At 52.8% G+C, this 141,238-nt stretch overlaps 1 protein-coding gene across 4 annotated transcripts; it reads right to left on the bottom strand.

The window, feature by feature from the left end:
• Positions 1-29,985: 29,985 nt before the first annotated feature.
• Positions 29,986-114,911, bottom strand: LOC105870203 (uncharacterized). 4 transcript variants are annotated; one of them, XM_012762636.2, is made up of 38 exons: positions 112,017-114,911; positions 109,045-109,080; positions 106,392-106,418; positions 104,004-104,054; positions 96,836-96,871; positions 96,109-96,135; positions 95,090-95,116; positions 91,000-91,026; positions 90,884-90,910; positions 90,102-90,128; positions 86,981-87,046; positions 82,992-83,099; positions 80,901-80,927; positions 80,036-80,071; positions 69,982-70,026; positions 69,100-69,132; positions 68,358-68,384; positions 65,310-65,363; positions 64,388-64,474; positions 62,837-62,890; positions 61,735-61,779; positions 61,274-61,342; positions 60,113-60,136; positions 58,571-58,633; positions 57,488-57,532; positions 57,051-57,203; positions 56,378-56,476; positions 55,134-55,178; positions 51,991-52,032; positions 51,020-51,046; positions 50,048-50,128; positions 46,702-46,737; positions 43,806-43,859; positions 42,669-42,722; positions 41,720-41,755; positions 36,532-36,609; positions 33,517-33,555; positions 29,986-31,860 (listed from the first exon to the last, which is right to left on the bottom strand). In XM_012762636.2, the coding sequence occupies exons 2-38, from the start codon at positions 109,057-109,059 to the stop codon at positions 31,858-31,860; spliced, it is 1,794 nt and encodes a 597-aa protein (XP_012618090.2). In that variant the 5' UTR covers positions 109,060-109,080; positions 112,017-114,911; the 3' UTR covers positions 29,986-31,857. The 4 variants fall into 4 exon arrangements, with proteins under 4 accessions (XP_012618090.2, XP_012618088.2, XP_012618092.2 ...); XM_012762634.2 differs by lacking the exon at positions 36,532-36,609 and adding an exon at positions 37,555-37,641 and having other exon boundaries at positions 112,017-114,907; XM_012762638.2 differs by lacking the exons at positions 36,532-36,609; positions 46,702-46,737 and adding an exon at positions 37,555-37,641 and having other exon boundaries at positions 112,017-114,902.
• Between the last annotated feature and the right edge of the window lie 26,327 nt (positions 114,912-141,238).

The raw sequence follows: 141,238 nt of genomic DNA, 5'->3' as shown, positions 1-141,238 counted from the left end.
GAGTTTATCTCAACATTTTAACTCTATAGTGGCAAGTTGACCATTTGAACTCTGAATCTTAAAAGAACCAACAGCTCAGAATAAACCACAGACCATTCACCACCACTTTTCCTCACACTCCAGACAAGTGGTATCACAATAAACTTTAGGCATGGGTACAAAAACTCAACAGACAAAAATTCACAAACAAACACACACAATATAGGGAATTCCCAACACAAACAATCTAAAATGCCAAAGCCTATCAATCAAATGGGAACGTTCATTTAACGACTGCTTCTCCTCACACTCCAGCCCATTCATTGGACTACAATAACAGCCTTCTCTTTACACATTCATTTGCAGCTATAAGTTAAGCATTAGGCCGAAGTTTTTCCCAATGTACTTTGAGATGGAGCTTTCCTATGTTGCAACAAAACTTTACAAACAAAAAACGCGGACAATACAGGGACTCCCAATACAAAATGCCATAGCCTATTAAATGGGAACCACAAAATGAGAACTAAATTCTCAATTGAGAATCAGCATCTCCTAATCCAAAAGGGGACAAACAGAGAACCAAATTCTCTCAGATGAAAGAGCCAACATCTCCCAATCCCCTTTGGTTCCCTGGGAACTGCAAATGAGCTCAATCCAAACCAGGTTCCCTAGTTCCGCTCAACCTCTTGACTTTCAGCCCCAAGTCAGCACATCAGAACAAATTCAACAGGGAGGTCTGACCACCCCACCCCGTCATGGGTAGAAACAGGGTCTTGGAGTCCCGGGGAACTTTACTTACAAATGGCCATGGCTGTCATGACAGTTCCAAAATCTCTTTCCTTCTCTTCAACTCAGTTCAGGTTGTGGGGAGTCACATCTACTTTAGGGAGTCAGAGATGGAAGTTACCTGGAAGTAAAATAGGCTCTGGCAGCTGCTGGGGCCATACTCTGCTCTCTCACCTTGAAAAGAAGTTGCTCCTACCTGTGAAGACCCACAGCTTTGACCCAGGGATGCTCCCTGCCTCTTCCAGCAGTTGTGGGGGCCCTTCCACTGGGGCACCAATGAGTCCCACCCAGGGATGCCAAATTCTATTACCAAAAGTTTGGCATTTGTCCCTGAGGCCGCATCAAAAGAACGAGGACAAGTGGTTTGAGGAGAAGGAAAGAGAAGTTTATTAATTTGCTGGCAAATGAGGAGGTTGGCAGAATCCTGTCTTAAAGTACCAATGTTCTCTGTTGGAGCTTTAATTCAGTTTTGTTTGGCCTTACCCTTTGGATCCATCTCTCAATTTTTATTCCCAGAGGGACTGACTTTGGCAACTGTCTCTCTGGCTTAGGCTCAACGCTTTCCCCTTTAGGAATGCTGGCTCTGTTCTTCTCTTTCAAGATAGTTTTTGACTGTCTTGGGTGTCCCTTGCATTACTCTCCTTTGGCCATCCCTAAGTCTTTCCTCTGGCCCCCTTGTGATGAACTGGTGTTGGAAGAGAATAGCCATGTAGCCATTGAGACTTGTGACTGTTTCTTTTGGTCATGGAAGATAGCATTGGAAGTTAAGGAGAAGACGCCTTATAGAGATGAGTGTTATCTGGAGAATATTCATATGTAAAATGAACATCAATGTTTTTCAATGAATGGTAAGGGAATGGAGAGAACTGGCTAATGACCAGTAAGATAATGAAGCTGTGAGTTTTATGCAGAAAAGTCTTAGTAGGAAAAAAAGTTATATTGGGCAACATTTTGCAGCTTATTTTCATAGTTTTTAAATTAGAGGAGATGCAGTAGATGTTATATGCATAAATGTTAGCAACACATTTAAACAGTGTTTGAAAATTTTACTAGTGAAATTAAAGACGGCTTGGAATTAGAAGCAGTCACGTGGTTTGCAATCTGCTTAAAAGACTGTAAATTGCAAATGGTATTGTTTAGTAGTTGGCTGAGAACTCTAACAGAGGTTGTAAAGTCTGAAAATTATTGCTGGAATCTATGGTGCTTAAGAAAAATGCCTAGAGATGTCAGTTTCTGAGTAGTATATTTGTGGGTAAAGAGATAATTCCTGTCTTCTTGGAAATCTTGAAGTACTGAGAGAGCTGACTTCTCAACAAAATGATAGAAATGGACACTGCTGGAAATGGATGTTTTATGCTCAGCTGTGACAACCAGCAGGGCCCTCAGAGTTGCTCCATAGCATTTTCTTTTTCTTCATCTTTTTGTTTTTGGAGGCAGAGTCTTACTCTGTCACTCAGGCTAGAGTGCAATGGTGTCATCATAACTCATTGCAGCCCCAAACTCATGGGCTAAAGTGATCCTCCTGCCTCAGCCTCCCAAGTAGCTAGGACTACAAGCATGAGCCACTACACTTGGCTAATTTTTCCATTTTTAGTAGAGATGGGGTGTTGCTCTTGCTCAGGCTGGTCTTGAACACCTAAGCTCAAGCGATCCTCCCACCTCAGCCTCCCAAAATGCCAAGATTACAGGCATGAGCCACTGTGCCTGGCCACTCCATAGCATTAATTATGTCTGTGGTACTTGATGCTCTTCTACGCTAAATGTTGTAAGGATTCAGAAATGTTTTCCTATAAAATAGGACTGTCTATATTCCAAATCCTTGTGGTTTATTTTATGTAAACTATTCCATCCATTTTCTTGAATAACTTTTGGTATTGTTCACCTGTCGTATTGATATTATTTTCAATGATTAAAAACAACACGATTTAGTTATTCAGGTATGGACTGCATTCTGTTTTTTAATTTCCTCCAGAAATGAAATTGTTTGATAGACTTCCTTTGGGAACATAATTATCTGGTTTATCTTAGTACATTATATTATAGGAAGGAAATTACAAAGCCTTTTTAGATCTCATGCCTCCAAATTTGACTCCAAGAAAATGCCTTCCCAATTCCATATTTCTAATAGTGAGGAGATATTGTGATATATTTTCAATCTACCGTATGTGTATGGTAGATTGAAAAACATTTCTAGGTTGTATAAAAGGCAATTTTTGGAGCCACTGATCAGAATTTTTCTGTTTTATTGTAAGAGACATACCTCTGTATTCCAGGGAGATCATTTCCCATTTATTTTCTCCCTGTTTCTTCCCCCCTTTGATTTTTGTCTGTTATTAGAACAACCTTAAGGAAACATTGACCCCTCAAATTATTCATAAATCCCATCATTTTGCCTCGGAAACATTTGGGTGTTACACTTTTCTGAGTTACATTAGTGAATTTTGTCCATATGTAATTAGAGTCTACAATTTTCTCTCCTGCTTTTTAAATTTCACTTAAGCTGTCAAGAACATTTCCTTAGTAGCTACAAAGTCTTTCATCAACATCTTTGCTATCTTCATGTTGTTTTTTGATTAAATGATAACCTGAAAAGATGAAACAGCAAATTTACTTAACTGATTTGTGGAAACCGCCCTCAAATGCAATAGACATGCCCTTACCAAAGATGTGTAGTTCTGTTGGGCTCTGTTTGGAAGAGCTAGGCTGCTTCTCAGTATGTAAGTTAGAAAAATACTAGGTGTTCAGTGAGTTTAATATCCAGCTCAGAGACAAATTTTTTTTTTAAAGTTTTTCATTCCAAAAATAAATCAATTAATTGTGTTACAGAAAATTTCGGGGCGGGGGAGAGAAAAATCAGCCTTATTTCCACCATGGATACTATGACTGTATTATTTCCTTTCACTTTCTTTTTTTGTGTTAGTATATACCACCCTCTCCCAACTTTTGGTGTCTTTTGTTTACTTGTCCTTTTTTTTTTTGTTTTGTTTTAAATGGAAGACTACACAAATACATTCTTACTATAAAAGATTAAAATAGTTATTAAGTCGAGAAGAACCAGTAAAGTTCTCCTTCCTTCTAGCAAACTCATCTTCTTCCTCTAAAGGTAAATTACTGTTAATAGTTAAATTACTATTGAGTATTTAGTGAGCATAATTCCAATTTTATTTTTATGTGGCTACATACATTTAGGTACACGCACTGTTATTTCTTGTCTTTCTACAAATAAGATACTTTCATTCTGTATCTCACTCTTCCAGTTTACAATATATCTTAAAACTAGTTTCATGTTGGTACTACATTATTCTCTTTTACATCCACTTAGTATTCTATAGAAGTGTTTATGTCAGAATTTAAAATTATTTTCTCCGTTGATGGACATTGTTTCTTTTTTTCCCTATAACAGACTATGTTGCAGTGAACACACTGCACATTCTTTCCTTTTTTAGAACAAGTGTAAGAATTTCTATGTGGTAAGCCCCTTTAAATAGAATTTCAAGTTCACATAATAGATGTGTTAAGTTTGGGAGATGTTGCCAAACTCTCTTGAATTTACACCCTCTCTAATAGTATATTGGGGTTTCTGTTTCCTTTTATTCTTGTGAATTCTTATACCATAAATATTAAAAATTGTTTACAATCTAGGAATTTTAAAAATTGTTTGAATTGATTTCTTTGCATATGGCGGATGCCTCTAACTGGCTTCCAGTATCCACTGTCTTCTTTTAGTAGTTGAAACACCTCCATTTTCCAGCTGCCCTTGCAGCTTGGTGTGGCCATATGACTTCTTTTAGGCCAATGAGATGTCAGCAAAAGTGATACATAGGCTTGTCTTGGTCTTCCTCTGTTCTCCTTTCCAATACCTGGAAAAGTGCTGACTCAAGCAATCTGCAGGCCATACTAAGAAAGGCAAAACTTCCCCACCAGCCCATCTGACTACACTGTGGAGCAGAACCCGTATATTACATAAGAGAGCAATAAACATCTATTTTTATTGAGTCCATGTGTTTTGGGATCACTTTGTTATAGCAGATTACCCTCTATACTAAATAATACATGCATCTTTTCCTTCCTTCCTTCCTTCCTTCCTTCCTTCCTTCCTTCCTTCCTTCCTTCCTTCCTTCCTTCCTTCCTTCCTTCCTTCCTTCCTTCCTTCCTCCCTCCCTCCCTCCCTCCCTCCCTTCCTTCCTGTCACTCTGTCACCCCTGCTAGAGTGTCTTGGTGTCATCATAGCTTACTGCAACCTCATAGTGGGCTCAAGTGATCCTTCTGCCTCAGCATCCCGAGTAGCTGGGGCTACAGGCACATGCCATGATGCCCAGCTAATTGCATCTTTTCAAATGTATTGGACATTTACACTTTTTCTTCTACAACTTGCTTATTCAAATCATTTGCTTATTTTTTCAATTAGGTTTTGATCTTTTGCTGTGTTTTAATGGATATTCTTCATTTATTCCAGAAGTTTCTCTACTGTTAAAAATGTTGCAAATATTTTTTTTCTATTTGTCTTTCCAGGGAGAAAAGTTTAAAACATTTTTTAAATGAGCATGTGCTATAGCTTTTAGTTGACTTGCTTTTAAATGAAGGAGATGGTAAGATATAAGTAGTTGAAAAGACAATCCAAACAGACACATTTGTAGATCAGAATATTGAAATGAATGTACAAATGGAAGAAAAGCTGGCTCCATACAAAATGGAATAGGGAAGTCAACTGAAACTTCACTGGATGGAATTCATTTTCTTGTTTATAAAATAATTATTTTACATTAATATCAGGTATCTACAACTTATAGAGTTGTAAAATAGCTGAAAGGCAATGATGGTGTCAAATTCAGATTACCTGGAAGAGCAGGCACTAAAAATGCACAGCTTTTCATTGGAGTCATCGATTTCATCCAGGTTTTATTCTAGATGAATAAATTTGAACATATTTTTACATTTTAATTTTATATTATGAAGTTTTCTTATGGTTTCCTTTTTTCTTTCCTGATTTTTATTAGATTCATTGCTTCCTGTACACTACTTTTCCTTCTAATCATTTGGAAGTTTTAAATCCTATTTCTTCTTTTTCAGAATGATACCTTTAAATTTATTTATTTATCATTTTTTTGAGATCTAATTTACATACCATAAAATTTGCCTTTTTAAAGTCCAAAATTGGTGGGTTTTTGTATATCAACAAAATTATACAACCAGTTTCTAATTCCAGACTATTTTCATGCACCCAAAAAGGAACTCCATACCCAGTTGACAGTTACTCCCCATCTCCCCCAAGACTCCCAGCTCCTAGCAACGCCCAATCTAAACCTTTCGTTTCTATGGCTTTTCTTATTCCAGATGTTTCATATAAATGAAGTGATGCATTCGTGGCCTTCACATCTTGCATCTTTCACTTAGCATAATGTTTTCAAGAATCATCCATGTCATAGCATGGATCAGGACCTCATGCCTTTTGTTGGCTGAATAATATTCCACTGTATGGATGTGCCGTATTTTGTTTATCTATTCATTAGTTGATAGATGTTTTGGTTGTTTATAGTTTTTAATTATAATGAATAATGCTGCTATGAACATCAGTATATGAGTTTTTGTGTGAACATATGTTTTCATTTTTGTTTGGTATATACCTAGAAGTAGAATTTCTGGATCATATGGTAACTCTATGCCTGACTTTTTGAGAAACTGCTAAACTGTTTTTTAAAGTGGCTGCACCATGTCACATTCTCATCAGCAGTTTATTAGGGCTCCAGATTTTCCAAATCCGTGTTTTTTTCATTTTTTTTAATCTTATTTTTCCATCTTTTTTATTATAGCAGTCCTGGTGGGTATGAAGTGGTATCCCGTGGTTTTGATTTGCATTTCCATTAATGATGTTGAGCATCTTTTCATGTGTTTATGAAACACATTTGTATAGCATCTTTGGAGAAATGTCTATTAAAATTCTTTGCCAGTTTTTAAATCCAGTTATTTATCTTTGTAAAAGTGTTCTTTAGTACTTCTTTTTCAGGATTGTTTTGTCTATTCTGTGTCTCTTGTATTTCAATATGAATTTTAAGATCAACTTGGCAATTTCTACAAAAAAGCAGCTTGGATTTTGACAGGTATTGCATTGAATATACAAATCAAGTTGGAGAATATTGTTATCATATTAATATTAAATCTTCTAATCTATGAACACAGAATGCCTTTCAATTATTAGGTCTTCTTTAATTTCTTTCATAGTGTTTTATAGTTTTCAATACGTGTTTTGCCCTTTTTTGTTAAATTTATTTGTAAGTATTTTATTCTAAGACTATTGCAAATGTAATTGATTTGCATACATTAAACCAAGCTTACATTTTTGGGATAAATCCCACTTGGTCATATTGTATTATCCTTTTTCTATGTTGCTGGATTCAATTTGCTAGTTGCATGTTGAGGATTTTTGAATATATATTCATAAGGAATATTGATCTATAATTTTCTTTTTCAGTAATGTCTTTGGTTTTGGTGTCAGGGTAATCTTGACCTCATAGAATGAGCTAGGAAGTGTTCCTTTCTCTTCTGTTTTTGGAAAGAGTTTGTGAAGCATTGGGATTAATATTTCTTGAGATATCTGGTAGAATTCACCAGTGAAGCCAAATGGTTCTGGGCTTTTCTTTGTGAAAGGTTTTAAATTTCTTAAGGTTTTAAATCTCTTTACTTGTTGTAGGTATTTTCAGATTTTCTGTTTCTTCTTGAGTTAGTTTTGTTAATTTGTGTCTCTAGATTTGTACATTTATTTAGGTTATCTAATTTGTTGGCATATAATATCTATTAATATTCCTTTATAATCCCTTTTATTTCTGTAAGGTTGGTGATAATGTCTCTCTATCACTCTGATTTTAGTAATCTGAGTCTTCTCTCTTTGTCAATCTAGCTAAGGTTTATCATTATATATATATATATATTTTTTTTGAGACAGAGTCTCACTTTGTTACCCAGGCTAGAGTGAGTGCCGTGGCGTCAGCCTCACTCACAGCAACCTCAAACTCCTGGGCTCAGGCAATCCTCCTGCCTCAGCCTCCTGAGTAGCTGGGACTACAGGCATGCGCCACCATGCCTGGCTAATTTTTTCTATATATATTAGTTGGCCAATTAATTTCTTTCTATTTATAGTAGAGATGGGGTCTCACTCTTGCTCAGGCTGGTCTTGAACTCCTGAGCTCAAATGATCCTCCCGCCTTGGCCTCCCAGAGTGCTAGGATTATAGGCATGAGCCACAGCACCCAGCCTCATTTTTTATATTTTAAAAGAACCAACTTTTGCTTTCAATGCTTTTTTTTCTACTGCTTTTCTATCCTCAATTTCTGATCTAATTTTTATTTCCTTCCTTTTGATTTCTTTGGGTCTAGTTTGACCTTCTTTTTCTTAAGATAGAAATATAGATTGTTGAATTGAGATTTTTCTTCTTTTTTGATCCAGGGATTTGCATCTGTAAATTTCCTGTTAAGCACTCTTTTGGCTGCATCCACAAGTTTTGGCATATTGTGTTTTCGTTTTCATCCATCTCAAAATATTTTCTAATTTTCTCGTGATTTCTCTTTAACTCATTTGTTATTTAGGAATGTGTTGTTTAATTGCCACATGTTTGTGAATTTTCCAAATTTCCCTCTGTTATTGATTTTTAATTTAATTTCATTACAGGCAGAGAACATACTCTGTGTCATTTTGATCTTTTAAAACTTACTGATAGGCTGGGTGTGATGGCTCATGCCTGTAATCCTAGCACTCTGAGAGGCTGAGGTGGGTGGATGGCTCAAGGTTAGGAGTTCAAAACCAGCCTGAGCAAGAGAGACACCCCGTCTCTACTATAAATAGAAAGAAATTAATTGGCCAACTAAAAATATATAGAAAAAATTAGCCGGGCATGGTGGCACATGCCTGTAGTCCCAGCTACTCGGGAGGCTGAGGCAGAAGGATTGCTTGAGCCCAGGAGTGTGAGGCTGCTGTGAGCTGACGCCATGGCACTCTAGCTTGGGCAACAGAGTGAGACTCTGTCTCAAAAATAAACAAATAAATAAAATAAAATTTACTGATATTTGTTTTGTGGCCTATGGCATATGATCTATCCTTAAGAATGTTCCATGTGTGCTTGAGAAGAGTGTGCATTCTGGTTGGGTGTTTTTTGAGACAGAGTCTGGCTCTGTTGCACTCTGCCTAGAGTGCAGTGGCATCATCATAGGTCACTGCAAGCCCAAATTCCTGGGATCAAATGATCCTCCTGCCTCAGCCCCCTGAGTAGCTAGGACTACATATATGTGTCACCATACTCTATTAAGCTAACTTTTTGTAGAGACAGGATCTTGCTATGTTGTTCAGGCTGGTCTTGAACTCCTGGCCTCAAGCAATCCTCCTACCTTGGCCTCCCAGAATGCTAAGATTACAGGCATGAGCCATGGTGCCCGGCCCTCATTCTGTTGTTGAATGAGTTATGTCATAGATTCCTGTAAGGTCTAGTTTGTTTATAGTTTTATTTCCTTGTTTAACTTCTGCTTTGTTGTGTCATGTATTATTAAAAGTGGAACATTGAAGTGTCCTACTGTTATTTTTTGAATAGTTTGTTTTTTCCTTTAATTCTGTTAAATTTTATTTTATGTATTTAAGAATCTCTTGCTAGGGGTATATATGTTTATAATTATCATTTTTGTTCGTTAAAATTTTTTATTTCTTAGTCAATACATTATAATTGTACATATTTATGGGGTACAATTTGATATTTCAATACATATATATATTGTATAATATAATGATAAAATCAGGGTGCTTAGCATATCCATTACCTCATGCATTTACTATCTCTTTGTAGTGAGAACATTCAAAAGCTTCTCTTCTGGCTATTTCACAATATATAATATATTTCTATTCACCACAGTCACTGTACTGTGCAATAGAACACTAGAACTTATTCCTTCTATCTTATTGTAACTTTTTACACATTGGTCAACCACCTTTTCCTATTTTTCCCTCTTTTCTTCCCTCCCCAGACTCTGGTAACCACTGTTCTACTCCCTACTTCTATGCTATCAAATTTTTTTTTTTTAGATTCCACACATTATACAGTATTTGTCTTGCTGTGTCTGACATATTTCACTTAACATAATGAGCTCCAGTTCCATTCATGTTGCTGCAAATGACATGATTTCATTTTTATATGGCTTACATGTTTGAATAGAATTGCATCGTTTATATATACCACATTTTCTTTATCCATTCATCCACTGTTAGACACTTAGATTGATTCCATATCTTGGCTATTATGAATAGTGCTGTAGTAAAAATGGGAATGCAAATATCTCTTTAACATACTGATTTCATTTCCTTTGAAGACATACCCAGTAGTGGGATTACTGGATCATATGGTAGTTCTATTTTCAATTTTTTGAGATCTAGTTTGCCCACACTGTTTTCCACAATGGCTGTACTAATTTACAATCTCACCAATGCTGTGCAAGTGTTCCCTTTTCTCCACATCCTCTCAAAACTTGTTTTCTTTTGTCTTTTTGATAACTTGCAGTAACAGTGGCCATTGTAACTGAAGTGAGATGGTATCTCATTGTGGTTTTGATTTGCATTCTCTGATGACTAATGATGTTAAGCATTTTTTCATATACTTGGCCATGCGTATGTCTTTTTTTTTTGAGAAATGTCTCTTCATGTCATTTGCCCACTTTTCAATAGGATTGTTTACTTTTTTGTTACTGAGCTGTTTGAGTTCCTTGTATATTCTAGATATTAGTCCCTTGTTGGACAAATAGTTTGCAAATATTTTCTCCCATTCAACAGCTTGTCTCTTCACTCTGTTGATAGTTTCTGTGTTGTGCAGAAGGTTTTTTGTTTCATATAGTCCCATTTGGCTATTTTTGGTTGTGTTGCCTGTGCTTTTGAGGTCTAGCCATAAAATCTCTGCTTAAACCAATGTCCCAAAGTGTTTTTCTGTTTTTTTCTAGTAGTTTTATAGTTTCAGTTTTTCTGCTTAAGTCTCTAATCCATCTTGAGTTGATTTTTATACATGGTGAGAGATAGGGGTCAGTTTCATTTTTCTGCACATGGATATACAATTTTTCCAGTATCATTTATTGAAAAGGGTGTCTTTTCCCCAATGTATGTTCTTGGCACCTTTGTCAAAAATCAGTTGTCTGTAAATATGTGGATATATTTCTGGATTATCTATTCTATTTCATTGGTCTATGTGTCTGTTTTTATGTCAGTGCCATGCTGTTTTGATTACTTTAGCTTTGTAGTAAATTTTAAAGTCAGGTAGTATGATTCTTCAAGTTTTGTTCTTTTTGTTCAGGATTGCTTTGACTATTCAAGGTCTTTTATGGTTCCATGTCAATTTTAGAATTGTTTTTTTCTATTTCTGTGAAGAATATCATTAGAGATTGTGTTAAGATAAGGGTTGTGTTAAATCAGTAGATTGCTTTGGGTAATATGACCATTTTAACAATATTAATTCTTCTAATCCATGAACATGGGCTATCTTTCCATTTATTTGTGTTCTCTTCAATTTCTTTCATCAGTGTTGTATAATTTTCAATGTAGAAATGTTTTCTTTCTTTGGTTAAGTTTATTCCTAGGTATCTTTTTGTAGCTATTTTGAACAGAATTGTTTTCTTGATTTCTTTTTCAGATAGTTCACTATTAGTGTATAGAAATAATACTGATTTTTGTATGTTGATTTTGTATCCAGCAACTTTACTGAATTTATTAGTTCTAACAGTATTTTTTGGTGGCATCTTTAGCATTTTTAATGTAAGATTATGTCATTTGCAAACAGGGATAATTTGACTTCTTCCTTTCCAGTTTGATGGCTTTCATTTCTTTCTCTTGTCTAAGAACTAACTAGAATTTCCAATACAATATTGAATAGAAGTGATAAAGGGGGGATCTTTGTCTTATTTCTCATCTTAGAGGAAATGTTTTCAGCCATTCAGTATGATGTTGGCTGTGGGTTTGTCATATACGGTCTTTATTGTGTTGAGGTACATATCTTCCATACTTAATTTGCTGAAAGTTTTTTTTTTTTTATCATGAAGGGATGTTGTATTTTGTCAAATGCTTTTTTGCATCTATTGAAATGATCATAAGGTTTTTGTCTTTCTTTCTGTTGATGTGGTATACCACATTTATTGATTTGTGTATGTTGAATCATCTTTTCATCCCTGAGATGAATGAATCCTGCTTGAATCATAGTGAATGATCTTTTTATTGTGCTGTTGAATTCAGTTTGCTAGTATCTTCTTGAGACTTTTTGCATCTCTGTTTATCAGGGGTTCTGGCTATAGTTTTCTTTTTTTGTTGTGTTGTTGTCCTGTTTTGGAATCAGGGTAATGCTGGCCTTATAAAATGAGTTTGGAACTAATCTCTCCTCTTTAATTATTTGGAATAGTTTGAGGAGGATTTGGTATTAATTCTTTACATGTTTGGTAGAATTCAGCAGTGAAGCCATCAGGTTCTGAGCTTTTCTGTGATGAAAGACTTTTTATTACTAATTCAATTTTCTCACTCATTATTGGTCTGTTCATATTTTCCATTTCCCCATTATTTAATCTTGGTAGGTTGTATGTATACATGAATTTATCCATTTCTTCTGTATTATTTGCATATATTTGCTGTATATATTAATAGTAATCTTGGTTGACAGTTTTTTTTTTCTTTCAGCACTTTAAATGCATCATCTCATTTTCTCCTAGTCTGCAAGGTTTCTGCTGAGAAACCTGCTGATAGTCTAATGAAGATTCCATTATATGTGACTTAATGCTTTCTTCTTAAGCTTTTATAATTCTCTTTTTGTCTTTGACTTTTGACCTTTTGATTATAATCTGCCTTTGAGAGGATCTTTTTGGGTTGAATCCTTGGGTTTGTTGAGCTTTGTGGATCTGGATATCCATATCTTTCCCAAGACTTATGAAATTTTCAGCTATTATTTTATTAAATAGGTATTTTTGTGACTTTATCTCTTTCCCCTGTGACAACCTTACAATGCAATTTTTTTTTTATTGCTTAATGGTGTCCTGTAAGTCCAATAGGCTTTCTTCATTCATTTTTATTACTTTTTTCTCTGATGGGGTTATTTCAAAAGACCTATCTTTTCAAAAGACTTGTACATGCAAAGACCTATTTCAAAAGACTTATAAATGCAAAATGTTTTCTAATGTAAAATTGTGTTTACTTAGAAGCATTCAGAATGTCAACAAAACAGCTGCAACTTTTTTTTGCACTTACAGAGGGGTATTCAGTTAACAGAACAACAATTATTTTGTATAAGTTGCATCAGAGACAACTGAAGATAAAAAAAAAAACACTACCATCCTCATATATAACTAATTTGTGCTGTGCACCAATAAAAACCTGCTTTAAATTTCCATGCCAATTTACAACCTCCTTACTGTACCAGGCAAGGTTAGTGGCTATTGAAAATACTGCTAGGACAGGGCTATGTAAAGACACATTCAGTAGTGTGTTAACTATACAAAAAAAAAAAAAGACACAGTACAGTTTAAAAAAAAATCTTACACAGCCTTACATTTCAATTTTTTTTTCTTTAAAAGGAGTAAGTTGTGTACAGAGGTGTTAAATGCTTTATAGACAAGAAAAAAACTGTGCTAGATCCAACTTATTCATCATCGTTGTCTTCTTCATCTTCATCCTTTTCATTTTTCTCCTCTTCCTTCTTTTTCTTGCTTTTTTCACCCTTGACAACTCCCTTTTTTTTTTTGCTGCATCAGGGTTTCCTTTAGCTTAGTATGCAGCAATATTCTTTCTGTATTTTTCCTTCTGCTTTGCAGCCTTCTTTTCATAAGGCTGCTTGCCACCTGAAGAGGTGTCACTCCACATCTCTCCTAGTTTCTTTGCAACAACACCAATGGAGAGGCTGGGATGTTCTCTTTTGATTTTAGGGGAATGCTCAGAACAGAACAAGAAAAAGGCTGAAGATGGCTTCTTGGGTGCATTGGTATCCTTGAACTTTTTTTTGGTTTCACCTTTAGGAGGGATATAGGTTTTCATTTCTCTTTCATAGTGGGCCTTGTCCACCTTTGCTGTATCTTCAAACTTTCCTTTCTCTTTAGCAGACATGGTCTTCCACCTCTATGAGCACTTGTTAGAAACTCTGAGAAGTTGACTGAAGCATCTGGGTGCTTCTTCTTGTGCTCCTCCCAAGTTTGCACAAAGAGTGCGCGTGATGACATTTTGCCTCTCAGCTTCTTAGGATCTCCTTTGTCCACATTTAGTTATTTTTCATCAGCGAGGCACAGAGTTGCCTAGTGCCCACCTGGCTCTCACTTGCCCTGGTGCTGTCTCTATGGAGCTTAATGTACTGCAATGGCTGTCAAAAATTCTTTTTTTCTTCTTGATTTATTCTGTTGTTGAACATCTCAATTTTATTTTTTATTTCATTCATTGAATCTTTAGCTCCAAGATTTCTGTTTCGTTCTTTTAAATAATAGCTATCTTTATGTTAAATTTCTCATTCAGATCATGAATTGCCTTCCTGATTTTATTGATTTGTTTGTCTGTATTCCCTTATGTATTGCTGAGTTTCCTTAGGATAGTTATTTTTAATTCCTCTTGAGGTATTTTGTAAATATTCTTTTCTTTGGGGTCTGTTATTGGAAAATTATATTGTTCTTTTGGGGGAGTCATGTTTCCATTCCTGTTAATGTTTCTTGTGTCCTTATGTTGATATCTGCATATCTAGTGGAACAGTTGCTTTTTCCAATTTTATGGAGTAGCTTTTGCAGGGAGAGATTTTTCCCTGTTAATAGGTTGTAGGATGTCAGTTGGGTATGGTACTTTGGCTTTGCTTCTGGAGCGACTCAGAACCCTGGTCTCTGTGCAGTTCCTTGGGCTGTAATCTTTGCTAATGATGTCTCTGCCACTTTTCTTACTGAAGCTATTTGGGATTTTTGTTTGTTCTAGATTCTGTCAGTAAAATAACAACATTAATTATTTGGGCTTAATGATGTATTCTACTAATTTCTATTCATATAATACTTTCTTGTGTCCCATGTCTTCCTTTCTGCTGGAGTACATTTTCTAGTATTAATTTCAATGAGATGTTTATGGTCTAAGAAATATTCTAACTCCTGCCACATGAACATGTCTTTATTTTGTTCTAATACTTGACTAATAGTTTAGATATAGAAATTAGGTCAAAATTATTTTGTCTTAGAACTTTGAAATTATTTCTACATTATCTCCTTTTTTAACATATTTTTTAAATAATTGCAAACACAAGGAAAAGTCACAACAGTAAAAAGAACTGCAGACCCTTCACCCAGATTTACCCACATCTGTTGTATTATTTCCCACATTTGTTTTATTATTTTATTTTTTCTTTATCTCTTTCTATTTTTTTCTGAACTCTTTGAAAGCAAGTTGTATACTCCTTTCCCCTTTATTTCTAAATCTCTGAGTACATATTTTCTTTCTTTTGAGACAGAATCTCACTCTGTCACCCAGGCTAGAGTGCCGTGACATCAGCCTAGCTCACAGCAACCTTAAACTCCTTGGCTCAAGCAATCCTCCTGCCTCAGCCTCCTGAGTAGCTGGGACTATAGGCATGTGCCACCATGCCCGGCTAATTTTTTCTGTTTTTGGTAGAGACGGGGTCTCACTCTTGCTCAGGTTGGTCTCAAACTCCTGAGCTCAAGTGACCCACCCACCTCGGCCTCCCAGAGTGCTAGGATTACAGCCGTGAGCCATCACACCCTGCCTCAGTGTGTATTTTCCAAGGGCAAGCCTATTCACTTATATAACCTTACACTGTATTTAAATGTTGCCAAATGCTCCTTAATGAACTTCTTAGAATTTTTTCTGGCCCAAGATCTATTTAATTTTCCTGCCTCTTTTATCTTCACTCTTTGTTAATCTGAATCAGTTCTGCAGTCTTTCTTGGTCTTTCATGACATTGATATTTTTGAACAGTACAGGCTAGTGTTTTTGTTGAATCTCCCTCCATTACATTGTATTTTTACATTTAATGTTGCCAGGAAGAATTTGGAGGCAGAGGGATGGAACAAGAGTGTATTTAACTTAGCATAACCCATCCTCACTCTTCAAAAGCCAGGGAGATAAACAATCCACTTTTGGAATATCCAATACCCAAATTCCTCAAGGCCCCTTCGAGCTCAGAATTCTTGGAGATGCCATTTAACAGCTCATTTTGGAGGAATTTACTTCTTTCTCAAATGAAGCATGAGCTAGGAAAGAGATCTCTATGTGGTGGGAGCTAGCCACCACATAGAGAATCTCTCTGATTCCCACATAACACATCTTATTTCTGAGAGGTTGGACACTGCCTTTTTTCAACCACACTTACAGCTGTCAACAGCAATTACAGTCACATCATATTAAAAATGCCAATGGCCACAATATATCTCTACTTATCACTATAAACCACTATAGAATCAGAAGAGATTCAGAGTTCGATGTCTTCACCTTTATGAAGGGGGAGGCCTTAGGAGATGAAGGGCTGGTGAAGGCACATAACGTGTTAGTGCCAGAGCCACATCTTGAATTAATATTCTGATTTATTATTTAAACTCTAAATGATCTAGCAACGCTAAGGAAACCACTCTTTAGCAATGGCAAGAATACAATGGACACATTAATAAAATTAATACTGAAAAGGGGGGTGGTAGACAGAGTTCATGTCTTCAGGACTAAGATGCGGTGACTCTGCCAGCCCAATTAAAAGGACCAAGTGGATGACACGCATGAAGTATCCTTGGATGGGGCTCTACGAGGTCAGAAGAGAGATTGCAATTCATTATTCTAAGAGCATCTTAACTGTCAGCACATTGAATTAAGGGGCCAGTAGCAAAGAGGTTCTTCCCAGTTAACAGCCACAAATGTGAAGGATTAAGGGTCTTTAATTCAGAGGAAAGACTCTAGCCATATAAACTTAGAGATTTATTGCCCACCCAGTGATGAGTGCTATGAAATCTGGGGTCAACATCCTTTGCTACATCTGCTTTTGATCAGCTCTGCAGAGTTAGTCATTTGTGTCAAGAGTTCTTAGCTCCAAGCTAAGTGGGGGTGGGAGTGGGGAGGAGATGAGTGGAGAGAGGGGAAGTGCTCAGAGAATTCGGAGGTCAGAAGGTTAACACTCAATACAAGCCTCTGTCAATATCTGCCCCGCGGCTTTTCTGATCACACACTTACCAGCATAATGTATGAGTTGAAAATGATAATGTGTTTTAATGTCTGTGAAATAGGTCTGGGTATTAAATAAAGCAGAGCATTACTTTATAATTGTAGGGGGAAAAAAATCTGTGTTTTGATGGAAAACTATGTCTCATCTATACAGCACACTCTTCTGGGTTATCACATTCTATATCTGTGCATTGCCTGAGCTGGTTTGCAGCCCTTTGTCACTTGCAGGTAACTGGTAGATACATAAATCCTGTCCCGCCTGACAGTGACAATTGACTTTGTTTCTATTTACAACTCATCTCGACATTCCTTTACTCCATATAAATTTGTGCTTTTTTTGACTTGTCCTTTGGACAGTAAAACATCTGTCTGGTTCCCTCATCATATGAGTCACATAAAATCTTTACCATGTGTTCATTTTTGTATGCCTATGACAGTAGGATTTTACCTTTTTCTGAGCATTATCCTTTTAAACACAAAATCCTCCCACAGCCTGATTGCTTGTGGGAAGATTCAGCCACTCTTTTTCTCTGTCTTTCCAAGGTTTGATTACATAGATCAGTTCTCTGGAGGCTTTTTAACTAGAACTTTTAAACATCAGTCATTTAAAACAAAACACAGCTGAAATCTAAGGCACCTCTTTGTTTTACCAATTCTGAGTCAAGGAAATTCTCAAGGGAAGAGAAAGTGCTTTTACAGGCTTCACCCTCAGAGCAGGAAGGGCTCGTGGTCACACCTAAGGGAAGACTCAGATCTGGAACCCACTTCTTCAGGGTCCCAGCACCACCCTGTTTGCAGAAAAGGAGGAGAGGTGGAAGGATTTAGTTTTATGACACCCCCCCTCCTGCAAGATTCCCAAACTGCACAATGCCATGATTGAATTTCTGATGGCCTAAGAGAAGATGCAGGGCCCTCAGGTGACTGAGAGATGAAAGCACAAGTTCCCTTCCATCAGACCTCCACCTCTGGCATCCTGAGCTGCAGCAGAGCGGATGGGATCACAGCTGCAGGGAAGGCCCGGGATGGTCCATTTATTTCCAGTTGTTTTTCTCATGAGCTGGAGGGAACACAATGCTGAGTGACTTCGGGGCGAGTTGTGTAAATCTCGATGTCTCATGTAGAAGGTGAGAGGGCTGCAGATGATCTTGAAGGCTTCTTTCTGCTCTGACGTGGTAAGCGTCCAAGGTCAAGCCTTGTGGTCTGTTGAAGCAAGAAGCAACCTGCCAATCATTGTGGCTTTCTTTTGCATTGTACTGCTTCAGCGTGGTCATTCACAAAGGATAAGAAGATACTTGTTAGTCTGATGTAGTCATATACAGGAGTTCCTTAGATCCAAGGTAGAGTTTGCCTGGAACATTCGTGGGGATTCCTTCCCTCTTTGGATGAATTGCCAATTCCATGTCAATTGATTATATTTCCGCCTTGGTAAAAGCCTTCTTCATGGGATAGTTAGAAACTGATGAAGAAATTTTGGTTAAAACAAGAACGTATTCGAACTTATGTATTTTGTTAAAAATTGTTGAAACTTATTTCTTCCCCCAATTATTTTAAAGCTCAGAAAACAATTATGATTGTTAATCGCAGATCTTTTGGAGTACCAACAAGAGAAGTTAACTTTCCATTCAATTTCTTTTTGGTTTTGTCCCAAAATAGAATTCAAGCAAAATAAAATATGTAATAAAAATCTCCCATATTTATAACATGCCCATCCCCTAACCAATGGACACAGCGACAGTTAAGCCTCAGTAATTCCCTGTCTTTCAGTACGACTTTTTACTTTCAACATCTTTCGCATCTATTACCTTACTGAGTTTTAAAAAACGACGGCAGCTGTTTTCAGTTTGAGCTGAAGCTCCGAGAGGTTAAGTGGCTTAGCCAGGGTCCCACATCTGCTAGCGAAAGAGTCAGAGCTAAAACTCACTCTTCCGTCCCTCATCTTTTCCTCTTTGTGCGGCCCCATCTTACTTCCATTAGTCAGGAATGAAGCCTCCCTTTAATCATGAAACTCTTTCCCTTCTGAAGGACAGTAAAAATCCTTAGAAATTGAACGTAATTTCTAATAAAACCCAAAAACCAAAGCCAAAAAACGAGATATAGATGATTTTTAATTTATTACTTGGGTCAATTTCCATTTTAGAAAAGACAGAAACAAAATATATACTTAATATTTACATTTTTTTTTTACAATGAAAAGTATTTACATCATAGAGAGTAAGTACAAAATAGCATATAAAACTCTAGGACAACACAGACAGCAAGGACCACAATTTCAGCCAGGAATTTTCTGGCTATTTTTTTTTTTCCCTTGTGAAAAGTTGAAAGTGCATAAGGCTAACCATTGTTTAACCCTTTTGCTAATTTGGCCAGTGACTGTTTCATCTCTTTAGTTTGATGGCTTCTCCAAACAGCCTCTATTTAGAGTAAGTATTAACTGATCTTCCCACATCACCCCCCCCCCCCCCCCCCCCGGGTTCGCCTTTGATCTCCAGGATCCCTATTACATTGTCGTGGCTCCCATCATTGGCCCCTGTGGGTTTCCCGTGGGTAGGACTTTAAAAGAGCAGTTGTTCTCATTTGCTAAAACCCTCCCCGTCTGGGCAGTAGCAAGGCCACATTTCAAGGAATAGACTGATTTGTTTAGTTAAGTCTTTCCATGCAGAATATTTGATTTGCAATTAAGTGTCCAGCCCTGCACTTTGTAGGAGCAAGGCCCAGAAAGACTGTCACTCGGTGCACTGGTGTCTGAACCAGAACCAGAACCTGAGTCTTCTGTCTCCCCAGTGCAGGGACCTTACTCTGGAGTCACACTGCCCAGGACGGAGTTGTTCAGGTGAGGGAGGAAGGTCTCTTCTGAACTGAGACCACACTTCCTACCTCTGTGCATGCTGCCTCATTGGCAAGCAGGGCCCGGGTCACTGAATACTTCTAGAATTCCAGGTTTACACCTACCTAGAGGCGGGGAAGTGGGAAAAGCAAGGAGTGTCAAACAGATGAGGCTGTGGGTCAGCTGGTGGGGGTGGGGGTCTGTCCCCTACTCCCAAAACACTCTGGGAGCCATTCCTGAAGCCATCTGCTCGGTGGGTTCTTAGGCAAACCCTGGCCACTTGGGGTGTTTTTTCCTGCTGTTCATTTTAAGCCTGGAAGTTAGTGAAATGGAGAAAAGATGCTACCATCAAGGGAAATTTCTATCTTTGAGCTGGTCTATTCAGGCATTGGCAAATTGAATCACTAACTATTAAAAATTAAAGTCAGAAATGGAAAGGACAGAATAATTCAGTAGAGCAACAAGTATGTTGAAATAGCACCTGATAATAGGAGGAAAACCCTATAGGTAGCATTTAAAAGAACCAATCTTTTAAGGTCAGTATCTAATTACCAAAGAGCTTATTGCTTAAGCAAAGCACTTTCCTATGTCTACTTACACAAATAACTAACATACCTTCAAAATACCCAAGGCGATTAAAAAAATAAATAGTGCACCAGAAAAATATCCAAAATGGAGAATGATAATACAATCATAGTGATAATGATCACAATAAAAAGAGACAGAACTGAAAACACCATGATATGTCAAAAGGTATTTACATATATGAAGTTAGCAACAGCACAACATATATAAAATGAGTGTGAAGGTTTAAACATTTTAGATATTATCTGAAGGCTGTGAGAAGCAAAAGAATTTCTATAATTAAGCTCATCGTGGAAATAAAATACTGTACAATTAAATATTTTACACCAAGCTCCGAGTAACAAGAACAAAGCTTAAATGATAGAGTTAAGGTATGAAGTGCATAGAATCCAATTGCTTCAGTAGAGATTGGTAAGAGTGGCCTGGGCTACTGTGGAGTTTGCAATGTTTGGTTGGGAAGAAAGAAAGTGTTGTGAACTAAGAAAGTGGCCCCTTCCCCATTGCATTGTTTTCCTGGTAAAATGGTATTTTTACTGAATCACTGAAATATGATATGAGATCCTATTATCTTTCCTATAGGGAAAGCTCCCAAACTTATGGGGTAATTGAAGTTCCTTGGGCTCTTTCTTAGATCATTAATCAAAGAGGCTATGGATGGCTTTGTGCTCCATGGAGTCTAGACCAAAGGCTAGTCTGTTAGGCTGGGTGGTGTAACAGACTAAAGGAGCTGCAGGTTGTTGGAGAAAAGCTGGGGTCTGGGGCACAGGGACGCTGCCCAGGAGGGGTCTCTTTGGTCAGTACCGAGAGGCTGAGTGTGAGGCCGAGAGCTGTGAGCACCAGGGCCCCCTGTCCAGTTGGGGCATCCTTGGTTGATGATTAAGTCGGTGTTTGGCGGGGGACTGGAGACTGTGCCCAGCATAGAATTGGCCAGTTCCTCTGAGCTTTCGTGGCAGGAAGCAGCATGCTTCTTGGCCAATTAGCATAGTAGAACATGGCTGTGCTCTGCTCTACCCTGCTGGGCGAGGGCTTGTGGGACACATGTTTCAACATGGTCCCTGCACACTCATCTTCCCAGGGACACCACTCCATCCCGCACGAACCCACGGCAACACTACATAAACCACAGGTGCTCACTTTCTCTTAAACCGTCTTTATAAACTCTTTTGGCAGCAGAACCACTTAGAGATCTACATTTTACAGGGATCATTCTAGAGCGTGTATGTTGAACTCTACTAGCGACAGTGCCAGGAACCTTGCAGACTCCTGATCATTCATGGGGAGAACTGGGGGGCGTGGATGGCCGCGGAACTGGCTTGGTTATTTTGGCTAATCCATAAACCAAGGAGTTGGTTTTTTTTTTTTTTTTGAGACAGAGTCTCGCTTTGTTGCCCAGGCTAGAGTGAGTGCTGTGGCATCAGCCTAGCTCACAGCAACCTCAAACTCCTGGGCTCGAGTGATCCTTCTGCCTCAGCCTCCCGAGTAGCTGGGACTACAGGCATGTGCCACCATGCCCGGCTAATTTTTTATATATATATCAGTTGGCCAATTAATTTCTTTCTATTTATAGTAGAGACGGGGTCTCGCGCTTGCTCAGGCTGGTTTTGAACTCCTGACCCTGAGCAATCCGCCCGCCTCGGCCTCCCAAGAGCTAGGATTACAGGCGTGAGCCACCGCGCCCGGCCAAGGAGTTGGTTTTTTAAAAAAGATTATTCTATTTTCTGCCACAAATACCAGGCGCTGTGTTTCTCTGAATGTCTCATCACTTATCAGGGACCTAGTCCCAGATTCCAACCACCCGCGCACTGAAGGGAAACCAAGTGGATCCCCCCGCAAAAGCAACATTTCTTGCAGTCTTCTGACCCGGCCTTTCCAATATGGGGGAACTTTAGCCCTTCCTTGTTCACTACAACCTGCCTTCCAGGTGTGGTGGGGAGAGGTTGGGCAGGAGAAAATAGACACATGGTTAAACACAACACAATCTGATAGGCATAAGGAAAACTGTATATGGCGTACTGAAATCCACAGAAACGTTACGGAATTATTGACTCACACAATATTACACGTGGTCTTCACTGAGACCCTTTGCACTGCAGTTGCTTCCTTCCTCTCCCGAGACGAGCGTGTTGTGCTAAGGAGTTTGCTGTGATGTATTGAACTTGAAACCAACAGGACAGCCTAGAGACTTTGCTCGGGAAAGTCAAAAAGCCAAAAAGACAAAGAAAGCAAATCATTTCTTCACCTGTAGGACCTCATAACAGTGTTTTATCAGGCTTAGAATAGAAACTAAGAGTAAAATAAAATAAAATAAATGAAAGTACACATTTTTTTTCTCTTATAAGGAACATAATAATATAGTGTCAAATAATTCATTTAAATGGGGAGTGTTTGGCAGGAAAACAAAAGTGTCAGGCGAGTTGGCGAGACTGTAGGTGTTTTCTCCTGGGGCATTGTTTGGTGGCGGGCCGTGAGGATGCCCGATGCCCGGTGGACTGAACTGAAAGGAGTGTCGGGAGCTCTTGGGGGTGGAGGGGACAGGGAGGAGATGGGAATGGGGACAGAAAGAAATGGGGTCAGGGACAAGGGAGGGAGCCGAGTGGTCTGGGGGTGAGATGCGAATGCAGAGAGAATTGAAACACAAAGAGAGCTGGGAACTGGGGCCAGCAGGCGGGCGGATGCAAGGGCGGGCCATGCAGAAAGGACAGGGGGCAATGGCCAAGAGGACCATCTGAACTGAGGGGCCAGGGTCAGAGCTTGCAAAGGGGCTTTGGAAACCATCTGGTAAAGGTGCCAAAAGGCAGCAAGCAGGTGGCAACCTCCCGCGCCCGCTGGCCATCTGCTCCACGGGCCAGCAGCGGGGCTCTGTAGGTAGGTGAGAAGGGAGCACCAGAGACCAGTGGCCGGCGGGTCAGCCCAGGAAAGGTCCTGGGTGTTTAAAAACGACCTCTTTGTGCAAAAAGGCACCAGGGTATATGCTAGGGGCCCCGGGGTGGCCGTGCACGTGGGTGGGAGGTGGGTTTAGCACCAGGGGCCTCGCTGGAGACCCCTTCCAACTGAAAGGAGAGTTTGGGGGGAAACAACTTTTCAAAAGTCATACAAAACATACAACAATTAGTAAAAAGAAGACATCTTACCTTAACGTTAAAACAGAAATTATAGAAAAACTTAAACCATTAGCAAACCGTATGCAGATAAATGTTTTCTCCTTCCGTATAAAAGACCCACTGCCTGCAGTACGCACAGGTCCTAACCAAAAACAATTATCACGAGAAAAACAAGTAATTCATTAGTGCTTTCGCTGGTGAGGGATTACTCTTGAAAACCTTTCTTTTTTTCCTACTGACTCATCTATAGAACCAGTCAGATAGACGGTTGATCTTCATTATGCCATTCTGAAAATCAGGTTCTGACTTACTTTAAAAAGCACATGAAACCCTCCATTAACCGGGCTGAAGTTGGCCACAAAACACAATGAGAAAGAGCTTTTTCTGCTGCCATAGTGAGGTAATGACTTTGAAACTTAAGACGCGAGACTGACCGCATGGGGAGTCTGCCCAAAGTGTCCGTGAGGGCAGGGGAGGGCAGGAGAGAGGAGAAGGGAGGGAGAGGCAGAACCTCTTAGGCTGTGGCCAACAGAGGAGGAAAACCTCATTTAACCAGAAATATGGAAACCTGGAATTATAAAGCAGGAAAAAAAAATTTTTTTTTTAAGTTGCTGACTTTTCTTTTTTAGGAAAAAAAAAAAAAAGAAATGCTTATGAACATTTATGGAATTTAGTTTTAAAAAGCAACTTCCTCCATCCATCCTTATGTCCCACCCAAGCTGGCCCCCGTTGCTATGTCTCCATTGTCCAGCGTCCACAGTGGTTATTAATGAGGCCTTTGCCACGGGGTGGGGGTGGGGGGGGGCTCTTTGAACCTCATTTTGCCAGAAAGGTTAAGGAACCATTCCTCAAGTGGTTCCAGTTAATTGTTTGTTTATGAAAAGCAAGCTTTTTTTTTTTCTGTACAGTAAACACTCACAATCATATTGTATCCTTTGTACAGACAGCTCTTTATCGCGTTCCAGGTGCTTCCACGGAGTAGCTCTCGCAGCACCTGGGAGGTAGGCAGTCCCAGCCCCGTGTCACACAAGAGGAGCGGGAGGCACTTGCCCAAGGCCACCCTGCTAGCAAGCCGCAGCCAGGGCAAGCGGATGTCCTTACTCCCAGCCCAGAGCGCGTTCCCACTGGCTGGGGGAGTTGCAGGCATGTTTATTTTGGCGAACTTTGCAATAAAACACTTTGTCTATGGAATGAGTGGAGTGCAAGAAAAATGTCTCTTAGCAGGCAGTTTCAAGGCATTTCTTACAGCGAGCCCTGGAACCGGGCCATTTCCTCCCTGAAAAGGTGGCTGTGATGGGTTTGTGTTTCCCGACCGTTGTGGGTTTGGAGTGGGGTGGTTTGCTGGCAGGTGATGAAGACCTTTTGACTATATCCAGATATCCAGGGTCCTGCGAGTCATCCGAAGTCCTCAAGCCCATTCACTTCGTGCCTTTTTATATAGGTGAGCTTTTTGCTTCTCTTATGCCCTGGGGCTGGCAGGAGGGTTGGGCGGCTGGTTAACTTGGCTGTGAAAAGTCCTCAAGTACCCACGGGAGCCCCATGCCATGTCTGGATAGCCACCTGGGTGCATCAGCTATGACTTTTGCCACATCTAGTATGCACATGTGCCCTTGACCCCAAAGGGAGCCAAGGTGGACCCACGAGATTGGTCTGCAGCCCTGGACATGCGGCTCCTGCCCATGCAACGAGGCCCCTGCTCCCACTGCTCCATGAGCAGCCAAGGAGGGGAAAGAGATGAAACCGTAAATGAAGACCAGGGGTGTATTTTGACAGGCTTTGTGCACCAGACAGGGTGAATGGGGGAAACATCTCTAATCTTGTTCTAATGCATTTTCTTTAACCTTCCAGGGCTAAGGAAAGATGTTGTTATAGAATTAAAGCCAGAATCCCAGAATGTAAAATCAGATCATCAGGACGCCCTGGTGGCCCAGCCTCTCCATCTTGGAATAGTCCTGGGGAGAAATTCCTTCGAGTTGTTTGTTTATTCTAGATCTTTCTTTCCTCTGAACACCCGCTGCCCGTTGTCTCTGCCTCCCCCTCCCCTTCTGAGGCTGTTGTCATTTGTGTTCTGACCTTATTCCCCTAGCAGAGGGGAGGGGAGGGGAGGGGAGAGCAGGGGTGTGCCCACCTGGTTCACGGACACCTGAGGTCGTCGGTGAGGGGCTGAAGCCCTGAGGTGGCAGGAGGCACGAGTCGTTGCCAGGGCGTGACCTGGAGGGGCTGGCGGATGACTGTGGGTGTTGGGTCATTGCTACTGTGTCCCCTTCTCCTGGCTTGCCAGGTTGGCATCCGTTGTCACGGCATAATTATCTCCAGCGGCCTCCTTACTTGCAAAGTGTCCTGGATAGGACAAGAGAGTATGGTCATCCTACTCACTGAAGCAGGCAGCAAAGTGGTTGGTTTGAGCATCATGAAAAAGGGAGGTGTAAAGCTGTTAATTTCCAGGCACCGTCCCCTCAACAATTTTGTCAAAGGAAGGGGCTTATTCCAGACCCTCTTGAAACTACATAGATTGCCGCTTCCGCCTGTGCACTTCAGGACTGGCCGGGGCACGTCAGGGCACCTCACTAGGGGTGCGAGGCTCTTGGCCCTCGGGGCCAGCCCCGGTATCCAGCGTTGTCACCATCTTGCGCAGTGGAGGACGGCGGCTTTCCGTTCCGTTCCGTGCTTTCTAAGACAAACGCTCTTCGCTGTTGCAGCCTGGTACGTTTGTCAGCTCGTGATGTTTGGAAGAAGCCAGGAAGTACCAGGGTTAGCGGTGACAGCACCAAAAGAGGCTGAAGGAACTCAGCTGAGAAGGGGCGGCTGTCTGGCCGCAGCCTCCCGGGGAGGCTTCCCGAGTCAGAGCAGGGCCAGGCTGGGGCCCCTTCTGCAGAGACGCTGCTCAAAGCACCGCAGTTCTCCACGAGAAAGGGGAGTGCAAGAGCCCTTGAGGCCGCAGCGACTGGAGCGGAGGGCCCTGGCTGTGGGGTCCCTGCTGGTGGCCGTGGGGTGGGGTCCCAGCACGCAGCGGCGCCAGGTCAAGCAGGTGCGGGGCCTTTGCTCTTCCGGCCGCGCGCTGGTCCTCGCAGTGGGCAGCGCCCACGCTCTCCCATGGTCACGCTCCGATCACCCCCTCACACCAGGCCCCCGGGAAGGATTCGGCCTGCGACCCTTCATCCAGAGGCAGCTCTACCTTCTTCCTCCTCCAAGGCAAGGCGCCTTCCCCAAGGCTCTGGGCTGGCTGGCTTCACTTCTTGGCGACTAACCAAGGACTCTGGCCCTTGAGGAGGTGCAGAGAAGGCGGCATTGAGAAGGCTGGTGACTGGCACATCCTGGGCACCGCCCAGGGTCAGGAGGGCCCGCAGCCCCAGTGCCACCTGCCAGACCCTCAGCCCCACACAGTGTGGGGGTGGCCTCTCCACCCCCTTCTTCCACCACGACCTCACCTGTCCTACCCTGGTCTGAGAAGTGAGCCTGCTGCAGGCTCATGCTCTCTGGAAGATTCTATGAGGGAAAGGAGGGTGAGCCCAGGGCCAGCTCCTCCCTCTGCGCTTTGTAATCCCTTCCCAAGGCTATTCATTCTGGCCTCCCCGACTACCACAGTGACCTCTGTCCTCAGTGTCCCCGAGCCCTGGCTGGCTAGCTGTGCCCCTCATTTAGCATACTGGTCCCTGCATTGCCAGGCAGCTCCTGGAGGGCAGGGGTGGGCTTTATGGTCCTAGTGTCCCCTCCTCCCCTTCCCACTGCCTGGTGGGAAGCACAGTGCCTGCACACAGTTGGTGCCTAATAGAGCTGGCTGTTAACTCAGCGGGTCATGGATGTGCAGGAGCTGGGTCCCTTGGGAGCCTATGAATGCGAAGGACCCTGCCCTCTAAGAGTTCACTGTCTAATATGCAAGAGCTTCTTCCCCCACTGTCATAGGTGGAAGAGGAAAGGACACTGAGTTCCAGGTAGTTGCAAGGAGGGAGAGACTCATCCAACCGATGAACCCATGGCGGCTTCCCAGGGCCATGGTGTCTGAGCTGGGCTTGAAAGGAGGGCAGAGTGCTGGCAGGTGAGAAAGAGTGGCATTCCCGGCAAATGCGTGGAGGGGTAAGCACAGGGCCAGGGAGCTTGGACCCTGGAAAGCAGGCAGCTTCCTGGGGAGGGGCCTGAGGGTTAGGAGGGCTGCATCCCTCTACCTCCACCTGGCAGGTGCCTGGCTGAGACAGAGCTCTTCTAGGAACAGAGAGTCACTTTCATGTGTGTTGCATCGAGTTCTGCCTGAGCGAAGTCTCAGCTCCCTCCCCTGTGCCACCCTCCACAGTGAGAAGAGCTCCCTGCTTCAAGGAAACCGCGAAAGCTCTGCTCCTTTGAGACGCCAGCAGAGGTCCCCCCTTGCTCCCCTTCTCTGCTCTCCAGCCTGGCATGGTGTTCTTTTTCTGAATCACTCGCCAGGAGCCTGCCCTTCTCTTCTTTGTAAATGATGTGTAGTCTTAGGTGCCTGCCATCTCAAGTTGCCTGAAAGTGTGTCCAAGTCCGGGGCACGGGGGGAGAGAGGGGCTGTTGGAGTGTGTTGGGAGGGACATGGAAGGCCTGGGGGCAGGGGAGGTGGGCAAGGTTTACCACGCCAGCACAGTGTCCCCAAAGGCTCCCCTGCGTGCCAGGTGGTCAGAGCTATATAGCTCACTCTCTGATTTGTTCTCCATGTAGGCAACGTGAGAAACAACCCCTGTGGCCATTCTTGCCCTAAGGAAAGCTGACCTTGCTCACCCTGCGCCCATTGGACTTTGTTACTCAGGGTTGCAAAGCACACGCATGCGCACACAGTTTTGCAATACCAACGCCATGCATGATACTGCCACAGCCGAATAACTCTAGGCGGCGGGGGTGCAGGGGGGCTCGGAAGGCTCCAGTGTCAGCAATGCTCCCAGGAGCTGACCTGCCTGTGGACTCAGAGGGCTTCAGGGTGTCAGAGCTGGAGGGGCCTATGGGGGTCACCCCTAGTCTAACTTCCTTATTTGATGCTTGGGGAACCTGAGACCTGGAGTAAGTTGGCCAAGGCCAGATGGCTAGTGAACAGTAGAGAAAGAGCTAGAAGCCCAGTCTCCAGACTTGCTGGCCAGTGCCCTACTCTTCTTAGGGCTAACGCTAACCCTTCCCAGCCCTGGCCCATCACATTCTGCCAGGTGAGGGCAGGGCTCTGGGCAGGGAGGCAAACACAGGGCATGTGCGGGAGGTGACATCTCTTCTCTCAGCAAAGTGGGGTTTCCTTTGGCCCATGTGACAATGCCACATGAGTCACCAGCCTTGGGAAGAGTCATTATTCAGGCCTAGGTGAACCTGTCACACTGTCACCCACAGGGACACTGGGTCAGTCTTTGCATGTCTCCAGGTCGACAACGCTGGGCAACCATGTGTTCCCCTGTGCCAGGGCGCAGAGCAGCAGGCGCTGGGAGGGAAGAACAAGCCACAGCAGACCCAGCGCCTGACATTTACAAAGAACTCTCACCAACATGCCTGTGGTCTGCCTGCCCCGTGGGAAGTTCTGGGTGCGTCTCCGGCTCCCTGGGCAGGCAGGTCTCACCAGGAGGGGCTGCAAGTCCCCAGGAATGGGGAGAGCATCTTTAGCCTCTGGGTGAGCCCTTGGTGTGGCCTTTCCCTGGTCCCTCCTGCAGTGCACCTGCGTCTGCCAGTCCAGAGTGATGACTCCATCTTGCCTCGTCCTCCTGGTCTCCGGGTGCCAGTATTGCTGCCCGGCTACTCTGCAAACCTCCTGACCACTTGCCTGCCCACTCCTCCCCTCCCGCACTGCGTTTGTCACACAGTTAAGATTCAAGAGGAGAGGCCAGGGGGCAGGAGGCCCTGAAGTCAGGAGCCTGGGGTATGTGGGCAGCCCTGTGACAGGGAGGGGTCCTGGCAGAGGGATAAGGAGGCGCCAGTCACGTGGGGAGGCAATGTGTTTACACACGAGGCTAAACCGCAGTGGGCTGCGACCTCCTGGGCAGGGCAGTGTGGGCCCTGAAACTGGGCTGGTCGTTCCTTTTTTCTGCAACCGCCAGGCGGCTTAGAGCAACAAGTGTGGCCTCAGCAAGGAGAGGACCTTCCTGCCCACTGGGGCGCCCCTGCTAGCGCCATCTCCTCTATCCTTGTTTTTTATCTTGACTCTGACTTTTAAACTTCTCTTTATACATATTTCTATTTTACTGTATATATGTGTGCAAGTGACTTGGAATCCTTTGGGCGCCAGCTGAAGTGTGATGAGTACATGAATAAGCCCAGGACTGAAAAAAAGAGAAGAGGTTTCTCCCCATTGCCCAGGGTGTTTGGCTACCACAGAGTCCTAGTTTCTGGGGACTCCAGCCAATCAATGTCCTGTGGATTCTGAGCTCATCGGTAAACTCCGATCGCTCCAGCCTGGGCCTGGAAGGGAACCAGGCGGTGGGTTTACAAGAACCAGGTTACACTTGCTCTGACTTCTCCGGACCTCACCTGAGGCCTGAGGAGGGTGGCACTGGAGATGGTGTCACCTGCAGAATTAGGGTGACAGTAAATTCCAAAAAGCAGAGGATATGGGCAGGGCAGCATTATGACTTTCAGTGGCCTTGGGTATTTTTACCTTGGTGGGTTCCTTCCTCCATAAAAAAAACACAAAAAATTATATTTTACGACTGCACCGGTAGAAAGATGAAAATAATCCTGGCCGGATTCGTTGTTATATATTCACTTTTTTCTTCTGAATTTAAGAAAAGCAAAAATTCAAGTATTTTCGTGGCACCTAAAAGTACCCTGCGGCCACCATGCCTGAGGGAGGAGGAGGCCCTGGGCAGGATCGTAGGAATCTGGCCCAGGGCAAGAAGTGACCCTGGGCTCGGGATTACTTGGCAAGTGCTACATCCTGGAACGGCTGCTCCTTCTGCCTCGTGGGATGGGGGCAGATAAGCTGCATTCCCATCCACAGAGGTCAACGTTTGTCCAGCTGTTGCCCAGAGCCAAGGGAGACAAGACTCAGAGTCCAATTTCCAACATAACTGAATGGACGCTTAGAATGTCAGCCTAGTCTGCCGTGGGCGGCACGTGGGTCCAGCAACATCAGAGCTTGGGAGTGTGACCTCCTCCCCACACGGGGCAGGGGCGTCAAGAGTGTGAAGTCCACCTATTAGAGTTTGTGTGGCTGCATGTGGCATCATCTGAGTTTCACTTTCCCTTTGTGCCGTCTATGAAGAAAGGACGGATAAAGGGAATGTAGAATGGGAGCATGACGGTGGTGTGTGTGTGTGTGTGTGGGGGTGTGTGTTTAAACACCTGGAGTCGTTTGTTCCTTTCAAGCCCTTTTGAAGCACCCCGGTCTATGTTGTACAAGAGCCAACAGTAAACCTGTCCACTGCACCACAGGTAATACTCACCTACCTAGCCATTAAAATCTGGTTCCTGGTGCTTTCCTAAGCGGGGCATTATGAATGGAAAGCAATACAGCCTATTTCTTAAAAAAATAAAAGCAACTTCAGGTGGGCCCAGTCTGGCCCAGATGGGTGCGTGATCCCACGTGTTCTTTGTGGGGTGGAGTGGCCGGCAAGGCAGAGCTCCTGCCGCTGCTAGTTGCCAGTGGACCCCCAAGTTCAGGTCAAGTGAGCAGCTGGGAGCACAATGGCTGGTACGAGTGACTGCAGCTCAAAAGGGGAAAACCAAACCAAATCAAAACAAGCAAAAAGCCCCACCTCAAGCCAAAAGCAATAGCAAATGGCCCCTTTCTAATCCTGGTGGCCCTCAGCACAACTGAGCCTCCAATGCTCAAGCAGCAAGCTCTGCGATAAACTCGGGACGTGTGACAATAGACATTGCTTAATAGAGCCCTCTCCTTCCCGCTGCTGGACTTCGCCTTTCAAACATTACTCCAAACTTCCGAGGACCCCTACTTTTGGGGACTTCTTGATTTCACAAGAAAGAATGCATTTAATTTAACGATTGATTAATCAGGATCATGAATTGCCATGGTTCATTTTTTTTTTTTAATAATGAAATTCCATAAGGGTTTAAAATACTCTTGGACACACCTAGCTTGGCAAACATCAGGGACACTCACGTTTGTGTGAATACACTCGAAAGCTAGCCGGCACCTCAGTGCCGGGCTGGCTCCCTTTGGCACCGGACACAATAATTTATTAAGCTTCAATACTTAATAAGTGTGCACAAATATCATGCAAACATTACGCCCATACTCACAAACAAAAAGTGTATTAGAAACATAGTCTTATACAAAACATCTTGTAAACAATAAGGGAAGGGTTTGATGTTTTCTGTACAAAATATGCAGGTTTTTCTTTTTCTTTTTTTAATAATCTGTAAGATGCATCATACTTCTGGCATTTTCAAAAAGTGAAAACTGTATAAAAATAAATATTCTATGTACAAACACACACACAGGCCAATCCAAGGTTAGAGGCATCACTGCAAAATAAAAACAAAAACAAAAAACAACGTTCGGTTAGTTTCTGTGGGTCTGCAGGTGTTTATTTCCCTTGTAGGAAAGGAGGTGAACCTTGTCTTGGGTTGGATGGGAGCTCTGGGTTGGGGACTGAGGGACCCATGTGCCCCCCAGGGGGAAGGAACTGGTGGCTACTGTAAGCCCCCTGAGGGTGGGAAACCCAGCGTTCACCTTCCCGTCAATCCCCACATGGCCTCTAGAGGGCACTCCCTCTCTCCACTGCCTTCGGAGGCCAGCTGTGCAATGACTGCCCTGTCCCAGATGGAACTGCAGGTGTGAATGAACAGTCCTGAGGCTCTCTGGCTCTCCAAGGCATGGAAGCTCTTGAGAGTGGCTGTTCTTCCCCTGCTAAGCCCACCCGTTTCTATCTCCTAACCATCAGCAGCAATCTTGAAGGAGAAAACCTTGTTCTTAGGGGGCGAGGGGTCTGGGATCTCACTGGACACACCTCAGCCCTGCTTTTGTGGTGCTGTAACTAGGTCTAGGTGGAGCTTTGCAAAGGGATGAGGCTGGCTTGGGGGGAGGGCAGATCATGGGGAGTGAGCTCTCCTGAGAGCTGAGCTTTCCTTTCTTAGTTAGTGGGCTCTTTAGGTACCAGGCAAGCAGGTATTCAACCGAGGGCCTGGCTAGGTTTCACTGGTTTTACCCAGTCCTGTGAATCATTGAGATTTTGGGCATCTTAGCATGGGGGAGCTTATTCATCGCATTGTAAGCGTGACTTTGCTGTCCCTGGAACAGGCCTGGATTGGCTAAGCACAGACTCTTGAGCAGATTGGGGTCCCCAACCCTTTGATGAGGACGAACCAACACCCTGAGCCCTGGAGGGCTGGTGAGAACAGCTTGTATGGGAGGCAAGGTGGGAGGGCAGGCCTGGGGCAGCACGGCAGCCGTCCCCTCTGCTGGGAGCCAAGAGGGCTTCTGGATTGGCAAGCCGATGGCCCTGGTCAGCCTGGGGAGCCCTGCACCTTGGGGACCCGCAGTTGGATGGGCACAACCCTGTGGCATCAGACTGCTTGAATGGTGGCAAATGCCAAGGCACCGTGAATAAGTGGAAACTCACTGTTGGACGGAACCCTGGGGACCCAGGCGAGACTGGGCTGCAGGTCACGTGTGTGGAAGCACCAGGCTCTGACTGGTTAAGTTCAAGGGGAAGGGTGGGTGGTGAGCAGGGCAGTCCCTAGGAGGAGGCATAGAAGCTGTGGAGTTTAGAGTTTAAGTGACTTAGATGTCCTCCACCTGGATAAATGCCATCATATGGCCTGAATGACCTCATATGAACACTGTGAGAGTCGCTGATTGATAACTAATTTAAAAACACGGTCTGGAAGTCCTTGGAGGAGAGGCACTATATAAATTGGCCACATAGGCATAAAGATGTCACCTTTGTGGCTACATAGAAATTCCATATACTGGGGTGTGCTGATGCCTTAAGAAGCAGTTTTAAATGTTTTCTAAGTGTGTGCAGTGCATGGGATGTTTAATGAGCACCCTGCCTTTGAGATAGCCTTTTTCGACCCTTGTCTTGCTGCCTCATCTGTAGAAAGGCAGAATGCAAACTGTCCGATCTTTACTGCTCCGTTTAGAGTGGAGCCCCACTGCCAACGGCCGGGACACCCTACCTTGTTCCAGCAGCCCTGGACTGGTAAGCCGTCTTCGCCCTGCAATGAGGAAGGAAGGCAGAGGGCTCAGACGCTTTGTGACGGTCCACCAAGCAGGCAGGGCAGGGGTAACAAGGGCCACAAACATTTTAGCAGCTGATCAGGCCACACCCGTCCCCCCAGGTCTTGTTGATTTCTCTTTTCTTCTCCAGTTCAGAACTTCAGAAGTGGGTGGGAAACAAACCCGGCTGTTTCCCCATTGGCTAAGGTCACACGTAGCTGCAAAGCCAGGAGGGGCTGTCCTAGCCTGTGGACTCGGCCAGCAGAGACGTGGTTGAGTGCCAGGAGAGAACAGTCTCTGCTCTAGCTCTGCGAAGTGCTGGATGTTCACGGGCAAGTCATTCTGCGCCTGGGGGCCTCAGTTTCCTCCTTTGTAAAACCTGGGCAAGGGCAGTTGCTTAAAGTGACCTCTATGGATCCTCCGGCCCTCCCACTCTCTTCTTTGTCTCTAAGCAGTGAGAGGAGGACATCCAGATGGTTCCTCCAAGGTGATCAGTACTAGGGGATTGGGGGGCGAGGGGCGCAAAGGAACAGCCAACCTCATGGGCACAGCCCCAAGATGCCTTCAGCAAGAAGACGTGGGTTTCTGGCACAGTCTCATCCACTGCCAGGAATTTGGGGGTGAAGAGCGGTATCAGGGCAGGAACCAACTCTACACTGTTTGTCTCTTTTGTCGGTGGCAGCCACGGAGCACCCTTAGCCCAGGACGTTCTGCCCACAGTGATGGAAACCTTCCTGAGTCTTCTCTGGCCCTAATATCCTGGCCTCTCTGGCATACCCTGGAGGGAATCTAGAAATTTAGGGACAAGATGAGGAGGGCAAGGCTGAACCAAGGGGAAAGATGTGGCTCTTCATCCGAGTCTACTAGAAAGGCAGCCCAGATTCTAGAATTCCAGGCTCCAGGGCAGAGAGAGAGGTGGACACCGGGTTTTAGGAGAGTGCAGCGAATGCTTGGTCTGAGGGAGGTGGTTGAATGGGAGTCCTCTGTGCCCTGATCGATCGACTTCACCCACCCACCTCCGCCGGGCGCCTAAACCTCTCGTCCCCTGGTATCCTGCAGCTACGGGCCTCAACATGGAGGCCCGAGGAAGCCTGGTTATCTTGTGCTAAAAATCATCACGGATCTTTGGCTCCCCCTGCCCCCCGGCAAGTCCACACTAACACAGCGCAGGAGGCAGATTGAGAAACAACAAAGGGAAGATCTGAACACACCCACAGCAAAATTAACAGACAAACGGCACATGGATAGGGGATGTGATTGGAGAAAATGGCATTTTGCCTGGAGGGTCAGATAAGGATGACTTTCATTTTCCCCTCTGGGCCGGGGAGGGGACCGCAGGGGGAGGTGGTGCACTCCATGCTTCGGGACGACCCTCTGCCCCCTTGCCCAGCCCGGTGGTGCGGCACACTTCACACGGACTCTGGAAGGGAGAGGAGCCCCGCGGGCCGGAGCGGCATTCCCATTGGCACGTGGGTGGTGGCGTCCGGGCGGTGGAGGGCGGGCAGGCGGAGGACGGGAAGTGATGCATGGGGAGGAGCGGGGAGGCCAAGGCTGCTGCCGGCAGAGCTTTTCAGATGGTGGGAGGGGATGGAGGCCGAGGGAGGACCTGGCCGGTGATTAATGGAGGTGCTTTGAAGGGACCAGGAAATTCCAGTCGAGAAAGGCGGCTGGGCATGCTGCGTGCACGGGCTCAACAGGCAGGACCAGCGGGGGACAGGAAGCTGCCACTCGGCCTGCGTGGCCTGTGCCCTCCTTTCGTTGCATATGCTCGTCCTAAAATGTCCCCAGTGCCCTTAGAGGGGCTCCTGGGCCGCCTCTCAGGCTCACACAGCGTATTTTCTTATACTTTTTTCTCTTCTATTTGAAGAGAGCTCCTGTGTGACCCCAGAGTGGGGACGTGAGGCTGGAAATTCTCATCTGGCTGTTACTGCCATGAAAGTGGCTCCGAGCTCCAAACCTACCGGGGAGGTTTAGGCAGTAACCCCTCCAGCCAATCACCTTCGAATGAAGCATCATCTTCTGCTTCTTTTGCAGTAAGTTAAGAGGATTGGCGTGGTGGCTAGGATGTCCCCACCTAGAGAGGGACTACCTGGGTGGTAATAAACTGCTACCACTTAGCCTGGGGCGTGCTTGGAAGAGCAGTCCTTAGCCGCCTCCCTGCCTCCTCCTCAGCTATGTTCTCGACCATTCCATCTCTCCCAGACTCTTTGGTGGTGAGCCATCTGACCACGAAAGAAAGGGACATCGAGGGAGGGTCTTATAACATCTTCTGGGGTTTAAGCAAAAAGGACAAACCCTTTAGGGCCTAAAAACCTAATCTCGGACCATCCCCTAGTTCTGAGGGTGTCCCTTGGGCAGCGACCCAAGACTCAGCCTGGAAGAACCTCCACGTGGGTTCTAGAACTTCTCAGTCTACCTTATATCTATGAGCATGCCCATCTGTCCCCTGCCACATCATGAGGTGCTAGAAGGGCTAGGGGTTTGGGGCTGTCTCAGGCATCTCATTCAACTGTTTTGCTAGGTGTTCAGCCAGTGCACTCTGAACTAACTGCACTGTATGGAGGAAAAGAAGTCACAGCTCTAAGAACCTGTCCAGAGAATCCCCTTTCCTAGTTTGACGTCCGGTGGCAGATTTGTTTAGAAGCCGTTTGGAAATGAGTATCAGACGCAGCCAAAGCCAACTTCAGGGTGGGAGGGACGGCTCACCTTAAGGTGATGTGCTTTAGAAGTAGCTGCAGCAAGAAGCCAAGAAAACATCCTGACAAACTCTGCATGCAAGAGGGCGGCATGGCCGGGAGCCCCCCAGAGCACATGCCAGAGCAAGGTGACCCTTGGTGTTTACAGAGTGGAGAAGCAGGAAGTAGAGACAGGGGAGCAGAAGGAGCGTGGGGGGCGGCTGGGGAGGCAGCAGGCACGAACCACACACGTGGGGAAGCCCAAATCGGCCATGCAGGCAAGGGAGGGCGATGCCATACCAATGGGCACGGGGCATCCAGTCCGTCCAGCCCTGGTAACCCCGGCTCCCCTTTCTCTCCTTTAAAACCTCGGTGTCCCTGTTCACAAAACCAACCACGATGATTATTTAGGTCAAGGCTGGCCAGCTCCGACCAAGGAGTGGAGAGGCCCAGTCCTACCCTGGCCAGGATGCAGGACCCTCGAGGCATCTGCAAACAGGGGCTAATCCCAGTGGACTACCCCATCTCCCAAATTCAGCATTTGTGCTCTCTTTGTGCTCCGGAGAATTCGGCTCTGGAGCACGTACCACCAGCCCCCTCTCCACCCTTGGAGCAAACACAGATAAACTGCAACATCAGTGCATCACAGTTTTCAGAGCCTTCACGTGGATTGAAAAGGCACTGAAGAAGCCTGGCAGATGTGCCCCAAATCACGAATTGCTGGCTCATCTGGGACGGCTTTCTGGGGGGCATCTGTGCACCGATTCTGGTCTGCAGCTTTAGAGGTTTTAGCTGGATGGCTGGGGAGTGCTGGGAGGCTGCGTATTAGAAGCCTCTCATCTGGCCTTGCTCTGCCCGGTTTTGAGCATCAGCGGCCCCCAGGAGACGCCACCTCTAGTGTCCCGCATCCTGACCAAGTAAGAATTCCAACTGCTTGAACTGCTGGCCCACAGAGGTGGCCACGAAACGAAGAAGGCAAATCCGTGGCTCACAAATGCTACACAGCCTTCCAAAGCCACCTTGGGGCCTAGAGCCCAGGCCCTCTCCGAAAATCCCATTCCTCGTAGTTCCCACACATCAGTTGTTCTGCATCTTCAAAGGAAAGGGATTCAAAGGAAGGGATTTAGCCAGAATTACTTGCAGCTGTGGTTTTGGGGCAAAACCAACAGCAGGCAGAATTTCACCGGTCAAATGAACGGGTAGATTTTGGTAGCATCAGTTAGTCATTTGGTTCTCATCTCAGCTGATCTGCCTTCTTTGTTTCCAACTTGCAAACCTCAAGGAAACAAACCAGAAGGATGCGAGTGATAAACAAAAACATACCAACGGGCAGGGGGCATCTAATCCAGGCGCTCCTTGGTCTCCCTTATCCCCTTTAGGCCCTCTAGCGCCTTTCTTCCCCCTCTCCCCCTGTAAATAACGGTTTAGTCCGAGAGAAAAAACAACATCAAAACGTTAGGATCATTCATGTGTTAAGGTTAGAGACAGAAAAAGAAAACTCAAGAGGGGAAAACAGATTCTCTTAAGCAGGATACTCTCCCCAGTGTGATTTGGGGTCGATACCCACCTCCCCCTCTGAGCACCTGAGAATTTGGCTGAGGTGGGTGGGAGGGGCAGGGGAGGAAAGCGGGGCCAGGGCGCAGCAGGGCTCAGGGCTGGAGGTGGAGGGACGGGCAGAGTGAAGATGCTGTTGGCTGGTTTTGCGAACACGAAGCCCACGTGGGACTGTGCTGAACACACTGGCTGGGGAGCAACTGCCTTCTCTTCGAAGGTCTATATTCGAAAGGCTTTGGACTGCAAGGCTTTTGTCCCAATTGTTTGCCGCCCCTTTGCCATTCTATTAGGAGGCAAGGTGATTTTATTTAGAGCCCTGGGATGTGTGACTGTGCGTGTGCGTGTGCACACAGCACGTCTGATCGTATGCATGTACATGCTTGTGCGTGTGTGTATGTATGTGCATGTGTGTACATGCATGACTGTGTGGGCATATGTCCACATGCACGTGCCTGTATGTGTGTGTGCACATGTGGCGCCTGGTTTGAGAACTCAGTCCTCCCATTCTTAGTGTGTCTGGCTCATCCTGGTCTGAAGTCATAGACAGCGACTTGTTTATGGACATGCTGGTTCGGGAAATGCATTTGTTTCTGACCAAGCTTCTTCAGTAAATATCATTTTTCTAAGTTGCATCCTGTTTCGTATGTGTCAGAGTCTGTTTAAAGAAGGGCTGTGGGGAATTCTTTGTAAAAGTGAAGCTTCACCTCTGTGATGAATGTGAATTTGCAATTTCATATGTGTGTTTCCTTAAAAGAGGGTCAAATGTGCCCTTAGGGAGTCTTCCTGGGAGCTTTCCTCTATGCAAGGCTGATAATCTAAAGCTCGGGTACTGCCACGGTGTCACTCCAGGGTGACAAGACCCTGAAGGCTGGGCAGCATATTGGTCAGAACAAAGGCCTGGAGTCAGAGCTGGTTCTGCCAATTATTAGCAGTGTGACTTTGGGAAGCTACTTAACCTCTCTGAGCCTCAGTTTCTTCACCTGTAAAATGGGTACAGTAACAGCTGCCTCAAAAACTTGTTGTGAGGTCTTTGTGCACGTTAAATGCACAGAGTATGTGCTCAGTAAAAGGTAGCTGCTTCATAATGATAATACTAATGATTATTATTTCTTGTTAGCCAGTATAGCAGTCAAAGCCACCGCCAGAGGGAGGTCTTGGGGTCAGAGGTCTCGCCTCATGTAGTGTTCCTGCAGTACAAGTTCATCAGAGGAAGGCAGATGAGTTAGGACAGTTTTGATGTTTCCCTGGATCTTTGGAAATCACTCAAATTTCTTGACTCCAGAGGTTGCCTGAAATTGCATTCTTCTAAATGAATTTTCTAAAATGCAAATCCTCACTTAGAAAATGACATGTGTTTAAGAAGAAACAGGTATGTGCTTATTACGTGTAATCCCATTGGCTTGAAGATATGTCTGCCAACAAGAACATCGTGGCGTGAACAATCCCCGAACGGAGGACAAGCAAACCCGCCAGCTCTCTGGCTGGGGATGCCTCCTGGCACACTTTCTCAGGAGCGTGGCCCCTCATTCTCTGGGGCGTGAGCACAGCTTCCTAATGGCTAAGGTGGGAAAGCTGCTGACAGTGAGTGGCTCCAGGTCCCCATGATTTGCCCCAGGTAACAGAGAGTTGTGTGTTTCACGAGGGTATCTTGCACCATTATGGGGCTCCGTGTTCCAAGGGCCTGGGCAATCGCCCCGATAAGGTGGCCTTTGAAGATGTTAGAGCAGTAGCTTCCCCTGCACCCTGCCTGCCTCCCGCCCCACAGTGGCACGAAACAGGCCCTGGCAAAGAGAGAGTTCTAGCTCATGAGGGGAAAGGGACAAATAAAGTCAAGGAGGAGCAGCTTCTTAGAAATATAAATAAGTGTATACAGGATGATTTAGAGAGAATAAATTGGAAGCTTTGGTGGGGGGGAGGGAAAGGATAAGGGATATGGGATTATTATCATGGGTGAACATATCTAGGGGGAGAAAGATGGAAGGAGGAAAGGAAGGAAGAGGCAGGCCCAGGCCAAAAGAGCAAGAGGAGGAGGGAGCGGTGAAGAGGCAGGATGGGCTCGGGGAGGCCAGACGCCCCCTCCCTGGGCGGGCAGCGCAAGGGCGCAGGCAGCCTCACTGCATGCAGGTAGACCTTCTCAGTTGGCCGGCTTGCGGGCAGCTCCACTGTAATCCCTGATTTTCCCAATGGCCAAATTGCTAGATTCACACCACCCTTTGTCCTTTGACTGGTTTCTTATCCTTAAAGGTGGTCACAGAGCCCTTAGTGATAAGGGCGGGACGTTTTTTTTTCCCCACTGGCATGTGTGTCCTTAGAAAGAACCCCTTTTGGGCTCTGGGATGGGGGAAAATAACGTCAAATGGTAGGAAGGGGAAATGGAGAAGAAATATTTTCCCACTGATTCCTGGGGCCTCAGTGGATCACTCAATGCTCTTGGTCCCTTGAGCATCCGAGCCACCAGCCCCCGCCTCCCTCCAGCTGTGACAGGGGTGTGTGGCCGCCCAAAGCACACTGTCACCGCCTTTGGAAGGACTGACTTTGAATGCCTCCAAATGGCTCAGTGCCCCACTCAAGCCAAATGAAAAAGTCCTAAGAAATAGGCTTATAAATATTAATTGAATATTATAAAAGAAAACCAGAACACTTCAGAAATGAATTAGAAAGGAAGTTAGTATGGCAACTCAGAGGTGGAATGATCAAAGTTTTTGGGGGCCTGGATTCTTTGATGCTACACTGGGGAACATGCTTTCCGGTGTGGCTTCAGAGGCTGGCCACGTATCTGCAAGTAGGCCTGTTTATTCCAGTGGTTTCTGGACCTGGTGGTCTTCCTGTGGACGATCTGGTAGGAGTTGCTCTGTCTGCTATCTCTTGTTTCTAGAATTTGTGGGACAGATTGAGCTGCTTTGGACCAGCTGCCAGTGAAGAGTATTAAGGGGTACAGAAGTGCTCAGTAGATGCAGCTTAAATTGAAGAGGATGGAATTAATGGTGCCAGGTGTAAACACAGAGATTCTGGCCCTTTCTCTTCCTGAATGTGGTATCAGGTTCAAAGATCAGGGTTTTAGAAGACACCTGCTATGCCATTCACTCGTGGTGGGATGATTTCATCATCATTCTGGGCCTGGTTTCTCAATTTGTTCCCCTCGTTTCTCCTCTAAGAGCCTGGGAGTCTGACCTGCTAGCAGAAGTGCTTGGGCCTCTAGAAGCACACCGGGAGCACTGTGCAGCCACAGTGGATGAGACATTCTAGAAAGGAACCCACAGGTCATCTCTTGGTCAGATGTAGTTAGATCATCCCTGCTGAGCCCAGATGCCGAAGGCTGTGGCATGTATCATGCACCATCATGTGGCTGTGGGTGCCATGGACCTTCAGTGAGCGTGTCCTGGTGAAGGTGGCAGGAACCAGAGGGACAGAAAGGGGCTTAGGCAGGCACGCTTCATTTTGTAGTCCTGCCGTCTCTTTGCAAGAGAAATAGCAGCTATAATATATTTTTTAAAGGGTTGGCTGCTTACAACAGCTGTCCGCTTGTTCCTGGAACTGGAATTTACTTTCACTCTCACCAGCGGCCTCGAAGTCCTGGCAAAAGTAAGTTTCAGAAGGCAAGGACAAGGTAACGATGGATCTATTTAGGGGCCTGCTCTCAGGGCAACCCAGAGAGGGCTGGACACGTGGCTCCCGTTACTGGATGGCCAGGCTACGCTGATGGCTGCTGTGGGATTCAGTGTCCCCTAGTGATGCAGAAAAATCCACGCTTCCGTGGCAGGAGTAAGCCCAGACTCCCTGCGTTCCACGGATTCGGCCCCCGTAAAGCTTTTCAACTTAGGATGATTTATCAGGAAAAACTGTGTTTGCCCTGTTGAGTCGGGAATCCCCGTTTGATCATTCCACCCGTTACGAAGACATTAGTACCCAGAGCTGAGGAGCGCAGCTGACTCACCCGGTTTCCTTTGTCCCCGGGTGGTCCATGTAAACCCTGCAATAAATCAGAGAGACGAAGACATGCTAATGAGAAAACACAGGGTGGTCGTAGTGTCCTTCCTTCCGGGCTCATAAAGCTCTTTACCGATGCCTACTTTGTCAGAGACGGGCTTAATTATCCCCATTTTACAGAGCGGGGACAAGGATGCCAGTCACTCAAGGAACCTGACCTAGAGGCAAGTGATGAGTTATGGGCAAAGGCAAGGATGCAGTTTCTGGGGAAACTCATGCAGATGAGCGGTGGGTTCTGAGGAAACGGTCGGGGAGCAGAGGAGAGCACTCCTGGCTGTCCTGCCAGGTCTCTCTAGAAAAAGGACTCAGCAGCTCCTCAGAGCCTCTCTGCAAGGTGCAAACGGCTCCCAGCTAGGGGATGGGCCGTGGCAGAGGCGGGCCTGGACGCGCCTACTCAGCCAGCGCATGTGCAATCTTTGTGCGATGGGAGACGCACGTCCAGGCCCTCGTAGGCAGACGCCCAACTTTTACAACAAAGCAACATGGAAACATGCTGCGGGCGGAAAGCCAAGTCTCTTCAAGGCCAGCTTCCCTGGGAAGCTGCTCTGGTTGTGAAGCATCTCCTGTACCACCCAGGCCTGGATTTGCTTCTGCCCCTCCTCGCGGGCAGGGGCTGTGGCACATTCACCCGTGGGCCCCGCAGCATCCGACAAGAGGCTTACGGTGGGAGGGGCTTGGGACGTGTTGCTACATGGGGCAGATGGCCCCAGGACCTGGTCCCCAGCAGGGTGTTCTAGCCCATCACCAGTTGCCTCTTGGTAGCTTCCTCTGTTATCGACGGGAGAACTCTCCCTGGGGCCCAGAGTCTTGCTCCTGGCACTGGGTGTTCTGTGTGATGGTGTTTCTGGTGGGGACAGGGGTGGGTGGCGAGAAACCTCTGGTCCTGTGAGACTCACAGGAAGCCCAGCTGCTCCCGTTGGTCCTGTCATCCCAGGATCTCCTTTGCTGCCCTGAAATGGGAGAGAGAAATCCATGAATCCTCCCTGACATGGTAACAACCTTCCATCACCGTTTTCTATTTTGGTGGGAAACCCCTACAGCCCCCTCAAACAGCGCTCCGGGAACAAGTGCTGTGTGGAAGGGGTGAGGGGGCTGCAGGTTTGAACTCTGCCCTGGCAAGGCCCCTCACTCTCCCTCTAGCAGAGCTCCCCACAAGGCCCTCCGGAAGGACTGGGCAGCCTCTGGGCCCTGTCCGGCCTGTGGTGGGAGCAGGGGAGGAGGAGAAGGAGCAAGAAGGCAGGGGAGGGAAAGAGAGCTTTGATTTCTCCTCTGCAGCCTCAAGGGTCGCCCGTCACAGTAACCACGTGGCGGGTGATTTCAGGACGCCTACGCCCCTCTGCAGAGGCTCCCCATCGTCCCTGCCCCTACAGCAGGGCCAGCAAGGTGGGCAGGTAGAGGGGGAGAACCCAAAGAAGCCCACTCAGGGGACCTCCAAGCCCTGGGTGAGTGCACATGGGGGCTGGCAGGGAAGAGCCAATGGGGACAGACACAGCTATCCAGCCTCCGCTGAGCCAACGCCCTTCACCTGCACCCTCCCTGCATGTGCCCACTCCATTGGGGGGGGACCTGGAGCCCTGCAGGTCAAGTGACATGGCCAAGGTCACTGATAGTGGCTGTGGGAGCTGAGCCTAACGCTAGATCCTCTTGACTTCTTGATGTCCTCCAGGAATTTTCTAAACACCACCTGGTGCTCTGTTTTGTGCTGTTTCCCTAAATCGTTATGAAGTTTAGGTGTGTCTGGTGATAACTGTCTGGGGTCTTGCCAGACTGGACCCCTGACGGATACTAGGTGACCAGAAGCCAAGGTGGGGGACGCTCTCTGTCCCCTGCATCTCTCTAAGTCTTTGTCCACACAGAGCTACACAACCAGCCCTCACCCGCAGGCCAGCCCGGCTCCCCCAGGCTGCTTTGAGGATTACTTAGGAGAGAGATGGGTGGAGAAGGGGACAAGGGCTGAGGCCCCTGGGGCAGTTGTGGGGCTGGCAGGGTCCCAAGCCTGCCCTCCCTCCTGGCAGCCCAGGCTCTCGGCTCACCCTCTCGCCCTTTGGTCCCGCTGGGCCTGGAACTCCGATTGGTCCTGGAGTACCCTGGGGAGCGGAAAGAAAGCAGAGATGAGGGTTCCCACGCTGGGGCGCCCTGGGTGCCCGCCCGACACCTGCAGAGGAGCAAGGCCCAAGGCCCAGTTTTCAGGGTTGGCGAGGCCAGGCTTGTTCAGGGCGGCCATTCGGCTGGGCCGTGATCCTCTTTGGGTGTGGGGGCCTCGGAGAGAGCGCGTCTCCCCTGCCCCGGAGCCAGATTCGTGGGATGAAACCCTGTCTCGTCACAACCAGGCTTGCCAAGGCTGAAAACGGCGGGAGAACGGTTGCGTAGTTTGCTCCCGGAAGCACTTAGGAGGGAGTCGACCCGTCCCGAGGGCGGGGCTGGGGCCGGCGCCCCTTTGCTGTCGCAGCTCCACATGCAGCGGGAGGGTCTTCATGCCACAGAGACCCATGCGGGCGCACACACAGAGGCAGGCGTGAGAGGGTCCTTCAGCTGCGCCACCCACCCGCCCACCACAGACCCCCTTCATGGCCCTGTCCTCTGGCCGGGGCCCTCTCTCCCCTGGCCCTGGCCTGTGGAACAGGCTGAACTGGGCAGTGACTCCGGACGCCCCTGTCCGCAGGGACGCTGGCCTGGCGGGGAGGTGTGTCCTGAGCTGGCCCAGGGCTGCGGGAGCTGGGGGCGCTGGAGCACGGGGCACGGGGCGCAGACACAGCAGGGCTTGCCACCGCCCAAGCCAGCAGCTCCCCAGGCCCCGGCTCAGGGCCTGGCCAGACCAAGTGTCCGCGTCAGCCGAGGACCTGAGGATGCGGACTTGGGCTGCGGAGGTGTCTGGTGCCCTGAGTGTGGCTGTGAAAGGCGGGGCACGATTCGCAAAAAGGCAACATGATGCTTCTGTCCCTTTGGCAGCGGTGAGGGGAGGGGGAGGCTGTGGGCGCCCGTGGCAGGGGCACAGCAGAAAGTGAAAGGGGCCAGGTCAGGGGGAGGGGTCGGCACAGGCCTTGGTGCCAACCCGCTGCCTCCAGCCCTGCCACGAAGGCCCACAAACTCCTGGCGTTGCAGGTGCCCTGAGCCTCCACCTCCCACCTGCAGCACGAGTGTGAGCCCGACACCTGGAGCGTGCCCGGTAGATGTTAGTGTTGGCAGGGCAGGGTTCATTTTTTGCACAAACGTTTTCCCTTAAGGTCGTAATAATTGATTTTATGCAGAGAGTGAAGCCTCAGGTTCACGGGGACAGTATAGGAGTGGCTACCACTTCCCTGTCCAGTGTAAATGGAATAGCAGTTGAGAGGAACGTCTTGGAGTCTCTGATTCCAGCCAGAGGTCATCCCTCAGTCAGCCCTGACCTGCCACCTGCACAGGTGTGTGCCAGGTGAGGGGAAGAGGGGAGGAGGGCTTGTGGTGGAAAAACAAAGCCCTGATAAGGTGTGTAACAGCCTGTGATGTCCCCTGCTTCAACGTGAGGGGGGAGGGGTCTGGAGAGGTCTGTCACCTTGGGCCAGCCATGTCACCTCCACTTTTTAATGAGGGCACAGAATAGGCATTCACAAGATGGGGCTCTGATGGGGGTCACTCTCAGCCCTCCTACGTCCAAAGGCTTCTGTGGCATCAGCTGTGAGTCCCCCCAGGCCCTGGGAAGGCCCACTGTGGCTGTGCTTCAGTGCGTCCTTCTCCTGTCTGCGTGTCCTGCTCTGCACACATGAGCCCCTGCAACGTCCTGCCTCCCCCATGTCACTCCAGCCAGCTCATCAGAACTCTGTGTTCTGGGCAGGCCATGGCAGACGTGGCCCTGGAAGTGGCCTGCAGGGCTCCCCCTCCCTGGAGGGCTGGGCACACGTGTAGCTCTGGTTCTGACCCCAAGCAGCGACATCCAGCCTCAGCCCTCAACAGTCGTGCTCTCGACACCATGGGCAGGTGAGGGGCTTGGCCAGGTGCGCCACCCTTCTGATGACCTCATAGGTTGCTCAGGGAAGGACCACAAGGTGGACAGCAGGGACAGTCTCTCTGATCCTTCGTTTGTGTGTCACAAGCAGAAGGGCCAGATGCTTTCTATTCAAGAGCATACGATGACTACTTTCTGGAATCAGGAAGAATGGAGAAAGAGGGGCCCCCAGTGTCGCTCACTCGCCTGTAATAACCCCCTTGCCGGGTGGCGGGGCAGCTGTGGTGCCACAGGCAGTGGAAGGTGAGGTCACAAAGTGCCCACAGGACACCGGGCTGGGACTGGCCTCTGTGCTCCCACGTGCTCCACCTGCCCTCAGCCTTCCCTGCTGTCCCACCCAAATACCAAACCGGTGACCACACAGGACTAGGACACCCTCGTGGGCAGACAGGAGAGGGACAGAGTTCAGAGCATGGAGACAACACAGCATGACGGGCACATACAGACACTGTTGTGCTTGGCGGGGACAGTCATGGCCCACACCCAGGGCTGGGCACCCCAGCTGGACTCCGCATGCCTTCGGGATTAGGGCCGGTGCCGCTGGAGCAGCCTCCCGCCCCACACCTGGCAGATGTGAGCTCCCTGGACAGGGGAATGCAGGTCAAGGTCAAGGCCATCCTTGTTCAAGAGGCCTGAAAAAGCATTTTTCAACTGAGCATATGGGGTGGGGTGGGGTGGGGAACCTCCAGACCCCCAAGAACGGCCCCTCGACCGAATCCAAACTTCACAGGACAAACTCATTATTAAAAGGATTTGTTCCGTAATATCTGGATTCAGTTAAAAGGCCGCACGCAGGGACCCAGAAGGCCACACGTGGCCCCGAGGTACCCCTCTGGCGTCGGTGGTGAGCCGAGGCATGACTCACCGGGAAACGAGGCCACAGCGGGACAGACAAGAGGGAGCACAGGCTGGGCGGGGGGCGGGTGAGGGGTGTTGACGTGACTCACCGGTGGCCCAGGCCTGCCGTCCAAACCTGAAGCTCCCTGCACGAAGGGCACAGTGTGACCAAAAGAAGGGGACGAGCGGGACGGGAGGGAGAAAAAGGGAACAATGGGGAGGGGAGAGGTGAGTAAAGCAGTGACTCTGGACAGACATAAACGCTGGTAATCAAACACAATGGGGGGATAAGCTTGGGACGACAGGGAGTGGTATTCACACGGAAACCAACAAAAACATGGAGACACTGAGTGCAGTGGCCGACTACCGAGCAGGCTGGGCAGGGGGCGGTGCTGGTGGCCACTCTGTCCCTACACAGCCCTGCGCCCCTCTCGCCTTTTGTCCCCTCTCAGAAACCTCCCTCCCGGGGGCTTCGGTGCTCTGGGGAAAGGGATGCAGAAAGGGTTTCCCGGGAAGATGTCTTGGAATCAGAGCTGCGCGCCCTTCCCAGGAGGGGTTCCCTGGGGGCCCAGGTGTGGGCGGCCCTCCCGGTCTCTTTCCGTCCCCGTTGAGACCAGGCCATCCTGCCCTCCCACCCCAAAGGGCACAGCCCTAGGCAACGGCACCTGGTCTTGAAACCTGGGCAGAACCTGGCCTACCTCTGCTTCAGCTGCGTGGGAGGGGTCAGCCCTCGAATGATATCACTAATGGTGCCGGACACTTCCCTGGCGTGTTATAGTCTGCAAAGCTCAGCCCAAACTCATAGGCTCAGTTCACTCATATGCTCCCAGGCAAGGGCTCTTGCATGGAAAAAGGCCTTGGAGGCAGCTGGCCGGGACAGAGGTCTCAGGCCATGTACCCCCTGGAGCGACCTGGCAGCATCGGGGGAGCTACTCAGACCCCCTTGCTCTCCGGCGCCCTCACACCTTGCTGTCCAGTGACGCGCATGGTGGCAGCAGAGCCCCAACGCTGGGTGACGAAACTGTCTCTGAAACCCACCCAGGGAAACTAGGGGGACATTTTTCTAATGATTCTAATATGACAAATCAGCGAGAAGGCAGTGGGGACACCTAGCCCAGTAAGGACCGAGTTCTTGACAGCTGTTTCCAGCTGACCCTCAGGATTTCCAGGGTTGGGGGCAGCCCCTGGAACAGGGGGGCAAGGAGTCGCTTCCTCCCGGGGAAAGGGTGTTGGGTAGGAGGACTCTGCAGGGACTGTTCTCAGTTTTAGGGCCACATGATACTGGGACTGAACTTGACCCGCCAGGCTAGAGAGCTGTGGTTTTCAACCCTGGCTGCATGTTCGAACCTCCTGGGGTGGTGTTAAATATATGGTTGCCTGGGCCCCAGCCCTTCCCAGTTGAGTCAGAGTCTCCCAGAGTGGGGCCGGGTCATGGTATGTCTGCAAAGCCCCCAGGTGATGCCAGTGTGCAGCCAGTGTTCAGAACCACTTCCGTAGGGCAAGGGGAGGGAACCCAGTAGGATACTCCTGAAAAACAGGCTGCTACTATGTGAATAAAACATCTGGTGAAGCCTGAAAACAGAACTTTAGCTACACAGCATTAAAACTAAGTTGTCTCGAGAGGTCTGGATCAGAAGGCACAAATTAGAGGCTTTCAGGCCATATGTGGGCCACTGACATATTCTGTATGGTCTGCAGTATTGAAAATCATTTTGATCTAATGTTAGAAAAGGAAGAGATTTCACATAAAACACCAGATGTTCAGCTTCCTTTGAAAAATTGGAAGATCTGGAAATACTGAACCCTCCTTCCTCCAAGGCAACGTCATCTGAGCTGAGAAAGGGCTGCTTCCCTTAAGAAGGGATACATGGGCTTTAGTGAACCATACTCCCCACCACTCCCTATTGTATCCCTCAAGCCCACGTTGGTTGCCCTCTAGGAATATGCTTGTTCTGTTGTTTCCTTAAGCAAGAAAAGGTATTTCTCTGCAGTCATGCCTCTATCAAAGTTTGGAAAATTAATGATAGACTAGATACTTTGTCTTCGATCTGGCACTTTCTTTGTTTATATTACCTGTTTGGTCTCTGTGCCATTTGCATGTCAACCCTGGCCTGAATTCTCCAATCTTCACTAGGGCTGTTGGGGCCGTGAATGTGGACAGAGAGAGATTTGTGGTCGTGTGGGGGCAGGAAGGCTTTTTCATAGTTAGAAGTACTTAATCATTCCGGGCACAACTTAAGACATGGGAAAATGTCTGCTAAAGTCATCAGTTTTCTGCAGTCTGTCAAGTGAATCAGCTTCTTAAATATTCCTACATCTGATGCACTAATGAGGGTGGAATCATCTCTTTTGCACTGGCTGCTTGGTTGCTGTGACTACATTAACCAGACCCTCAAGCCCTGCCAAGCAGGCGTGATTGGGCTTCCCGTTGTTCCCTGCTCTTCCCTGCTCCCTTCCCTTGTTCTCTGTTGCCCATTGTTCCCGGCTACCTAGGGTGGGAACTGGCCTTGAGCCCAGGACAGAGGAGGCCCGAGTGGCTGCAAAGAGCCCTTTAGCAAGGTCATGTCCTCCATGGAGGAGCAGCTGCCAGCCTGGCCACCAACTTCCTATGTGACCTCAAGTGACTCTCTTCTCTGAGACCATTGGTGAAAATGATGAGATGGATCCCTAATGTCCCTTCCAGCTCTTGGAAAGCAAACCAAAAGAGCATCCACCTCGGTAGGGCGTGGGGGTGTGGAGCCAGGCCCCAGGATGGGCGGTGGGATGTGCTCACCTGGACACAGGCGAGGCAGTGCAGAGGCCACCAGCCTGCTGGGGCCTAGAGCCAAGGGGCTCACCCAGCCCCACATCAGGAAGTGTGGGTGCTTCCTGAATAGCTGCCGCCTCTGACCGGGGCACTCCAGGCCTGAGCAGGCTGAGATCGGACACCTCCAGGAACCCTGGAGATGAGTGGCCTTAGCCTGCGGGGACCACAGAATCTGATTTTTTCCCTGCTTTCCTGCTTGGCCAGTGCGTAAGAGGAGAGAGCAGAACTTGTCTTGGGTTCATCTGGGCAGATAGGAGTGATGGAGAATACCCCAGTGTCCTGCTGCTCCCAAGCCCTCCCAGCTCGGCCCCCATCAGGGCATCAGGCTTTACTGCCCCGACTCAGGCCGTTCTCATGCCACTCCTGGCTCCCCTGCGGGGTGCCCTTTGGGGGTGGGGAGCCTGCCTTACTCAGCCTCGTGTTCCCCCGGCACCAAGGCAGGGCCTGGCCTGGAAGAGGGCCTCAGAAAGAGAGAGAATTAGAGCCTGAGGTCTTGCCCAGGTGGGAAAGCAAAACTGCAGGGAGCTCTGGAATGCACAGACTTTGGAACCGTGAGCTTTCCCGGGGCCTCTCCTGGGCCCGGCCTAGCACCCCCCGCCCGTTGGGACGCCCGCTGGGCTCCCCACCAGTCGTGCTGGGCTGGTACTCACAGGTAGTCCCAGGGGCCCTCGGTCTCCTTTTTCTCCTTGGACTCCCTTCTCTCCTTTCACTCCATCCAGCCCTGCTTCCCCCTGGAGGAAAGGGACACAGGACGAGATCACAGAAGAGCACGACCTGGACACACGTCCTTGCACTCTGGGGTCCTGCAGACTTGGGTGGGCTTTGTAGAGGAGGGAAGAGGTGGAGGTGGCTGGACCAGGGCTGGCAGGCAGGGGCCTCCAAGAGTCCCTGATTCCTTAGCCTGCCTCTATCTGCCTTGGTTAGTGTCCCTTGTGTCCCTGCAGTAACTGTGAAGCCCTATAGGGAAAAGGGACTGGTGAAGTGGCCACAAACCCACAGGCCAGTTCCGGGTCGAGCTTTGGCCTAGATGCCCATCTGCATGGCCGGGAGACTGGAGTCTTGTAGAAATTTGCTGGCAGGTGCCTGAAATGCCACCACCAGAGTTCTGAGGCTCACAACCTAGTCAGGAGAAGAAACTGCCCCTAAGTCCCCTGAAGAATACCAGGGCAGGTGGCAAGGGCAACTCTCATGCCAGCAGCCTCCAGCCGCCTTGCTCATTTGAAATGCTTGGGGGAAGATGGGGACAGCCCCAGCCCAGAGTCCAGTGGCCCTGGGGAGGGGCCCACGCTGTGTCGCTGTCTCTCTCCCACCTGTGCTCAGGTGACTGAAGGGTCTGGGTCAGGTTTGATGGGAAAAGGATTTCACTGTTTGCTGAGAGTCTAACCTGTCACTGTGGGGTCGACTGATGGGTGGGGAAATTCTGAATCCAAAGCACGCCAGGTGTCAAATGACGGATGTTAAAGGACACGTAGGACTCATTCTGCCCTGATTATGCCCCGCTGGCTGGAGTGTGGCATGATGCCATTTAGGGGAAGGAGTCAGCTGGGCCTCTGATGTGCTTTCCCTCTTTTCTGCCATCACTGATCCTCCCCCTCCCCACCTGTCACACGACCTCAACTTACCTTTGGTCCAGGAACACCTTGGAGCCCCTGCATTGGGGATCAAAACAAGGAGTGTTAGAACTGCATTTCTAGTTAACTTTCTGGTCCACAGGTTGGACCGCAGAAGAGCAAGGGCTTTGGGTGCAGGATGTGGTCTGGGGTCCCTGCACGTGAGAGGTAGAAGGGAATACAAATGGGGGTTCCGTGTGTGGGGCTTCCTGGGGTGCAGTCTGAGCCTGTCTTCCTTAGCCAGTGGCTGACCAAAAATCTCTCTGTGGCCCTACGGTTGACCCAGAGTCTCATGAAGGGAAGATTTAGAGGTAATTCAGCAAAAATTAAATTAATATATGCAAAGTGCTTAGAACAGTGTTTGGCACCTAGTTAAGTTTCAATAAATGTTGGCTACTGTCATTATTGCTACTACTACCAATGTCAATGTCTACCAATGACAACAGGTGACACAACAGTGCCTTGGGGACCATGAACCATGAAAGGCATGGTCTAGCATCTGTTGGCTCAGGGTGCCTGGTGACCTTAGATGCCATGCGGAGGGGACTCATGGTTACATTTCTGTAACCAAGGGAAGGCCGATCCTGTGGGGCTGCCTTTGAGCAGCCACTTTTTATTTCAGCGCCGCTCTTCTTGCCAGCTGGTTAGCAGGAAGGGGGAAGGGGAGGAGCAGATGTCTGATGGCAAAGGGTGAAGTAAATGTTGGGCAGAGCTTAGTGACAATGGCACCCTGGGGCTGCCATGCCAGTCAGCTGTTTCCAAGGGACCAAGCAAGGCCTGGGCTCCTCAGTGTCACTTGGATGATGCAATTTAACATGGGAGGGGAGGGGGGCAGGGAGGGGTTTGTGGACAAGAAAATCCCTCCCTGGGAGAAGGAGGTGAGAGTGACTAAGGCTGAGGTTGAGCCCAGTAATCACCAAGGGGAGAGGATGTTGGAGACCTGGCCACAGTGGACTGACCGCTGATAAACCCTCCAAACTTACCGGAGGTCCAGGAGGGCCCTCTGGCCCTGGTGGCCCAGGAACCTAGAAACCAAAGGGGAGTCCTGTTACATTTGAAGTAGCCCTCCTTCCTGACATAGCCCAGGGTCTAGCTGGGGACTGCAAGGCCAGGGGAGGGCAGGACTGCCCAGCAGAGGTTGTCTCTGCCCTACAAGGTTTAGAACAGGTGAGAAACTCATAGCCACCCACTGGCCTGCTCAATGTTGAAAACCAGAACACCAGGAAAAAACAAATCACCAGGAAAGGTCCCCCAAACACCTATTCTTCCAGATTTTCTTAAAAACAAACAAGCAAGCAAACTGGAAGTTCTAGCAGCACTAGGCTCTTGTTCATGTCTGCCAACAACTACCTGGAGTGGAATAAGACCCTTCCCTCAAGGTGGGGCATGAGATCTTCGGTTTACCCCAGTCCCCACTATTCCCTATTGTCTCTAACCCAGACCTTTTGCAGTCATTTGTTGCATGTCTGGCCCTTGTAGCATTTGAGTTTGAGACCCTGGCCTTAGAGGAGCAGAGAATGGTTATTTGGAATGGGGGAGAGGCTGAGATGTTTCTGGATCTTCTTCAAGTCCCCTGGTTTATAACAGACAGGATGGGGACTGCCAAGCTCGTTTCCATTGAGGAGCTCGTAGTAGAAGAGATTCTGACTGAACAGTGGAGATGGAGGGGCCCAGGGCTGTCCTCTCTGTGGGGGATGGTGCCCCTGGCAGAGTCTGTCTGATGGAGGCAGACGTCCGTTTGTCTACAGGCGGCCACTGCCTGCTCCTCTCTGAGCTGCCCAGCCCACCTCGGCTTCGGGGCTCTTCTCAGGTGCCTCGCTGGCCCAGGGGCAGAATCCTTTGGAATGTGGCCAGGGCAGCAGCTCCTCTGCCAGGCTCCCACCGAGGCAGTCCCCACACTGGGCAGGCAGGTGGACCCTAATGTCCCCTGGCCCTGTGGACTTTTCAGCTCCACGATCACCTCCTTGTAGAGAACATACTTTTAGGAAACTCTACTTTCTTTTAAAAAATTTACTGTTTTTTAATCTTATTATAAATAAGTGATCATGTATCTTGATCATGGTAGTGGTTAAACAGATCTATACATGTATTAAAATTCATATAATTGTACACACTCCCTAAGAAGTCAATTTTATCTGTATGATAATTTTAAAAATAAACATGTTTAAAATATTTAAACACTTTTTGCTGCATAAAATCTATTTGAACATACATATATATATATATATATATATATTTTTTTTTTTTTTTTCTTCCTGACACAGGGTCTTGCTCTGTTGCCTGGGCTAGAGTGCAATGGCACCATAATAGCTCACAGCAACCTCAAACTCCTGGGCTCAAGTGATCCTCCTGCCTCAGCCTCCCAAGTAGCTGAGTAGCTGGGACTACAGGCATGCGCCACCGCAGCTGGCTAATTCTTTTATTTTTTGTAGAGATGGGGTCTTACTCTGTTGCCCAGGCTGGTCTTGAACTCCTGAGCTCAGGCGATCCTCCTGCCTATACAAATGTATATATTTATGATATTATATATTATGACAGTATATATGATAATATATGTATATTATATATAATATACATAATATCACAAAATTTGGTTTTCTGCTATTTTTCACTTAGTATGAAACCAATTTTTATATGCTCCCCACAAGCCTCCCTGTGCTGGCAGTGTGCTGAGTGGAATGCAAATGAGTAATTATGTAGTCAGGGCTCAGCCCAGTGCTCGGCACAAGGACGGCTCTGAGACAAGGTGATTATTATTACTACTGATATTATTACCATAGATTATTTAATCTTTTCCTTCTTGTTAGAAATGTAGGATGTTTCCAATTTAAATACTTCTGGGAGGAACATTTTTGTGTATAATGGTTTTCCTGAATTCAGGACCATTTCTTTAGGACCCTATCCATTTCTTTTTTCTTTCTTTCTTTCTTTCTCTCTCTCTCTCTCTCTCTCTCTTTCTTTCTTTCTTTCTTTCTTTCTTTCTTTCTTTCTTTCTTTCTTTCTTTCTTTCTTTCTTTCTTTCTTTCTTTCTTTCTTTCTTTCTTTCTTTCTTTCTTTCTTTCTTTTTTGAGACAGAGTCTCACTCTGTTGCCCAGGCTAGAGTGCCGTGGTGTCAGCAACCTCAAACTCCTGGGCTCAAGTGATCCTCCTGCCTCAGTCTCCCAAGTAGCTGGGACTACAGACATGCGCCACCATGCCCGGCTAATTTTTTTTATTTTTAGTAGAGACAGGGTCTCACTCTTGCTCAGGCTGGTCTCGAACTCCTGGCCTCAAGCAATGCCCCCACCTCAGCCTCCCACAGTGCTAGGAGTACACGCCTGAGCCACTGTGCCCAGCCCTGGGGGGTTATCCATTTCTAAACAAAGAACATACACATCCTATGATCAGGTCTGTTTCACTAAATTAAGATGGGGCTTGGCGGTGTTGGAGCGTGATGGGGCAGGAGACTTTGTCGGGGACGGGGCAGGCCTGGTGGTCTCTCCTGCAGCTCTGAGGGGGTATCTGGGCTGCGCAGGCCCTGCCACCAAACATCCCCTTCCTCACGCATCCTGGAGCTCTGCTGCCTCCCAGGTGCTTCCCTCTGAGCCCACAAATGTGCCCGATTCCCTCCTGTCTCATGAAAACACTGCCTCTCGCCATCCTATTTCTCACTCCGCTGTTCCTCTTGCTCTCACTACCGCACTTCTCAAGGGAATACGGCCTCCACCTGGAAAGCCTACCTCTGGAGCTTGGCCGCAAACTCCTGCAGAGTCATCGAGACCCTGCCCGAATAGGCACGTCTTTGGGGACGCTCGCCTGGCTCCCTGAGTTCTGCCACTCCAGTGCCCATTGCCGGGGACTGTGAGCGCAGAGGGACGGTTCTGTTTATCTTCTTGCCTTCGGACTGTAGCGCCAGGGCAGACGCACAGGGGCGCTCTGTGAGGACAGCCGAGGGTCCCGAGGCTCAGTGCCCACCCCGCTGCGTGCTCAGCCAGCCTTCGGCTTTCCTGCCCCTCCTGCATCAGGCAGTTGTGAGTTTCATTCTAGAGCACAGAAATGCTATACGCTTCCTGCAGAGACTGTCCCCTGACAAGGCCCCTGTCAAATACTCTCCCGTGGCACGACGGGAAGAGCAGGTGGGACCTACCTCTGCTCCCGGGTCTCCCTTCTCCCCGGCTTCTCCCTTCTCTCCCTGCGGGCACAAAACAGCACAGCGTGAATGGCGGCCCGTGGGGAAGCGTGGGCACAGACACACCCTCACATCTGGGACGAGCTAGGCTGGGACTCGGCTGGTCTAGGTGTCAGCGAGGAACCCCGCAGACGATGTGGAGGTAGGTGGTCGGCCCAAAGGACGGAAGACTGGGACAGGGGCTGTCATCACTGTCTTCAGGAATCTGAGGTCCTAGTGCATGGGAGGACACCCCGCATGGGCTCAGCAGTGGACAGACCCTCGGGTGGACCTGGGACTTGTTTCTAAGCCAAAGCGTGGGGCATATGGCAAAGGTGATGGGATGTCACTCCTGTGATTATGTTACAAATTGCAACCCACGGCTCTGTCCTGCTGGCGAGAGACGTCTCCTGCTGGTCTTGGCCTTGAAGGAGCCAGCTGCTATAATGTGAACTGCTTCCTATGGGGACGGCCATGTGGCAGGGACCTGTAGATGACCCCTAGGAGCTGAGCGTCTCAGCCCTACTATGTAGCAGGGAGCTGAATTTCTCCAACAGCTGGTGAGCGTGGAAGAGGACCCCAGCTCCAGATGACAGTGCAGCTGGCTGGCACCTTAACGGCAGCCTTGTGAGACCCTGGGCGGGGGACCCAACGATGATGTGCCTGAATTCTCAACCCACAGACGCTATGTGGCATTAAGTGTGTGTTGTTTTAAGCCACTAACTTTGCAGTGATTTGCTATGCAGCCATAGAAAATGCACATGGCTCCAGAGGCCAAAGCCTCTGAGGGGCGGTGCTGGGAGTCTGGTGAGGACACCTCTATGCCTCATCCAGGAGCGCTGCCTCCACCCCGGAGCTGCCCCACGATGGAGAGGACGTGTCGGAAGGCTGTGAGCCGCACGCCGGTCTGGCTGGCGAGGGATTCCTGCTCTGGGTCAGGCTTGGGACTGGCTGTCTCCACTTCTACAAGGAGAATTCTGAGCTGAAGATTCTGGCACCTTTGAGCTAGGTTGGCGCTTCAAGACAGAGGCTACTATGCTGTGAGCCGCGGAAGCCGGGACCCCTGTTTACACCCAGTGCCGTGGCTGCTCATCCAGAGGCCCCGGGCTGGGCAGGCAGGCTCGGGGTGACTGCGGGCTTGTCACACAGCCAGGCACCCGCTACGCTGGTGGCCCTAGTGAGCCGCCTGCTGACAACCTTGACACCCAGCCCTCTCGCCTTACTGTAAATCCCGGGAGCCCAATAGGGCCAGGCAATCCTGTCGCTCCGGGTCTGCCTTGGCCACCTGGTTCTCCTTTCTCCCCAGTTGGGCCGTCTAGACCCTACAGATCGACAAAGATCTCTGTTAGTCAAGCTCAAGGTCATCATGCTGAGCGTCTGACCAACTGTGGCATGCACACGTGGCTCCCTTGCTCCAGGGACGAGTGTCTAGGATGGTGCCCATTTTACAGATGCAAACCACTGAGGCCCAGAGAAGGCTCCCGGGTCAAGTCAGCAGCCTAGCTGGACTGGGCTAAGGCCCCTTTTTTGTGCATGCAACTTCTTCTGGGTATAGGGCTTCTGCATGCTTTCCAAAGAGGCAGTTTTACAACCACGACTTCATGTCTTTCTCAACAATCCAGTGAGGTGTCCAGGGCAGGCATTATTATCCCCATTTTAGAGATGAAGAAACTGAGGCTCCACAAGGCTCAGTGACTTTCCCAAGGACACAGACAGGCGGTGACAGAACAGGACTCAGGTCTCCTGAGTCGAACACTGGCCTTCATAAGTGAGCAGCTTGAGGGGAAACTGAGAGGACCCCCTGCCCCCCATCCCTGGCCGCAGGTTTCTAGCCCAGGCAGCTGCCGGCACCGTGCAAGGCCTTGCAAGCCGGAGTCATGCTTGAGGGGGACTCACCGGAGAGCCTGCTTGTCCCGTGTCCCCCTTCTCGCCCTTCTCTCCTGGGCTCCCTGGGTGCCCACTTTCTCCCGTCACTCCTGGAGGGCCTTCCTTCCCTGGGGGTCCTTGGGGACCAGGGGGGCCCATGTCTCCTGGTTTGCCTCGAGGTCCCTTCAGAAAGTAGGAACAACACTTCTCAGACACATCAATGGAGAAGACGAGAGGGAGAGAGAGCAGGACAGAGCGGGGGCCCAAGGACTCGGCTCTCGGGTGCTTGCCTGCATCTGCCTGGTTCCTCCCGGGGCCTGGTGGGGGCCCTGGTGCCGGCCCTCTCCCCGCCTTCCCCCCGTCCCCACGGGGCTCACGGCAGGGCCTGTTCCAGACCCTCCTGCCCCCACCCCACCCCAGGGTGAGGACCGTTTCCAGAGGTTTGCCTGCAAGACGTCTGTCTGTACCTTGTCCCCGTCGTGTCCTGGAGGGCCTGGCAGTCCGATCTCCCCCTGTGGCCGGACAGAACAAGGGAAGGTGACTCTCCGAGCAGAGATAATGACAATCTGTAGCTACCCCGTGCTTAACGTGCTAGGCACCCCTCTCTGCGCTTGCCCGCAGAGCCGGCTCATTGAATTCTCGCTGCGTCCCTGGGAGGTGTGTATCGCATGGCCTCTGTTTTACCCATGAGGACCCCAAAGCACGGCACTGTGTGTCCAAGGCCCACAGTCAGTGAGGAGGTAGCCAGGTTTGATTCGGGCGTGCTGGCTCCAAGTTCCCTGTTTTAGCTACAACCTCACACTGCTGCCTTTGAGAGCCTCCCGTGGCTCCACTGGGGAGAGGTTCTGCCTTCCTGCCTCCTCCAATACCCTCCTCCTGTCCTGGCTGCCCCTCTGGGAGCTCCAGTCACTGTCATGGTCACAGGTCAGGGAGGGAGGTAAGGGAGGCATGGCCAAATGATAGGCAGGTACTACCCAGAGGAGCAGAGAGGACAGAGCACTGAATTCTGCCTGACAAATCAGGGAAGGCTTCAAGGAGGAAGTGGCCTTAGAGTTGGGCTTGAAAGATGAGAAAGGTCTGAAAGATAGAGGGGAGAGGGAGAGACTGGCAGGGCAGCAGGGAAGACATGAGGGCAGAGGGGCAAACCTTCTGAGAGAAAACACAGAGATGAGCAGGAGGAGTATGAAAGGAAAGCAAAGGCATAAGAGGGGGCGAGACTGGGAGGGCTCCAATACTGCAGTCCCTGAGGGGTAGCCTGGGGTCCCAGCTGTGGGTCTGGTTGGGCAGGGGCAGGGGTATGCTGGGCCCAGCCCCACCACATCAGAGGGGTGTGGGCATCACTGGAGCCCAAGACAGAGGGCACGGGGAGAATGGCAGCCCCACGGTGGCTGTGATGTGGGCGGGCAGGGCCCGAGGGGCCCCAGAGGATGGGGAGGGTGCGGTGGTTCTGGGAAGAGGGAAGGGTCGTAGGACGGGGGGCCGCCCCGGGTTCGAGTGCTCAGAGACACTCGACCTGAGCGTGCAAGAAACGTTTGCAAGACACGTTTTACCTTCTGGCCTGGAATCCCTGGAGGTCCGGGTGGGCCGATTTGCCCAGGGAGACCAGGAGGCCCCTAGGCGAGAAAGGAGAGACACGTGTAAGAACTGCCCCACGGAGCAGGCACGGCCTGTGGCCGGAGCGCTGTACGTGGAGGCTGGCTTATAGGGACCCCAAAGTGCAAGACAGGTGAGCACTGAGCGTGTCTGGGCTGAAGTGGGGGTGGGGCTCCGAGAGCCGCACCGACCACCTCTCCCTCCTCTTCTCTCTAGGGCTCTCCGGGGCCTTCTCGGGCTCCAAGAAGATAAATCTGACTTTCCCCGGACAACAAGTTAAAAATGTCTCCAGGCAACAACCTGAATGTCCATCAACAGGTGAACGCAAGGTGCAGGCATACGGTGGAATACTGCTCAGCAGGGATAAAGGAACCAAATACTGACAAACGCAATGACACGGACGAATCTCAAACACGTTCTGAGCAAAAGCAGCCAGACACAGACAACTGCACACTGTGGGATTCATCCAAATGAAGTTCTAGAAAAGACAGATCTAACCTACAGGGACAGAAAGCAGATCAGTGCTGGCCTGGGGCCGGGTGTAGGTGTGGGCGTGGCTCATAAGGGCAGGGAGGGACTTTCTAGAGTGGCTGGTGTGGTGGGTACGTGGATATATACATTTGCCCAAACTCGTCAAACTCTACACCTCAAGTGGGTGCCTTTGATTGTGTGTAAGTTATACCTCAAGGTTGACTTTAAAAGAAAAAAAAAAGTTTCCAGCAAGGTTTTATTTCCAATAGCTACTTCAAATAATATATTTTACTGTCCCCAGACAAAGCTCACGGATTCCAGATCTCATCATCGACACCAGTTTCCGGGATTGGGACGTCACATGAGTGGCATTTGATTCTGAGTTTGTGTCACGCCTAAGTGTGTTTTGTGGCACACAGGCATGAAGAAGTATTAGGTGAATTGAAATTCCAGTCATCTGAGGACTTTGTGATCTGCCTCCCCTCTCCACCTTTAGAAAGTGGGACTGGCTGGTGGTCATTTAACTACCAATATTTTTACTAAGCGCCTATCACTGCACAAGTGCAAAACCTGGGCTTGGAATTCGCTGGTTTTCCAAGTGCAGATAATGACACTGATTTCCAGGATGGGGGAAATGTGGAGGGTTGCTATTATGTTAATTTTTCAGGGTAATGGATTTTATTACCTGAGGGTTGAGAAAAAAGAGAAACATGAAAGCATCCTCCTATATCCTTGATACAGATGTAAAGAGAACCTAGCATTTATACTGTCACCAGAGCGCACAGCTGGGCGGGTGAACAGCACCTACACAGAGGACGGCCATGACCCAGGGCACGGGCAGCCCACCCACCAGTCTCAACCCGGCCTCCGGCTGCGGTCACCCCCCACCCCAGCACTGCCAGGTCAACCCGAACCCAGAGCCCAGCGCCTGCATTCTGGAAGGGAAGGCTCAAGCACTTGCTTCCAGGCTGCCCTCCCAGCCCCCGGCCCGGTGCCTGAGGAAGGTGAGGAGGAGGAGGAGGACTTACCATCAAGGCCAGAGTTCGGATCTCCTGAAAAACCAACATCACACCATCAGTGGAAGAGCAAACCAAGCACCACCTGCAAGACCCCCTCTGCCCAGTCGAGAGAACGTGGGAGCTGGGGTCCTCACAGGAGCGCAGGTGGAGCTAGACCCTCGCAGGTGGGCTTTCTGACTCCCAGCCCCCCTCCCCACAGGTTTGTAATCATGGGACAGAGAACAGGCAGCATCTCATAAGCCAATAGCACCGAGGCTGTCCTGCAATAAACTCAGAGATGCCCTAAAATGGACTTCGTTTTACCCAGGGAGGCAGAGGTTCTTTCTAACCACCTACTGAGGCCCCTCCTTGGTTCTTGCCTCTTCTCCCAGAACCCAGAGTTCAAGGTTTCGGTGCATCCCCCTTTAAGCAGACACCGTATCGAAAATACGGAACCACTCAGAAAATAGATTAGAGGGATGATTGTTGGCTTTAAAAAAGAATTTTACATCCTGTAGGTGGATTCACTTGCATACACAGACTCCTTTGAAGGAGTGGCTGTCTCCATGGGGTGATTTTGTTCCCAGGGGACTTTGGTCATGTCTGGAGACACATTTTGGTTGTCACAGCTGAGGGTGGGGTGCTACTGGCCTCTAGTGGGTAGTGACGAGGGGTGCTGCTAAACATCCTAGAACACACGGCATCTCCTCCCCACGACAAGGACTATCCGGCCCAGACAGTCAACAGTGCCAAGGTGCAGAAACCCTGCTTTACAGAGTGGGGAGCTTGTGAACTGGAAATTAGATGAAACTGGCACAAAAGGGAGATGCAGTCCCGGAAGGCAGACCCTACCATGTGAAAGGGGAGCAGGCATGCACTGAGAAATGCGGGCCAGGGCCCTGGATGGGCCAGCACCCCGCGGCGGGCCAGGACCCTCCCCTATGGCTGTCAGGTGCCCAGAGCCGGGATCACTGGCCAGCTGGGCCCAGACAGACAGCCTGGCCACCTGGATGCCAGGAAGCTGCACAGTGGGAGGCCCAAGGCAGTGACTGTCTCCTGGAAGCTCTGCTCAACGGCCTGAGGGCAGGGCCACTGCTCAGCAGCGGGGAAGAGCTACTGCATCAGGGCTGTTGTGTCCCGAGGTTCACGAAGACCTCCAGATCACCAGCCTCGGGGCGGGAGCCCACTCACCTGGAGAGCCTCGTTGATGTTCCCGTTGTAGTCCACCATCTCGCCCTTCCCTGGTTCTCCCTTGGAGCCCTGGAAGGCAAGTGAGCGCTCAGCCCAGGGCCTGGCCCGGAGGGACCTGAGGGCAGCTGCTGCCTGTTCCTATCGAGTGGGACCGCGGCCAGCACCGGCTGCACCTGGCTGCACGCAGGTGGACACACAGCAGCCGGAGGGGGCCTGCCGGAGGGGGCCTGCCGGGGGCCCCAAACACTCTCAAAGGACGGACGCTCAGGGGATGGGGAATAAATACAGAAGATTCCACGTGACAAGTCTGGGCCAGACAGACACGGAGAAGATTGATTGGTCCACTCACTCGGCCACGTCAGACGTCCCACCTGTGCCAGAATGCTCTTCCCTTCCCTTCTCCTCAAGACCCCAAAGTCAAGCTGCTTAACGCAGTGACTTCAGGCGAGAGAAGCATGTACCTTGGGGCCAGCTGGTCCCTGTTCTCCAGCTGCTCCGGGCTCCCCCTGTTGCACGACAAAGTTGGAGTGAAACGACAATCAAGCTGGTGCAGAGAACCCGACGTCCCTAGACGGGCCACGCATCAGGCTCTTCTTTGCTCAGGCCAACAAGATGCAGACCTCGACGTCCACTACAGTGCGGTCCCCGAGCCTTCTGGAAACATCTGCTGGACACCTGCCACAGTCCTCTCCCTCTGAAGCTCCCTCCTGCTTCACACTCAGTGATACTCCTTCTGTCCTGTGTCCCTTGTTAGTGACTCCCCTGGGTCCCTCTGGCCACCTCTCCCTGGTCCCCTGAGTCAGCCACCTCCTTGGGAGCAGGACCTCTGCTTCTCTTTGTCTCCACGCTGCCCACCTATTGAGGGCTCAGCAGTTCCCTGCTGATTGCCTGCGTGGCTGATAATCGCTGCGCAGAGCCCACGTGGGTTCTTTTAGGGTTCCCTCTACTTGTGAAAGCCCCAAACCGCTGGAGGAAACGTGGGGGGGCCTGGCCAGGTCTCAGGAGAACACAGGGACATGGACGCCCAACCTCCCTGAGCAGGCGGGTGGACAGACTTGTCCCTGTTGGAAACAGGACAGAGCGACTGGGAATGAATGAAACAGTGGTGTAAATTGTGAAAAACAAGCCACAGTTTCAACTGGCCTGAGATGATGTTAACATTGAGGACAATTTAAAGAAAATCACCACCTCCAGGTAAGCTGCCCTCGGTCCTCCCAGCCCCACAGCATCTTAGTCACTGTCTACCTGTGAGGGACACACCAGCCTTCCACAGGGAGTGCTGGAGGGCAGTGAGCCCCCACCTTTGCCAGCGGCTTGGGAGGCCCCGTGTCACTCCCCAGCCAGGCGGCCCATGCCGGGGCTGGATTTGCATGGCTGCTGTCTCACTGGATAGCTCTCTAAAGCCCAGGCCCACCAGGAACCAGGGAAGCCAGGGGTCACGGCAGCCAGCCTTGCGCCCCAGGCTGCAGCCCTAGGGACGGCCGAGAATGTTTCTCTGAGGGGGGCTTGGCCTCCCGAGCTGGCCCTCGTCCTGCAGCCCTGGGTTGTGGGGGGCCTCTGTACCTTGTCTCCTTGCCGTCCCGGGGGGCCGGCCTGGCCATCGACACCTGCTTCTCCCTGGGAGGAGGAGAGGGATGGGATGAGAGCACACAGGCCAGACGGGACAGCCACGCAAGGGGGAAAGGGCGGCCTTGCCGCTCACGCCCTGGGTGTTGTCTCCGGGCCTCTCTTTCCCTGGTGGCTTCTACCACCTCGCACCGTCCTACCTATGTGACTCCTACCCGCCCTTAGCAATCACTGGTGTCCACCCTGCCCAGCCAGGCCCTCGTCTGTTCTTGGTTAGTACACACATGCCCAGCTCAGCCCGACTGTGGGTTGCCATCATTCTGGGACATGGGGAGGCAGGTCATTTAGGAGCGTGGCACACTTGCGAAGGTACCTCCTTGGGTACTGCCTGGGAGACAGAGGGGAGTGTGAGAGCCCTGGGCATCCAGGCAGGGCACCCCAGGGGGCCCAGGATGGGAGGTGCAGGGAGAGGTGGGAGCAGGCCCACTCCATATAATTCACTTATTAAATATTTTGCCTGGACCTGGAACGTGGACATGAGTTTGGGAACATAGCCATCTGGCTTTCCCTTGATTTGGCCTAAGGATGCAGGACAACAGTGACCACGTTTCCCCAACACCAAATCAAGACTGAGACATGCTGGTACGAGCCGTGCGTGGTCAGTGGGTTGCCTCCAGCACTGGGACATACTAGAGTCCTAGTGGCAGGGCTGCCTTTGGCAGAACTGGTGCTTGTGCCAGGGAAGGTCTGTTGTGGTCACAGTCTGGATGGGCAGGTGGGGCTGAGCTGGAGACCCTTCCTACCCCTTCATCTGGCCTGCCTCCGGGGTTCCTGCGGCTCCCTACACTGTACCCCTCTGAACTGTAGGTTCAGCTAGATGGTGAACAGGCTCCCTGCAGCCCCATTGTCCTGAAGGCCCAGCCCATGGTAGGACCTTGATAAATGGTGGTGGAATGAATGAGCGTATTGCCTCAAATCATGTGGAGTAGTTCATGCTTCCCTTACGAGCTGAGAAAGAGACCGCCTGCACTTCCCTGTGCTGCTGAAATAAACCAAGCAACACAGGAGGCATCTGCTTTGGGAAACCACATCTTACCATTGCACTTTCCAGCCAGCGAGAGAAAGTTGGGCAGCCCCCTTGCAGCTGCCCCACTGCTGCCAGCCTCCCCCTAGTGTGGCAGTACCAGGTGGGGCCCAGCTGACCCCTGACCTGCAACCTAGTCAGAGCCAAGGTGGGGGGTCTTTCTGGCTGTCCTAAGGCCCTGCAGCTGTCAGCCCCTGACTCAGTTACAGCATAGCCATTGGTCCCCGAGTTACATCATAGTCACCTGAATCAATGGGACCACCTGTCTGCCCCAGGGAAGACATCTCTCCTGGAAGGTCAAACAGCTACCTGCTTGGAAGCAGGACCTGAGCCCAAATGGACTTTCTAGAATCCGCAGAGAAAACCCACCCATCTGGAGCAGAAGGTGAGATGTCTGAGAATAGGCTGAAGATAAAGGCCACAGGCAAACATCTCCCTTGACGCTGATCCCAGGGATGACTCACCTTTGGTCCTGGGGGACCAGGGAGCCCTGGGGGGCCGGGCTCCCCTCTGCCGCCTCCAATGGAGTTGCCAGCATCGCCTTTCTCTCCCTGGGGGTGGAAAGGAGAGTCACTGTCACTGGCTTGACTTAGCTTTAGGAGGTGGCGAGTCCTTTGCCTTCTGCACTCTCTCCTCACGGGTCAGAGTGGGGGCAGGAGGCTGACCCCAGACTAGGCTCGGTGCAGAGGGACAATAAGGAGTCTGCAGGTTCCAGGATGTCTGGGATGAGAGCTCTCTGGAACCCTGGCCTGGTCTGATATGACCGTGGGATTTGAGGAGAGAAGGGAGGAGCAGAACAGGTTTAGAGGTGAAACAAGGGCCCCAGCAAGAGCTGGGGCTGCAGCAGTGCTTCTCAAACTGTGTTCCATGGACCACTCCTCAGTGGATTGGGAATATTCGAAATGTGAAAAAAAAAAAAAAAGGTCTGGTGGCAAAACTATGCTAAGAGTTGCAGAGTTAAAGGAAGCTGGGCAGGCCCTTCACTGCAACATGCTCAGGGCCTCTGACAGGCTGAAGTGCACGGGCACTTTGCAAGTGGCCTGTCTTATGTAGCTCTCCCCAAACTTATTTGACCTCACCTTTAAAAAATTCTTAATGAAATATCTTCTTGCAGAGCTCATGGACTGTGGGGTGCATTTTCAGAGCTGGTACAAAGAGATTGGACCAGGTCATAGCAACTGAGTTCTTTGAATTCAGCATTTTCTTGCCAATCGGGCCCCACCATGTGGCACCTCTCCCCGACCCCCCCAAACAGACTCTGGCTGTGTCCCAGCTGCCTCCCCCCACTCTGGGAGAAGGACATGTCTAATGATGGGGCCCATGTGGGTGAGGAAGGACCCGAGGCCTTTCCACAGGGCCTGCCTTTCGGAGCCCAGCGATACCTACCTTCTGCCCCAGGAGGCCAGGCAGCCCGGGGGAGCCCGAAGCCCCCTTCTCGCCCTGCGGGGGAGACGCAGACACTAAGGTTAGAAGCTGCTTCTCCAGGACGTCTGTGAAGGCGCCAGGGCCTTGCCTTCCCTCGCTCCTGCCTCCCGCCCCCTCCTTGGGTGGGTCTCTGAAGGGCTCCCCTTCCTTCCGGGCCCCCATCCCGGCTGGCTCTCCCTGGGCCGCTTCGCACTGGTGACAGCCCGGGCCCTCCTCACTCACACGGGGGAGAGAGGGGTGATGCTGGCCACTGACCACAACAAAGCCAGGAGCACGCGGGCCCTCCTGGGGGCCCCTGGGGAGCAGGGAGCAGTTCACAGTGCCAGGAGTTGGGCCAGGGCCTCCTTTCAACCACCGAGCTCTTCAAGTTCCCGTCGTCCGGCAGCTGGAGGCCGGCAGTCTTTTCTGCCTCCTCCTCCCTGCCTCCTCTATGGAGGACAAAGACCAGCTACCTAGAACTTCTCCTTCGTGGGAAGGTTTTGAAATATTTGCCTTGTCATACTGAAGCGCGTCCCCCCCAAATCCTTATGTTGAAGTCCTAACCCCCAGTATCTCAGAACGTGACCTTGCTTGGAAACAGGGCCAGGGCAGGTGTACTTATTTAAGATGAGGTCACTCTGGAGTAGGGTGGAGTGGGGCGGGCCCCTAATCCAGCGTGCTGGTGTCCTTGTGAAAAGGGGCGATTTGCACACAGACATGCATGCAGGGAGACACCCCGTGAGGACGGACACAGGGGTCGGGGTGATGCTCCTAGAAGCCAAGCAAGACCAGAGGTGGCCAGCAGCCGCCAGAAGCCGGGGGGAGAGGCCTGGAACAGGTTCTCCCTCACAGCCTCGGAAGGAACTAGGCCTGCCGATGCCCTGCTTTTGGCTTTGCAGCATCCAGACCGGGGAGGCAGTGGGTTTCCACTGCGCAAGCCCCCAGTCTGTGGGGCTCCGTTACGGCAGCTCCAGCAAACCAACACCCCTCCCTCACCGGCTCCTTCCACTACTGCACAGTTCTCTTTTTCTCCCCCTGACATGGATCAAAGAGTCCCTTGGAGAGACTTGCACCCCATTCTCATCTCACGAGGAAGCACAGGGGGCCCCAAGAGGTTGCAAGACTTGTGGGTGACCCCTTACTGAATCGGCAGCAGAGCCGGGTCCACGCCCCCCCCCCCAGGCCCCTGATGTCCTGTCCCTGTGACACAAAGGCTTCACTTTGCAAAGTGATTGTCTTAGCTTGGGCGGCCGTAACGAACTGTCACAGCCTGGGAAAAATAAAAATAAATATTTATTTTCTTATAGTTCCAGAGGCTAGAAGTCTCAGATCAGGGGGCTGGGATGGCCAGGTTCTGGTGAGAGCCCTCTCCTCGGCTTGCAGATGACCTTTCACTGTGTCCTCCCGTGGCACAGAGAGAAAAGGACCTCTCTCTCTTCCCCTAGGGCCACCAAGCCTTTTTTTTCCCCACACATTGTTGGTGGATGAGCACTCATTGTTTAGAAGGCAGGCACTCATCTTAAAAACAAAAAGTTTGATCCAACTGCCCCACCTAAATATAAAACTTTTTGTTATAAGATTTTCCAACAGCCACCAATCCTCTAGGGGGATTAGGACTGCACCTTCGGGACCTCATTTAACCTTAATTACCTCCCCAATAGCCCTGTCTGTACACACAGTCACACTGGGGGTTAGAGCTTCAGCATATGGATTGGGGGACAGGTTCAGTCCACAGCAGCGTCCAATATCAGGTGCGTGCACCAGGAGCGCCCCACCAGCGGGGGTTAGTATGGGGCCAGCACGGGAAGCTCCCCTCGCCATGGGCCTGGGAGGACTGAGGGCTCTGGGGCCACGTTTGGTGTCGGACGTCTTGGTGAACTTTCTAACTGGAGCCACCAAAGACGCCATACTAAGTCTTTGGGTGTCATCTCCTTGCCACCTGGCCTGGGTGGAAGCTGATGGCAACAAGAAGAGTTGTGTGTGCGTGGGGGGTGGGGGCAGGTAGGGGCCCTGGCAACAGGAGGGAAGCCAGTCCTGAGCCCCCAGCTGTCCCGTCTTGTCTGCTGCTCCTGGGGATGTGGCTTCACCTGGGCATCCTCCCCAAACAGGCTGGGTCTAGAGGGAAAGGATACAGGTCCTGTCGCATAGGGATCCTTGGGGGACAGGCCCGGAGGAGGCAGCTTCCACCCTCTACTGGGCTCTCTGCTAGGTAGCCAGCGGCTCTCTGCAGCCTTGCCAGGCCATCCCGCCGTTCCCCTCGCCCCGGGACACATGCACCCCCAGCACACTGCAGGCAGCACACCAGCCATGGAGGTGGGGCAGGAAGTAGGGTACCGGTGAGGCCAGGATGAGGGGCACACATTCAAATACACGATATCCTACCCTCTGCCCCCTCTTGCCCGGCAAACCTGGGGGCCCTGGCTTCCCTGCTGCTCCTGAGTCTCCCTTTGAGGTAAGAAGAGAAAGTCACTGATAAGGGGATGGAGTTGGGGATGAGGGGTGGGATGGGTAGTGATTACAGACCAGCATTTCCAGAATACTTGTCCCATAAGCTTCTCCTCTTTAAGAAAAAAAAAGGGTGTGTTCTGGTCAAAAAAAGTTTTGAAAATGTCACAGGAGATATTTCCTTTCAAGATCTACTCAATGCACATTTAGCCTGTTAAAGGCTCTGAGAAGGTCTGCAGCAAAGAAACCCGTATAATATTTTTAACCCAGTATTTCTCAAACTTATTTGACCATGGAAACTTTTTTTCTCGTCACGTCTATTGTCCTAGATAAGAGAGAAAGACCCCTGCAGGTGCAGGGGACAATAGTCACTGCTGGCTGCAGCTGGCATGCATGCAGGCCAGGATCTGGGGAAGGGGAGACATCTGCAGTGTGCTCCTGACAAGCGGCCCTTCTTTGTTCAGCCAGGTCCCCAGCCCCGGGCCAGCCTCAGGGGGACCAAGAGCAAACCAGCAGCAGCCCCTCCCACCTCTGCCCCACAACCGATGCTCCGTGCAGCCCAGAACATTCTCTCTGCATCAGTACCTTGGCTCCTGGGGTCCCCGGCTCACCCTGTGTGGAAAAAAGGAGACTTAGGTAAAGAAACGAGCAAGAGAGAAAGGGCAGGGAAGAATGAGCAAAGGCACTGGGGGCAGGTGGGGGCAGTGAAACATCTGGCAGCCCCAGCTTTTCTCTGGCCAGGCGTCCGGTCCCAGGTCAAAGGAGGCCTCTGGGCTGCTGACCCTTACAGAGTCCTGCTGGCCCCTAGGTGAGGGGAGTGGCAGGTGTGAGTGTAAGTGAGGCCCCCCAGGAGGAAGGGGAGGAAGGAATAGGCATTTGGTTTGGACATGGTACCCCCTGTAAGTGGACATGCCATCAGTCTTGACATTGAGCACCTCTTTTTCCAAGCTATCCCCTCCATCTTGCTGCCCACCAAATGGGTGGGCAGGGTGGGCGTTCAGGAGAAGGGCTTTGGAAGCTTGCAGATGCCAAATTCCAGAACACAAAGGAAGGGTCTGGGTTTTGTTTGTACGGTGGCTAGCTAGTGAGACCTTTAGCTGAGGCTGGGGCACATTTGCTACTTACTTGCAAGGCTGAGTTAAGCACCTGTCGCTCAAGGTCGCACATCTGGCATAAATGTTACTTTAAGGAAAATGCTTCCAAATCTTGTCTGCCTCCTTACTGGTCCAGCGGCCACCCCACTGAGTCACAAATTCCCAGCTCTGTCCCCCTCGCACCATCTCTCCCATCCCGCCCCGGATGTGTTGAGTGACAACGTTCAACTGACCTTCATCCCGGCCACGGCGATTCCAGGAGCCCCCTGGCAGAGAGGAGAAAAGGCCTGAAGACCTTGTGCAGTCGGAGGGCAGCAAGGAGGAAGTGGCCAGCCTCCCACTGCTGCGACAGGGAAGAGTGCCCACTTCTGCCTGCTGCCCAAGCCCCCAGAGTGCGGGCGCCGAACAGGGCACGTGGCCGTGGCCCTGAGGAACAGGCTCTGTGCAGCCCAGCCTGCCAGGGTCCCCGGCCTCCCACCCCGCGCTCAGCTCCCAGGCGCTACCAGGAGGCAGGTGCGGCCAGGACTGCTGGCTGCTAGATGGGGCTAGAGGGGGGTGTCCCTGGGGCGGGGGTGGGGGCTTCACTGGCATATGAGGGAAGGGGGAGAAGCTGGGAGGGGGAAGGGAGGAGAAGGGGACCATGGGGAGGGGAGGACAGTAGATGACAACACGAAGGGGCTGGTTCCCCTCACAGTGGCTCTCTGGACCTCTGCCCTCACGGACTGGGGAGTGGCTGGGACTGAACCCCATTTTCATATCAGCCCCAGACCAGCTACTTCGAGGTGAATATGGCGTCCAAGGTGCCACTTAGTAAATCCCAAGTGGAGGTGATTTTGGGGGAGTCCCTACTCCCCACTTGGGTCTCGGGACTGTAGCTGGAGCTGGGGTTACCTGAGAGGCTTTTTATGACCCAGGGATGCCCAGGCCGCCACTTCAGGGGGGCACTGATGAGAGGCCACACATGGGCCACACAGGAGCAACCCTGTGTGTAAGGACAGGCCAGTGTGGTGGGGGTGGGGGTCAGCCAGGGCAGGAAGGAGGAGGCTGAGACGCTGGGACTCCAGGGGTCCCCTGAGCTTGGGGGAGAGGGACAGGCGCTGGGGGAGGGCGGGTACCTTGGCGCCATGCTTGCCCGGCATCCCTGGCATGCCCCGTTCTCCCTGCGAGAAGAAACAAGAGAGACGGTGAGAGGAGGACCAGACTCAGGCCTGCCGACATCAGTGAGAGAATGCCTTGTCTGCAAGCCTGGGACAACTGTCCCACTCACAGTGAGCCCTGAGGACCCTGCCGTGGCCGCCAGCCACGGGGGCCACTGCCCTCAGCTACGAGAACTTGCAGGAGGGCCCAAGTCACAGACCCCAGAGCAAGAGAGGCCTCCAGAGAGAGAGGCCCACCACGTGGCATCTGAGTCCAGCAAGGTGAGGTGACTTGCTCTGGATCTCCTGCCCCGTGGTGACCAGGCTGGGCCTGGAACTAGGACTGTGGGGCAGGGCTGTGGCAGCAGGTGCCCACCCAGCCACTCACCTACTGCGTGCTTCCTGCCCCCCCGCCTGCCGCTTCTTCCCTGTTTGTCCCGGCACCTCTGCTGGGATGGTACCTCCTGGCCGGCCAGGCAGGGGGCTCCCTTCTGTCCTCATCTGGGGCTCCTTCTCCTCCCTAGTCCCTTGGGTCTCACTCTTCCCATGGGAAGCAGGTGTGGCCCCTGTGCCTGCCCGTCTCACTGCGCCCGCTCCTGGCCCTGCCCACGCAGAGGCACCGGCCAGGGACTGTGTGGGGTCTGCCCCACCTTTGTCTTCCACCTGTGTATTCTCCAGGAAAATGCCAGGCCTGTGAGAGGGGTGCGATCAGGAAGGACACACCACCAGAGGTGGGGCTGGGGATCACAGCCAGTGACAAACGGGGGCCAGGAGTAGGCGAGTCAAGACTACAGCCTGCCATTCGGGGGCAACAAGGAGGGGGGCCCCTGCCTCACGAGTTGGACCACGCACAGTCCCAGCACGAAGCCCCAGCTGGGGCCCAGGATGTTGTCCAGCAACAGGGGACAGCGGCCAGCCTGCTGCAGCTTCCTCTAGCTCCAAACACCAGAGCCCTCCCTCGGCTTGACCCCACCAGTGACCCCTGAGCTGTAGGCAGGTGGCAGAGTTAGACGCAGGAAGTGAGCACAGCAGACAAGCCGTTGCCCCAGGTGTGCCCAGCCATTAAGTTTCCTCTTGTGCGAACGATCAGACAGGCACAGCCATTCACTGCACCTGCCCTGCGCCCGCACGGCACGTGGGAGCTTCCCATCCTTCCTCTCCACCTGCGGTCCCTACCTCCGGGCTGAAGCCTGGTACCGCTCCGTGGTGCATCACCACCTGAGCTCCACCTGCCTTCCCGCCGCCACCCCCCACCCCCTGTCCGTGGAGAAATTGTCTTCCATGAAACTTAGGAACCAGGCCCCACAGTGAAGCTTCATCTGTATTTACAGCCACTCCCTGTAACACCCGTCACTGCCTGAGGTTTGCCTACACCCCACGAACCCTCCCTCCTCTCCTATCCCCCTGCCCACCTTCCGTGGAAAAATTGTCTTCCATGAAACCAGTCCCTGGTGCCAAAAAGGCTGGGGACCGCTGCTCTATACAATCTCCAAGAATCCCCTCCTACGTGGGAGTGGATGTTATTCCTGTGTCACAGGTAAGCAAACTGTGGCTCAGAGAGCCAGGTATGATTGCTAAGGGCAATCAATCTAGGGCTTTGAACCTGAGTTTGTTTTCTGCCAAAGCCCAGGTGCTCATTTCTCCTGGCCAAACCCAAAGTCGGGTGGATTGAGGTTCTATCTGCCCCATCAAATAGCCTGCAGGCCGAAAGCAGGGCAGGCCCTCTGTGCTGGGCCCTCAGGCCCGGGGCTCACAGGGCGAAGGGGTGTACAGGGCAGCTCAGTCCCGGGAGCCCAGAAAAGCACAGGCGGGGCCCGGCCTGTGTGCACAGGTCTGCCCTGCAGCCAGCAGAGGGCGCAACAGGACCTCATGTGAAGCCTGGCCACTTAGCCACAGTGGCCTCAAAGCCCCCCTCAGGAGCACCAGCTGAGAGGCCTGTCACTCTTTCCTGTGGGGGACCAGGGTCCTCCATGAACGTTCCAACCAGCCCAACCAGGCTGACTCAGCCCTGAGGCCCCCGAGCCGGGGGGGGGGGGTGCAGGTGGGAGGTCAGCTTGGGGAGTCCCTGCCTGTTCATCCCTCTCTTCCTCTTCCTCTGTCTTTTCTTCACCTTTCCCCCAATGCCTTCGCCCTCTTCTTGCCACTTGCATTTTCGGGAGCTGGGCTGGAAGTGTGTGTGACCACGGAAACGCCACTCCCCCCTCTGGGTCCAGGGTCCTCGTTGCAACATGAGGTTAGACCAGATCCCCCCGCCCACTCCTGCTCCTCGGTCTTCTACTCTCCCTGCCCTGTCCCTGCTCTCTGCATGGCCCTCGGCGGCCAGAGACAGACACGTGGGTCTGTTGGCAGCTCCAGGAAAAGGCTGGGGTGGGGCCGGGGGTCTAAGCTCCGGATAAAAACACAGCTCTGGGGGAGGAGGGTCTCAGCTCTCCCCTCCTCCTGCCCGCAGAGGGCGGCTGTGGGACGCTCCCTCCCGCAGGGTGGGAGCCGGGTTCTGCCTCTCGCCCGTCTCTGGGCTTCTGTCTCCAGTCTCAGAAGAAACTGTGCAGAGCAAACTCCCAGAGCGTGAGGGTTTCCCGGCTAATTGGGGCTGTCTTCAGCCCCTGTTGATTTGAGTATGTAAAGACACGGTCGTGCACTTGGGGGAAATCAGAGCTTCCTAGGGAGGCAGCCCTCCTCCTAGTGTGGCTGACCTTCGACCCTTCCCTCTCCTCTGGGTCAAGGCTCTTAATTCTGCAAATGACCCAGGCCCCAGGCTCCCTTGACCCCCACCTGAGGGCCCCTCCCTTCCTCCCCATAGCGGGCAGGAAGCAGCGGTGCCGGCTGATGTCCCCGCCGCTCTCTCCACCCTCATTAGGCTCAGTCCTCACACGTGTCCCTGTGGGCTCGCCCCCGCCCCGCCGCTGAACTGCGCAGCTGGGCTTCCCCCAGCCAGAGAATGATGGGGTGCGGCCACTGTCACTGTCAGGGCTCCAGTGTTGCCGAGGCCAGGGCCCCCCGCAGCAGACGGGAGGTGGGGGCTGCTGGTGGCTACGGCCAAAGGAGGACAGTGACGCACCTCTGTTCAGAGGGCTGCTCCCGGGGTACATCCTGTGACGGCCTATCCACATACTCCTTCTTTCCTACTTCCACTCTTAAGTTATCCTGTCTGAAAAGTTGCAGTTAGGAGCTGTGCTCCATTTAGATCTGCTCACTCATTGCTGCCGCCTTTGTCTTCCAGGGACTTGGCCCTCTCGGTCTGTCTAACCCACAGGCCTGGCTTTATCTCCCCTACCTCTGCCTTCCCTTGTCCCCCCAGTGGGGACTCTCAGCCACCCCTCTCTGGGCCATCCTGCATGATGGCAGAACTGCAGCTCCCAGGCCAGCCCCGGTCACCCCTCTGGGAGGCTGGCTTTTTAGGCTCAGTGCCAAGAACCGATGCACGGAGGGGTGGCAGAGACGCGTAGATGGGCACAGAGGGGTTTGCCCTGACTGCCCTCATTGCAGGCCGGCCTTGGTCTGACCTTGAGGCTGCCACTTAAGACTCCGCAGCCGGGCCCTGCACCTGAGCACGTGACGGCATCAATAGGTCCTCTATTCTGGTCCCAGCTTCCAGGTGGGAGGACCCATCCTTCACAGAGATGACAGAGTGGAGTGAGCTCTTGGGAGCGCACACGGGCCATGCTCCGGCCCTGCGGGAGTGGCCTCTTAATTGGTGATTTACTGTTTGTAGCACAAGCTGGGCAGGGACTTGGCAAGAAGACACAGTCTGGAAGGAGGTGGGGGTCGTCAAGGTCAGCCCCCAGCCCAACAAAGGTCAGGTCAGGAATGGCCCTCCTCGAGGTGAGGCCTGGGCTCCTGCTGCAGCCAGGTCTGGGGGGAAGGCCCGGGGCCCAGTGCAGCCGGGCACACAGGCTCTTTGTTCTCTGCAGGGGAGGAGCAAGGCCTGTCTGGGAGTGTGGGGCGTGGAGGGCTGGGGGGAGTGGGGTGGTGGTGGCGGGAAGCTCGGGCCTCAGGCCTGGACTAGGGCCCTTTCCTGGAGTGCAAGAGCTGAGTGAGGACGGCTGATGCCCTTCTGCCCCCAAAGCGTTCCCAGGCCTCCCTTCCGGGAAGAGGGCGGCTCAGTTCCTGCTTCCTCGGCCCAGCCAGCCTCCACACCGCAGAGGACCGGAACCACGGAAATCCCAGGTCCTCCGGTAATTAGGGCCGGCAGGAAGTGATCCAGGGAATTACCGGGGTCGGGTGCCCCATTGAAGGCCAGGGCTTTGGAAGGGCGGCTGGCTTGTAATCTCAATTTGAGATCGGTTGATTTTGTAGTTAGTTCCAAAAAGAAAAGTCAGCTCTAATTAGTCTTTGGACTTAGGAGTGCAGGAAAAACAGGGCCCAGAGAGCACAGGGAGGGGGAGGGGGTCCTTTTAGCCCCCGTGAGGCCTCAGATCTGGGGCCCAGGTCTTAGTTTTCTGATCTGCTTTAATTTAAATGGCCTGCGTGTCCCCACTGGGATTTCACGGCTTTGAAAGAAAACGCTGTCCCCACACCAGCAGGCTCCTGCGTCTACGGCTTCCATCTGTACGGAGCATTCAGCTACATGTGAGCGACAGGCGGAAGCCTGGAGTCACTCGGGTCCTCTGGGAGCCAGAGGGGTGCAGGAGGGTTTCAGGAGTAGCTGTCATGAAGGCTGGGACAAGCTGCCTCCTCCCGGGTTTATTGGAAGTCCTGCGACCACCCCAATTGCCTGGGGTGATCGTGTGGGCAGAGTTAGTACCCACGGGTGGAACACTCCGCCTCCTCAGCTCTTTGACTAAAAACACACCAAGAACCCTGCGTTCTCTGCTGTAGACTCTCCAGATGCTGCTCACGGAGAGCCTGGAGGCTCAGAGAGAGGCCTCAACACAGCCAAGATCCTTTTCTCACAACAAGGAAAACGGCTCAACTCCCACCTCTTTTCCTTCCACTGGAGGAAGGGCTGGGGCAGGGTGCCTACCGGTAATCAGGGGTTCCCCCAGGGCTCATAAGATGCAGGTAGTAAAGTCATTCAGAGCAAGGCTCTGGGGTCAGACAGGCTGGCTTCTCTACTTCCTAGCTGTGGACCTTGGGAGGAAATATCTTCTGTGAACCTTAGTTTGCTCATCTGTAAATTGGGTATAAGAATAAAAGCTACCCCATAGGGTTGTTGCAAGGATTCAGCAAGTTGACGCATGCAGAGTGCCTGGTGCACAGCCTGGCATGTGGCAAAGTCAGGCAGTCTTAACCACGCAAGTTGTCATTCACCAGGAGTGTGTCCACCACGTGGACCCTTGCTCTGACCGGCAGATCAGAACCCTCGTCCCTTTGGCAGGAGGGTTGAAGAGGGTTGAGAAGAAGGGCCAGTGCAGCCACAGAATGGGGGCTGGGACAGCTGGGTGGGTATCATCTGTTCCCCACCATGGGGTCCCTCCCATCTCCTCCACAGGGAGCCCTTGTGTCTGGGGAGCCCCCTACCCCTACCCCGCTGGCCTCCAGGAGGGGTAACTGCAGTTGTAAGGCTCTCACGACCTTCCTCTTCTGGTCTGAAACCTGCACAGCCTGTAGGAGGGACATGCTTCAGACATGGTCCTTTTTGCAAATCCTGAGGCTTAACGCCCAGACCACCACAGGCATCAAACACACCCCCACTTCGAGAGGGATGAATGAACCCGCTTCGATGCATTTAGAGATAAGCTCTCAGCAGGTTTTATGATCCACATACGGTCTGATAATACTCGTCAATCCTCTCGAAAGAGAGCCAAGGTTGTAATGTTTTAAACACGCTTTGCGTCTTGCAACATATTTAAAGTAGATCAGTGTCATAAATTTGGATCAAATAGGTACCACATGGGTGCACAACAATGATGGCAGTGTCTAGGCAGGAGGGCTGGCCCCGAGTGGGGCGGGGGCTGTACAGGGGCTGCTGGCCATGCTGGGCTTTGATCTCAAGGAACCAGTAGAGACGCCTGCCTTGCTGGCCTGGCTGGCCTTTGAGAGGACACCAGGCACAGCCCAGTGGGCAGGGGTGGTGGGGGACAGAACTAACCATTAGCAAGCTGCACAGGCCGAGAGTTAAATTCCACCCCATGCCACCAGAAGGGACTGCCTGTATGTGTGTCAAGTCTCTGGGACACAGCAAGGGAAGCTCGAGTGGAGGATCAGTCAGTTACCCCATGGGTCCCGCTCGCACCTGACCTCAAAAGCAGCCACTGGGCATCTGTCTCAGCTCAGTGTCCCCACCTGCTGGCACCCGTTCCTCCCCAGGGTGGTGGGGTGGGAGCAAACTCATCTTCCCAGCGTCTGTGACCAAGTCACCCTGTGTGTTAGGGCCTCCTCCCCACGCCTTCTTCCACGCAGAGAGCAGAGCAGGGAGGAGAGAGAAAGAGAGAGGACTGGCAGCTAAAGGAGGGACGTTGAGGATAACCCTCCACATCCCAGAGAAACTACAGGGCAAGGGGGTGTGTGCACAGTTAGTTCAGCCTCGGGTGAGAACACCTGAGCAGACATTTGCTTCTGCACCAGGGTGCAAAGATGGGCTGGCCACTGGGCTTGGACTTATGAGACTTTGCTTTTAACCCCAGTGTGGACATTCACTAGCTGTACAACGTTGGGCAAAGCATTAACCTCTCTGAGCTTCTCATTTGTACAATCAAGATAATGAGCTCTAACTACTGAGCCATGGTAAGGCCCACGTAAGACAGGGAGCAAATGAACTTTGGCTGAGCTAGAGATGTGAAGTGTTGCTGCAGTTGTCTTTGTCATCAAAGACCAAAAAAATCTCTTCCTCTCAGGGGAGAAGCAAACTGCTGCCTGAGCATGTGATCACCAGGGTCAAGATACCCACTGTCCCACTGGGGCTGGAGCAGTGGGACAGACACTCGAGCCTCTCGAGGAATGACCTCAAGTCCTTGAGCAGGCCTTCTGCTGCTGATCTCAGTTCCTGCTGTCCTCCCCTGGCCTCTGGTGGGCTAGGGGGCAGCGGTGAGTTGGCGGCAGGACAGGGGTCCTGGCAGAGACCATCTGCGGGGCGGGCTGGCTTTGCAAGGCTGGTGGCTCCAGTGCCGGACAGGCTGGGAGGAGCAGAGGTACTGTGAGCCTTCCAGAGACCAGAGAGGGAGTGCAGGGGCCCACAGCGTCACGCCCCTGGGGAGTCCCTGAGAAGAGGCTATCACAGGTAAGCAGGGAGGGCTGGTCTGACAGAGAAAGAAGGGATGGGCACAAAAGTCCAACATGAAGGGGGAGGAAGGGTCTTCTCCCGGGTGCTCGTGAGACGGTTTGGGGGTGCTTCCCACAAGCCCTGGGTGTGGATGGAGAAAAGACCTGGACAGAGGATCAAGGGGACCAAGACCCCTTACAAGGCTGCAGCTGCTCCTCTCTAGGGGCTACAGAGCCAACTATGTCCTCGGGAAGCCGTGGCCTCCCTGAGCTGAAAGAGCCTTCTCTTAGCACTTCCCACACCAGTCGACTGAACACCTCCCAATGCACCGGGGTACGAGGAAGCTCCCTCTTACTGTTCTGGAAGTGTTCTTCCTGTAAGGTTAACCCATCAGCCCCAACTCCCCCCTGGTCATGCAAAAGAACTATCTCTCTTCCACCCCGGAGCCTGCGCTGTCCTGAGTAAACCTCAACTTCCCAGGGACGGGAGCTGGCCTCCCGCCCCCTACAGCAGGACCACACTGATTTGCCCTGCAAAGTCAACGCAGCCAGGGTTAAATGGTTCTTCCTACAATCTGAGTCCACCATCGCCACTCTCGTGCGACTGGGCACTCTAGCATCACGACACCCAGCCCTAAGTGGAGGATGTCTCGTCCTGAGGACAACAGACCCCAAGCTCCTTTCTGGATGACAGACTTCCAGTTTGCAGCGGAATGAGGGTGCCCGTCATGGTCTGATGCCAGCTGAGGGCATCGTTGTGGCGCCCCGCAGCCCCTTCACAGCTTGAAAGGGCTGGTCCAGCTACTAATGGGAAAACCAACTCCACGTTGCACCAGGAGGCCATAAATTTTATGAGTCTGCGTGAGTGGATGGAGGCAACTGTGGGGGCTGATTTCCACTTCCTGACACCATACAGACTTCTCAGTTTATGCAGAACTAATTAAAGATCTCGCGGGTCCTGCCATTTCATCCACCAGCCACTCATAGAGCAACGTGGTGACGGCAGCCACCAACGGCAGCGTATGAGGAACGTGCTTCCGCAGGCCGACTCTTCCCTTTCGAACATTCTTTCCCCGCCCTGGTGCCTTTCCTTCCTGCCTCTTTTCTCCTCCTGGAAGACCCTAGAGGCTTCCCAACCTGGTTTGGAGGGCAGGGATGGGCTCCTTACAGCAGGTGGGGCCGTGGGAAGACCTGGACTTGTTCTCCTGCTCCGCCTCCTACAAGCCACGAGGCTTCGGGCAAGCTTCAGCGCTGTGGTTTGAACGTGTCCCCCAAAGTTCACGTGCTGGAAACTCAATCCCCAGTGCAACAGTGTTGAGAGGTGGGGCCTTGAAGAGGTGATGACTAGGTTCTGAGGGCTCTGCTCTCAGGGACGCATTGATGCTGTTATCGTGACTGTGGGTTAGTTACAGTGGAAGTGGGCTCCTTACTGAGGGAGTAGATTTGTTATAAAAGCCAGTTCGGCCCTCTCTAGCTCTTGCTCTCTCGCCCTCTCTCACCCTTCCGCCTTCCCCATGGGATGACACAGCAAGAAGGCCCTCGCCAGATGCGGGGCCCTTGACCTCGGGCTTCCCAGTCTCCAGAACTGTAAGCAATACATTTCTTTTCTTTGTTAAGTTACCCAGTCTGCAGTATTCTGCTATAACAATGCAAAATAGACTAAGACACTTAGTTTCCTCATTTGTTAAACAGGAGAATAGTCACACCAGCCTCACAGGGTGGTTTTAGGGTTAGAACTAGCACAGCTTGCGTTGAAAGAAAGTGCCTGGCCTATAGTAGGTGTTCAGCAAGTAGCGACTGTCATAAAATTATTATTATTATAGTTACTGTCATGATCACTTCTGGGCCTTTGCTCAAATTGTTTCCCTGTCTAAAATACCATTTCCCTTCAGGTTTTCTGGTGGAAGGACCATAGTGGTGGATTAAAAATGGCCAAGAAGGAGAGACCAGGACTCTGCCCACACTGACTCACATGACTTGGTCATGTGACTTGCACCAACCAGTACATGTAAACAGACACTGGAAAAGTACTTATGCACTGGGACCTGCCCATTTGAATGGCTGCTGTACGGTAAGGAAGCCTGTCCAGCCTACTGGAGGATGAGAAGCAACGTGGAGGACTGAAGCCCCCAGCCCCCAGCCAGCACCAACCACCAGACACGTGAATGAGGCCAGCTTGGCCCTTCCCGCCCTTGCATCTATCATCTTATGCGACTGATGAGTGAGCCCAGGTGAGACCAGCAAAGCTCCCAGATCACCAATCCACGGAATCATGAGAAATGAACCACCCTCTTTAAGCCAGTAAGTTTGGGATGGTTTGTGACATGACAATACACAACTGATACGTCCGTCCACTCATCAAGGTTGAGTTCATAAGCTGTCTCCTCCCAGAGGACTTCCCAAACTCCTCCCAACCTGGAATTCCTCTCTCCAGCTTCTGAGCATGGTCACCCTGCACCTTGTGATGGTAGCATTGAGTAAAGCCTGCCTTCGCTGGGGTTATTTATGCAGCAGGAATGCTTCTGTGTCTCTGGACTGTGAGCCACCAGAGAGCAGAGCTGGACCCCACCGCGTGCCCCATACTTGCTCAACACAGAAAGAACTCTTGAGCTCCCACTTGCCAAACCCTCAGGGGGCCGGTGAGAACCTGGCCTGCCCCAGTATAGACACAGCCCCCCAGCCTGGCAGCGAGAGAGCCTCCTGGCTCTGAGGTCCTGCTGGGCCACTGAGAACCCACGCCCTCTGTTTCTCCGCCTCCCGCAGGTGGAGGCTCGGCTGGGTGGTGTGTGTGCACATGCGCATTGTGTATGACCAAGTCCTGACCCCATGTGCACTGTGTGAGGCCCACTTGGGTCACCACTGGGGGAGGAGGGGTCCTCCCCCTTCATCTTACCTTCCGGCCATGGTAGCCCTGGATCCCTGGGTCTCCCTGGGAAAACAAAGAGAATGTCATCAAGGAGATTTTCCCAAAGTCAAACTTTGGCCTGTGCTGTTCCCCACCCACCCCTCCTCCTCCCAGTGACGCCAGATCCTCCTGCCCCTTCAACACGCACCTCCAGTCGTCCCGGGGACAGCAGCTCTCTGCTTCCTCTGAGGCCAACAGCGATTGCCCTACCCTTCAGAACGAGCCCCCTTTGCAGAGGCTGAGGAACCGTGGGAAGGGTCAACTGCGTAGGGACCTGGGAGACCCGAGGGTCAGTTTTTGTTCCACCAATGACTCTGTTGAACCTGAGCAAGACACTTTCCCCAGGGCCCCCAGCTGGTAAGGGTGTAAGACCGTTGGGCACAATCAGTATTGGGCTATTTCTTATCCCCAGAGCCCCAGGGTCCCCGGCTTCGAAGGCAGAGTCTGTTTGACATTGTGGGCATCTGTGTGAGGGTTCACAGGAGACCGGGTGACCCTGGAGGTCTCCTCCTGTCCTGACACCTTACAAAGCACTATTTTATTGACATACTGTGACAGTGTCCTGGGCATCTGCCTAAAGTTTCCAATTAGACTATAGGGCCCTTGGAGGGCAGGACTGTGCCTTCTATACCAGCCGGAGGACTTGCTCCGCCAGCCTGAGCTCACAAGAAGGGCGATCCTAGTTGGAACCAGCCCAGTTCCTAAAAGGAAGGTGCGTTTTGGAAATGAGCCAAGCTTGACCCATCTCCCGGCTGAGATCCCACTTGGCTCCTTCCTCAGTAGCCTTCCGTGCTCTCCACCCCCTGCAGGGAACTTCCCCACCTATTCAGTGAGTCACCCAGAAGGCACTTACCTTTGGTCCAGGAGGCCCAGGTAAGCCCTGTGGAAGCAAGAAGAAGGTGGGTGGAGATGGTTTCCCCTGGTAAATGGTCGAGGCTAGCCTTACTTACACTGGAGGCTGGGGGCAGGGCAGCCCCCAAATAGCTACACTAAGAGAACGGGCATGCAAGAGAACTGCTCTAGAGGGTCTCAGAAGGGGATCGGAGACCTGCAGAGGGCACGTGGGGACAACAGGCTTGTGTCCCTCCTTGTAGCCATGTGGGCGCCATGGGCAACTCCGCCGTGCTCGCCCATTGGAAAGTAGGTCAGCGGCATCGTGCTACATTGCCAGTGTGGTTTGGTCCAGATCCCCACTCACCCACCTCCTAATTGGGACCCCTCCCTGGAAAGCCAACCTTGCCTGGCAGAGCCTTGGCTTTGCCCCTGGCCCTGCCTGCCTGCGGAGGAGCCCTCTGTCTCCTTGTGCTGAGGGTGTCGTGGCCATGGCAGCTGGCCGTGGTGAGGTGGTGGGGGCCACAGGGCCTGCAGGGGCCCGGGGCAGAGACCAGGCAGGGCTGGCTCCACCGCAGTCCCCGGCACAGGTCTGGATAGCAAGCGTGGGCTGGAGAAAGCCACGATGCCTGGGTCTGGGCTGTTTCAACGGGTTTAAAAAAAATACACTTTCTGTTTTTATGTTGTTTTGTTATAAACAACCCGAAAAAGAAAACCGTCTGGCTTGGGTTCAGTGAGTGGGAGCCCAGTGTGTTGGGAAGCGGAGAGAGGGCAGCGGTCAGCAGAGAAGTGAATTTTGAGCACTTTTTGGTTTTCTTGGCTTGGTTTGGTTCAATTTCCTAAATTTTACTTCCTTTCAGGTTTTTCCATCTAAAAACTGATGGAAATAAGACAAATCTTCCTCTCTGGGGTGCTGGGGGGAAATTATGGAAATATTTAAAATCCGCTGCAGTGGTCAAGCAGGCAGGAGAGCGGCTCCCAGCAACTTGGGTTTTCCCACTCCCGTGGGAAACACCCCACGGCACACAGTGGGGTGCCCTGTGTGCCGGAACTGTCCCCTAGCCTAGACAGACCAGGAATCTCAAGGTTGGCAGCTGGGCAGCCAAGGGGCCCAGGTGTGAAACCAGGTGATCTTGAATGTGGCCATTGCATTGAGGGCTAACTGTTGGGGGCATCCCTGACCCCAATGTCCCACCTCTGGGAATGTATCCCATGAAACCATCAGAGATGTGCACGAACACTGTGTTTCTTTGCCTACGTTCCAAATCTTTCACAACGAATGTATGATGCTTTTGCCATAGCAAAGGCTATGCTTTTCCCACGTGGGAAAAACATTATTAAGAAATAGACAGGTTTTGCCCTTCACCCCTGCTCCTCCAATAAGGTGTAACGTTCATCTTACCTGTGGGAGGAAGCCTCATTTTCTCTAAAGAAGTCCAGGCACCCACTGAGTTATTCTCCTGCCCTGGTGCTTTGCTGTACTAACTTGGTCTGAGAAAGAGTAGGGTCTTGGCCAGGGATGGACAACGGGTGACTTGATGGCCACCAGGCCAGCCTGGAGGGGGTGCCAGTGGCCTCCCTAGACCCTTCCTAGTAGTGACCTTGCAGGTCCTCAGGCCGATGCAGGGCACCTAGCTGGCCCAACGTCTGGCTCAGCTGGAGGGGGCCCCAGCAGTGTGAAACCCACGTGGGTCCCGAAAGCTGTGCTCATCAGGGTACCAGGGACCTCCTTCAGAGTCCACTGCCCCCTGGGTTTTCCTAAGCCCTGGGTTTTCCTAAGCCCAGGGCTCAGGGACAGCCATCAGAGATGGGAACTCTTGGGAATTCTCTCTCCAAGCTCCTCTCTGCTGCGGGTGGGGAAGGACAGCCATGAGTGGTCTCCCCCTGGAGGGCAGGGACCGGACGTGTCCCAGGGCTGTGTTTTCAGAGCAGAGTGCAACAGGTGGGTGTGACGGGGACCGGCAGCTCCCTGCACAGGCCACCACGTCCCGTGGCCTTGCCAAGGTGTTTCTGCTGTTTGCTGGGGACCTAGGTTCCTGTCACTTATTCAAGGTTTGGAGGCTTCCAGAGTTCTTGGGACAAACCTTGACCGAGAGAGGAAGAGAATACTTACGGGTGGCCCCATGGGCCCTGGCAGTCCTGGGTGCCCCAAAGGTCCAATCGGTCCAGGGGGGCCTGGTGGCCCTGGTGGACCTTGGATGCCGGCCTGGCCCTGTTCACCCTGAGGTTCGTGGAAACCAGTGTTAGAGAGAAGACCCTGGGAGCTGTAGACCAGCTCCCGCCCCCGTGCCATGCACCCAGTGAAGGCCCTGCCGTGGCTCTGCTGAGAAGGCGGTGGTGATGGGGGAGGAGTGGTGGCGTGATGGTGACGATGCTGTGGTGGTGGTGGCTACATGCAGGGACTGGTGGCAGTGAGAAGACGGCCAAGACAGCAGGTGCCCAGGAGGCGGGCTGCCACGGAGGACTTGCTGCACAGAGCAGCTGTCCTCAGGGCAGGGAGCCCTGCTGCAGGGGCTGAGGTGCAGAGGGAGTGAGAGAGAGAAAGCCCCTCAGCCTGACCAAGGGCCTGCTCCCAGGCTGGCCAGCTGGCCGGAGTCCTGCCCAGGTGGTCTGTGGCCTGGGCCTGCCTCTGTCACTCCGTCTTTGGTGGCAAGTCACATCCTTTCTCTAAGCTGTCACAGCTTTTTGCTATCTTTGATTTTCTGGCCTGGGGGATCAGATGAGATCTTTAGTTCAGAGGCCACGGATTTCGTTTGGCTTACTAAACAACTGAGCGAGAAGTTCTATGTAAAAAATTTGGATTGGTGGCTTCTGATGAAATGCTGGGAACCCTGGCATTGCTGGGTACAAGGAGTGGCCACCCCGTTAAGTGGGGCATGAGTCCTCCGGTCACTTTGGTCCCCACCCTCCTGTCCCTCCTTATATGCAGCCTGCTGTGTCATTAGGTGGTCTGCCTGGCCTCAGAGGGCAGTTGAGTTTGCACCCTTTGACTGGTTGAAGCTTTGGAACTGCGAGGCGCTAATGCTGTAGGGGTTGCTATTGTTCCTCCCCTGCCCTGCCCACTCCTTAGGCAGCTGCTCTGAGCTCAGACTCTCCGCCCACCGTGCCTGTCCCCAAGATGGGCTGTGAGCCCAGGGATGTAGGGAAGGCATTGTGTTCTCTCAGGAGGAGGAGAGATCCTGGTCCAAGTGACCCAGATCTTGGGGCTGGGAGCAAGACAAAGTCATCCTGGATCTAAATCAATGCCATTATGTCATTTTCTAAATGACCTCCTCTGGGATGATGTGAGCTGAGCTCTTGTAAGGAGGGGTCCCATCCTGGTAGATGGGCAAAAGCAGAACCCCCCTGGCATGTGTGAGAGCTCCTGTAAGGATGGATGCAGGGGACATGGGCGGCCAGAGTTCCAATGTGATCTCAGCAAGCCACGTGGCACTCTGGTCTCCTTCCCCGTGTGAAGGAGGGGCAGATGATGCTCGCTGCAAACTCTAGAGAGAAGTGGCCATTATGAACAGGAGTGCATGACTTGGGAATGAGAAATGTAAGATTTTAGCAACACCTGCTTGTACTATCTCTTGGCTGGAACATCCTAGGGCAGATGGCGTCCAAGAGTGTTACTCTGGGGCCTGGGTCTCATCCTGCCACAGCCTTGGAGAAGTCACTCTAGGGCTCAGGTGCCCATGGCAGAGGAGGCAGGTGCAGAAATTGCTTTGGTGGCCACCCTGCCTCCAGCCCCCTACCTAGCTGCACGTTGGTTATTGGTAAGTGTCCAGGTGGTGATGTCTTTCCTGAACCAAGAAAGACTTAATAAAACCTCAGGCTTCAAGAGGGGAACAGTGCGGCCTCCCTTTCAACCAGACTAATTCTGATTAAGCCGCTTGGCCTCTGAACGTCCTCAGAATCCTTTGCATTGCTGTGCTGCTTCATAGTCCTCATGGCGCTTCTACATTTTTGGAGAAGGATAACTCACAAGGCAAGGGAGGCTTAGTCTGAGACAAATAACTGAGTTCCTTTCTGACTGAAATTCTAAAATCTTCACAACATCACAATCCCCATGTCACAGAAGAGAAAACTGAAGGCCAGAGAAGTTGAGCTCCCTGACCAAGGTCACACAGAGAATTCAGGGTGGAGCCAGGACCCAAACTCAGAACTCCAGACCCTAGTCCTATTCATTCCAAATAAGCCCCCAGCAAAAAGGGCTCCCCGTCCAACTCTCTGCTCTTTGGAAATGACCTCCAGCACCATCTACTAAGCACATCGTATCTCATATAAAGTTTCCTCTTTCAACTAATCCTACACCCAATGTGTAAGCATCTTGCAAAGCCTGTAAAATCAATATTGGTTTATTGATAGGAACTGGACAAGCATTTTTATGTCCCCTGATGGCTGACAGCACTAAAATCCTCATTCTTAGGCAGAATCTGTGGCAGGCAGACTAGGGCCCCTGGTCTTCTTTCTCTATTTTGGAAACCAGGTCAGGGCAGCACCGAAAGTTCTGGCTTCACCACCCTTTCCTTTTAAAAAGGGAGGCAGTAACATGCAGCAGCCTGGATTGAATCCTAGACCCCTCTCGAGTTCTTCCTCTGCAAAGCGGGGATTGTCAGGGTGGCACCTCCACCACCGGAGGCTGCTGTGGGGAATGCATGACATAATCCATGCAGAATTCTCACCGCAGTGCCTGGAACTGGGCGAGGGCTCGACACAGAGCAGCTAATACAACTACGGCCGGGAGGTAGCTGTCGGGGTCCGGCAGAATGGCTGCTCTGAGCATGCACTCAGCTCTCCTGGAGTGGGACCTGGCACAGGCAGGGCTGGGTGACAGTGGGCTGGGCCTGGTGCTTCTCTGATCTGCCAGGGGGCTCCTGAGTAGCTATGCTGTGGGTGAGCGCTCGGAGCCCACGGAGGCTCTCGAGGATTTGGCCTGGTAATGTGATATGCAGCCTGCGGGCTCGGGTAGCACCAGAGTCACGTGTCCCTCTGTACTTCTAGCTGTCAATGGGAGTGATTTTTCAGCCTTTGCAATCAGGTGCCTGAACGTCCAGGGCCTTGGGCTCCTGACTAGGGAGTCAGGCTGGGAGTTCGAGGCCCTGCCGTCAGGCATTCAGAGAGCAGCCCAGAGCCCTGCCTGGCATCCCTGTGCCTGGGGGGTAGGCCCTGTGCAGCGTGATGAAGGCAAGGGGCATCAGGACAGCACGGCCACCTGGTCTGGAACTGAGTGGGATCTCCGAGAGCAGGGTGAGCTTGCTCTGTTCTTTGCGAACTGCTCAGAGCGATGACACCTGTGGGGTGCGGACTACATTCCTTCTGCAAACACCCTCCCTCCTCACACTCAGGTGACAAGGGATCTGAGGCCGAGCCATCTGCATTTCTGAGTACAAAAGACGTGGGTCCAACCGAGAGAGCCCTGGCTGTGGGGTCTGCAGCCCTGACTGCCACTTCCCCCTCTGCCTCTCGCTGTGTGTGTGACCTTGGGCAAATCAATTCACTTCTCTGAGCCTCAATTTCCTCATCTCCAAAGCATGGATAATAGTAATAATGACAGCTCACGTTCATTACAGCACTTAAACTGTGCCAGGAACTATTCCAAGTGCTTTACATATTCAACAACAACCCTACGAAGCAGACACGTATTATCCTTATATTATGGATGAGAAAGCTGGGGGCCCAGAGAGGTCAAGTAACTTGCCCCAAATCACACAGGGCAGAGAAACTGGTGCAAATCTCTGCTCTGCAGTGTACTGTCTGTGACTTTGGGCAACTTACTTAACCTCTTAAGCCTTGATTGCCTCATGTGTGAAATAAGGATGATCTTGCCTAATTCATAACACCAGGCCTGGAACATGGGTAGCTGCATGGGTGCCCGGACACAGTGGCAGCTGTTACGAGTGGTGGTCATGTGGTAGTAACTGTGGCTGTCCTGGGGCTGGTGTCTTGTGTATTTCCACACCCATGGTGCTCATGGGTCCATTTTTGTCTAGTTCAACTTCGCTGAACCAGAGCGGGGCTCTGGCTTTGTCTACTGCCCCAGCCGGCCTGCGGTGCCCAAAGGCTTGCTGAGCCCCTCGGGAAAGCCACACGTGGTCTGCGCAGAGGGAAGGTGTCTACCTGGAAGGTCCGCCTTTTTATGACTGGGGGTGGGGCCAGTCGCACTGAGTTGAGGAGAGGCAGCAGCTGAGGAGAAAGATGAGTTGGAAGGCCAGAGGGCAAAGGCCAAAGATCGCAGGTGTTCAGAACGATGCCAGAGGTCACCAGGAAGGCAAGGCGGCCAAGAGGGACGGGAGGAGAGGAGGAGAGAAGAGAGATCAGTGTGAGCATGAGGAGCAGGAGGGGAGGAGTGGACAGGGCACCCTATGGCTGTGGGCGCAGCGCTGAGCTTGCCCTGGGATGGCATGGCCGTCCCCTGGGGGGAGGCGTGGCCCCCTCCATCTGCACCCTGCCTCGGCCTCCAGGTCCGAGCTCGGGGCGTTGGCCAGCAGCCCCCTGGAATGGGAGCGTGGGCCTCCTCCACTGGCCTGCCCTCCTGGCCATGCTGGGCCGCGGAGGCTGCCGGACACGCAGCCCAACATTGCACGGCCAGCCCCACCCGTCCGCTGGTGGACAGAGGGTGGCAGACTCAGAGGCTCTGGCTAGGGAGCCGCAGGACCAGCTAAATTGGTACTTGAAGCCGGGCTGATGTGTGGCGACCCTGGGGTTCTTTTTTTGGTTGAATAAGAAAGGCTGGAGTCAGCGAATCTGGGAGGACGGTGGAAGCCAGTGCCAAGCCCGGCTCCCGGGGGCTGGGCCGGCTGAGGGTGCGGCCAGTGTGGGCACCGGCTAAGTGCTACTGAGGGCTCAGCCTGGGGCTGCAGGGCCTGGAAAATAGAGGCTGGGTAAAGATGTCTCCGGAAAGTTCAACCACTCTTTTCGGGGAGGCAACATTATCTAATGTGACTTTCGTTTCTGGAAATTCTTGCTGCTTCCAATCTCGCTCCCCGTTGGAGCTGAGCAGCCTGCAGCTTTAGGAAGAGGTTACAGCCCACGTGAAAACAAAGATGGCATATGCTGTAATCAGCCACTTGTTTTCGAAAGCTCTTTAACTCACATGAGGCCCCTGAAATGAGCATTAGGGACCAGGAGCTGCCTGGGCTGGGAATGTGGCCAGCTGTGGACTTGGGAGCCCAGCTGTGGCCTTTCCACATCATCGCCGCTGCCTCTTTGGGCCTTGGCCGTTCACAGAGCCCCACCCCCACCCGCTGGGGGGCCTGGCGATGTGCAATGGTGGGCTCTGCGTCCGGGCAGCCTCTGGGCAGAGAGGGGCTCGGAGACCTTCCAGAACCTACAAACCTTCAGGGTAATTATCTGGCTGGAGCGCAGAGCTGCTGGCATGCTGCTTAGGTACTCCTGGTTTGGGAGGGAATGGAGTGGCACAGGGAGAGTGAAGGGAGTGCCCACAGACACCAGCACCCCGCTCCCCATCCCTCCTCTCCCTCCCTCCCTGGGGAAGCTACAGGAAACAGGAGGAACCACATGGATCTCTTGGTGTCCTCTGCCCTTGAGTCCTGCCACCCCAGGCTGCCTGCAGGCCCCTTGGAGAGCCAACGGATTGCGGGAAGCCCCTGCTTTCCTGGCCCTTCCACATAGCCTTGCTCTGCCCACCGGCTTCACCCCTGCCTGGTGTGACGCTGTGCTTCCCTGCACCTGTGGCAGGGTGCTTCTGGAGCCTTCTGCCATGGTGCCCTTCCCTCCTCTTGTGTTGGGCTGAGGGGCAGACAGCCCTCTCCTGCCCCACCCCAAGCACTCACTAAGGACCAGTGACACACTGCCAAAGCGTCTGCAGTTGTGTTGTCTTTTGTGCTAGGGGATGTTGTCTTTCTTTCGGGCAACATAACAATCCCGTGAGCCCATCGTTTCAAATAAACACAGCTGACCTTCTATTATTGTATCAGGATCAGGCTGGCCAGAACACCAGGGCCCCTGCGTCCCTGGAGCACACACTGTGGACAGGCCGGCCCTGTCTGTGCTGCTGCAGGCCTGTGTCCCCCAGCCCGGGCCCACCCCCAGACCCGCATCCGGCTCAAACCCATCCCAGCCTTTCACGTTCCAGGCCCACATGGCCTCTCCCCGGCCCAAGAACCCGCAGGTCAGAGTCTGGGATGTCTTGCAGCCCCCTGAGTGGCTGGGCAGAGGCTGGGCCCTGCCAGCAAGGCCCACTCGATGGCCTTCTACAGTCATGTTGACTATGAGCCTGGTTTGTGTCTGTCTCCACTCCCTAAATGCCACCACCAGGACCTGCCTGGCAGGGGTGGGCGGCCTGGGGAGCCACACCATGTAGCACACTGCTGGGCACCACGAGGCCCATGGCAGAGGCGACGGACACCTGAAGATGCCATCTCCCTGTCCCTACTGCCCAGGTGTGAGAGCAGCAAGGCCAAACACGGAGCTAGGGGCATTTCCTGTCCCCGCTCACTCGGGCGTGTGCTGAAGGGAGCAGAGCACATCTCGCCCAGCCCTGCTCCCAGACTGAGCCCTGCGGTCCGTCCTCTGGGCTCTGTATGCTTGGGTGGAGCGAGGGACAGGAAGGAGGCAGCTGGGGGTGGGGAGGGAACCATCTCAGCCCTGAACGCCCCCACCCCTGCCTCCCCCCTTTGCTGCCTACTGCCGTAGGGCTTCCTCTGTTCTTAAAGAGGCAAAGTAGAGACTTGATCCTTGAATCCTTATGGCCACCCCGATTATCTCCCGGCATCAAGGTTTGGGTCATCTGAAACAATGTTTAATCCCAAAGTCCCTCTTAGTTGGCCAGGGCAGGCCGCCAGTCACACACACACACACACACACACACACACATATACACAGTCCCCCGTGCGCGCGCACACACGCCTGAGGTCATCAGGAAGGTCACACGCCTGATGGGTAGGGAGTCAGACGCAGACTCTCACAAGCCACTTGGAGAGGGTGACATGCCGGGGAGCCACAGGCTCAGACGCACACAGCTCAAGAGCCACCGGGCTCACGCAGTCAGCCAGGGGCAGACACGCCCCACACAGAGGCACTGTGTGGGGACACACCTGTGCCAACCAGACACACCGCCCCCCGACACTGCCTCTCTGGCTGCTGAGTGCAGGGGGGCTGTATGCTCCTGGTCCTGAGCCCGGTTGGGTGCGGAGACCCCAGGGAGATGAGGCTGAGCTGGGGACTGTGCCCCAAGGATGGGTCAAAGGGCCCTGTTCAGTTTTAGGGGCTCACTTACCCGGTGCGGGTACTCTCCACACTGCCCCTGGGAATGAGACGGAAGGGAAGGGGGTGTTAGGCACTTGTTGGGGGGACTGTCCCTTAGTGGCACCCCCAGGACTTACAGACACACCACATACGTCATCACCCTCCAGCCCTGCTGCTCTGGTTTCGGCCCGAGCCCTCCGAGGCAGGAGAACTAACTCCCTCCCGTGCCCCTGGCTGGCAGCAGGGAAGGGACCCCCAGGGCCTGCCCTGTGGAGGCGAGGGCAGGACTCTGCCAGATGCCGCGTGCCATGACGGCGGGTTGGGAGTTACGTTCCACGTCGGGTAGGCCCACCCACCAGCCCCGGACGGGAGCCCTGGGTGGGAGCAGCTGTGGACACTGGGGCTGTCAGACACCCACCCCGAGCTGGGAGCGCCAGGACCCCGTGCCACTCGCCCAGGGGGCCAGCCCAGCAGTCTCCGCCAGAAGTTCAGCCAGACAGAGAACGCGGAGGCCAGGCCAGTGGTTAACAGACTGGCGCCTCAAAATCCCAGGGGCTCATGGAGGTGGGTCAGGGAACACTGTGGGGTGACATCTGGGGGAGCCAAGAAAGAGGCTGAAGAGGGCCAGGCTCATCCCAAGAAAAGAACGTTAGTTATCGGAGCAGCTTCACCCGAATCTCTCGTGTGTTCCACAGCAGCTCAGGGGCTTCCCTGGTTCTGGAGACAAAGACTAAAATTTGAAGGTAACCTCTTTGAACCCCTTTCTACTGGTCGGGAGGCTGTTTCCTGAGACGGCGATTGCATTTCGCTTACCTTTTCTCCTTTTTGTCCTTGAGGTCCCTACAAAGAGACGGAGATGAGAGTTAGAAACGGAAGCTCAGGGCCCAGTGCCCGAAACGGCTCGCGGGTTAGGTAAGATGGGTACCAACCGGCTGTCCTCGGGGGCCCGGCAGACCCTGCGGGGGGAAACACACACAGGTCAGCGGGCGCGCAGCGACGGCGGGGCAGAGACGCATGCCGGGGTGGGGCGTGGGGCGGACAGTGGGGCTTCCAGGGGCTTTTCAGAATGTCCCTGAGTCCCGAAGGCTCCGCCAGCCACGGTCAGGTCTCCTGTGCCCAACACATTCAGGGTCGTGTGGCTCATTCACCAGGTCTCAGCGTCACCCATCAGTGGGCACGACTGGGCATGTCCTGACCCCGGCTCGGGGCTGCGAGGAGGAACAGATGCCACCCTCCGTTCATTCCTCAGCCACTGTCATCTTGTGCGCCTGCAACGCACCTGGCTGTCAGGCAGTTTCTGCCGAGACGGACACCCTGCCTGGTGCACGCCCGGCCTCTGGGAGACACTAGCACATTCTGCCTTCTACCTCCCAGGTCCCAATGACGCCCGCTGAGCCAAAGGGCTTCTGAGGACGTGGGGCCAGGCCAGGGCTGCAGACACTGGGGGCTTTGGAGAGAAGCCCTTAGGCAAAAGCGGGGGACACAGGAAGCTGGCAACTTGAGCCCTGTTCTGGGCTTCTCTGGGGAGCACAGGGGGGCTTGGGGTTTCCTCCAAGGTTTTCTTGTCAAGTTCACAGGCTAAGAAGGGAGCCGGGGTCAGGGTAGACCCTTGTTCTCTGAGGGCCCAGTGTCTGTGGGTCTCTCGGGAGGCTGCACAGGTGCTGGTGCTGAGGGGCCTTGTGGCCCTCAAATGACTGTGCTGAGGAGCCACTCTGAGGCCAGCTCCGTGTGTGCTGGCTGGGAGGAAGGTGCCGGGTCTCTCCCAGGCCATGGGGCCTGCAGCTTAGGGAATGGAGGTGCGGGGCGTGAGCCCGGGTTTGTCTGACCCCCGAGGTCCAGCTGTGCCCACTGCACCGCCCTCCCTGAACCTAACCAGCCTTTTTTTTTTTTTGAGACAGAGTCTCACTCTGTTGCCCAGGCTAGAGTGAGTGCCGTAGCATCAGCCTAGTTCACAGCAACCTCAATCTCCTGGGCTCAAGCAATCCTCCTGCCTCAGCCTCCCGAGTAGTGGAAACTACAGGCATGTGCCACCATGCCCGGCTGATTTTTTCTATATATATTAGTTGGCCAATTAATTTCTTTCTATTTATAGTAGAGACAGGTCTCGCTCTTGCTCAGGCTGGTTTCGAACTCCTGACCTCGAGCAATCTGCCCACCTCAGCATCCCAGAGTGCTAGGATTACAGGCGTGAGCCACCTCGCCCTGCCGGGGCCAGCCTTTTTAACCCTGCAGCACAGGGTTCGTCAGGCTGGGACCTAGGGGCCAGGTAGGCTCTCCCAGGACAGGTAGCGGTGCAGTGGGGGAGGGGCTGAGGAAGCTAACACAGGTTTACGACTGCAGAGACTCAGGGGATTGAGCCCAGATGTCTGAAACGGTGGCTCACGGGGACACCCATGGTATTTTGTTTGTCGCACAAGGCTTTATGGCTTTATTTCAATTAGTCGCCAACACTTAAGAGCAAGGAGAGTGCGAATAAAAATCTGGACTTCAAGTTTCCCTTGGTTTATCGGAGGCCTGACGACACGTGGTACCCATCAGCTCCAGCTGTGCGGAGTCTCAGTCACTGGCCATGTGCTCAGCCCTCGGCCACCAGCCCTCGGCCACCAGCCTTTGGCCACCAGCCCTCCACTAGCCACCACGGAGCATGGGGAGGCGGCTCGTGTGCTTCCCGTGTGCAGCCACTGCTCTAAGTGCCTGGGACACCCTCACGCTTGGGACAGCCCTGTGGGTGGTGGCCTGGGGTCAGAGTCCTTATGCCGCTCCTGGCTCTGGGACCCCCAACTGCGTCCACTCAACTCCTCATTTCAGGTCCTTGGGGCTACCGTGAGGTGGGTGGGGCAGAGGTGGCCCCTCTGACAGGCGAGGACGTGGGGGTGCAAACACAGGAGGGTACTTGAGTTGGGCGCCCAGCAGAGGGGAACCCCCTGGGGAGGGAGGGAGCGGGGGACGGACAGATGACAAGTGGGCCGAGATCGCTGCGCCCGACAGCAGTGGAGGATGAATGGCTCGGTCCCCGTGCCAAGCCAAACAGGGGTCTGATGGCTCTGTGGACTGTCGGGTTTCGATGGACGGTGAGCAGACAGGGGATCTGTCGCACTGATGTGGGCTCAGGGGAGATGGCAGGGCCTTGCCCCTTCCCTGCGTTAGCTCTGGCCCCAGCAGACAGGGAAGGCTCACGAGGGTAGAGTGGGTGGGGCAGAGGACTGGCGTGGGCCGAGTGAGGGGACAAGGGGAGCCTATGGAAGGGGTCCTTTCCTTCAGGTCAAAGGGTGCTGGCAGCAGGAGGCGGCGTGGCCGAAAGGGAAGACCCAGCCGCATGGGTCTGAATCTCAGCGTTGGTGTTGAGGAGCTGTGTGGCCTCAGGCAACGTACTTAGCCATTCTGTGCCTCAACTTCCCCTCTTGTGAAGGGATAATATGCTGTTATGAGGATTACAGAACAGTGCCTAGTGGGTGACCGTTATTATTATCTCCCGGATGGGGGCCTTGGGCTACCTCGTGGCTGCATGGGGTAGCCAGGAGGGGAAGAAGGTGGACGAGAGGGCTGGTGGGATGAGCATCTAACCCTTGGTGTCCCCATGGCAACGGCAGGATGGAGGTTCACCCCTGCCTGGGTCTCCGTTACTCCACGCACGTGCACAGCATGCATAGGAAGAGGGAAGGGGCGGGAAGAAATGCATTTGCAGTGGAGGTAGCTGTGACAGAGAGGAGAGCTTGCTGGGGGACCTGGTCCCAATGACAGCTCTTCCACCCACTGCCCCCAGCCCCTTGCTGCCCTTCCTCCAGCTCTGTGCACGTGGCAAGGACTTCCCTACCTCAGGGCCCTTGCACATGCTATTCTCCCGTGTCCGGAATGCTCCTTCCCACCCCCTTTTCTATTTTCTCTTGGTTAAATCCTCATCCTTCAGGCTCCATTTCAAAAGTCTCTTTCTCAGGAAAGCTGTCTGTGCCCCTCAGCCTGGGGGAGGTTTCCGTTATACTGAGGCCCCTCAGGGTACTGGGAACTGCCTTTCCATAGCACTTACGACAAGGCCGTTTGTTAATTACGTGAGTGATTATTTAAAAGCACATCTCCCCCACTGGACTGTGGGCTACGGGGCGGCAGGGACAGTGAGGATTAAATGAGATGAGGCATTAGCCCAGTGCCCACCACACAGCAGACCTCACACCTGTTGGCTGGGGCTGAGGCAAGAGGGCAGGCTGCGACCGGAGGGAGCTGAGTTGCTAAGGGTCCCCCGGCAAGTTAGGGAGGGCCGGGCTGGAGTCACCACCCCACACAGATCCCAGGCCGGCCAGCCCTGTGGAGCAGGCCGTGGTCCCTGCCAATAGGGGTGTGACCCAGGACTTAGAAGGCAGGAATGCATCCCAGCAGGGGCCAGACCATTTGCTCTTAACGGCCCTTCAGTCCCTGCTGGGAACTAGGCCACTCACTGCTCCTGGGGGGTGGGCACCCTGGTTCCCTTCTGCAGGGGTGGCCCGTGGAGAAGGCAGATTCCTTTCAAAAGCTCACAGAAGGTGGAAGGGCCAGGGGGAAGGTGGGGCAAAGGTCTGCTACCGTGCCGTGCCGTTGGGGCAGGGGCCCCTGCAGTCCTGGGGCAGCTCAGGGCAGGGTTGGCCCTGGGGAGGGTCATGATGCCCTAAGGAACATCAGGATCGCAGAAATGGCATCTCCTGGAGGAAGTGTCCCCAGCGAGTGCTGATGTGAGCTTGTGCCTGAAGGGCCATGCCAGTGCAGTTTGGGAGTTGGCCACTGGCCTCCATGTGCTACCCGCCAGGTGTGGGCTGTCTCTGGCCCTCTCTTTCTCATGCTTCAGGTGGAAAAGCCACTGCCCACCTCTCCTCCCTGCATTGATATAAGGATCTAGGGCATGTGCTTGTACAAGGCTGGGGAGTGACCAGGACAAAAGCCACTCCCGCTGTCCTCCTAGGGCCCCATCTGCGGGGCAGGCCCTCTTTGCATGGCTGTGAGGCCAGGCCAACCCCCATCCATCTCGGGGAGAGAGGAAAGTGGGGCTCTTACCATCTCTCCCTTTGGTCCGGGGTGGCCCTGGAAGGAGAAGAGGGTGAGTGCCAAGAACACTGTCTGCAGCCTAGAGTCCCACCCAGCCTGTCCCACAAGTTCCTCCCGCCACAGTCCCTTTGCACCTCCCACCCCTCTCACATGGTCACTCCATGCAGTCACTGGCTTATACTCTCAGTCCCTGATCCACTGAGTCAGGCGAGGTCACTTGCCCACTGTCCTTTGCAGCAGCTGCCTACCCTGCAGAGGAGAGTGGGGGTGGTCTCCCTGGACCCCAGGGCTCACCCTGTCCATGTGCCCAGGATGGCTGGTCCTGTGACATGAGTGGACATGATCACCAGGGCCGCTGGGCTGCACTCAGCTCGCTGGCCTGCAGTGGGGGAGTGACCGGGCAGGCGCTTGGGCCCCTCATCTGCCAGCCGGGGCTGGTGGGGCCAGGTTCAGCCATGGGCAAAGCCACATCGCACCCACCCGATGCCCTCACTCGGGGGCATGTCTGAGGGCTTTGGAGGGGTGAAGCCCCTTCCAGCTCACCCCTTCCTCGGAGTGTGGAGGGGCCTGCTTTCCCCCGGGAACACTGCCAGGGGACCAGGTCCAAAGGACTGAAATGAGCACAGAGAGGGGCTGTGGCCGGAAGCAGCCTCCTCGTGGACTTGGGCACACGCGTGGGGTCCTGACCGGGGAAGGGCCCGGGGTGCTCGGGAGCCGGGGCCAGTGTGTGCCCAGGTGCCCAGCCTCTCCTCACCGGCCCCACCAGAGTCACCATGTTCTAGTGTCTCTAGACACTGAGCCCAGCTGGGCATCTGGGGACTTGTGCCCTGGGGAAGCCACTGGGGTTGGGGGGACTCAAATGGCCCCCTACTCTTTCCTTTGGTGACAAGCTTCCACCTCAGGAATTTTCCTTCTACGTAAAGCACCTTCAAGGAGTCAGGGCCTTGCAGAAGGACCAAAGACCCAGCGTTGCTGGCCTGGACTGAGGTACCGGGAGGAACCCCCAGCCCGAGAGAGGGCGCACTTACCGGTTTGCCGTCTAGCCCGATGGGACCCTGAAACCAGAAAGGCCAGATGTAAAGACAAAGCATCACAGGCCTCCTGCCAAAGAGGCTGCCCGGGGCAGTGGTTAGGAGTACAGGTTCTGCATTCTACCAAGTTAGGGTTCGAGTCCCTGCACGACCACTTACTTGCTATATATATATATCAGTCATCACTGATACCAAAGACGTCTGCCTTACCCCAGGTGGAAAGTGGGTGGTGTGTTCCTAGGACACCAGGGCTGGCCAGCAGGGAGGCCTGCAGGAAGAGGGAACCAGCCACTTCCCTGGCTCTGCCTCTCAGAACCTGTCCTAGGCCCCACAGGCAGGGGTCAAAGGCCACTCACCAGAATCCCACCCGCCGCCCCCTCTGGGGTGGACCTCCTCTCAAAGCCCAGTGTGCTTCCCTGCAGCACCTCATTTGTTCCACATTCCAGTGTCATGCTGGGGTTTATATCAGCCCGTGACTTCACTCGCCTGGTTCCCGTCCCACTGCCCCTAACTTGTGTATTGATTTCCCAGTGTATATTTCTTGCACCGTGAGCCCAGCGCTGAGCTACTCTCCTGGGCTGGCATCCATGAACGGCTACACAAGCAGGTCCTTCATGACCAGGGTTTGGAAGAAGTGGCGTCAGGGCTGGCCTCAGAGGAGGTTTAACCCAAGCAGCCACAGAGACCACCTGGGACACAGCTAACCTTGGCCTTCCCCACTTACCGGAAATCCAGGAAAACCTCGAGTGCCTGGCTGACCCTGAAAAGAACAGGAAGGCAGTGAGGAAGAGGAGGAGAGGAAGCTAATCCCCAGACCCCTGGCTCATCTTTGCTCCCATCCCTCCCGCTCCTGTGTGACCGTCTGCGTGGGGGACACCCTCACGGTGATCGGGCTGGGAGCGAGGATGGAGAAAGATGGAAATGGAACATCATCAGAGATCTCCTGTAGGGACTGGGGGTGGGGAAAGAAAAAAGGGGGGGCAGCGTCTTTTGGGTTGACTTCTAGGAAGCAGGCCCTGGAGAGCAGCTCACTTAATGTGGGGGCGTTGCTCGTAAACAGGTGGGCAGGGCGGCGAGGACAGCGGGCCTCAGCTGGCTCCTGGGCTGAGGTCCTCTCCTCCAAGTCCGTTTTTATTTACATGGTCATTGCTCATGGCCACTTATCTAAGGATGGTTTGGATATCGGCAGATACAAGAACTTGACCTTTGAAATGTGTGTTTCAGGCTAACACAGGTCAGATTGCTTGTGTTTCTCTCCCCTGGCCAGCAGGCTTCTCCTAGCAGTTGGGGGATCTCTGGATCCCCCAATTTTCACGGGATGCAGAGCAATCCACGCCGAGTTTTCTGGAGGTGCAGAGTGCAATGGACATAGATATTCAGGCTGGAGAGGAGAAGCAGGTTCCCTGGTTACAGCTCAGTGGTTTATGATCAAGATTCAGGACAAAAGATTCATCTCTAGAGGAAGTGTGAGGCTGTGAAGATCTAGGGCTGGGGAGGGATGGCCAGGAGGTCAAGGGTACTGGAGAGCTAAGACACTTGAGTCTTGTCACTACCCTGCTCAAGAACCAGCAGTGGCTCCTTTCTACTCACCTAGCATTCAAGCCCATCCCCAATCTTGCCCCATCAGCCTTTCCAGGATGTTAGCTCCTTTCCTGCCTCATCTTTCCCCCACTCTGCCCAGGCACACTGGCTCGCCTGCCTTTCCCTGGACACACTAGTCCGGCTCTCAGCATGGACTTTCCCTTGGCCAGGATGGCCACAGTCTCTTCCTAAGCCTGGGCTTTTGAGTCTGGCAGACTGAGTTCTAATTCTGACTCCACCAGCCATGACTGTGTGACTCGGAGCAAGTTGCCTAACTTCCCTGAGCCTCAATTTCCTCATCTATAGAATGGGGATGGCCTCATATAACCTCATAGAGTCACTGAACGACATTCGATTATGTTTGTAAAGCCAATCGAAATGGTGGCTGCCATCATTGGATGTTTGTTGAATTGAACTGAACAGAGGAGATCCAGGACACAGCAAGTTTTCTTTTGAGCTCCATGTATCTTGGGGCCAATGAAGGTTTGTCCTTGTCAGGCAGAATCTTATCCCATATGGAGGAGGATTTCTGTAGATCCTGTTGTGACCCTGAAACAGCTCCAGGGTGCTTGGGTCCTCCTTGAAACCACAGACATGCATGCCCAACGTTCTGAGCCCAGGGGACACGTCAGCCCCTCTGGCCGTGTGGGATGGGGGCTCTGCTATCAGGGGGTGGGGGAATGCACTTGGTCAGCAGGGCACGAGCTAAGTCTGCTGCGGGCTCAGGATGGGCTAGTGTCAGGCATCCAAAAGGGCAAGAGGAGGAGATGCCACTCAAATATCAGAAGGGCCCCCGGCTTTTCTCCTCGCAAGGATAAGGGAAGCTAAGAATAGCGCTAAGGAGAAAACCCGGAAACTCTGCAATGTAATCTCTGAAACCTCCCAGTGTAAACTCTCTGTAAACTACTCTGGACGCTGAGAGGCCCGAAGAAAAGGTCAGGAGGAGAGGATTCCAAGAAACGTCTTCAAGTCCCACTAGGGACAATATTTACGTGGTAGGGATAATCACACGGTTTGCTAATTACAGAGCCTGCCCTGGTCTCAGGATGCATCTCTGCAACCAGGGCCAAGTCCAGGGCTAACCAAGGCTTTTTCAGGGATCTTGGGAAGAATGTCGTCATCGACCAAATGGAAAGTAGGACCCTACTTCCCGGAGAGGCTGGGCCTGGGGAAGGCACTTGGGGAGACTTGGAACTGGATATTAATTTATCTTTCTTCAATTATGTCCTGAGGTTAAACATCGTTTCCAATGTTTATTGGCTGATCTTATTGGTAAACTGCCTGTTTGCACTCTTTACTAATATTTTCTACTAGGTTATTTGTTTTTTCCCTGCTGATTTGAGTAAAGCTCTTTGTCAAGAACAATAACTCTTTGATAGTCATGTATATAGTGAATATTCTTTCCAACTTGGCATTTATCATCTTTGATTTTGCTGATGGCATGTTTTCTATCATATAGACGTTTTACATTTAGGTAGCCAAACTTCATCTTTTCCTATGGCTTTTGGGTGTTGTGTCATGTTTTGAAAAGTTCTTCTGAAGTTTTATAGTTCAGAATTATAAAACATTCACTCATGCTTTGTCCTTGTATTTTATGGTTTCATGTTTTACATCTAAGTATTTTATTCATTTGGGATTTATTCTGATACGGAATGGAAATTTAGCTTAAAATTTAGGGTGGACATTTAGCTTAAAAAAAAAACACAACACTTTCATTTTACTTTTTCCCAAATGGCTTGTCAGTTGACCCAGCATCATTTCCTGAACAATCTACCTTTCTCTTCCCATTGTAATGTAGCCTGTATCAAGTACCAAGTTCCCATCTGCATTTGGCTTTATTTCTGGCCTCCCCGTTCTGTTCTGTTCATTAGTTTGTTTTGATTTTCTGTTTTTATAATACATTTTAATATCTAGTAAAAAAAAAAAAAAAGCTAGTCCCTTCCTCTCCTGTCCCCCTTACTCTGTTTTTCAGAATTTTCCTGACATTCTTACAAGCTTATTTCTTTCAAATAAAACTTAGTTTTATTTTGTTGGACTCCCAACCCCATCAAAAATGCACTAGGATTAGAATCACATTAAATTTATAGGTAGCAGATTTGCTTGTAGATTAACTTATGGATTAACACTACATACTTCTATACAAGAACAGGGGAAATAAGCTTTATATTGATCTCCTCCCCATCTTCCTTCTACCTGCAGGAATGCAGGGTAAGATAGCACAGACAGGAGGTTCTGGTTGGAAAGAGCCCATTGGGGAGTCTTCCTTCCCTCCTATTTGACGCCTGGAAGAGGGTCAGTTGTGTATTTGCCCAGAGCCTGCCTCATTTGCCTTCCTAACTCCAAGTCAGGCGTCCTCAAACTACTGCCCCTGGGCCACATGCAGGTGTTTTTGCCCGTTTGTTTTTTTACTTCAAAATAAGATATATGCAGTGTGCACAGGAATTTGTTCATAGTTTTTTTTAAAACTACAGTCCGGCCCTCCAACAGTCTGAGGGACAGTGAACTGGCCCCCTGTTTAAAAAGTTTGAGGACCCCTGCTCTAAGTCAATACTGCCCCACAAGACCTCGCACTGGTAAACGTGTAATTATTGGCTGGTTTGGGGGGGGGGCGAGTACTACTTTGCACAGCTCTTGCCAATGGCTGTGGTGTAAATACTCTCCCCATAGCTGATTTCGAGCTACCAGTGTGAGGTCACTGAACACAGCTGGGAGGAGGTATGCACAGTCCACTCTTGGGAGCCGTCTGAGCTAGCGCTAGCACACCTGCACTCTGACATTACGATGACATCTCAAATTCATCACGTGCAAATTAAACTCATCTCCCCTAGCAAGGTGTGCTCTCCCTTCTGGGGAAGGGCGCTCTGTACTCAAGTCAGAAATGTGGCGTCATCTTGAGTTTCTGCTTCTCCCTCAACACCCATTTCTATCATCACAAAATCCCATCATTTCCACCTCCAAAATATCTCACGGTCCGCCCCTCCTGCCCAGCTCAGGACTCTGTTGCAGTCCAGACTCTGCTTACTGCAAGCACCTTCCAATCAGCCCCCCACCTGCAGCTTCAGATGACCTTCCTAAACTGCAAATGTGACTGTGTCCCTCATCAGCCTCACACAACCTAGGGCTCTTCCAGCCCTCGGGACAATGCCCAGCTGCTGAGCACAAGTTCTGGATTGCAGTTTAGTTATCCCTTCCTTCTGGAGCCCTCCCTGCCCCTCCCCCCAGCCCAAGTCCTATGCCTCCTCCGTGTCCCACGGCTCCCTGCCCGTCCCCTGCCTTGGCACTTACTGCCTGTACTGTCATGGGGCACGTGATTGCTGGTCTCTCCCACTAGAGCCTGTGCCTGGAGGGGCGAGCAGGCTGCAGGTGCAGCTAGCGTGCACGGGGTTCCCGACAACTATGAATGGACTGAACCGAGACACACTGAATAGGTGTGTCTGCCTGGCACGGGGTGGGCCCTTGTGGGTGAGGGCTGGAGATCCAGCTCAGGGAAGGAGGGAGCTCCCTTTGAGATGGGGCATTTCCTGGGCACTGGCAGATCACCTGCCCAGTGCCTGCTGGGCTGGCCAGCCTCTCTGGGGCCAGCCTCCCCCTTGGTTTAATGGGGCTCCCTCCAAAGTCACCATGGCGGGACACTCTGTTCCATCCATCGTGCTTCCTCTTCCTTGGAATGAGACTCTCCTTCTCAGCTGCCCACCCCCCCCTTTGCTTTAGACCATTTATCAGGCTCCAGGAGGGGAGGCAGGTGGCTCCTGAGAGCAGCACGGCTGGTTCTTATTAGCAGCATGTATTCTGGGCCCTTCCTTGCAGAGAGGAAAACCACATGTTCCCCACCAGCCCCAGGTGCCAAGGGCACTCGCTTGACCTCTACTCTTTACGGACAAACAGACCCTTTGTCTCCTCACCCTTGTCCTCTGCTCCCACGAGCTCAGGGTGGCTTACCAGGAAGAGCTGAGGGGGTGTCCCCTGCTGTCTAGAGTGGATGCAGCAGGCGAGGCCCGAGCTACCGGGGTGATGGGGACAAAGTCACAGGACACTGGACTCAGTCAAGACTCCTGGTGCCATAAAACCTTTCCAAGTGTCAACATAGGCAGCACTCATGGGACAAACTTTTTCTCCTCAAGTAAATATCCTCTTTAAACAGTACAGCTTCAAACACGGAAGGGGGGTGTCAGGGCAAGAGTTCAGGCGTGGCAATGAGGCCGACCTGGCCAAGCCCAGCCTCCAGCACTAACTAGCCAGGTGACCACCGGTGAGTTAGGAAACTCTCAGTTTCCTCCTCTGTAAAACGGCCGGTGGGGCCTGCCTCGCGGCTATGTCGGGAAGTCTGAAGGTGACCTGGTACGTGATAGATGCCCAGGAAACGGAAGTTATCATTGTTACCGGAGTAGAAGGCAGTTTTCACCACTGGCTCAAATCCAGTGCAGTGGACTGTTTCTGATCAGGCTCACGTGTGCGGGGCCGAAGCCCGCAGAAGCTGAGGGACCCACCGTCCCGAGCATGTCTCCTGCAGTGGAACCTTTTCAACAACATTTTGGTAGACTGTTGACATGATTTGCAGAAAGGGTGTTAGAGGACCGGCGGACCCATACAGCAGAGCATCTGTAGTCAGTCCAGAAGGCAGACAGAGGTGGCGGCCAAAGGGTAGGCAGGTGTTCTGTGTGACTCCCCTGTCCTCCTGACAGGTACACCCCAGGCTCGGTCCTCGATGCTAGAACCCGGTGACTGTCTTCTTTCTCTGTGACCTTCCCATCAGCACCTTCATCAGGAACAGGTGGCTTCAGGGCATCTGCCTTGTGCCTCCCTGAGTACATAAGAGGCTCGAAGCCCATCAGGGCAGCTGCCGTGTGAGCCCAGGAGCACATGTGATGGTGACACTGAGCCTGGCAGATCCACCACAGCAGCAGAGTTCGGAGGACAGACCCTGCAGCCACAGGGCCTGGCTGGGCGATCAGCTCCCAGTGTGGCCACACTCCAGCCCTATGACTTTGGGCAAGCTGCGAAACCTTTCTGCGCCTCAGTTTCCTCATCTGTACAATGGAGGTGGTAACAGTCCCTACCTCATGGGTTCTTGCGAGGATGAAGTGAGTTTACACGTGTAAAAGTCTTAGTTTATGGCCTGCCACCAAGTAAGTGCTGAGTGGGCAGTCCTTAGTGTCATCATTATGGCCAGAGCCCAGAGAAAACCTTGCCGAGAGGGCCACATCTGCTCAGCCCAGGGCCTGACCTGCCTACCAGCCTGGCTCACCTGCCCCTGCTCTTGCCTTCCCAGGTGGGCTCCGGGCCCTGGCCACGGCCCACCCCTCCCTCCCCCGCCACTCAGCTCACTGCAGCGCCCTCCCTGGGACGCAACTTAGCAATTTGTTCTCTGACCTCTCCCTTTCCCTTGGCCGTGGGTAGGAGAGGCTCCTGCTTCCGTCGGCTCTCTGGGCTTCATCCGTGCGTCAGGCCAGCCTCAGTCTCCGGAGGCTAGCCCTCTGCTCCCTGCCCCCACCACGCATGGCTGGTCAGGAGCCAGCGGCCTTCTGCTGTGGTGGAAGCTGGGTGCTAGGGCTCCTGGGTTCGAATCCTGCCCCAGCCTCTCCACGGCGGACCCTGGCCAAGCCCCAACTGCTCTCTGGGCCTCAGTTTCCCCTTCTGAGAGGGCTGTGCTAATAATCATAGAGGTCCTTTCCACCATGATGTTTGGGGATTTGGTTGAAGCCCCATGATTGGAACACTCTGGGAAAACAGCCAGTCCTCCTGCCCTAGCCACGGTATCTTGCCGGCTTCATCGTCCACACCCCACTTTTAGTCCCGAAGGCAGCGCATCTGAGGGAGGCCTCCCTGGTCTTCCCAGGCTCCTGGTCGCTGGGTGGAGGGTGCTGATTAATACGGGGGACCCAGCACTGCACACGGGAGCCTTTGAGGTGGGGGTGGCGGGCCCAGTAGGTGTCTGGGCCAGCAAACCCGGATTCTGTGTCTGCTCCGTGGGCTTCCAGGAACAGAGGCTTGCTCCCGGGAAGGCCGGGGCACCCGTCAGGGAGGAGTGGGCACTTGCTCCCTCCGCCTGGGAACAACAGGGCCACCTCCCTGCCGCCGTAGCCGTGGCTAGAGGGTAGCTCCCTCGGAACCCGCGCAGGAGGCTGTAATTTAGGTATATTTAGTCAGGCCACTTGCCCTAACATCCATACGGGCGCGAGGCCTGGTCGGGCTGGCCACATCACACGCGGTGGCTGCCACGCCCAGAGGCACAGCCGGACCCTTCCCAAGAGCCTTTTGCAGCAGCTCTCCCATCCCCCACCGCGCCCTGAGGAGGAGCAAAAACAACTTACAGGGGGGCCTCGGGGACCGATGATGGACAGCCCAGCATCTCCGGGGGCCCCCTGTTGGGAGAGAGGGGCGGAGGGAGCATGGGGCAGGGGGCAGAGAAGAGCAGGAGGGACAGAAGAGCAAAAGGGAAGGAGCTGGCGGGGGCTGGGGGTGGCAGGAGGGGACGCCGGCCTCACCCCAGCCCCACTGCACAGGAGGATGGGAGGGAGGGCAGAGGGACTCAGAGCAGAGGATACACAGATGGGTGCAGAGGGAACATTCCAGGAGGGTTGAGAAGGGCAGGGGAGCAGCAGGGAGGAGGGGATGAGAGGGGTGAGCGAGGGCACAGGGTGTGGGATCCAGGGGAAGGAGGGCGGTGGGTGCCCAGGCCAGGCAGGTGGCAGCGAGAACAGTATTCATCGGTGTAGCAGGTAAGAGGGAGACATAGGGAGGGAGGGGAGACTTAGCAATGGCTGCCCGGGTCCTGAGGGCTGCCCCCACACCCTGCTCAGGACACTTTCCAACCTCCCTCAGCCCCCTGCCCCACCTGCCTCTACCTCCCCACCCCATCCCCCAATACCCCTCTGCCAGCACACCCTGCAATTGGAGAGCAGTGACCTGCCCTGAGCACGGGGTTGTGGAAACAGAAAGTGGGGACACGAGACTCACACTCTGTGCTCTGCGGGCCCAGCAGCCCTGGGCCTGGAGGCTTGAGCTGCCTGGAATTTCCTAGTGCTCAGCTGAGAATGAGGCAAGGGGTTAAGGCCGGGCAGGACTTTCAGCCCTGAGAGGGTGGCAGGCCATGCTGCTGGGCTGGGAGTGCAAAGTGCCCTCACGGGTGGCTGGACTCACTAGATAAATACCGTGTGTGAGTGTGTGTGTGAGTGTGTGTGTGTGTGTGTGTGTGTGTGTGTCCCCTGGCAGACGGCAGTAGGATGAAGATGTAGGTGTGGAACAGGGGTGGAGGAGAAGGGCTGGGACTGCCTTGCAGGACACCCTTCCCACCAGCAGGGCACCCTTCCCAGCAGAGGCAGACAGGGCAGGGCAAGAGCCCGGGGCCCCGAGTTTAAGGTCTTGCTCTGCCAGGCAAGTCCCGGAACTGCTCTGAGCCACATACCTCCTCTGTGAACAGGGGTGCTTGGAGCTGCTCTGCCGCCCTTATGGGAAATGCATTTTGTAAAATGATTTTGTAAAATGTCATACCTCACACGCATGTGAAGGGTGACTTTGAATTTAGTAACTGTTTGTGCCACTGCAGCGATACAATAATTTTTATACCAGGCCAGGTTGTGTAGTGGTGAAGAGGAATTGAAGCCCAGCTCTGCTCCCTGCAGCTGTGTGAGCTTGGGCAAGCTACTTAACTTCCCTGTGCCTGTTTCCTTATCGGCATCAGGGGTGATCCCGGCACCCGTCTCATAGGGTGGATGCGCACACTTCACGAGATGATGTGAAGTGCTTAGAACAGGGCCTGGTCCTTGGAAGAGGTTGTGCCTTTTCTCTCAGGCAATCTAGCCCCTTGCCAAATGGGGCTGACAGTCTTGTTCCATTAGGAGGACAGCATAGCTTGGTGGTTAGGGCCCTGGCCTTGGAGTCAACCACACTGGGGCTCCTCTCCAGCTCAGCCTCCGTCTAGCTGTGTGACCTTGGGCATATGCTTTGCCTCTCTGTGCCTCATGGAAATGGGAATATTAAAGCTTGGTGTCAGTGCTAATTGGGAAAACGGAGGCAAAATACTTAAAACTGTGCCTGATACAGTCTGCGATTAATACGTGGTAGCTGCTATTACTGTCGTTATGATCATTATTTTGGAGACGGGAGGCGCTACTGCAGAGATGCTGGGAGCACGGGCAAGGAAGCACTGCGCTGGGCACCAGGAGGTCTGAGCCCCAGCTCATCGCTGTTGCTGTGGGGCCCTGGGCAGCCCCGCCCTCCTCTGTGCCTCTCATGAGTTTCCTCATCTGCAAAACGAGCTGGCTGGATATGCTGGGCTCTGGACTCTCTTAGGGACCCCTTGAGGCTCCAGGATGGCTTCCTGGGCTTCTAGTTTCCCAGGGGGGCTCAACTCCATAGCCCTGGGGGTCCCCCTGGGCATTTCCAGCTCTGCTGTCCTTGCCTTGGGGAAGGGGGACTGCCTAAGGCTGGGGATCAGAGCCCTGAGGCCACGTGCAGTCAGGGGACACCCACTCAGCCAGGAAGGCTGGACCACAGCCCAGGAATCCCAGACGCCTGCCCGACGGTGCGGAAGCTGTTAGGAGACTGGGCCTCGAGAGGCTGCGAGGGCAGAGCAGGCCCGGCCAGCACCTTCCGCTGTGGCCTTCGTGTCGCAGGAGGTCTGAGGATCTCCCGCCAAGAGGCCATCGAGGGTGGAAGAGGAGGCCGGGTGAAGGGCAGAAGGGGAAGTGCAGACTCACCTTCTCGCCCGGTTGGCCCTTCACTCCCTGGGACAGCCATGTGCGACACAGGGTGCAGGGGAGCGAGGTGGGGAGAGAACAAAGAAAGAGGATGAGTGAGAGGCAGCCACACGGGAATCCGTGCTCATGGCACAGTGACCAAACATATCACTGTGAAATAAGAAACAAAACAGAACACAGATGCCGACACGTGACAGTCCCACGTCCAACAAGCAGGGCATGCGGAAGGCTGTTGCCTCTGCCGTGCAGCCGGCCCCAGCCAGCTGTGCCGGATAACAGGGAGAAGCAGTGGCGGGGCCGCGAGGGGCTCTCTCGGAGGTGAGCCTCTGTGTGTGTTGGGGGTGGGGAGACGGACGGACAGATGGGACCCCACCTGGCTCGGGAAAATCTGCCCCAGAAGCCACGGCCCCAGCTGGCTGGGACGACCCAAGGTGGGGGCAGGGATGGGGAGAATTTCCCAGGGACTGTGCTGTGACGGTGGCATCTGGGAGGTCTGAAGGTCCAGCTGAGCACCAAGCACAGAGCGCTCCAATCCGGACAGCCCCAGGTCACTAGGCAGAGGGAGGTGGCATGGAGAAACACGGACAGAGGCGGCACACACACAGCTGGATCAGCGATGGGTGGGTCAGCGATGCAGAGGAAACTGGGTGTCGGCCCAGGGTCCCTTGTGACCATAGTGACCAGTGGATGAACAGCCCCAACCCACCCAGCTCCCAAAAGGCCAGTGGCGCCCCCTGTGGGAAACCGCAGGACTGACCCAGGCATTTCACACTCACTGGCCACCCAGCCCTTGTCAGGTGGCTATGCCAGCACCCCCACTGGGCAGCCAAATGGGCCCATTGTCACATTTAAAATAGCACCAGTGGCATGAAAGCTCCAAAGTGGCTAGAAGATAGGCTTGCCTAGGAAGAAGTGGGGAGACCGCCTGTGGCTCCACTCCCCAGCCATGGGCACTTCCTGCATATCCATAGGCCCAAGAAGGGAAGGAGGTGGGGGAGGGGGCTGAGAGGGGCCACTTTGCATTTTGCAGCCCTCCCAGAGGCTCCTGCAGTTGCTTGGGTACAGTGAGTGCCAGTGTCCCCATCCACAAAACAGGGTTTTGGAGGGCTGGGTGGCGAGTGTGCCTGGTGCAGGCACACACAGCGTAAGCCCCCAGGAAAGCATGGCTGAGTGAGGTTTCCCTGCTCTACACAGGACCCTGTGACTGCCTGAGTGGATCCAGGGTCTGGAGTTAGAGAACTGAAGCAAAGCGACAGGGCCAGGCAGAAATGCCACAGGGCTCTAGTCTGGGAAGCGGTGGGGGAGCTTCAGGTGGGTGGCCCAGCACTCCCAGCCTGCATGCCCTGAAGACAGGCCTTGGGTGGGCCCTGGGGAGCTCCAAGCTCTGAGACATGGCATACTTGTCCTGAACTCTGAAATGCCCCAGGCTTCTGGGGCTTCATCCTAAGGATCAGACCATCCTCAGAGCTGCCAGTGGGGGTAGGGGTGGGTTGGGAATGACAGTGCCAGGGTCGGTCGAGAGCACAGGTTTGGAGTCTGGCTGTCTGGGTTAAAGTCCCTGCTCAGCCACATTCTGTCCGTGCAGTCTTGGAAAAGACATTTAACTTCTGAGCCTCAGGTTTCTCATCTGAAGAATGGGGGTGGCAATCGTGCCTACCTCATGCAGCTCTTGGGAGGACTGAACGAACTGATGTGTGTAAGGCTCTCAGCACAACGCCTAGCACGAAGTTAGTGCTCACAAGGGATAGCTTCCATCTGCTCACACCAGGCATGCACACAAGGACGCCACACCCATGCCCGAGGCCACTCCCCGCCCAGGGGCTGGGAGGCTGGGAGCCAGAATGACGTGAGGGCCTGGGAGCAGAGGCCAAGGCTGGTGAGAAGTTAGGGGTCAGACAGGGAGAGCAGCCCTGGCCACGTCCTAGACCAGGCTGAGTGGTGGTTAGGCCAGTGTGAGGCTGTCATGGCTGTCACTATCTTAGACCGCTGCCTTTCTAGCCCTTTGGAGACCATAATCCCTAAGCTAGGCCCTCAGAGCCTGGCTCTGGCATTCCCACTGCTGGGAAACACTGTCCCTATGGAACACGTTCATCTCCCTTTCTCCACCTTTATGCTTCAGCTGGAACTGTTCAGTGTGTTCACTCTCAGCCCCCTCGTGAGCACTTGGAGGCAGCAGCTGGCACCCAGCCTGTCTCCCCGTCTTTCTGCGCATCTCTGTCTACCGAAGTCATCTCTGGGAACACTGGCTCCACTGAAGGGTGGTGGCAGGAGCAGCTACAAATCTGAGGGTGACCTGCCAGCCTCGAGGGTGGAGTGGGTGTCCTCCCAGTGTCAAGGCTCAGGCCCCAGCCCGTCACCCAGGTGATAGGCAAAGAGCTCTGTTTTTGCAACTGTCTTGGATTTTTCCTTGGCTGAGGCAGCTCTCTGGAGAGTAAAGCCATGTTGGGAGGTCTGAAAAACTGGAATAAAACTTCTCTTCTCCTTCTCTGTCCCTACCTGAAGCAGACTGGGGCCCCGGGGAAGGAGAGTGCCGGCCCTCTCCTTGGGGCTGGGGCAGAAGGCACCTGGCTGTGGTTTAGAGGACAGGCCAGCGAGGAGAAGTAAGCAGTGGCCAGGCTGTGGCCACCAAGCGGGTGCAAACGGGCCAACTCACCACACGTCCAGGCATCCCAATGGCACCTTTTTCCCCCTGATGATGAAGGAGGCAGAAACAATCAGATGTAGCAGGAACCAGGCCAGAACGTGAAGGACCCCATGGGCCAGCTGTGCACCTGACTCGGTCACTGCTAGCCATTTGCAGGGGCAGCTAGGATGGCATCCCGTGTGATGGATCGATTCCCTGTGGTGCCCTCAAGGACTGTTCAGCAAGTGGCCATCCCTACGGCTATCTGCACTCAAGCATGGCGTTGTGGAAAGAGCACTGAAGTAGGAGTCTAGTCCACAGCCTGGGCCTCAGTTTCCCTGTGTGATTCCACAGCCCTTGCTCCCTTAGACTTCTGCTGTTGCAATCCATCCCACCAGGGGCCAGGACGTGCCTCATCTTCATCATGCTCCACTGCAAGGCACTGAGCAAGGTCACTGGCAGCTCCCATGTGACAGATGGGCAGATCACGTCCCCAGGTCTGTCTCTGCCATAGCTGGAGGGCAGTGCTCCTCCCCTGCCCCGTGTTCGAGAAGGAGAAGGCTGCAGACAGTCTTTCTCTGCTCTTCCTTCCTCACGGCCACCTCTAGCATGGACAGGAAGGACCGTGAACCATGTGGACTCATCCGAATCACGAGTTTCAGATGCTCAGAGAGAACCGCTTTGTTTTGCTGCCAGCGGTTACATCTTCTCATTCTGGAAATCTGCTTATTAAGTTTTGTTCCTCCCCCTTTTGGTAGAAATATTTTTTTGCAATCCTACGCATGCAGACATCGTAAAGTCTGGGGTGGGGCCGGGGTTTGCTAGGAGCCTGGAAGGATGGAAAGCAATGGAGTGCGGCAAATAAGATGGTGCTTGTCCGGCCTGCTGGGCAGGAGATGGCGGCTGGGCATGCCTGGGTGGCTCCACGTCTGCCGACTCCACTGAGGCAAAATGCCTCGAGGGACGATTAGCACCCGAAGATGTATTAATTTGTGGGATGCACCCAAGAAGAGCATTCGTCTCTGAAATTAGGCTCTTGTTACATACATGGTCAGGACCAAGGGTGCCTGTGAGTATGACGTTCTGCCTTTGCTAAAGAACGGTAGGGTAGCAGCGACGTTTATAAGCACCAACCCCGTTTCCTTAATCCCTCTGAGCATTGAATGGGGAGAATGAGAGCTCCTGACTCAGGGGGCTTCTGGGAGGACCCCATGAGATGTCGTCTCTGGAAAGCTTGCGTCTAGCACCTGGCCTTGGTAAGCATTGAGTCAATGGCATCTACTAGTGCTAAACGCAGCACAGCCATGGGCAAGTGAATTCGATAAGCGTGTCTGTACTCCACACGCTCTGCACTGCACAGCCAGGGGCCAGCACCTGCAAATCCTCTGTGTGTCACTCCCAGGGCCCTTTGCATGGAAGCATCAACAGGACCACGACCCACCAGTCAGAGATCTGCTCTGCCTGCAAAGAGCCCTGGGCTGGTACCGATCGTTGGCTGTGACATCCTCATGGTCTGCTCACTCTCAGGCCTTTGAATGGTATTTCAGGATGTGTGTTTTGGTTTCTTTTTCATTTCTTTTTTAAAACTAATGTTCTTTGCAGTCCTGGCCATAAAATGCTCGGGTTAGGGATGGGTGTGGAACGGCCAGAGACTGGAAAGTATGTGCAGCGGGCCCTGCTCTGTGCATTGCCCCCTAAATGCTTTTTAAAGGTGGACGGTGTAAGAAAAAACAAAGTCTGCCCACGTTCCCCTCCGTCATCCGATTTTCCCCCTCCTTGGGTTTCACGGGACGGAGTCACCCGTCCTCCTCTGTGCTGGGGCTCTCACGCGCCAGAGAGTTTCTGTTTTCAAGGCTGAACGTTCTCCCACATGCATGTCATTAACAAAGTCACTGCTGGGCATGAATGTTAGAAGCTGTTGGACTAGTCAAAAGGTTACGGCGTAATTCATGTGTAAAAGGGGAGTAACTAGGTATGAGAGATGCACAGAAGGGTCTGGAAACCCAGGGTGTGGCCTTTTGGTGCAGGGAGACAGGGCAGCTGCTGCCAGCCCCGGGTCACACTCTGTGCCCCACCTCGGCCCTCTGACTGGCTGACGGAGCACACCGTGCCCAGGTCACTCCCCATCCAAGCGCCTGTGGTGCTCAAATCCAGTACTCAGCTCAACCATGGCCCAGGCTAGACTCCACGGAGCAAGGTCTCCGAAGACTTTACAGACGGTTCTCACGTGTTGGGCGCAGACCCCAAGAAACAGCAATATGGAATGTGTGTGACGGCATGGGCCGCCAACAGGCCTTCAACTGACGCTCGGACAGTTGGGCAAGATAACGTTACTTCTCTAAGTCCCAGTTTCCTCATCCATAAAACATGCAGAATGATACCCATTTCATGGAGTTGCTAAACAAATCAAGTGTATGAAGGATGATTAACATAGGGCCTGGCACCTATGCAGGGTTCAATAAGAGATGGCTATTAGTATTATTTCCGTCTTTGTCCTAAAGCCCCCATGGTTACTTGGTACAGCCTTTCTGGAATTCAGAAATGGTAATCGGGGGAAAACAAAGTTTTCGAGTCCATTCCTCTACCAGAGGGCACAGGAGAAGGTGGGGATGGTGGTTTGAAGGTTGGCTGGTCTGCGGGATGTTCATCGTGCCAGCGGGCTGCCAGCCCTGCCTGTCCCCATCACAGGGCCATCACGCCGGGGGTCAGTCCCAGCACTGGAAGGGTCTGCATGCTGTGACCACCTGCTGGGGGGCCCCAGGAGGGAAACCAAGGGCTGCAGCTGCAGGCTCAAGATGTTCCAGCAGGGCCCTCTCCAGGTCTCAAAGGAGGAGGGGGTTAAGGGTGGGCTTCACTCTAAGCCAGAGATCAGAGACTTTGGAGAGGGATCTCTCAACCTGATATACCTAAAGGAAAACTACCCACCCAACCTAGCCAGTCCTCAGACTGAGAAAGAACACGGGAAGGAGATACAAAGGAAAGCAGAAATGAAAATTACTTACTGGGAGTCCGGGTCTTCCAGTGGGACCCTGAAACAAAGGGGTGAGAGAGTGAAGTTTACACAGGTCAGGGCACCGTAATCCCCAACTGCTCAGCCCTGACCCCACCAGCTGTGTGACCGTGGGTAAGCCGCTTGTGCTCAGGAGCCTGTTATTTTATGAAAAAACGAAGGAAGAGACTTGGTCACTATGCTTTGGTTCTAGCATTCATTCATTCTTTCCCTCATTCATTAAACCAGTTAGCAAGGGCTAACTGATCCTCCACGCCAGGCACTGATATAAGTACAGGGAACAGAAAAAATGTCCCCTCTTATGACTGAAGGGTCACAGGGCTGTGGGGCTCCCCAGCAAGTCCCTCTCTCTGAGCCTGTCTGCCTTACTCAGTGCAATATTCTGTCCCCACCTGTGCATGCTGGCCCTGGCCTACAAAAGGGCCAGAGGGGGACTTCGGGGCCTGTCCCTCCCTGTCCCACCACCCAGGAGAAGCCAGATGCAGGGCAGAGCCCATCACCCACTGGGACGCTCCGGCTACATCTGCCACGTCTGAGCCAGTGGCACATGACATTGGAGCAGGTCGTGGGGCATCCCGGGGGAGCTGTCCCTCTCTGTTGGGATCATGAGGAAGGCAGTGGGACTTCCGTTGACGCCTCCACCAGCGTGAGGCCACCCTCTCCAGCGCTGGGCGTGAGGCGAGAGGACGGATCCCGTCATATGTGGAGCTTTCTGCGGCTCAAGGAATCCCTGCTCTCACCGACTGCAGCTATGTGTTTCTCAAACCCTCTGTTGCTAACCCTGCTACTCTTGCCTAGCCCAATTCTGAACATACACTCAGGATTCCGTATAATGGATCTGAAATTCCACTGAATAGAAGAAAACATTCAACAAAATATAGTAAGACTATTAATTTGAATAATCATCATCATAGCAGTGTGCATAGCAGGCAGCTTAGGAACCAGGCAAATCTCAAGAAAGTTGTGTCTTTTTCGCACTGGAACCCAACTTCCAGATGGATCTATTAATAGTATAAGAGGGTGGCTGAGAAAACTCTGCTTTCCTTTTTGCTCTGACCACCAGGAAGTGCAAAGCCCAGTCTATGGTTCAGCTGCACAGGAGGTTGTGGTGTTAACAGCTCTGGATTCCCCTTGTTTTCATAACTCTGTTCTCCACCCCTCACCTCCTGTTTCCTTATGTAGTTTGTAAATCCCTCCAAAAGGTATCTTGGAATGAGGTGGGGTAGAAATAAATGAAATAATAAATTTATTAATAGAAATTCACAAAATAATAATTTCCTCCTTAAAGCTAAGGTTTGCAAGAAACTTTGGGTATCATTTGGGGAAGCCCTCTGTTTCTAGGATTAGAGGAGTTAATATCTTTTAAGTGGAAAATATGTATACACTATATGTATATATATATTTTTTCCTCCTAACACCCAGATGAGGCAGATACTGTTACTGTTCCCATTTGACAGATGAGGAAACTGAGGCACAGAGAGGTTGAGTAACTTGTTAAGGTCACACAGCTAGAAGTGGCAGTGCCAGGATTTGAACACAGGTGGTCTGGCTCCAGAGCCTGTGCTCGTAATCGCGATATTACACTGCCTCTATGAAAACATAACACATAGCATTAGCTAGTATTTCAGCAAGGATCGTATTCCCTCAGTGAAGAGATATCCCTGCTTCTCCTGGTCATCTGTTTCAGTCTCACAGTTCCTAGTATTAAGAAATTCCCCCTTCCGTCTAGCCCAGGGCTGGCCAATGGATGTCAGCTTGAGCAGGGACTCCGGTGGATTGGGAGTGGCTGATAGATTGTATTTAAAAGCCTCCTAATTGATTAGCAATGTCTGCCACGGGCAGAAGGGATGGGGCAGTGGCGGCCACAGATTTGCTTCCATCCATCCTCCGTGCTTGTGCTCTCTAAGGCACCGGCTGGCCTATGCCCATGGGAACCTGGGTGTTCCGGCTGGAGGACAGAGCCAGCCCCGGAGGTGCGCCCAGAGGGCAGCAGGCAGGCCTCTCGCTAGCGCTAGCGCTCACCTCTGGTCCCCGCCTTTCTTCCTCTGCAGGAAGCAGAGAGGGCAGGGCTGAGGAGGTGATTCCCACCCTGGCCAGCTGCCCGCTTCCTCCTCCTCCTGCCTTGGGGTTTCAGCCAGCGCTGGGTGAAGAGTCAGGGCCCCCCTCCTGAGTTGGGCTCAGCATGCGGGGAGAGCTACCTGGCCCTCCTCACTCCGCAGCCAGACACAGTGAGCAGAAGAGACTCAAGTCCTCCCTCTCACGTGCTCCTTCCCGGCAGACCCCAGGAGTGGCAGGACCCACTCTGGCTGCAGATGCTAAATTCCTATGGAGGGAGGGACTTGGAGCCCCAGCATCCTGGCCCTGGGGACACAGTGCGGGCAGGAGCCCCCGAGAGGGGGAGGCCAGGGCTCTTGTGGCTTCCTCAGAATAAGGCGGGGGAAGCAGCCGTCTCCAGCAGGTGGAAGTTCCCTACAGCAGAGTTTACTTTGGAAGATGGATGACAGGAATTGATGTCTGACGTCCCAAACATGCCATGACACATCACCCCTCCTGCTTTCAAGGAATGACATGATTTTCCCCTCACGGTGACTGATCAGTAAGAGGGCTCAGTGGGACCCTCAGCGTGGGTTCAAGGGCCTTTCAGGGTACAGATGGAATGTAAATAGCGGTCTTACTGAAAACGAGGCAGGCTGCTCCTGCAGCTACAGATCAAGAGGAAAACAGCTATGGAAATGACTTCTCTAAGGAAGGCGTGGGGACAGGGCTGGTTTCAGTAGCCTTGAGAAAGATCTGATGCTGAGGGCGAGGCCCTTTCAGCTCCACTCCCCAGCCCCCCAGCGCCCTCCTCGTCTTTTGTTGGGATATCAAATGCTGTCCCTCAAAGAACGGTGCTCCTGTTCCTGGGATCCATTACTTGGAGCAGACAGTCTCCTTGGGCTCTTCTCATGTTCTTTGGAAACGGCTCCGCTGCCCCGCCCCCGCCCCACCCTGGCCTCTGAGCAAGGAGAGAGAATTTATGCGCTGCCTAGAATCTATGTGCTGTCTCCCGGTCTCGCCGGCCGCAAAGCTCTCTCTTACGTAACCCCACCACTACCACCACCCCCAGAGTGACTTGGCCACGGAGTTGCCTACTCAGGGGTGTGGACGCTGAGTCCTCCAGAGCAGGCCACTCTCAGAGCCGGCTTGTGGCCCTGTTTTCAGAATGGGAGGAGACCATGCAAGGAGCAGAAAGGAGGAGAGATGACCTCCTTCTTCTTTCTAACGGCTTTGACTCCAGTTGCTTCTGTGGGGGACAACAGACCTGGGCTGACGCGGAGCAAGCCAGCCTTTCAGATTGGAATTCGGGGCCTGCTTTGCCTTGGGGCAGCAGTTGTCTTGCCCTGGAGGGGTGCAGAAGCCACGGCCTCCTTCCCCGTGTAAGCATTCTGCAGGGACCTCGCAGAAGGGTCTGCACAGGGCCCCCGGAAGACAGCAGGGGCCAGCTGTCAGTGCCCCCACCCAGGACCCCATTACCGGCAGGTGACATAGGCCTTTCAGATGCATGAGACCGAGCTGCGGCTTGAGTACTTACAGGAGGTCCTGAAAGAGAGAGAAAAAATGCCAGGGTCAGTGTCACTGCTGTAGGGGGCGGTGGGGAGGCGGCCTTAGAAGCAGCGTCCAAGAATTCTTCAGCGAGGGGTTTCCATCTGGTCTTCGAGGTTTGTGTTTTCCTGGCCCACTTTCACCAATATAATCTCTTCCCCCTTTATTTCATCTCCATGTTTTCATTATGGGATGAGAAATCCAGAGTCTGGGCCCCAGGATCAGCCAGGCCGGGGACCTAACGGTGGTTCCCCCTGCCTCAGCCTCCCAGCCTGCGAAATGGGCTTTTCAGGACCTACCCGAACGCGTGCACAAGGTATGCTTTGCAGAACACGGGATGGTGGTCACCGCAGCACACCAAGAAAGGTCAAAATAACAGACCCTATAGATATTAGGATCCTTAGCATGCCCGCTGTCCCGGCCAAGCATCCCACGAAACGGGGTGGCAAGCCAGCAGGCGGGGCGGGGTGGAGGCAGCCCCTCCCCGGGCGCCCTGCCTGATGTCTATCGGGCCTGTCCTGGTTTCTGTGAAGCGATGAGTCAGTCAGGCCCCCCTGCCCTCCTGGGTCTGCCGCCCACCTCTGGGCTCGGCCCCACCCTCCCTCCACGCCCCTCTCTGTCCTCTCTTCCCGGTGTGTCCCCTGGGCCTCAGTGGCAGCCCTATCCCATTACTGGCAGCAGCCAAGAATTGCAAATTCAAGTGTTCAGAGGAGGGAGCAAGAGGGGCTGGGGGCTGGGGGAGGGAAAGGCGAGCAAAGCAGCCCAGAAAGATCTCGAAGGGAAAGGCTCCCTGTGAACGTGAGCTGCGAAAGGCCGGCCGGCAGACTCCCAGCTGGGCCCCGCGTGTGTGCCCGGCCCTGGCGGTCTGGCCACGTTAACTCAGCTGTGACTCCTGTTGCTGCTTTTATGCTGGGCCAATAAAGACTCCTGACGTTTCCCCTCGCTCCGCACGTTCCCAGGGCTGCTCCCTGCTCCCTGCATCTGCCCGCTTCACCGCCCTGGTCCCCGTCCAGGAGGAAACAGCCTCTTTCATGCTGGCCTCTGTCAAGCCATCACGTTACGGGGGAACGAGATGTTTTAAATTAAAAACGACGAAGAAGGTCAAGAGGTGTAGCGACTGGGTGAGCAAGCCCCAGGCCCGCACAGGCTTCCAGAACATGCGGGGGGCGGGCACATCTGGGACCTGTTAGGCTGGGGGGCAGGGAATGTCACCCAGAATCTGAAAATATCCCCTGAAGGCAGCCTGCCAGAGGGGCCAGCCCAGCTGGAAAGTCCACGTCTCCCGGCCTGGCGGGGAAGTGTCCTCGCATGAGAAGCAGGCTGGTGACAAAGTTTAGCCCGTGGCACTTTTCAGATGGTTTGGCCACATGGAGGGAAGATGCCGTGCGCCTGCCGGGCCTGCCCGGGCCCCGGCTCCCACTGCAGCCGGCTCTGGGGACGTCCCCAGCGACACAGGCCGCAGCTCTGGCGGCAGCCCTGCCTGGTATTAGCAGTCTCGGCTGGGTCGGTGTCACCGGATGTGCACAGGTAGCTGCACGGGACTCAGCACTCAGCCGGGTCCCGGAAGTGCAGTCAGCTGGGTCCACCTCTGAGTGAGATAAACCCTACATCGCCACCACTATCACCGCCACTGCACACACCTCTGCAGTCCCGTCTAGGTGCCAGGCACAATTCTAAGTGTTTTCCATTATGAAGTAGGTTCTATTGTCCCGGCCTTGCAGTTGGAGAAACTGAGGCACAGAAAGGCTGAGAGATGCCCCAGGGCTAGTGAGTCACTGGTAGAGCTCCGAATCCTTCTCTACAACGTCTCCCTCTGTGCCTCTTAGTCTTAAAGCAGCCCACCCCGGCCCCAAACCGCCTGCAGACCAAGTCCTCTCCAAGCCTTTCCCTGGGACGCCGGTCACGGTCACTCTGGACTCTCTAGACTCTGGACTCAACCCTCTCATCTCTCTTTTATGGGCTCCTTTGTCTTACGTGAGGGAATTTGGCTCTGCCAAGCTCTTCCAGGCTCCCACCTGTCACTTACAGGGACTTCAGCAACAGGTAAAGTCCCCCTTTGTTAGCAGATTCCACGCTGTAGGGAGGGGACGGAGATGTAGGGAAGTTATAACAAATGGCTTTCTCTGCCACAAATGTCCTTACCCTGGCACGACGCTCCTATGGGTCCCCCTGGAAAATCTTTAGGCTGCTCAGAAAATGCAGCCGCCATCCTGCCACTGCCAACCGTCATCGCGTGAACAGGTGTGTGGCGGGAGACCCTGGGCTTCAAAGCAGATGCTCCCCCTGATGCTGTGCTCAACGCCCGGCAGCTCTGAGACGCCGACGGCCTTGCAACATCTAACAGTGCCCGGATGTCACTGGCTGGTCTCCCACGTAGGCCGCTTGGCTACGGCTCAGTAACGTGACTATTGACTGACCCATCGTCGCCCTGGCAGGCACCAAAGGATAGGGTCACCCAAGGCATCGCCAGGTGCCCATTACAGATGGAGAAAGAGACACGTGGGTGATGGGGGTGGGACCAGAACCTGGGCTCCCGACTCCCCGTCCAGGAGTCTTCCTAACGAAGCATGCGGTTTCTCACGACCTGTGCAGTGGATCCTGCCGAGGGACAGCCCACACTGCCACACCCCGAGGGAGGCAGAAAACGCCTGGACCCCACCGTGCACCTGCTGCTGGCCTGGACAGGATTAGAAGATTGTCCCAGCCACCTAGGGTGGGCTGAGTGGCCTGCAGCAGGGCTCCCAGGGAAGGGTCCTCAGCAGCCTTCCAGGGTGGGGACATTCTGTTTGAGGCCTTCCTCCTGACGTCTGTCACCTGCTGCCTCAGTTTCCTGCTAAGGACCCCAGGGTTTGGCTCATCTCTTCCCAGTAAGGCAGCCACGTTCCCCCTAAATGCACATGCAGGGACTCCTGCGGTGGCATTCTGGGTTGTGTCTTTCTTTTAGTCACTTCTTGTATGTTCCTTCATTCGTTCAGCAAACATCTAAGCAATGCCTACAGTGTGGCAGTCCCATGCTGGGCTACGGCCATCTAAAGATGAATAAGGTGCAGCCATTGCACTTCAAGGCAGGAAAACTTCATTTTTTAAAGCATTTATTATCTCCCAGGCCTGATGCTAAGCTCCGGTGATACAGAGATGAATAACTCATTTCCTCCCACTGAGAAGTCAGCAGTTTCCTACGTTAGAAAGCTGGAGAGATTCCAGAGAAGAGAACAAAAACAAATGTGAGGGTTTGATGGAGAGAGTTTTGCTGTAGGAGGATTGATAGCACCTACTTCTTAACATTTTATTAGTTTTACTCTTTAGCTTTAATTTCCATACAGTAGAGCCTGGATTTGAACCTGGTCTCTCTTACCCCAAAGCCTGTGCTCTCCCGGCTGGAGGTTGTGAAGGTCCTTACGGGCAGAAGGGGTGGCTTTGGCTCTCAGCCCCGTCGTCTAGTGTGGGCAGGTGAGCCCAAGCCTCCTCCCCCATGGGCTTGGCCCCGCCCAGTCTCTGGATCCTGTGCTGGCCCTGGACACTGGGAGTAAAGAGTCACAAGGTGCTCCCAAGTTCAATGTCATATGAGCTGTCTCCTGACCCTTCCTGGCCTCTGGGCTCCCAGCAGCTGGGGTCCCAGCTCTGATCCTGCTGGTGCCTGTGCCAGGCCGCCTGCAGCCGACCACCTGCCACTCGGCTCTGCCAGGTGCCCAGCCCACCCATCTATGCCGGGACAGATGCTCTGCCTCCTGGGCTCTCCTGGACATGGGGTGACTAACAGCACTGGTCACATGCTGCCTGCTGGAGCAGGGGTTCTCATCCAGGGGTGATTTTGCCCCCCAGGGGACAGTTGGCAGTGTCTGGAGACATTTGTGATCTCAAGGCTGGGAGGCTGCTGCTGGTATCTAGTGGGTGCAGACCAGGGATGTGCTACATAGGCAATGCACAGAGCCCCCTAAAACAAAGACTCACCTGGCCCCACGTGTCAGTAGTGCTGGCGGTGAGAAACCCAGTGCCAGACCTGCCTCAGGGCTCTCCCCGTCCCCACAACTCACACCCTCGCCCATGCCCCTATGCCAAGTTTTGGAATCCCATTCTTCTATAGTTTGGCCTGTTCCACCCCCACCCAAGACCTTGTTAGGACAGATAATAATTCACTTGTTGAAGATTTATTCTGTGCCTGACACTACGTTAAGAATTTTGCATGCCTTATTTCACTCAGTCTGCCCCAAAACCCAGTGAAGTAGCTACAATGATTATTGTTCCCATTCTGCAGGTGAAAGAGCTGAGGCCCAGAGAGTGGAAGGCGCGTGTTCGGGGTTGCAGAGCTCACGTGGCCTTAGCTGGCGCTTGAGCCCAGATCTGCCTGTCTCCCAGGACCACGGCCCCTGAAGCTGGAAGGAGGCGCACACAGGAGAAGTGAAAGAAACAGCCTCTGCCTGGAAGAGCAGTGATGGCGGCACACGAAAGTAGCGTCACAGACCATCAGTGGCAGGCGTGATGGGCTGTTAAGGGAACCCAAACGAGCTTCGAGGTGGCCTCTGTCCTTTGAGAGTGACATAAAAGAGAACAACCAAGTCCCATCTCTTACAGCCCTGGGCCAGAACCCTGACCTTGCATCGAGGGCTAAGGCAGATTCCTGGGGTAGGCCGTCTGATCTGAAGCCCGGGAGCTTGTCCGGCACACTGTGCTTTTAGACCGACAAAGCACTTCCCTCACAGCTCACCACAGCCCAGCTTCCATTTTAGGGATGAGGAAACTGAGGCTCAGAGAAGGGGTATAACTTGCCTGTGGTTCACGTCTGGTAAGTGATCCCGAATCCCAGTCTAGTGCTCTTCCCAGAATAGCCCACCATTGGCAGAACTTTGAGGGATGGTGGGAGGCTTTACATTTTAAAATTATATATGTGTGTGTGTGTGTATAATAACTACTCCGAACCAGCTTGTATAGTCTTGCGAGAGCTGACTGTGTGCTTGTCTTCCTAACTTGGCTCTCAGTGACTTCACATTGGCAGCTGGAAATTGGCCACATTGGGAGTATTCACACCGCAGAAATTGGCAAAAGCTACAAAGCAGCCCGCTTTATGCCAAGAGCCACTTGTTAAACATTTGCCAGCACACCACAGCTCAGCTCTGTCCCATGGTGATGTCTCTCAGCCATGAGACAACACTAGACCTTGCCAGCTCAGGTTGACGGAGAGTAACAGGTCCTGGGAGATGTGGGCAGCAGTTTAAACCACACACTCCCACGTTCTAGTCCCGCACTCATGGCAGACATTGCTAATCAATCACAGTTACTTTTCCTTAATGAGCCTAGACAAGGCTATACAGTTCTTTCCAACACAGCCACTATCAATCAGCAGGAATTGGCACATGAGGTGGAACCTATTAGTCAGCCTGGAACTAGAGCCATCTGGGGGTGAGACACAGGGGACTCAAGCAGGCAAGGCCTGAGGGCTCTTTCCTGATGCAGCAGGACCAGGTGTGGCCTTGCGGGTGGCAGAGATGGAGGAGGAAAGGCTGGGTGCCCTGGACTCCCAGCATATCTCATACCAGGTGTGGGACTAGCACTGATACAGCCCTCTCCCCTATCCTCATCCCAAAGAGAGACTGGAGGTGTGAGCAGGGATGGGACGGGAGCCAGCAAGATCCCTCCAGCTTGGTTCATGCCCCAGCCCTAGGAGGTCCTCAGATGACCTCCACCACTTCCCAGGCTGGAGCTGGAGCCACCAGAGGGCAACTTGAGTGACTTCTCAGACAGAGCCAGCTTGTGCCGTCTTTCCAGGGCTGAGCGACTCCCATGGCTCCATGGCAGTGGGCTTCCCGCCTGGTGGGGCCGTTAGTCCCACTCCGGGGTTCCCTGCCACCCTGCCCCTGATAAACCCTCCCTTCAATCTGGAGGCCGCACCGTCGTGTCCTTGCCCCCCATCTTGACTGGCGACAGCCTGGGGATGGGGAGGTTCACACGCCCTGCCCAGCACTCTGCGCAGCTCCTCTCTGCGGAGACCCGAGGGTCGTGGACCCACTCGGCTGCCCGTGCAGCGTCCATTCTCCCGTCCTTCTTCCCGGCACAACCCTGATTTCATCCCAGCCTCCACTCCTTCTCCACAGAGCCCTCTGCTTCCGGGGCAGCCAATCCCAGGCCCAGCTGGGAGGGGTGGGCTGAATGCTTGGGGCCGGGAGCCCTAGTGAAGGTAGCTCTGGTTTGAGCAGGCAATGGGACAGGAGATCCCACTCCCGCGATGGCAGCTCCCCTGGTCCCAGAATCCCGCGTCCCCTGTGATGGGGAAAGCAGCCCCCGTGCCGGCCTCACCCGCCGTGGGTAAGGGCCCGACTCCCGACTTCCATCCAGATGGGAGCTGGGTTTGCTGCCGTCTTGGACAGAAGCTACCTCCCTCCCCACCTCGCTGGGCCCCACTCCCACACGAGCTCCTGCCTGGGGGGCTGGGGTGGCCGGGCTGCGCCTGGCCGCGGCCACTCAGCCCTCTGCCTTCTCACGGCTCTTGTTTGACTTTTTCTCATCTGAGTCATGAAACAGCCCCGGGAGGCTGGCGCGGGGACTGGCAGCCCCGTTTCCCGAGTGAGGGCCTGAGACGCAGAAAGGGAAAGTGCTGTCCGGAAGCTCCCAGGGAAGCCCCGGCAGACGCCAGTCTCCTCTGGCTCCGGCCCTCTGGTGTGAGCCTGGACTGTGGGGCGTGGGGAGTGGTCTTGACCGCACCCTCCACCGCCAGCCCCAGCCCTTGAGTCCTGAGCCAGGGTTGCTTTTGGTGTCACTTGGGTCCCTGCAGAAGGACAGGCCTCCAGGACACCACACCTCTGACCCTGGACTTCTTCCTGGCACTGGATCTTTCCACCGCATCCGATGTTCCTGTGCAAGGCCCTGCTTGGGGAAGCTCACACGTCACATCGCGGCTCTGCTGGCCGGGGCCCCACCAGGATACTGCTGGGGTGGGGTGGGCAAACAGCAAAGGGCCCAGCCCTGGTCACACGACACTGAGCACCATCTTCAGAGGCTGGGAGGGCGCAGGCTTCGTAGGTCTTGCTTTGAGAACCCGGCCCCTGGCCTGTACCTCCCAAGGATGGATTTTTTTTTCTTCTTGAGAAGGGTCTTGCTCTATCATGCAGTGGCTCGATCATAGCTCACTGCAGCCTCGAACTCCTGGGCTCAAGCGATCCTCCTACCTCAGCCTCCAGAGTAGCTGGTACTACAGGTATGCACCACCATACCATGCCTGCCTAATTTTTTTATGGTTTTCTTTTTGTTTTGTTTGTTTTTTAGACATGACGTCTCACTATGTTGCCCAGTCTGGATGGACGGGCTTTTTAATTTTAAAGTCACATTTATCAATAGTCCATGCTGGGCTGGCACCATCCTGAGTCACGTCTCATCATCGTACACACTAACATTTATTGGGCACTCACAAACCAACAAGGGTCAAGCACTGTATACATTGTCTCATTTACTCTTCACAATAGTCCTATAAGGGAACACTGCTATTATTCATACCTAACAGATGGGGAAACTGAGGCACAGAGAGGTCAAGTTTCCAGCCCATGGTCAGACAGCTGAAACCCAGGCATACCTTAGCCCAAAGATATGCATTACCTCACTGCCCTGACGGGTTCAGTACTTTTACTGCCTCATTTTGCAGGGGGGGCTCTTATGGAGCAGAGAAGTTCAGTAATTTGTCCAAGGTCACACAGCTGGTAAGTGGTGGAGCCACATTTGGAATCAGCTGCACCCTAGAGCTTTCCTTCTTAATCTGGACTTTTATTGCTTCAGCTGTGAAAGCACATTAAGCGTCAACGAGACTTAGGTGGTGGGGGAGGCGGTTAGACTGCTGAGAAGGGAAATCCTTTCAAGTCCATTTGAGGGCCATGTGGTCCCATCCCTGGGCTGACTGCAGGCCACTCTCATCTCTTCCCTAACGTTGGCTCCCAGAGTCCCCACTGAGGACCGATTGCTATCCCATTCGGACACTGCCTGTCTTAGGAAGAACTACACTCAGCCACATGCACATAGTCCCATGGTTTCGTTGTTCCTCCCTTGACTTAGAAGCAATGGAATTGGTCTCCTGCCCAGAATCATGGACAAGAGCATAGGCTTTGGAGCCAGACAGCCACAGGTTCGAATTCTGCTTTGCTACTCACTAGTTGTGTGGCCTTGGGCAGGTTGCTTAACTACTCTGAGTTGGTGTTGTCTGTAACATGGGGGTAATAATAATATCTACCTTGCTGGATTTGGAGGAGTAAACGAGAGAATACAAGTAAAGTGTTTGGCACTGTTCCTGCTCAGAGTAAGCACCCAATAGATGAGAGCTATGACAATTACTATGGTTATGAAGCCAGAAATGACACTCGACCCCACAAGCATAAGTTAGGGTCCTCTCTGTTCTAACCAGAAGAATGGCTAACACTTAGAGAGCTCTTCCCATGTGCCAGGCATTGTTCTCAATGCATTAGGGATATCACCATATTTAACCCTCACAAGTCTTGCAAGAGGGTCTTGCATTGCTACCCTCATATCACACGAGAGGAAACTGAGACGTAGGGTTAAGGGCATCTCCCGCCTGCGTCACAAGCTGGCCAGGGCAGGCTGACTCCGGGGCCCAGGCCATCCCCGCCCTGCTGCACGGCCTCTCAGCCCTCAAAACCCTGGAAACGGGAAGAACAAACAGGCAGGGCTCAGGGCGAGCGGAGATAAGCAGGGCAGGGTGGATGGGGCTGGGTGACCATGTGAAGAAAATAGCACAGATTTAAGTCACCAGCTTTGAACTGCTGGGACAAATTGCGCACTTTCTTGCTTCCTTGGGCCCCTGACACTTCCGGGTTGGGGTCAGAGTCAGAAGTTCTGAGTGAGGAAACCTTGGGGGTAGGTGTTGCTGGTGGAGATTACAGCTGCAATTCTGCAGATTCGGGCCCAGGGCAGGCATTGTTCTCGGGCTGAACAGTTTCCTGGCGAGGCCTCCTGCGCAGGGCAGAGGGGCTGGGCTGCGGCAGCAGATGGACCCGGGGAAGGGGGAGAGGTTGTGCGGGCAAGGTGGAAATCAGTCGGGGCTGGGCTTGCCTGTTGGACTCTGCTGGCCCTGACCCCTCAACTCTATTTTGATAAGGATCTGGAGTCTCAGGGTCTCTGAACTTGAACTTGTCACCCTTGACTGAATCTCCAAGAAGCAGTGAGATCCTCCCACATGACCTGGAGATATCGTCCTAAGGGGAGTGACTTCCTGCCCACGCCACCAGCCCCTCATTCTCAGGTCTTTCCCAGGAAGCCAGCGGTTGTGCAAGTCTTGCTCCCTTTCCCATGTCCCAAAGGCACAGACAGTTCTCCAGCAAAGGGTGTAGCATGCACACTGCAGCTCACACCACCTCCTCCAGGAAATTGGCTTTGATTTACCACTACCCCATGATACCAAATATTCAATTAATTATCATTCTTGTTTCTATGTGCAGATGTCAATTCATGGTTTTCTACCTCGGCTCTCGTTAGACTGTAAGATTTATGATGGAGGAGTAGAGGGAGATTAGGTGCCACAAACTCCAAAGCCTACACGGAGCCAAGCTGGTATGAAGTAGGCCAGATGTGGTGCGATGGGGAGTAGTGGAGACTGCGGCAAAGTGCCAATGGCTTGCCTGTGTGCCTAAAATGGACTGACTGCTCCTCAGCTGCAACCAAGTACTACCAGGTCGGGATGCAGATCCATTATTGCCAGGTCTTGAAAATATTCAGGAAAAGCCAAGAATCAGATATTTTCTGCAAAATCTTTGGCTTTCTAGATGTTGATACTAATTTAAGCACATTTAGAACCCACTCTATATAAGCCAAACAAAGGCTGTGATGGAAGCTACCTTTGGTCCTCAAGCTGCTAATTCACAATACACCATCTTTGGGGACCTTCCAGGCCCAAACTGCTCCAATTCCACAGCCCAGAACTTCAGGCCCAGAGTGTGTGCTCAGGAAATCCTTGCAGACTACATGAATGAGTAATTAAGTAAATGAATGGGGGGGCCCACTGGTTATTACCCGAACTAAAAGATCTGCGAAGGAACAATGTCATAGTGTGTTTGGAAACTGATCTTGTGTTTGAGAGCTCGCTTTAACCAAGTGTGGAACTGTTTGGTGACGCCACCTTCAAGTGCATTGGTGTCCCTCCCCCATCCCTGCCTCCCTCCTTCCACTGGGCATGGAAGCCCAGAGCTGAAGACAAGCGCCGGACAGGTCCCACGCCCCAGGCTTGCTCAGGCCTGAAGGTAAAGCAGGTTATATGGAGGAGAGATAGGGAAAAATTAATGATTAGTGAGGTACTTAATTGCCCCTGGGTATCTGTTTTTTTCTTAAATCTTACTTCAAATTGTACACAATGAAAAATACACGGTGCAATTAGTAATTCATAAATGTTAATATTTGGTTATAATGCCGAGTGCTTTAACTTACAATAGCACAATCAAGTGGAGCATCATTTTTGTCTCTGTCTCTCAATCACGTCTCCAGTAGCTATGTCATTTGTCCACGAGGCCATGGCTAAGGCACACATATGTGACTGTGGGCCGGGGAGGCACGGCCTTCTAGCACCCCACCTGCCTGGATGGCACCACCAAACCCTCTGAACTGCACAGGTGGCCAGGACAAGAGCTCCTCTGTGTTTAACGCCTGCTATGTGCCCGCAGTAGACTGGGCACTTTCTGGTCACTGTTTCTAATCTTCCTAACTTACCTGCAAGTATTCTAACTGATGGATGGAAACACCCAGGCTCCATAGGAGCTCATGAACGACAGAGCCGGGATTCCTGCCTGGGCCCATGGGACTGCAGAGGCCACACTCTTTCCAGACCAGCGCACGGCTGGGACAGCTGGGGATCCCTAGCCTTCCTTATGTGCAGGACACAGCCGTGCAGCAGGGCTGGGATGAAGGCCCAGACGTCAGAGCCCCGCGTTTAGTGCCAGAGTGCTCTGGGAGAGCAAGTAACTGGAGCGTGTGCCACTCCTCCTCTATCCAGGGCCCAGGGTGGAGATAACTCATCTATTCCAGTGCTGTTTCTTGTACTTTTGGAACCACAATCAACCCATCAGAGCTGGCACCTGTGAGGGGACATCTGCCATGGTTGGCCAGGGTCTTGGCACAAGTACAAGTAAAAGAACTTTCATAACTGAGGATGCAGAACCTCTAGCCAGAGCGTGGTGGCAAGTAGAAGTAGACAGGAAGCACTGCCTTTGGAACCTAAAGGGCCTTAAGCATGGGACAGGAGAAGGGGCAGAAGGAAAAGGAAAGGGTGAAGCCCGGCTCTGTCATCTCTCATGCCAGACCAGACGGACCTGGGGTTGCGAGGGTGGGGGGGGCTGCACGGTGAGCTGTGTGACCTCACGTGTATGTGTTGGGGATTAGGGGCGCTCGGGTGACCAAGGAGCCGAGCAACTGGATCCTTCTGAGCTGAGAATACTGAAAACACTTTGGATTGCACATTTGGCTTTGCTTTAAAAAAAAATTGGTTTATTTTTCTGACATTTATTTATTGTTCAAACAGCTCTTTAAGAACATTAAAGGACATTTTGTGAAAGAAAAGCACCGTCCCTAGTCCACCCCCCTCTCATGCAACTGTTTCCATTTTCTCCTGTCCCCTGTGATTCTCCCCTGCATGCACCTTTCATTTAACATGACAAAGTAAACACGTGCTCACACTTGTGCAGCCTTCAAAATTACTCCTTTAAAACGGCTGCACGAAACACCATGATTTACCTATTTGTTGGTTACTACATCTTGGAGTTTCTATGTTTTTTATATTCTATGCTGCATCGAATACTTTGTGCATGTCACACTTAACCAATTTGTCCTTTGATAAGTGGTTTTCTCAGGCTAAGGAAGTGGGACTACTGGGTCCATGCGACACCTTTGTAGGAACGTTGTGATGATGGGTTTTTGCACTTGCTTTTGAGACTCGCCTGTGTGAAGTCTTGGGAGTTCTGGGAGCAGCAGCACCTCCCTGGGCCCTACGGCCGTCCTGGCAGGGCTCCTGCAGTCCCTTGGAGGGACGAGGAGTCTGAGGCTGGAAGGTTAGGAAGCTCACTCCAGGTGACCCAGCAGAAAAGAGGCCTTGCTGCAATTGGCAGTGGGGTTTCAGGCTCCTTGTCCAAAGCTCGCTCACACCTAGAAGCCCCGGGTGCAGACTGGGGGAATGGGACATGGGGGAGTGTCCCCAGGAAACGGGAACAGCAGCATCAAAAGGAGGGTGGGAGTGTCCCTTCACGACAGGAGGCCCTGGCTGACTTCTTAATTAAGAGAAGATGCTGGGTAGAGGGGGCAGGGCACCCCGGGGAGGCCAGGCCAGGTGCTGACTGGTATGACATCTCCCCCCACTCCTGGGCTCACAGGGCCCCTCCATGCCCCCCCATACACAGCTGGACATCCCCAGGCAGGGCTCTGGTGGGGACGGCAGGCGGGGGTGAGGCTCTCTGCAGAGGAAAAGGCTGGGTGGTCTCCAAAGCTCTGGGCAGCAGGAAAGCACATAAACGCACGCAAGCGGCTTCTGCCCCAGCCCCAGCCCCAGTGATTGGCAGAGGCCCCCGTGGCTGACAGCATCCTTCACTGCCCAGGACAAGGGTTTGCCAGTGCCACCCAGCCAGGCCCACTCCTCTTCTCTCCTCGACTGCTGGGGTCCCCCAGAATGGCATGGGTGACCACGATCACACTCAGCACATCCTGTCCTTGCCCCCAGCTCACCACTCCAGCCGGGGGGTCCATGGGGCTGCAGGGCTGATGCCCACACTTAAGACCAGAGGCCCCCCTGGGTCCCCACCAGCCCGGCCTCCCGGCCGCCTGAGTCCTAGCCAGCCTCACAGTCAAGGGTTCCGCACTGAGCCCTTGCTTTATGTGTCTGGCTCTGCTCTGCTGTGCTCTGCGTTGGTGCTGGGACCACAGAGGTAAAAAACACAGAGCCCTGCGTGTGACCCTGGGCGAGTCAACTTCTGAGCTTGTGCCTTCATTTGTAAAATACAGAGAAAGCAGTACACATCTCACTGGGTAGTTGTAGGAATTAGATAAGATAATATATGTGAAACGCTTAAACCAGTACCTGACACACAGTGAGTGCCATGTAAATAGGCGCTTTGACATTATTATCATCTCTAGTTGTAGGCGACAGACAATAAGCAGAAATAAGTAAGTGGAGAAAATTCACGCACTGATAACTGCTATGCAGAAGTTAATATATGGGAATACAGTTGAGAGGGCTAAGATTTGGGAAAACGCTTTAGCTTAGGTGGGCGAGGAAGGCCTTTCTGAGGAGGTGATATTAGAGTCAAAATTTAGATGACAAGAAGGAACCGGCACAAGAGATCCAAGGGATGATCACCGCACACAAGCAATAGCGCGTGCAAAGGCCCTGAGTAGGGGAGACAAGCTTGGGTGTCTGGGAAACAGAAAAAAAGGCCTATGTGGCTGGGCTGTGATGTCTAATATGGTAGCCACCGGTGGCCATTAAAAGTAAAATTAACTTAAATAAACTAAAACATTCAATTCAGTTCCTCAGCCTCACAAGCCACATTTCGGGTGTTTATCAATAGCCACAAGTAGCTAGTGGCTACTGTCTTGGACAGCACAGGTATCAAATATTTTCACCACTGTAGGCCAGCAGTCCCCAAACATTTTTGGCACCAGGGGCTGATTTCATGGAAGACAATCTTTCCACCAACCGGGGGAGTTGGGGGTTCGGTTTCGGGATGATTCGAGTGCATTACATTTACTGTGCAGTCCACCCTCTCTGCTAATGATCATCTGTATTTGCAGCCGCTCCCCAGCGCCAGCATCAGCACCTCAGCTCCACCCCAGATCGTCAGGCATTAGATTCTCACAAGGAGCGTGCACCCTAGACCCCACGCACGCGCAGTTTACAGTAGGGTTCCAGCTCCTATGAGACTCTAATGCCGCCGCTGATCTGACAGGAGGCGGAGCTTATGCGCGATGCCAGCCATGGGGAGCAGCTGTAAATACAGATGAAGCTTCCCTGGTTTGCCCACGGCTCTCCTCCTGCCATGCGGCCTGGTTCCTAGCAGGCCACAGACTGAGACTGGTCGGGGGCTTGGGGACCACAGTTGTAGAAAGTTCTATTAAGCAGCTCTATCCTGGAGTTCAGGGAGAAAAGAAGAGATTGACATGAGATGAAGCAGGAACGCCCGGCAGGGGCCAGACCTCAGGGGATCCTGACGGCCAGGGCAATGAACTTGGCATTCTTCCTGAGTGTACTGGGAGCCCTTTGTGGTGTCCAGACTGGCAAAACCACTCTGGCTCAGCGTGGAGGGGGAGCTCCCCTCTCCGATTCTCCCACTTCTCTGAGCCTGGGAAATCTTCAAAGGTCAGAGCGGAAGGGGCGCAGATGTGCTCACTGAGCCCAGCACTCTCAGGCTCCCAAACCTGCTGGCTCTGGCGCACACAGTGGCAGGCGACAGAAACTTGCCGGGACCTGGCCTTCTCTCGAGGGATTTGTGGCTCCCCTTAGTGAAGGCAGAGATGGAGCCCCAGGTCTCAGGGGCTCTGGCCCTTGTGCTGGTGCCGGTAGAAAGGCCCTGTGGTGGACGCTGTGTTGGGTCACCCAGATTCCCCTTTAGGAAAGGGACTTGTTCCTCCAGATGCTGAGAGTGCTGCTTGCAGACAGCCCTCGGGTGCCAGTCCTCTTTAGGAACTGCCTTGGCTGAGGACGGCCAACTTATCGGAGGCCCCCATCATGGCCTGGCCCCCTTGCCCAGCTTGGGGCAATTCTGAAGGACAATCCCAGTACCAGAGCCACCTGGGTGGGCTGAGGCCACCACCGAGACTGCATCACAGCTCAACTTCTTCCTCTGGCCAGGCTTACTCCCTCCCCTCCCCTGCCCTCCGTTTCCCGGTAGCTGATCTGCACTCCATGGGCAGCTTCCAAGGACCTGCCTGCCTCAGCCCCCAGCAGCACAAGGAGGGCGGCCTGTCCTTCTGCCCATTGGTAGGAGACAGTTGAGGAGTCGGGGCATATAGCAGTCACCACGGTGACAGCACTAAGCCAAGCACTGCTCTGACCAGATGGGCAGAGGCCCCAAGAAGGCGGCTTCCTCCAGATGGGGGTGACTACTACATGCCCCATGGGGTAAGAAACCATTATTTACTGAGTGTCACCCTGCGCCGGGCAGTTTGCACACTCAGCCCCGGGTCCCCTCACGACTGTCCTCATCCTACTGGGAGACAAAGCTGAGGCTCCGAGAGAGCCCAGTTTCCCGCAGCTTCTAGACGCTGGGCCTGGCTCTGGCCCTGGACGCTGTGGATTCCAGAATCCGCTCTTCACACCCTGCGCGGCACTGTGCTGCGCAGCTCAGCTCGCCTGGTGTCCCAAACTCAGGGATGCCATGAGTCGACACTCGCATTCATTTCAGGAACATGGACACTTAGAGCTCCTCTGCCGTTGCTGTCTTCACAAACCAAGTGACAGCTCCTGCTCCACCCCAGCGGTGGGGGGAGGGGTCTGTGGGAGGGTGGCGTTTATGGCTCCGCCACAGCTACCAGCTAATGTCTGTCACAGCCACTGCTTTTCCAGGCTCTGCAAATACTGCTTTGATGTGCTAACAGCCCCTAATGGGGACAGTGGCTAATAAATCTTTAGGTGCAGCCTGGGACAGTCCACCCCACCTACTCTCCTGACCTCTGACCCCACTCAGGAACGGGCTGTGGGGCCAGCCTTGTCCCAGAAGGCACTAGGGCGGGACAATTCGGGGAAACCGAAACTACCTAGGCAGCCCACCCTGGGCACGTGGGCCTAGGAAGGGACCAGGGACACAGTGAAAGAAAACACCCACAAAGAAGCCATGGGTGGCGGGGGGAGGGGGGATCAGAGCAGGGCTGTGCCCGCCCTCAGGACAGGCCGAGGCAGCCTGGGAAGACAGCAGGCGCTGTCCCCGGCCCCGAACACAACCCACGACCACATCCAGTTGGCTTCTGAAGAAAGAGGCCCCGTGTGCTAGGGGGTCAGGAGGTCCTGCAGAATTGGGGCTGGGGCCAAGAGCCAGAGGAGACGTGAGAAAAAGGGAAACAATGTCCTCTCTTCTTATTGAAAATAAATAAGAATAAAAACCTGCCATGGTGAGGGGATAATACGGCAACCCACCCCAAGACAGGGAGGAGGGCTGCCGAGCCAGTTCGTGCTGTGGGACTCGGGCTGGGGTGGGGGGAGAGGAACAGGGGCCGTTGCTGCCCGAGCCCCCTCGCAGGCCAGGCAACAGGGCGTCCGTGCCGGCCCCCAGGCCCCGGGCCCCTTTCAGAGAGAGTGGGAAAGGGACTTAAGGGGAGGGCTGAGGCCCGGAAGTGATCCTCCATCAGTTTAGGGGTAAAACCTGTCCTCCGAAAGCACTGTGATTTAGGAACTTTCAAGAATTCTAAGACAGTTTAAACAATGGCTTAAACATTTCTCTTTGGGTTTAGTAAAACTGTTAAGAAAATTCCAGTCTGAGCTGGGGCAGCGGTGGGGGAGGTGAAAATGAACTGCCCACTCGAGTCAGAGGAGGGGAGTCAAGGTACCCTGGTGTCTGGGCACAGAGGTGGCAGCAGACAATCTCACGGGGACAGCATCGCAGGGGCAAACGCAGGCTGGCGGTGGCAGCCCTTGGCTGAGCGCATGGCCACTGGACATAGGTCCTGACCCACAAGGAGAAGGCGAACTTTTGGGGGGGGCTCTTAGGGTGATGGTGTGGCCCTGGCTTACCCCACGCTGTCCCCTCTTGGTGCCAGCTGGCTGTGTCTTCTGGGGCAAATGCTTTGTTTTGTTGTCATAAGGGGAGGGGTGTCCCCTTGTCATCCTCGCTCATTCGCCTCCAGAAAGACACAGCAGAAGTCTGCGTGGGGAAGACAGGTGATGGCCAGAGGGGACGCACCGAGAGGGGACAGCGGATCAGTCCACACCTGTTACCTGTTGCCTGCTCTCTTTCTCACTCTGATAGTTTGTTTACACTCTCAGTGTTTACACTCCCAATACCCCATCAGAGGTTTTCTCGAGGGTGTCTTTGTGGCTGAGCTTCGGAGCCAAACAGACAGAGGTTCAGATCCCAGCACCTCTCCACAGCTCCGGAGCCCCAGGCAGGTTTCTTTTCATTTCTCTGAGTCTGTTTCCTTATTTATAGGGTGGAACCAATATGCTTGCAAGATTGCTGTGAGGACGAGACATACATACATACACACATGCATACGTAAGGCTCTTGCACTTAATAAGCACTCAGTAAATGGCAGCTTTGCTTCTTATTACTGAGCTGCCATGTGGGTTCAGGATGTTTGCGACAGGGTGATTTTAATGCATTTCAGGCCCACAGCTTGCTCACACTTCGTCAGCACCCTCAGCTGTGCTGCTTTGTGACCATCTGATCCATCTTCTCGGCAACCCTTGCGTTTGTCCTGCCCGCCCCCTCCCCCAGAGTCCCACGGTCTCAGCTGCTCCCAGTGTCTTCCCCACCTCTGTGACTTAGAGGACTTGCGCAAATGACCGAGACTCCATCTGGGCAGACAGCCCCCACTCTAGGAACCCAGGCAGGCTGGGGAGAGGAAGGAGGAGAGGCCAGGGGGCCAGAAGGGCTGCGTTTCCTGCCTGTGTTCCAAGCACGCTGGGTCTCAGAAGGGCCTCTTGTTCCTTTGGGTCAGGGTCCAGCCCTCTGCGGAAAGAGGGACCCCTCCCACCTTCCCAGTAGACAGTCCCACTCCCATTGGGGACCTCGATGGTGAGAACCTAGCAAACTTTCTTTAGGGTTCTTTGCTGTGTTTCTGGGACCTGCCATGCTTTTTGGGTCACAGATGTGGAGCAGAAAGAGAGAGTGATTAAAAGCCCCTCCCCGGCTGCTCTGGGAGTGGGGGCTGTCCCTCCCTTCCAGGGCTCCTCATCCCTCAGCCAGCAAACGCCAGTCCTCCCCGGCTGAGATGCTGCAGAGCCGGAGGCTTATATACAGACTCGTTATTTATTGGGAGGCTTAGGGCCCAGACCAGGTCCGGAGGCCACAGCCACATTCTCTTCTGTCCTGGCTCTTCTCATCTGGGTTGTGAGCTGGGTGGCGGAGGAGAGAGGAGTGGATGGGACGGAGGGAGGGGCACTCGTGTGCCGAGGGCCTACTGTGTGCCTGGTCCCGTAGGGGATGTTTACAGGGGTGACCTTATTTCACAGACCACAGAAAGTCACTTTCACCTCGTGTGCGTGTGCGTGCGTGAGCAGTTCATTGATGTGCGCTTTCGAGACAGAATGGGATGGGATGGGATGGTGGTCAACAGCAACAAATCCCAGCCCTGACTCATATGGGATGACCTTACATGCATAGACACATCATTTCACTTCTCCGAGCCTCAGTTTTCTCATCTGTAAAGTGGGAATAAGAATTCCTACCCCTTAGGGTTCTGAAGGAGCTGGGGTCAGGCCCTAAACACGATGACCGGTGCACTGTAAAGCATTCAAGGGGTGGTGGCTGTGATGAGGAGGAAGAGGCTAGAAAAGAGGGACAACACGGAAGACGAGGAGGATTGGTCCAGCTTCAGTTCTCTAGAGGGTATGAGGGTGAATCGGGGGTGCCAAGTTGTCCAGCCACTGCTCCCACCCCAAATGCCTGCACACCCAGTCTCAGCAGCAGCCACCGCAGGGGAGGGACCTCCAGGGAAACTTGTGTCCCCCCCTGGGGATTTGGTCCCTCCTGGTGCTTCCCTGTTAAGAATCAAAAAAGCTCCCTGTACCTTTAAGGAGGCGCCTGTTGGGAGCAGGAGGGAGGAAGGTTAAGATGATTAGCTGGTGCTAACAAATTTAGGATGTGGAAGGAGTCTTTTCTTGGCTGTCCATCAAAGGAAGGATTGAATGTCCCTGAGCATGGAGAGAGCAGGGCAGCGGAGGGGAGGCTGGGGGAGGGAGCAGGAGTGTGTTCTGTGCTTACCAGCTGAGCTTTCTCCCTGGACAGGCCCTCCTGGGCACTGGGGGTGTTTGGGAGTCAGGCAGGCGTGCTGGGCTGGCAGTCTGTCCTGTGCTGGCCTCCCCGTCAGCCTGTCTGTCGCCGCCCCTCCCCCACCGCCCCAACCCCAGCTCGGGTTATGTCAAGCAGCTGGGCTGAAAAGTGATCCTGGAGGAAGAAGGCCCTTCCTGTTGATTAGGAATGAGGACACTCTCCCCACCCCCCTCGAGTCCGACCAGACCCCTTTTCATCCAGGCTCCCTGTCCTGGGGCCACCCCCAGCCCCTTGTCACCAAGGGCTGGGCTGCTCTTCCTCTAGGTTCCTCTATAACCAAGCTAGACGTGCGTGACCTCCCAGAGAGATCACAAATCACTCACAAATGCCTTCGTACAAGGATATTTCCGGGGCACAGGCTGGAAGGAGGGAGGGCACGGGAACCGTGTCATCATGTCCAGGAATGGTTCATTCAGAACTGCCTGGGCACCGGCTCTGTGCCAGGCCTTGCACTGGGCCTTGGGGAAACAGCCGCAAGGCACTGTCCCTGTCCCTGCCCCAGCCCCTGCCCCTGCCCCAGGAGTTCCCTGTCTAGTGGGGGAAAGAGAATAAAAAGATCTTGAAAGTGAACATACATACAGCAGGGGCTGTCTGAACTCGGTGGGCAAAAGGACTACCTGGATTGCTCATCTAAATGCAGATTTCCAGGCCACAGCCTTGGAGATTCGGGTGTTGCAGGTCTGACCCTGGGCCTGGGCATCTGCATTTTTAAGCAGAGCCGGTGATTTGGCTGCAGGTGATGTCAGATTTAATTTGAAGAAAGACTGAAATGTAGGGAGCAGGGGTGATGCCAGGAAGTGGGGCAGGGACCTTGTGGGAGGCAAGAAACGCTCCCCAGAGGAGAGCACCTCAAGTCGATTCCTGCCGGGAAGGGCTGCGGCTGGGAAAGCGGGAGGAGTGAAGCAGGCCGGTGGATCGGTGGATCGGGGAGGCTTTCTTCCGTGGCTGGAGCTCAGGGAGCAGGAGTCCATGGGGCTATAAGGAAGGACAGGGCTGAGCAGGAAGGCACAGTGAGGTCCTGCAGGAGTTTAGTGTCCTAAGCAGGGAAGGAGAGGACAGACATGGAGATGGGAAGGAGAGGAATCCGCAGGGCAGTGCCTGGGGGAAGTTCGGGGATGATTCCTGAGTTTCTAGGTTTGGTGATGGGCAGAGATTGGAGGCTGGGGACGCAGGAGAATGGGCTGGTTCAGGAGGAAAATGGGGCACTTCCTTTCAGACCCAGTAACTTGTAGTGTGGGCGGCTGGACATATAGATCCGGAATGCAGGAAAGAAAAATGGGCTGAAGACATCTATTTGGGAGATGGCAGAACCTAAATCTGTGACTTTCAAATTTTTGACTGATCTGGTGTAAGAAAATGCCAATCTGGAACACGCCCACAGAAACAAACCTCATGGAACACTACTCTCCTTATGACACACAATGCACTTGAGATTTTCTATTTCATTTTTCCTTATCCAATTTCATTTTTAAAAATATCCTGGTCACAACCCACCAAATTGATTTCACGACCTGATAGGTTGCTACTTGGGGTTTGAAAAACACTGATCTCCAGGGAAATGGGAGTCACTGTAGTCAATGAGACCACTAGGGAGAGGGTTTAGGGTGTAAACGTGTGCTCGAGGAACCCCCACATTTAAAGGGCTGGGGAGACAGGGAGGCAGGAAGCACTACTGGGAGTGAAGGCAGGAGAAAACACAGCAAAGACAGCATCTTGGAAGAGAAGAGAACATTTCAAGAAGGAGGTTGGCAGAGGAACGCCTTGTACCGTGAGTCTTGAAGAGTTCACAGGACCTAGCAGGGCACAATCTGGGAGTCAAAGGACCACCACAGCCTGGCCCCTGGATCCCATCCAGGTCAGCACAAGAAGGCCTCAAAGGTATCCTGGGCATGCTCAGATGGGGAAACTGAGTCCCATGAAGGTGTAAGACTTTCTCAAGGAGACCTGGGCTCTCTCTCCTCCCTATCTCAGTCCCTTCACCCCCCGGCCTGTGAGGTGCTGCCAGCCCGCCCCTCGGTTACCCCAGCTGCACCTGTGGTGTCTCAGGGTCTTGGGAGAGAGAAGCACCCTATCTTTACTCATGCTCGGACCTGCGTGGAGCCGAGCAGGACCTGTGCAGAGGATCAACGCATCGTGCACGTGCCAGGCATGGCACTAAGCCTAGGACCCAGGAGGACCTCATCTGATCTGGGGTGGGGGTTATGACAGCTAATCTTGGATAGGAGGTGTCATCCGAGATGTCAAGAGTGAGTAGGAGGGAGCTCGGCTATGAGACGGCACAGACCGCAGCGGGAGTTTCGGAATGAGAGCCTACCACCCACTTCCCACAGATCCTCTGTGACTAAAGGGGGCCTGGGGCACAGAAATCAGGGGCATTGCCCTGGGTTCCAAATGTTGGGAGGGTGTGGGGAGCAGGAGGCTGGAGGTGCTTGGTGGTTCGGAGGCTGCAAAGTCCCGGTGAACTGCCTGCATAATGGCCTTTCTGCACATGCTGCGACCTTCCCTGCTCAGGCCCAGATGGCGCCTCCTGCGACTCCTCCATCCTCTCAGGAGGACTGCGCACCTGGAGACCACTGGATGCAGAAGGTACAGGAGGCTGGAGATGGCACCTCTACCAGACCCTCCGGAGCAGTCCTAAGCAAACCAGAAGATGCTACTCCTGGAAAGGCCCTTGGGCACCATCCAACTGAATGTTTCATTTTGCAGATAAGGAAACCAAGGGACAGAGAACCATATGACTAATTAGGTATAGGAGTTTGACATAGCATTGTTCTCTTGCAGGCCTTTCTAGCAAGGTCCTACTCATCTTGCAAGAGCCATAGGAAGAGTCTCCTCCCTCGGGATTCTGACAAAGAAAGCCCAGGCTCTCTAGAGCAAAACTGCTGGAGACAGCGAATCAACTCAGGAGCTGGGGCCCCATCCCTTCTGCCACCCTAGTGCTGCTGCACTCGACAGCTCGGGGCACCCCCCTCTCCAGTTTGCATTCACCTGTACGTACTGCATGGTTTCAAATATCCTTTAAGGGAGGTGAGGTATGGTTGGCCAACGTTATTTTAGGAACCTTTTGGTCCTGCCCAAACAGGTCAGCCAACACTTCCCTTCTCCATGACAAAAACAATGATATCTGTCATCGTCACGCCAACATTGCTGACTAATCTTTCTGCAGCGTTACTTTGTGCTTGCTACTGTTCTAAACACGTCGCCTGTATTAACTCATTTAATCCTCGCAGTGCATCATTATCCATTATTATTATCCTATTTACAGATGGGGAACTGAGGCACATGTGCTCTCTCTGTATCTTCATGGGCTTGCGGGGGGCTGCGGTGAGAAGGGGGCGTAGTCAGAGCAGGCAGGGAAACAGGGAGGTGGGGCAACTTGCCCCAAATCACAGTTACAAGCTTCACTCTTCTCATTGATCCCACAAATGGTCACTGAGCATCTGGCATGTGCTGAGCACAGGGCCTGTGGCCTGTCCCCTCTGTACCACCCACGCTGAGCTGTCCATCATTCCTGCAGCACAGACAGCTTTTCAGGCCCCTCGTGCTGGCCCACGCTGTTCCTTTGTCTGGGATCCCCTCCTGTCCTCTCCAACTCAAATCCTACTCTTCCTTCAAGGCCTAGAGCAAATGACACCTCTTCTGGGAAGCCCTCAGGGTTTTGCTTCTGACTCTCTTTGGTGGGTTTTTTTTTTTTTTTTTTTACATTCTACACTTTATTTATGGGCATCTCTCCTGGAAGACAAAGACCATGTCTTGTCTAAGTTTTTTTTTTTTTTTTGAGACAGTCTCACTTTGTTGCCCAGGCTAGAGTGAGTGCCATGGCATCAGCCTAGCTCACAGCAACCTCAAACTCCTGGGCTCAAGCAATCCTCCTGCCTCAGCCTCCCGAGTAGCTGGGACTACAGGCATGCACCACCATGCCCGGCTAATTTTTTCTATATATATCTTAGTTGGCCAATTAATTTGTCCAAGTTTTTTTTTTTTTTTTTTTTTTTTTTGCCCAGGCTAGAGTGAGTGCCGTGGCGTCAGCCTAGCTCACAGCAACCTCAAACTCCTGGGCTCGAGTGATCCTTCTGCCTCAGCCTCCCGGGTAGCTGGGACTACAGGCATGCGCCACCATGCCCGGCTAATTTTTTAATATATATATCAGTTGGCCAATTAATTTCTTTCTATTTATAGTAGAGACGGGGTCTCGCTCAGGCTGGTTTTGAACTCCTGACCTTGAGCAATCCGCCCGCCTCGGCCTCCCAAGAGCTAGGATTACAGGCGTGAGCCACAGCGCCCGGCCTTGTCCAAGTTTTTGACACCTCACAAACCTACTACAGTGCCTGGCCCACAGCGGACAATCAATCCATTTTTATTGATAGCTAAATCCAGGTGTGTGTATGCCTCACTCTATCTTTTTATTGGCTGCAGCACCTCTCCTGGTGGACACAGCAGGACGCCTGAAAGGGTATGCAGAACCCTGTCATCATCACCCTGTCATCATCACCGTCACCATCACCATCACAGTAAACATTAGTTGAGCGCTTAGCATATGCGAGGTGCTATGCCAGCTTGCTTTATGGTCATTATCTCATTTAATCCTCATCACAATCCGTAGAACAAGTCTTCTCATTATCCTCAATTTACAGCTGTCCCACAGAACACCGCAGCGACGGAAATGTTCTACATGTGCCCCGTGCAGGACAGGAGCCACTAGCCACAGGAGCTCTTGAAATGTGGCCCGTGCCACTGAGGAACTGAATGTTACGTTTTATTTAATTATAAAGAATCATGTGTGGTCAGTGGCATTCATAGGGGACATTGCCGTGTAAGTGAAAAAAGACCCTTGAGGTTAAGAAATTTGCCCAAGAGCCTGCAGCTGACAAGTGACAAAAGCAGGACTTGAACCCAGGGCCGTCTGGCTCTGAAACCGGATTTTGCACTCCCACCCTTTGACTCTGTCTCCTTCTGTCACTCCTAGATTGTGGGTGGAGGGGGAGGAGTTTAACATCATCACAGCAGCTACAGGACAGGCCAGTGGCCTCCCTGGGCCCCCTTCCTGCTGTGACAGTAGGTGCTGGAGAAGATGACCCACACCCCCAGCACTGACACCTCCTGAGCCACGGTGTCTCTGCAGAAGGCCTTAATGTCCAGGGGACATAAACGGTTTACTCTCACTGCATTTCTGCAGCCCAGGGAACCGGGGAGATTTAACCTCGCTTGGTCCTGGCACTGACTTCCACAGTGCAGACCGGAGGCACATAAGGGCCACTGCTCTGGCATAAACACTGCTACCGAGCCACCGCTGGCGCCTGTGCACAGCCCTCACACAGCAGGGCCCAGCGGGCTTGGCAGGAAGCTGGGTTCTCTGCTCCCCGAAGGAGCGAGCCCTGAGTTTAGCAGTCCTCACCCAGTGAGCGCTGGTGCTGACACTGGCCCCTGGCGGCATCTGGGCACCAACAGCCTGTCCTGCTACTAGAGACAGGTGGCCTCGTGGAGCATGGTCATAGCAAGTGGCCAGGAAAGCTAGCGTTCAAATCCGGCCTCACCTTTGGATGGGGATAATGTTAGTTCTGGAATGAGCAGATCAGTGCTTTGTGCTGGGGTGGGTCCTTGGAGATGCAGGGACCTGGGGTAGGGGCCAGGGCTATTGAATATGGACGTGACATAAGGCTGAGTGTCAGGTCACCAGGGTCCCTGCTCTGAGTAGGAGCCAGTCTGAGCTTTTGTTATATCAGTCTGGTTAGGTCATGCCCCTGCTCAATACCCTTCAGCGACGCCTCAGTGCTACTAGAATAAAGACTAAAACCTAAACATGATCCAGAAAGCTCCGTCCACGGTCCAGCTAAATCCGACCTCACACCACCCTCTGCCCCCGGCTCCCTGCTCCTCCTTCCGTTCCTCATTCTTGCCACTCTGCCTCCCACGCCAGGGTCTTTGCACGTGCTGTTCCCTCTGCTCTTTGCCGGGCCGGTCCCTACCCCCTGCCCAATCCCTGCTGAAAGACACTCCTCAGGGGAGCCTTCCTCGACCTCCTTGACCAAGGAGTTTTTCTAGTTTCTCACGAAACCCTGCATTTCCTTTTGGCAGTGCTGGTCACCAGTGCAATTTGACATGTGCTGGGGCAGTCAGCCGGGGCTGCCTCCCTCACTCAACTGCAAGCTCCACGAAGGCAGGGGTTTTGCTCACCCTGGGCACCCCTGGGTGCCATCCCTGGCACCTAATGAAGGCATGGAGTGGGTGCACAATAACACGTGTTGCGTGCATGCATGCAAGGAAGTTCCATTGTCTGGACCTGACACCTTAAGCGATGGTTGGAAGAGCATTTACTCCGTGGCACGTGCTGGGAAGACGCAGGACTGATGTTCTAGAAGGGAGACAGATGTGTAAGTGATAGGCCATGATGACACGGTGGGATGAGGCTATGCTCAGAGGCCGGGCTGGCTCTAAGAAAGTTGCAGCAGTGGCAGGTGACCCCAAACTGGGGGCATGGGGGAAGGGCTGGGAATCAGGGAGGACTACCCAGGAGATCACGACAGAGGCCAAGTCGGGAGGGTGAGCGAGCGGTAACAGGCAGAAATGGAGGGAGGACATTCCCGGCGGAGGGAGGAGAGGGAGTGAGCCCCGGCTGTGCTGCTGGGACACCAGGGAGGTGGGGCGGGGGCAGTGGGGAGGGACAGGGACAGACGGGGCCGGC

This window comes from Microcebus murinus, chromosome 14 (genome assembly GCF_040939455.1).
Source record: "Microcebus murinus isolate Inina chromosome 14, M.murinus_Inina_mat1.0, whole genome shotgun sequence".
In the NCBI taxonomy this organism is placed as follows: domain Eukaryota; kingdom Metazoa; phylum Chordata; class Mammalia; order Primates; family Cheirogaleidae; genus Microcebus; species Microcebus murinus.
The sequence above is the reverse complement of the archived record's forward strand: the minus strand, read 5'-3'. Positions and strand labels throughout refer to the sequence as shown.

What these genes read in the sequence shown, in the direction of transcription:
- LOC105870203 (XM_012762634.2), bottom strand. An exon ending in CTGGTCCCCCAGGACCAAAG is followed by an intron (nt 62,891 to 64,387) that starts GTGAGTCATCCC and finishes TCCTCCTCCCAG; the next exon opens with GGAGAAGCAGGTGTCGATGG. An exon ending in AGGGCCCTCCTGGACCTCCG is followed by an intron (nt 51,047 to 51,990) that starts GTAAGTTTGGAG and finishes TCCCCAATGCAG; the next exon opens with GGGCTCCAAGGTGTTCCTGG.